Consider the following 144,179-nt stretch of genomic DNA (forward strand, 5'->3'; position numbering starts at 1 on the left):
CTGCGTCCTGCAGCATACTCTGGTTTCTGTGATAGAGCATCTGCTTGCTTGGTCTGAGCTGGGGTCACATAATGGATCTGGAAGTCAAAACGTTCAAAGAACAAAGCCCAGCGCTGCTGCCTTTGATTTAACTTTCGTGCGGTCCTTAGGTGCTCTAAATTTCGATGATCAGTATGAACTTCAATGGGAAATTTGGCCTCTTCCAACCAATGTCTCCAATTTTCAAAAGCTGCCTTTATGGCCAAAAGTTCTTTCTCCCAAATAGTGTAATTCCTCTCTGGGGCTGTTAGTTGACGGGAGTAATAGGCACAAGGATGAAGATGTTCTCCCACTGGTTGCATGAGTACAGCCCCAATTGCCACATCGGAGGCGTCAGCCTGCACAACAAAAGGGGTTTTAGGATCAGGGTGCTGTAGAATTGGCTGGGTCATGAATAACTGCTTTAGCTGGTGGAACCCTTTCTCTGCTTGCTCCGTCCAGCGGAAAGGCTGTTTCCCTCGGATGCGCTGGTGATTGGGTCAGACCAGCGAGCGAAGTCTGGGATGAATTTGCGGTAGTAGTTTGCAAACCCCAAGAAGCGCTGTACTTCTTTCTTGTTGGTTGGCGCCCGCCATTCCAATACTGCTGAAACTTTTGCCGGGTCCATGGAGAGCCCTAGTGGCGAGATACGGTATCCCAGGAAGTCTACCTCTTGTAAATCAAAGGCGCATTTCTCTAACTTGGCATATAGTCCATGATCCCGCAATCGTTGTAGCACCATTCTGACGTGTTGCTCGTGTTCCGATTGTGATCTAGAAAACACCAAAAAATCGTCGAGATATATGATCAAGAACCAATCTAGATAGTCCTGGAAGATATCGTTGACAAAATGCTGGAATGTTGCGGGAGCTCCGGATAATCCGTAATTCATGACTAGGGACTCAAATAATCCGAATTTGGTCTGGAAGGCGGTTTTCCATTTGTCCCCTTCTCTTATGCGAACTAGATTGTAAGCCCCGCGGAGATCCAGCTTGGTGTAAACCTTGGCCCCTCGGAGCCGGTCTAAGAGGTCCGAGATCAGAGGCAGGGGGTAGCGGTTCCGCTTCGTGATATTGTTCAATGCTCCATAGTCCACAACCAAGCGTAGGTCCCCTGACTTCTTTTTCACAAACATCACTGGGGAAGCAGCTGGGGATTGAGAGGGTCTGATGAACCCCTTGCGGAGGTTTGACTCTATAAACTCCCTGAGAGCTTCTTGCTCTGGTTCAGTCAGGGAGTAGAGATGTCCTCGTGGAATTGGGGCCCCCTCCACCAGGTCAATGGCACAGTCATAGGGTCTATGTGGGGGTAGTTTCTCGGCTTCCTTTTCATTGAAAACATCCCAAAAGTCCGAATATTTCTTGGGCAAGGTGATGATGGGCTCTGTGTCTGTGGCATGGCAAACCTTGGCTACTAGACAATGGTTTTGGCAATATCTTGAGGCGAACTGCAGTTCTCTGTTGGACCAGGAGATGTTTGGGTCGTGGAGTGTCAGCCATGGAATACCCAAAATCACAGGGAAGTGGGGAACCTCGGTAACGAAGAAGGAGATTTCTTCCATGTGTTCTCTTATCCACATTCTGGTGGGTTCAGTCCATTGGCTCACTGGACCTGTCTTCAGGGGGCGGCCGTCTAAGGCCTGCACCACCCGGGCATTCTTGAAATCGTGATATTGTAATCCCAGAGAGTCAGCATACTCTCTATCGATGAAATTGTTTGTTGCCCCTGAGTCTATCATGGCATGGATCATGACGGGGCCCTTTTTCACTGACCACAGCGTGACCACCAGGAGAAATAGGACCCCCGTTTGCGGCTCTTGAGTGGAGTTTTTGACCGGGTTGGTGAGCCTCTCTACGCCTGGTCGCTGGCTTCCCCCGCCGGCTTCGCTCCAGCCGCCTCGGCTGCCTCCGCCTCCGCGGAGGACGCCGCCACCAAACAGGCGGCAGGCTTCTTTTTGGCTGGACATTCTCTGGCGAAGTGGCCCCCATTCCCGCAGTACCAACACAGATTCAAACGTTGGCGGCGGGCATTTTTGGCAACATCTAGTCTGGGGCGCACATTGCCCAACTGCATCGGCTCCTCCTCGCTTCCCATGGGGTTTGGGTCTGGCGGTGGGGATCTCCATACTGGACGTGGCTGAAAACTGGCAGAAGCGGGGGGTTTCACTCCGGCTCTTCCACTCTGGCCTCGGAGCCACTGTTTTTTGTTGGCAAGTAGGACTTCGGCTCGTAAACACTGGTTGATGAGTCTTTCAAGAGTCCCTGGGGGATCCACCTTACAGATTTCTTCCTGCATCTCGATGTTGAGGCCCTCGCGAAACTGTCCTCTGAGGGCTATATCGTTCCAGCCGGTGTTCTGAGCCAGCACCCGGAACTCGGCTATGTACCGGGACAACGGCCTGTCCCCTTGGAAGAGACGCCGGAGTTTATGGCCGGCCGCCTCCTCGTCGTCCTCGATCCCCCAGGTCTTTCTAAGGTGGTTCAAGAAATTTTGCGCGGTGTTTAGATGCGTGGAACCCGCATCATATAGCGCCGTCGCCCAAGTGGCCGCAGGCCCATCTAGGAGACTGAAGATCCACGTCACTTTGACATCTTCTTGGGGAAACTCGGCTTGGCGGGCTTCTAAGTACGCCTGGCACTGGCGACGGAAAACATGAACCTTGGAGGCTTCTCCAGAAAACTTGGTTGGTAGCGCTAGGGCAGGGAGACGGGCTCCGCGTTCCTTCAAGCCCCGTATTTCTCCCTCCTGCGTTTGGAGTGTGTCCCGGATTCGATTGAATTCATCTTGGGAAATGGTGTAACTGGGTGGTTGAGCCTCCGCTCCGGTTCCTGTAGACATTCTGGCCTTAGGTTGTTTGGTGCTTAAGGTGGCGGAGTCAAACTGTCAGGTCCCTGGCTGCAGAGCACCAATAACCTTACACAGAGGCCAGTCTCCATCTAATATCTTTATTAAAGAAATATATAAAATCAATAAAAACAAGTGAAGAATTAGTTCAGAAGCAGACCTTTCAGATGAGGTCAAATAAAGTCCAGAAATGTATTGTCCAATATAAGATATTAGAGTTCAAAGTTTTAATCCACTTGACCGAAACACACACTTTGCCAAGCAATAGTGTGGGGAAATAGCAGAGTCTTAGAGTCCAATGAAGCTTGACAACAAGGCTGGAAATAACTTGATTCTTGACTGGATCCGTGACTGAAGACAAGGCAAAACATGAAGCATGAAGCAGGGTTCGTGGTAAAACCGCGAGGCAGGGCAAGGAAGCAAGGAACTGGGATTACGAAGTCCACACACGGCCTCACTCCTGAAGCTGATCAATTGACTCCGCAAAGAATCCCTCGCGCCAAACACCTATATTGGGTCTCGTTTTCCCGCCAACAGAACTCTTTCCCTAGAGAACGAGAAGCGAAACCCAACTCTGTCCAGATTTGTGACTCCTTAGAATTTCCCAAGGGAAGCAGGCCTAATCAGCTTGATGTTTGGCAGCTAATCGTAAACTCCTCCGTTGGGCCTCTCTGACTCCCCTTTCTCTGGAATAAGATTCTTTTCTGGGAAACGATGGGGAGTTCTGCCCAAGGCCTGTTTGGCTGAATTCTTGAGGGCAAACATCAACATCCTGCAGGTGAAGAGACTCCGGCTCTTGCTGAACCGGCGAAAACCCCATGTTTTCCTCTTCGTCTGCCACAATAGTACTAGGAACAGGACTACAAGGCCCATGAGTCCTCACACGGACTAAATTATCTAGAATCCTAAAGTTGGAAGTACCACAAGATCCGCCCAGTCTAGCCCCATCATGTAGGAATGGTCCGAGCGATTTAACAGTTCTCAAACACATGGGCATGGAGTGGAACCAAGGCTGTGGTATTGGATTCCTGACAGTTGTCCAAAATGACATATGCCAATCCTGGGTCATTCTTTGGAGCCTGGAAAAATTTGAGGATTACAGTTTCTAAAATTCCCTAGTCAACACAACCCATGACACTAAAGCTGTAGTAAAACTAAAAAAGGAATGTTTGCAATCATTAAGGTTTTTTTTATCCTTGCCATCCTTCCTTAGTTTTTTATGCATGTCTCTTTTTAGTTACAGTACGACTCCCAGTACCATGAGGATATGTTCCAAGACACCAATCTAGATACCTAAAATGATTGATAATAGTAAACCCTATAATTTGACTATACTTGGGCTGGAAGCATACATAGAATCTCACCCTTGGGCCTAAAGATGACCAGAAGTATTTCTGAGTGGAAATATTTTAAATGAAACTGTGTCTATTTAATTCATGGACTAGGAGATCATATCATACATTGTGCTTTCAAAACCATGAAGTTAATACTTTTGCTTTGTTGTTTATATCTTACCATACTTTAAATTAAAAGTAGTAAGTAAAGGGCAATGGTGGCACAGTGAGTTAAAACACTAAGTTGTAGAACTAGATAACGGGGAGGTCAGAGATTCAAATCTGCAGGATGGAGTGAGCTCCTGTTGGTAGCCCCAGCTTCTGCCAACCTAGCAGTTTGAAAACATGCAAATGTGAGTACCGTTAGGTACCGTTTTGGCGGGAAGGTAATGGCGCTTCATGCAGTCATGCAGGCCACATGATCTAGGAGGTGTTTAGAGACAACGCTGGCTCTTCGGAGATGAGCACCACCTCCCAGAATCGGACTCAGCTAGACTTACTGTCAAGGGGAAACCTTTACCTTTACCAGTAAGTAAAAAACTTTTCAATTCAGCCCTTCTTCCTGTTCTGTAACATAGCTGCTATGTTTTTCATGACAGGTAGGTATTCAGCAAAATTCAGAGAGTGCCTTGGACTGCAAGAAGATTGAACCAGTCCCTACTCCAGGAAATAAAGCCCAACTGCTCACTGGAGGGAAGGGTATTAAAGGCAAAAATGAAGTACTTTGGCCACATAATAAGAAGACCTTGGAGAAGATAATGATGCTGGGGGGAAAGGAAGAAAAAAGAAAGAGGGGCCGACCAAGGGCAAGATGGATGGATGGTATCCTTGAAGTGACTAGTGAAGGAGCTGATGGTGGCTGATGGCTGACAGGAAGCTCTGGCGTGGGCTGGCCCATGAGGTCACGAAGAGTCAGAAGCGACTGAATGAATAAACAGCAAGGTATTCAGCTGGAGCAGACTTTCATAGGCTCCATCTGTGCCAGGCATGGGCAAACTTTGGCCCTGCAGGTGTTTTGGACTTCAACTCCCACCCAGCTTAAGCAGCTGAGGGGGAAAAGGAAAGGGCCTGATGCTGTTAGGAATGGTGGGAGTTGAAGTCCAAAACACCTGCAGAGCCAAAGTTTGCCCATGCCTGATCTATGCTGTCTCATATTGCAGTTTTAAATTGAATTATATGGCCAGTGTTGACTCAATTAATGCAATTTGCTACACTGAGCTGCATTATGTGACTCTACACTGACCATATGAGGCACTTTCAAATTGCAGTATATGTTAGTGTAGATGGGGCCACAGTGGCAGAGGAAAGCTTTACTTGCTAGCTTTCCCCCAGGTATTAAAGGGACAGGAATTTCTACTAGGGAAAGTATTTTTAAAAAATGTATTTTTTTTATATCCGACTATTTCCCATTATAGAGACCCAAGACGGCTAACCAATTGAATTAATCTCAAATGTAATTAACTTTCAGGATCTGAAAGACTTGCCTTCAGAGAGGTTTACCGGTAAGCAGGATACAGTTTGCTTTCGTGATGTGTGCTATTTTCATTTTGAAGGAACAGGAAGAAAAGTGTCATCTTACATTTTGTCCCTTCTGTTCTGCTTTTTCTGTGTTCTCTGTAAGAGAAGCCTTGAAAGAGGAATGGACCTTTTTGAAAACCAGTTCTGAGCTCTTACCACCAGGTGGCCCTTTTGTGCTCTGGGATGCCTGCTGAGAGGTTTTGGCAGGTGAAGGCTTCTCATTGGTTTACCAGCGGCATGATGCCACTGGGCAGCCCTTTTAAAGAGAAAAGCTAGAAACACCGCAAAGAACTGGGTACAGTAGCCTTGAACTGAAGAAGTGGAAACCTGTGCACTGTCCTTCCAAACAATCATGAGTGAGGTGAGTGGAGAAATGCTTTTAATATGGGCAGCAAGAAGCAGGCAGCTTGATGAAGTAGGAGCTTGAACAGAAGAAAAAGATGCACATTCTTTTAAATCAGAGAGGAGACTAAAGATGTTTTGTTTTTAAAAGGATCAATCATGGAAAGCTTCAAGTTTCAGGAATGCTGGTGACTGTATGAGAGTTTCTTGATTAAAATGTTAGCACAATGGATGTTTCTAGGCAGATGTAGAATATCATATATAAATATTGAATCAAACAGGCATAATGTTTCAGGATGAACAGGTAATCCTGACTGAGGTTTCAGTTTTATATCCTGTCACCTGGTTATATTACTCATTGCAACTGAAATCCTGAGCAGACATGTATAGGATTGCACCACGAGAGACTCAATTAAGGCATGCTATCTATACTCGGAGTTTCCTAGCATTCTGAAATCCACTCCATGATGCTCAAAAATGCTAGATGAATAATCTACATTCTCATCATCATTGGGAAATGACATTTTCAGTGACAGTGTGTTAGCATGCATGTCACAAAGAAGGTATAAAAGAGGATGGTTTCAGCATGTTTGCATTCTTAAATAGCAAGTTGAGATGTCTGTTATGCAAAAGTTAGACATTAAAGTGATTTTAAAGCCTGTTTTTTTTAATTGTCTTCTTATCACTGCTCAATAGCTGCTATTGCTGAAAACCTTTGGATATTTAAAGTGGAATAAAGGTAGTACAAAGCATCAAAACACCATCATTGATGGTTTTAGAGTTAACCTATATTTGTGTCCAATTTCAGTGGCAAAGTAGTGATAATGTTTCTACATTTAAAATGAATTATTTCAAATGTTTTGACAGCTCCATTAACGGAAGTATAGCTTCATCCTCCCATGGCTTATTTTGAGATGTTCTCTCTCATTGCATAGTAAAACTCTATTTTTGGATAAAGGTTGTCTTTTCTGACCATGCTGTTTAAACAGAACACATGTAATTAGTTATAAATCTCTTCTAGAAAATTATCTGCATTGGATTTTCTGTTGCATGTTTTAGCAGATAACAATGATAAAAAGCGACAGAACAATGTAAAAAAAAATGCTGGTTCCTTTCTCACCCTCAGGGTGAGAAGGGCGGGATATAAATGTTGGAAATAAATAAATTGTGTAATTATAGGAAAGGGACCATCTACAGCTCTTTGGAAGGGAGCCATAGCCCCAAGATTTACAGTTTGAGCGGGCAGTGCTGCCCTAGACCAGGGGAACCTCTTCACTGAATACTTAGACAAGGCATTTGTTCTTCTCAAGCTTATTCACTTTTCAGTGATAATCACAGCTGAATAAATAAACTGGAAAAGATCAATGTTTTAGCATGCAAATTACATGATGTTTCCCTTTGTCACATACTATAAAATGAGCAAACTTATCTGAAGTGGTCCCCTTTCTCCCTCATCGTTGAATCTGTAGGAGTTGTCCAAAGTTGTCATGATTTTGTTTTTTGAAAAATAAAGTCCTATTGTCATCGTACATAGTTTTATCATACCAAATCAGATTCCTTTCCTATTTTTGTGTCTCTTGATGTTCGTAGAATTGTCATTCACACTGCTGCAGTTTACATTGAGCTTCTCTCAAAGGAAATCTCCTTTCCCTTCAAGTCAACAATTTAGAACTTCCCATGCACCAAAATAGGGACATGTCTGTACTAAAACTAAGAATAGTTACAGTGCCAGTAATTATTCTTGAAAGGAATGAGCTCCGAGAGAAAAAGATATAAGAGTTTAAGCTAAAGCCTACTGAACTCTGTCAGAGCCATTCAGCATAATTTAAAGATTGGACTATTAATGTATATTTCTTCAGAAAGTAATAGGTACAGCTCCCTTTATGGAGATGTTGAAGGATGCTGTTTGTCGCAGAAAATGATAACAGTCAGTCAACCTTACCAGAGTGTAAAACTTTGCAAGTAATTGTTTTTCATCCAAAAGAAAGAAAAAAATAAAGAGAGTTTTAAAAAAGCTTACAGCAACAGTGTGATGTGAGAGACTAACAGTAATGAAATCATTTTAGTTTTCTGCATCCCCAGTTTTTGGAAAAGATTCAAGATAGAATTAACTGAAAAGTCAGTGAACTGTCTCCTCTCTCTCTCTCTCTCTCTCTCTCTCTCTCTCTCTCTCTCTCTCTCGTTAGCTTATTATCTCAATGAAATCTGACATACTGTAATGGAAAAGTGCAGCTCAAATATGGGTATGAAAATGTTGTCCCGAAATAGTCTTGGTTATGGAGCGGGGAGGGGGTGGCTCAAAGGATGCAATTGTTTTTGCACAGATTGCTTAGACTCTCAGTTAAGTTAAATATTTAGATTGAGAAAGCTCTGAACCATTCACAAATGCCATTTTTCCAACTTCACTGCATCTGATGATTTTCTTATTTTACAACTTCATCATGGCAAGAGAAATGTTATCATTCTATGGCTGTGGAAAAACAAGCATCATAATGTATTTATTAGTACAATCTTTCTTCTCTTCCAGTCAATTTCCAGGGCTTTTATTTTGTTTAAAAGTTTATCTTGAAAGTTTATGATCTGAGAGTAAATGATTAAACAGAAGAAGTGCCATAGTTGTTAGGATGATGGATCTAGTATGTCCAAGAAGCCATAGGAAGTTTATTTCCTTGGATAAAACCTGTAAAGATGAATGGGCTGAGATCTTACATCAAGGAAATGGAGCATTAGCTTTATGGAATTGTGATGTTTTGCAACTAATTACCCAACCAAATGTTCATGCACAAATCCACGAGCGACCAACAATGTTGCGTAATGTGGAATGATGCGCATGCCCAACCATGTGCATTGACACACACATGCAGGTTGACTTTTACAACCTTGAACTGAATTTACATTGTCCAAATTGTCCAACTGCTTTAGTTGGAGGACTTTTGTTGAGTAGGATTACAGTCAGAATCTCTAGCGTCTGTCAGTTGTTTATCTCGCCATTCATCCATGCATTTATATTACAAATGAACTCTTATATTACACACATAAATGTATGCACAGCCTGAATGTACAGACTCTATGCTTTCACACAACACCAACTCATCCTGGAAGATAACACCAAATATCACTCATCCACTGCAAATATCACACTTGCCATATTCCACTCTACGTGCTGTAACGCCATCTTAGTTATAATATACTGTGCTTTGATTCAAGGCAGTTGAAGAAAGCAGAAGCTGAAACTGCATTTATTATAATAATTTAATGCCTCTGTTTTGTTAGCTATATATGGTACTTTTCAAAATCTGACAACTGATCCATAATTCTCCTTTTTACTACAGTATGGCCTTATATAAAGTGATGAATCCTCTTGGTTGGAGATATTGAGACATGTTGGTTTAAATTCATACTTAGCAGGATATATAGGAGAGTTTTTTTTAAAAATGTGTACACTATATGGATGGAGGGCAAGGTGGCAGACCATATCCACCAGTGTCCTTCCTTTTTTTTTTTTTTTTGCATATCCATGTTCCTGTACCTAGATAATCTTGTACCTAGGATTCTAGAGGCTATGAAGCATCTTTGAATTTTATTTATTTATTTACTATATTTATACCCCGCCCTTCTCACCCTGAAAGAGACTCAGAGCAGCTTATGTAATTTGGCACAATTTGATACGAACAGAGCGTTTATATACATATGAACTCCCCCACCCCAACCTTCTGTCTAGATCCAAAATATTCCTTTTCTGGATGGATGGCTATGTTCCCAGAAGGTTCCTCTGCCTGATTTGGGGAGTTTTTAAAATTTTCTTGCCAGCACCTTATCTCACCCCATTCAACAGAGTTCTCTGGACTTCTGTATAACATTTATGGAGCTCTCTTCAGAAGGAAGTTATGGGACTCCTGTTTACATCAGCTATCTGTATTCCCCTAAAACTGGATCTAACCCATTAGTTCTACAACCTTTATATTAGTACACATATAACAATGAAGATGGTGCTGTTGAAATGTTAGTAATCTAGGATCAGTAACCATTCAAATTGAAAACCCTTTTCTAGTATTTATAAGAGGCAGGAGAATGCCAAGAGGTCATTTTACAGGTCCTATTTCCTTCATTCACTCTACATATTCAACTACATGTGTGCTACCCTATTAGTTTAAGTGAAGGAGTTGAGAACCTAAAGGTCTTCAGATGTTATCCAACCCCAAACTCCATCACAGTCAATCATGGACCATATTGCTGGAAGTGATAGAAATCACAGTCCAACAGCAACCAGAGGGTAGCATAATCCCTGTCCCTTGTCTAGGCTAAAATGAAGGGGAAAAATACAAAAAATGTGGGAAAACCTTGTTTGACTAAAAAAAAATTGTGTCATGAGCAACTTGAGAAACTGCAGGTTGCTTCTGGTGTGAGAGCATTGGCTGTCTGCAAGGATGTTGTCCAGGGAATGCCTGGATGTTTGATGTTTTACCATCCTATGGGAGGCTTCTCTCATGTCCCCGCATGGGGAGCTTGAGCTGACAGATGGCAGCTCAACTCACTCCTCAGATTCCAACCTTTCAGTCAGCAGTCCTACTGGCACAAGGATTCAACCCATTGCGCCACTGGGGGCTGCCTTGATTAAATTATAGTGGCACATGCTTTCTAAGTGTTAATATGGTGACCGTTCAACCATATGATGCCCACATCCTAGGAGAAATTGTGACTGAGTGGGCAGAAGAAATCATCTAAAGAAATTGCATGGGGAGATTATCCCTTTTGCACATAAAATTTGCTCAAATCTCTACTGCATGATGTGCATAGTTCCTATCATTAAGGAAGGTAGAATATTGATGTAACTAGATGAGAGAACTTTTTTGCTTGACATAAGGTGGGTGTGGGGGAAGGAAGGTAAAAAAAAAATCACTTAATAATTGAACTGACATCCCTTTATTAGGTGGGTGGTGACCTGTCACTTGAAAGGGGAGGGCAGAGGATGTCTTAAACTTGTCGCTTTGCCCTACTTCCTTTCAGGACAGGTGAAACATCTGTTACATTTCAAAGCCAAACTGGTGAGATTGACTGAAGTTTGTAAAGATATTTCACAGATATGCATTTTCAAGCTGAGTGACTACATCAAATACTAACATAGTTATTAAATATCACAGCATTTGAGACATTTCAGAGATCACATTGCAATGTATTATTGTTTCTTCTATAATCCTTATAGAGAGAGGTCCAGGGGCCAAGATGACATTCACATTTCAAATGAAGAATTATGTTGTGAACATATGTAGGAGCTTGCTTTTAGATATTACTCACTGTTAATGGAAGTAATCAGATCACTGCGTGCTTTGCATCTTTCTTGCTCCCCTTGAAAATGGAAATGGAAGTTTAGAGGATTTAATGGTGGCCATTTCACCTCACCTCTGCTCAACCACCTATCCAATAACATTCGCAAGAACAATGACGATGTGCATTGCAGTTATTTCCTGGTGACATTTTGTTTCAGAGGTCCAAGCAGGGCAGCCAAGCTGCTGCCTGATGTAGTGAAAAGATATTATGTTTGTTTCATAGAGAAAAGAAACTGTTGCTTAATACAAAAGACATGATTTGCAGGTGGAAAAGTCCAGCTTGGATGTCTCTGTCACCTCTCAGTAAGGCAGGAAAAACTCCTATCTGAAACTCCCAAGAGATACTGCGACCAGTCTGTGGGTGCATTGATACTGTGAATAACTGCTGTTTGATACCACTTTAATTGACATGGCTCAATGTTATTGAATGTGGGAGCTGTAGTTTTACAAGGTCTTTAGCTTTTTCTGCCAAAGAGGAATGGTTCTCGCCAAACTACAAATCCTAGGATTCCATAGCATGGAGCCACGGCCGTTAAGCTGCATTAATTTCACAGTGTAAATGCACCTATGGTTGAGAACGCTAGTTGGGCCAATAATCTGGCTCAGTGTGGCACAATTTCCCATGTTTTGTGTAGAAAGAGGAGGAGGAGGAACCTCAGTCCTCTCATACCTTGGGTAAAATACGCTCTCAAAGAATCATAGAGTTGGAAGAGACCACATAGGCCATCTAGTCCAATCCCCTGCCATGCGGGAAAAGCACAATCAAAACACCCCGACAGATGGCCATCCAGCCTCAGAGGAAGGCAAGGGCAAACCTCTGAACAAAGAAAACTAATTCTAGACTAGTCAAAGACATGTGATAGATTGATTTATATGAAGGTCCTTTATGTTCAATAACTTATTTAAAATTGCATGAGTTGGTGTATTTGGTATAGATGTCAAAGACACAAACCTGCTTCTAACAGTACTATAACTGCCATGATATACTTAAAAGTGATGGTGATAAATGATTGTAATACACATTTCTTTTTGGAAGATGCTATGCCAAGAGCAACCATTAATTTTACATGGAGTGAAGTAACAGACCTTTATAGGCAGAAACACACAGTCTGCCTGTAAAGGTCTATTTCTGGCACTTCACTCCACTCATCTGAGGAAGCAGACTATCAATTTTGTTCTCTCAGTTAGTCTCGAGATTCCTAATCACAGCAAAATAGAAGTCCTTAGCTTTTAGTCTCCTGAATGCCATTTTTCCCTTTGCACTATTAAAATGAGTTTGGGGAAGAGAAATTGACAGAAAGCAATAGTTGGTTAAGCTGTAGATGGAAAGATGGAGAAAAATCCATTGACCACGATCCTATCAGCAATTGGTGAATCTTTAACATTCATATTATCGTGGTGTATGCAAACAGAGGATTTTAAAAATGTGATTAAAAGTAAGCCTTTTCAATAGGCTTACTCAGCTTAGAAATCATGCAAAATGCTTAGGATCCAGAGCTGACTGCTGACCAAAAAAAAAAAAGTAAAGTTATGTCAGAAGCCCTCATTATGCTCTTTCCCATTTTGACTTTTATAATCACTCCTAACTGGAACTTCACAAGTCAGCAGGGCACAATGACCACTCTGTATATTTTAATTCCATAGCTCAGCTCAAGACCACACATTATTTCTGACTTCTTGTTCTTATTCCTGTAACCCTTTCTAGGCATGTAATGTTACTTGCAAACTGCAGGCAAGGGAATACTGATCTAAAAAGAAATATAAGCCCATTTTATTCTTTTATGCTTTCTTGTATTCATTTCCTGGAACCATAGCCATTAATGTCAGAAAAAAATTAAAATGAAATAGATGAATGATGGATTTCCCTGTACTGAAGAAGATCTCTGTTATGAGGCATGATTAAATATTTTCTAAAAACTAGTTTTGTTACCACATGGATGTAACTAATTTTGTACAGTGGTAATTCGCCCCTAGATAATCAAAGCAAACTTTGACTGTTGTGTTTAAGGAACAGTACCTTTTGGGTGATTTTCTCTCCATGTTTAATGGACTAAAATGGGTAGATTGCAATTTCCTGTGTCGGAATGGGCATTGATGGTAAATTAAAAAGCTCTATAGAGTTTATTGGGGGAAATTCTTTCTGATAGGATATGCTTCTTTTTGACCCATATGATCTGCACATTGGCATAGGAGGGGTAAAGTTGAAACAGGGTAAATAAATACAGAGAAAGAGAGGGAGGAAGAGAGGTCAAGGAACAGGACAAGCAGCAGGATGAGGTTAGTGGAACCAAGGGAAAAAAACAGCAGAGATTAAGTAAAGTATGACATAAACTGGGATATGTTTACTAGCTTTTCAGCAGAAGTTGACAAATGGGGCACCTACCAAGGCTTATATTGCAGTAAATGTAATACTGTAGCTTTAATGTTTAGGCTCTGTATGTTTTACTTCACTGGTTAAGCTTCCAATCAAACCATGTGAGGTTTGCTATGTTGCTTCTCCTTCTGGAAATGTAGTCTAGAGATACGCAGGTATATGGGTAGAAAGCCAGCCACAGTGAAAGTGGCCCTGACCAAAAGGTTCCCAGCTCCTTAAGAGCTTCACACCCAATATCCCTCCACTAAATCTGTTTGATGCTGGTTTCCAGGTCAATGAGATGGTCAACCTGCTCTGTTACCTAAGGTAGATGGGATGGGCAGTCGAAACACATCTGGAGAGGTACACATTCACAAACCTTGGTGCAAATCAATGTAATGGGTATACTTTTCCAATATAGAATATAAATGTGGATGTATTTGATGCAATATATAGATACTGAAGCAAATGAAGCAAATTTAACAAAAGTGGGAGGTAGTTTTTTTTAATATAAAAATTAGTAATTTGCAAAATTGTATTTCTATTATTGCTGTATTTTTACTGATAAAATCCACTAACGAAATTAAATACTTGATTTCCTGTCATCTGTAATCTCTTAGCTCCTTTTACACAAAGGGTCTAATCCATATTCCATTATAATCAATAGCTAACAAAAGGAATGAAAAATCTCCATTGAATATAATGTAGCAGGATTGCACTTAAGAAGAGCAGATATTGGCAGACACCTGACCTACCCATAATGCTCTCAATCAAGTCTTTTGGGATGTACTGGCCAATTTAATGAAAACTCAGAAATAGATGGAAAGCTTTAGTTAATAGAAAACAAGCTTGAAAGGGAAAGGCATTTACTAAGAGTAAATGGAGGGGGAAAGAAGACATATGAGAGACAGCTGTCGACAAAGGCAAAATGAAACTGTCTTTCCAACACTATTAATCAAAGTAAGAAATCAAAATAACAATAATTACACATATATGCCTTGGATATATATGAAGTATAATAAAGATAGGACTGGGTCTTTATGCTTGCAAAAAGTACAGTTGGATCTCTTATGCCCTCTCCATACTCTAATTCTCTGGAGGAGAGATCCTTCCATAAATGTGCCACAGAAAGGTATCAATGGCTATAGGGCTCAGACACCTTTCTAAGGCCATGCAGAAGATCACAGGTCCAGTCCACTGCATATTCAGGTCAAAGAGGTCAGTCAACACATAAGAGACAATACCCATTGCCTCAGCCACTGCCCAAGGTGCTGAATCCTATGCTTGAAACGGGTTCAGCACCCATGATAGCTCCTTTAACAGACAGACTAAAATAGTGAATGAATGAATTAAACCCCAAAATAGAAGCTACAAGTTAGTTACGCTGGAGTGTGAGGCATTTTCCTATTTTCAATTTGGAATATTAAAAGTAAGGCATATTTTGCAGGGGCATGGTAATTAATTACTCAGAATCTTTAAATAAAAAGTGGAAATCATTCATTTTTGTTACTTTAAATACAAAGCTCACTGAATCTATAGAAATGTTGGCCATCACCAGTACCTTTTAATTAAGTTTCTTATTCTTCCTATAACTGACTCATGCCAACTACATTTACCCCGGCTTCTCAGCCTTAGGAGCCCATGGTGGCACAGTGGTGATGCTGAGCTGCTGAACTTGCTGACTGAAAGGTCGGTGGTTAGAATTTGGGAAGTGGTGTGAGCTCCCACCGTTAGCCTAAGCTTCTGCCAACCTAGCAGTTATAAAACATGCAAATGTGAGTAATAATAATAATAATAATAATAATAATAATAATAACTTTATTCTTATAGAGTAGATCAATAGGTACCACTCTGACAGGAAGGTAACAGCACTCCATGCAGTCATGCCAGCTGCATGACCTTGGAGGCGTCTATGGACAACGGCAGCTCTTTGGCTTAGAAATGGAGATGAGCACCAATCCCCACAGTTGGACACGACTAGACTTTACCTTTTTCTCACCCTCAAAGACTCAGTATCAACTTATATGATTTCCAAAAATAAAGACACCAATCTGCTTCAGAATTCTGGACTCTCATTTATATAAATGTTATCCAAAATATAACATCAGGAGACCTTTATAGCCAAATTCCAATTTAGGAAAGGCATTGTAGGGTGTATTTCAGCAGTGGTCTGAGCTAAGGACCCAGGATATAATCAAATACTGTGGGCAAATTTAGTTATATCTAGGGTATATCTATATTGTAGAATTCATGGTTCAATGCTATAGAATCTGGGATTTGTAGTTTTAAAGCTCTTTAGCCTTTTCTGCCTAATGTGTCACCAAATAACAAATCAAAGAATTCTATAGTTTTCAGCCATGTCAGTTAAACTGGTGTCTGTAAAGAAGTATGAATTTTAGTTTACAGATGCCATGTTTAACTGTGTTTTAAAAAGGGTTAATATTTCAGTTACTCTGCACCATGAGTTGGTTGCCATGGAGAAGGGGGCAGAGCCAACTGGGATAGCTGAAGAGAGAGCAGAATTTGGAGGGAAACTCAGTCAGTGTCTGTGGTCAGAGAACTACTAGAAAGGTTGATTTTAGTGTGGGCTCTGTTGAAGCTCAGGGAAGGCTGATCCTAAGTTAGGGGATCAGGGATAAAATAAGTTTGGTGACTTATTTTAAGGTAGTCTGTAATTCTAGGAATTGCAGTTAGGACTGATTCTCAGTTGGAGAATCAGGATGGCTCAAATGTTGGATTTTGAGTCAATTCTAAGATAAGTTTGGTGACTTATTTTAAGGTAGCCTGTCTCCTGATTAGGAATAGATATTCTGTGATTGAAGTGGAATTTTAAAGTTTGAAACACCTCAATATAGTTTTGCAACTGTTCAGTAACGTGCCTTAAACAAGAAGAAAAGTTATTGTAACCATCAAGCTTGTGCCTAAATAAATGTGTTATTATTCCTTCAAACATCTCAGTCTCTGTCATACATACACACATCAAGAATAAACAAGAAGAAAGAAGAAAAATAAAAGTCTCCTCTCTAAGTAGCTAGTGGCTACGTATTCCTATAGTGGTGGCAAGAATTGATGATCCCCTTTGTAATTTGGTGGCAGCATTATAAATCCTCTATAATTTGGTGGCAGCTTTTAAATAAAAACATCTTTAATAACTGGTGGCAGCGGATATAGTTAAATATATAATAATTAATTAATAGGAATTCCTCCACATCTCCGCAATTGGTATAAGAGGTGGGATTTTTTTTAAAAAAGATTTCTCCCCCTTTCTGACATCATTACATTTTGGTGGCAGCGGTGGGATTTCAAAAGATTCCCCCCTGCCTAGAAAAAGAACCTTAGACGTTCTTAGATCTTTACAGTGTCAAGCTACATTAATTCTACAGTGTAAATCAGGCCTGTAGCCAGGATTTTGTTTCGGGAGGGGCTGGGATTTTGGTTCGGGGGGGGGGGGGGCTGAGTCTGAGCGGGAGAGGGTCTATCCTAGCAAACCTTTTGTATCGTTATCCCAGTACCCCCATGCATATGGGATATATTGAGCATGGTGATCAGATCATGAAATGAATAAACATATCAGTTTAAATAATAAATGTAAGGCCTTCTCGCAGTCTATCCTGAGAATTTCGGGGGGGGGGGGGCTGAAGCCCCTCAAGCCCCCCCCCCCCCCCCCCCAGCTACATGCCTGGTGTAGATGCACCTGTAGAGATTTTCCCCAAAAGCATATGAGGTTCATCTTGAGAGAAAGCCCCAGTGAATAGCTTTCCACTTTGCAAAGCTCCACTTAGCTCTGTGTAATAGCATTTCTGACATGAAAACTTGACTCAGGCCACATTTGTTACTGCTTGATTGGCAATGCAGCCATTAAACTTTAAATACTCTCTTATCTCCAATCTTTGATAATAGATAACAGTACAAAAGGCTCACAGACCAAACAGCGGAATATCAAATTGGCAGGCCAGAGATTCCATAGCCCTACAAGAGGATGATAAAAGTCAAATTGTATGTAGGATTACTGTGGAACAGAACAGTTCTCTTGGCCTTAATGAATATTCTATAGGATGTATGCAAGAGAAAACATGTGGTCCAAATAGTCAGCCGAAAACCTTGAGAACCACCGTACCCTTGCAGTTTTTAATTCCTCACTATTGACACATGCTTAGAATAAGCAAGTTAACTTGAGTTGGAAGAGTGTATTAAGCTAAAAAGTAGTTTTTCATTCTAACCTGGACATATAGACAACTCCCAACTTTTCTGAGAACTGCCTCAACAGGAAGTGGAACAACAGAAACCACATAGCTAATGAGAGCCTTTTCCTATACTTGCAGTAGCACACAGCAGATTTTGAGCCTGCTGCACTCCTCTCTGGATTTCCTTTGCATAAGGGCTTTGCTGGTGCCATAAGGGCATTTCTGCCTGCTGTATACCACCTTCTTGAGCAGACTTGAATAGCCGAAATAGTGCCAAATGAAAAGGGAGCAAGGCTGACATGCGCCCACCGCTCTGCAAATACCTGATGGATTGCAATACTCAATCTAAGTTCACTGCAGCTCTTTCAAGTCCTGAGGCAAATAAAATGCTCCTTTGGCTGCACTGCCAGTCAAGCAGTAACAAATGTGGCATGAAACCAGCTTTTCAACTCCCCCTTAGAGTTTCAGCGCCTTCCGAACTGCAGAGCCAAAGGATTGATGGAACATTTTACATCAAATGCCAGTTGTTGTGGCTAGCTGTTTATTGCTTGTAAAAGTAACATCCCAGAAGCAATTTCTTTCAAACTCCCTTGAGAGTTGAGTGGAAATCAGAAGGCCAGTCTCTTGGTGAATATGCACAACAACGAAAAATAATATTCTTTATGAAAGGAAATCAGCAGTCCTGGGAGCAGTTTTAATAATGGTGGAATCAATATGTTCAGATATGTTGGGGACAAGCTTTTGCCAGTAATAATTGTGAGGTGCATTGAAGGCAGCCCTTAACTTAATTATAGTTGGATAGTCTTCTAGGAATATTAAATCTCACTTTAGGCTCTTCTCTCTTGCCCATTCCCATTACTTTCAGGCAAGCTCCCGTGTTCTTAAAGCTTTCAATGTATGCTAATTTCTTCCAAATACTTTCCCAAATATTCCTTTTCCTATTCAAAATCCTTGGGCTTGCAGTACTGTGTGCATGCACAAACATTGACTGCTTTTAAAAGTAATCTTAAAAATAGGCTTTACTCCTTGCATTCCATTTAACTATCCCCATACTGGCTAAAACTATGTGCCAAGCTTGGAAGAATTTTTTTTGGCCTTCTGGAAACGCCTTAGCCAACAGGGCATTCTGGGAGTTGCTATCCAAAGCTCTGCAGACAAAATGGACCTACCTTTTTCACAGGATTGTTGCAAGAGGTTGTGAAGCCAAGCTAGGCAGCTTGTGGATCTCCAAAAATTGAACTGCAGTGCCCACAGACCCTAACTAGCATAGCCAATTGTAATGATTGATAGGAGCTGCAGTCCAACAATATCCAGATAGTTAGAATGGGTCAATTTGCCTGCTAATACTTATGAAAATTTATCCAGCATTTTCTGGTCTAGTGTACATTTTTCCCACAGTGAACACACTGTTTTACTGATGTATGTTTTCTTTCAACATTGCCAGTCATTCTGTGCCCTTTAATTCCATTCTGTTTAGAAGGGAATTTAGATGTTCATCTAAAGGTCTGAAGAGAATACTTCTCTGAACACAAATAGCTGAGAGGATTAGTAGCGCTGAGGCAGTCAGAGCCCTGCGTTCTCAGTTGGAGATTCTGGAAATGAAGATCTCATATTGGTTGCAACAAGCAGCCATAATGATATCTACTCTTCTTGTGAGATTTCCCAGTCTTCCAAAATTTCAGAAGTCTCATGAGGGCCATATTCTTGCAAGACTTCAGAAAGCCTTATATAGGCTCTCACTAATCTCAGCCTCTTTTATCAACCAGACACTTGCCCATCCTCCATTGGTTTTTGAAGTTCACAGGCAATTACAGGTTGCCTTTGGCTAGAAAGACATCTTTTAATGCCATCATCTCATGGTTTTTGCCTTCCCTGGAGATGTTCCATTACTTAGGCTTGTTATGGCTCTGCTATCAAATCAATCAGGTGCTGTTGTTGTTGCCGATGATGTTGTTATTTTGAGTTATAGTCTTTCTTTCTCCTGATGATAGGACTCAGGGTGGCTAATATGTTAAAACAATACAAGCTAAAACATTGCAAAAATCAAAATAGAAGTAGAACTGTAAGATAAAAAAACAATTAAAAATTAAAATATTAAATATTTAAAATATTAGAATGCATTTTAACCACTCTATGCAAACATTTTTTAAAAGAAAGAACAATACAGCATTAAAAGCACAACCTTTGTCATTATGTAAAAGTCTGGCAGCACAAAAAAGTGTTTATCTGTTGCCAGAAAAAAAAAAAGCAAAAGGAGGCCATATTTGGCCTTTCTGGGGATAGCGTTTCAAAGTCTGGGAATAGCCACTAAGAAGGCCCACTCCTTTCTTCCTTCCATCGAAGCCTGAGAAAATAGTGAGACAGAGAGAAGGGCTTTTCCAGATGATCTTAGAGCTCTACTGGGATCATGCATGTTAGGTCTTCAAATAACCTGGACCCAGGCTGTATAAGGCTTTATAATTCATAAGTAGCACTTCAAATTGTTCAGCGATTCAGTCCTGCAAACAGAACAGGATTGCTGCTTGTTGTCACAAGTGATGATAATAGAGGTGAGCAAGGTGGACCCAATATCCAAAGATGGGCTGGGGAAAAGGGCATTTGAGGTATGAAACACAACCCTGAACAGGACCATCTTGCAGACTGGGAAACTGCATGATCTGGTGGTTTATTCCCCAACCCCTTCCATGAGGCTATAGTTGAGTATGTGTGGCTTGGATGTATGCCTAAACACTTCATCACATAACTTAAATTCCACTGAGTTCTACACTTAAAATCTGGTATTCCACTGGTCTACTACATTCGTTTTGGTTAAAGTGCAGTTTTTTTGAGTCTTTTAAATGTTGAGAGCAGCAATTTTTTCCAACGTATCAGGAAGAGGCAAGGAAATGGATTTTTATCAAAACTCCGGATGTTTTGCCAAATTTCTAATGACGTGGCACTCGTTGCTCTCAGGTTAGGAGCACCCAATTTGGGGGAGGAGTCAAAATAAACATTTTTTGGACAATTTCTGGCAGTTCCTTTTGCTCCCCAAGCAGGAAGGTTTGGTTGTAAGCTACCTCATAACACTTCTACTTTGCCAAAAAATAAAATAGCCTTATAGGGTACCTTTATTTCTTCCTTCCATGATTTGTCTGTGTCATGATTTGTCAGCCTGTGCTGCGTTTCAAAGGGGAATCCTCCCCCTCTCGCTTTTCTCTCGCTCTCCCTCCCTCTCTGCAGCTGAGAATTGTGGGAGTTGTAGTCCAAAACACCAGCTGAGCCTCTGCTTGCTTCTGCCCTTCCAAATGGGATTCCCTCCCTCCCATCCCCTTTCTCTCCACTCCTATTCTCTCCACCCCTTATCTCCCTCTCTCCCTCTCTGCAGTTGGGAATTGTGGGAGTTGTAGTCCAAAGCACTAGCTGAGCCTGTGTTGCTGCAGTTCCAAAGGGGATGCTCCCCCCTTTCTCTCCCTCTCCCTTTCCACTTTTGGGAATTGTGGGAGCTGAAGTACCAAAAAGCACCGAGAGGGATGGTGGGCAGGGCCAAATGTCTGCACACTTCATTGAAAAATATGCAAGACAACTGAGTACACTAAACAGTGTGATCCCAAGGTAGGGAAAAACTCCTTTTTGTTACGGAATAGAGTTAGACTGAACTCTCTTCTTCTGAGCACTTCTGAACATTTCCCAGTGTAATCTGATGAAGTCCTGAAAAAACAGACTAGTCCAGTAGATTATAGACTTAGCAGTCTTGAGTTTCACTTCACTTTCAGACCTTTTGAATTATATTAATATGCTCTTGCTATGCAGAAAAATGCTGTGGGTAGTTTAAATCCTCATCTGGGTGGTTGATACTTTCTCTGCACAATTGATGCCTATAGAACTTGATCATTTCAAATTACATCTTTGGATCACGGAATCTGTTTGTTTACACAATTCCAAAACAAACAATACTGCTGACATCCATACACTACATAAGTGCAAAGGGCAGTATTATGAATGTGTAGAGATACAGTTGTCCTGTTACTAATATACAGAATAGAACAATAGTAACAGACAAATTATAATAATTACAGGCACATGAGTAATGCACAAATGAAAACTGTTTACAACATTACATCAAACATTATATTCATGCTTGTATGTTTTTTCAGTAACAGATAAGTATATTCAGTGCCTGAGTACAACACTTTGAATTTCAGTATTGTCCTACGCAGATAAAAGTCTTAGGAATGCTTGGTCAAAGAAATAAACAACTGATAATTTCTTCTGTAAATTGTGGTTCACACTTTAGATAAATTCATCATTGTCCCATGCAAGTTAATGTCTCGGAGATGCGTATAAAGAAATGTAAAACATAAAGGAGTGTAGAACAACAAGGATTCCCGGGTATTTTGTAATCCTTGTAATCTGGATCAAAATCCCTTCTTCAGGTAGCTTCTGAGGGTTCTTTCATGCGTTTGTGGTAGAATCTCCTGAAGCTTTAGTAAACTGTATTTTAAAAAGACAACATAATAGATTTGCTGTTTCCAGCATCCAGTAACATTAAACAATTTCTCATTAGTTTAACACCCATTAATCCAAGAAACACTTACTTCCACTAAGGAGTTTGTGGCTCTGCTGTAGCACTTCAACTGTGGATAATGATCCTTCTGCCTTCCATTTGTGAGCAATTAGCTCATGGAGGTTGTTCCCTTTTTAAGGATTGCAGTATTATGAATGTCAGCAGATCAAATCTGATTTTAACCCTTGATTTACTGGTTCACTAAAGATGCAAAAAGCATTCACCTTGCACTTTTTTGACATTTTCCCCCACTCCATTTTGTCCTTCATCCTTCTTTCTTCATCCAATACACACTTATGCTTATTTTGCTCTCTGATTTCACCAGTGTTTAGTCTTCTTTGTGGCTGTTCTATGATTTACAGCAGGGGTCCTCAAACTATTTAAGCATTTTAACTTATAACCCTAAAATATGTTTAGAGCATTTACTTCCACTGTACTGCTCTTTCATTGCTTCTAGTTTTGTTTATTTTGTGCTATTTTATGTTTATCTTTTATTATTTTAAGATCTTATTATGTGATGAGAAAACATTAGGTATCAGTCATATACAAATGCTTTAAATTAATATAGCTCATATTTACTTTCAGGCAATTCCAAGGATTCCACTGTTTATTGCCTCTATAATATATGGGTTATTTACAAACCTTTCCCACCCCATGTTTCTTGTTTCAATGCTTCCCTGCTTGTTTCTTTTTTTCCTGCTCTGCTGTCATCACTGAAGCTTGTCCAGTATTGGAGAGTATGATTCCCTTTTTATAAACACACTTTTGCCTTCTCATATCCACTAGCTATTCACAGAGTGTCCTTGCTGAGACTGTAGCACACAATAAATAAGACAAAAACATTGTTCTAATTTTATTATTTGCTTTCCAATTGACTTCAGCTTATGTGACCCTATGAAAGAGAGATCGCCAAGAGCCCAGGTTATTAATTGTCCTCCTTAGGCCTTGCAAACCCAGATTTGTAGCTACCTTGATTGAATGTAAAGAAATAGCTGTGTTAGTCTGGAAGACTAACTGAGAGAACATAGCTGGTAACATAAGCTTTTGGAGACTGATTCCGATGCAAGCTTATGCTACCAATTTTGTTCTCTTGGCTAGTTTAAAAGTTGTTACAAGATAACCTTTGCATAATGGTCAGAGCATTTAATGAATAGGTATCTCTCTGGATTGTTGTATGCTCAGAAATTCTTCCATTTGTATTGAAGAGTATTGTTCAAGGCTTGCACTTCTGAATTTTGCTCTTTTGCAAAAAAAAATGCAGAAGAAAACATCAGCATCATTAAGCAGCTATTCATGGTTCCCACATGTATGTGAAACACTGTCAGAGCAAGGTTTTATGGTATATCCTATTCCTGTTGTCACAATGATGGGCTAGGGTTTCTGTCAGTGGTGTTTAGCAGGAATAGCTACTGAAGAATGTCTACATGGAATAACTGCACATGTCTAAAGTTTGTATGTAATGAAACAATAGTGATATTTCTAATTGTGTGGAATACGTCATGCTCTTATATAAGATTTCCCTTTTGGACATCTATGATAAGTGTTAGAGATAGAAAAAAATAATAAAAAATATTCAAAAATGATCAAAACATGTTTTTAAATCAAGAAACCCAATGAAAAGATTCCTGACAAGAACCCTTATAGTGTGAATCTTATTCTGCACAAAATTCACACATGGTTCTTTTGTGCAGAAAAACCCATTTTTACATGGGAAATGATATTTCAATGCATAACTATAAATTTTGCACATGTTTAATTTACATAGAAAATAGATTGTTTTTCTGTGTAGAAAGCACAATTTTTCTTGCAGAAAAAAAATCTACACAGAAAGGAATATTTCTTCACAGAAAGGAAATTTTCCATCCAAGTCTATTCTGTTTTCTGTAGAAAACAACCCTCTGCAAATTTGGCACAGAAGTTTCAAATTGCAAATAGCCTTCAGAAACTGCATGGTTTTCAAATAGTTTTGTAAAGTAAGAAGAAAATTGGTAAAATTACTCATTGTCAATTTTAAGATGAAACTGAAGGAAGGACGACATCCCTAGTTAATGCACAGTCATTGGGAGGCAGAGTTAGCCAGTCCCACAGTGTTAGAAGGCAGACAAACAGTGTAGCTATATCTGATGTTAGCAGGGTTGGTGGCATGGCAACATTCCATCTTCTCAGATTTTATAAGATACAGTAAATTACAATCTTATCAGTTTTTTCAAAATTTTATTGCAGGAATTTTTCATGTTCTCTGCTGATTCCTTAAGAGGATTTAAAATCTGCAAAATCTCAAAAAAATTCTAATCAGTGTAATGAGCATGCAACACATTACATTTTTTAAAACTCTAAAAAGTAACGATAATTAGTTAAGTTCTATATAAAGAGCAATAAGAATTAATTATTACTTGAAAGTTATGGATATTATTTGTAAGTGGGTACTCTATATGTTAGTAATGCATCAATTTAGTACAAGGTAAGTAAGATTTAATGTACATGGAAAGAAAGCAGGAGGCGACTGGGAATAGCTTAAAAGGTTAGCCTTTTCCTATTTAGATCAAACAGTGTTTTTGTAGCTAAGATCATTTCTCTTTCATACAAATTGCTCTTTTCAGTTTTAATTAGGATAGAAACTTTCCCTCCCTCATTAAAAATGGGTAAACTTAATTGGCAATAGGTTCTTTTGGGGAAGGAAAAGAGAGGCTAACCTTGTACTTTATACCTGTCCTTTGATAAGAAGACCTACAATATTTAAAACAATGTACCTAAAATCAAGATTCTGATCAGTCAAGCATTACTAATATAGTTTATCCTGTTGAAGCATATGGAATTACTTGGTTGAATCAAAAGTAACTCTTGTAGATAAATATTTAAATATGAAAGCCACATCACTTTGGTGGCTTTCATATGTAACGGAAAATTACATTCTTGAAGCTCCTTTCAACATCAGTTAAAAAAACATTCTGATGAATGTCTATTCTGAAATATTTGTAGTTACAACATTGCTGAAAATGTGCCTGTCAAACAAGGTACTACTGTGCCATCATAGTAGGAAGCAGTAGAAATGGCAGTGGTAGCTGTGCAAAACACAGAGGTACAGGTCAAGAGATGGTGTACAAGGAAGATGGCAGCAAAAGCCACTTTCACTCAGCAGTTAACACTTCCCTGGCAGCTCCTAGAGAGTCAGCAGGACATATATACCATCTGGCAGAACTGGCTTTCCTAGCTGTCCCCTTTCACCGCTACACTCTGCTGAAAAAAGTGATATTCTGGGATAACACAGTCACACATGTCTTTGGAAGTCATCAACAGGATTGTATTCAATATATTCAAAATACATTCACTTGACTATATGTTAATACAAGAAACATTAAATTGGTTAGTGTTTGTGTAAGCAAGGGTTGCCCATAACTGGAATGCAGTGCAATTTTTTCTTTTCATTGTAGAATGTGTGCTGAAACAATTAAATCATCTTCGTAAGCGTGTGGCCAATAGATTACTGGTTTGCCATCCAGTGGTTATGTAGCTCAGACTCTGCCCCAGAAGACAATAATTTCAGCTGTTTAGTATACGAATCCAACACTTCTATCACTGCTCCACAGCATAGCCAAAGATTAGAGACCTGGAACACAGTTTCAGCCTTATTTTCACTGGTTCTCACTTACCTTCCCTATGTTTAGAACTTATTCACTTGCTTTCCTAATGGGCTGAGTACCCTCTTCTTATAAGAGTTTAAAAGTCAAATAAAAAAAATCTGCAATAATAAACAGTTGGAAGTTAAGAAGCCATAAATCAGAACAAAGTCCAAGTAGAGAAGCCAGTGATGAGTTCGGGGGTCATAAATCTAAGACACTAAACAGCAGGATCTGTATGTCAAGAGGCAGACTGATGTTGCTTCCAATACCAGCCAGGGAGATGTTAGTCTGCTTTTGAAGATACTTAGCCCACACTCATGTGCTTTTAATAGCATAGAGACTTATGACATAGCTGTGGCGCATAGCCTTTCGTCTGTATCTAAGGGTCTGTGCCAAACCATTAATTTGTCCTCTCCCATGAGCACCTGGAAGTCTCTTCTCCCCTCTTGCTGAGCTTCGTCACACTGAGATGCTGAAGGAAGACCCAGTTGCTGTAAGTCTTATTCTTTTTTTAAGGAAGACAAACTAGACACGACACTGAAAGGTAATTTTATTTTAATCTACAATTGACTTCAGCAATACAAAGTTTGATTTTGCCAAGGTGGGTTGGATCCATAGCAAAGTTAACAGGGAATTCCCATAACACATTTTGGACCATACTTCAAGGAAGAGTCAGTTGACCTTGTCACTGAGCATCATCAGAGGGTGTGGGGCACCCGCTGCCCCACACCCTGCATCACCTGTCTCCTGTGTAAGTTGATCCCATGGGGGGAAGTGCTGACTGCACAGCTTCCCCCCATTGCTTCTAATGGCAACATGGAAAGCCTCCCATGTTGCCATGGTGGTGGCATGCATCAGCTCCACCCTCATTCATCAATGGAGTCCCACCAGCATTGTTTGATGGGAGCCAGTAGGCTCCATGGATTATTTTTCCCATGTCAGGAGCGACTTGAGAAACTGCAAGCCCTCTGCAGGGACATTACCCAGTGGATGCCTGGATATTTGATGTTTTACCATTCTGTGGGAGGCAACTCTCATATCCCTGCATGGGGAGCTGGAGCTGACAGAGGGAGCTCACCCGCTCTCCCCGGATTCGAACTGCTAACCTTTCAGTCAGGAGTCCTGCTGGTACAAGTATGGTGCCAATTTAAGCCTTTTGTGATGAGGGCTGATATACCTTGCCACACTCCCAAGTTGTAGGATTGATTCACATTACTTGGCTGCTCTGGTGCTCAAGATCCATACTGCTCTCAACACCTATCTCTGAGATGCTGGCATTAAATAGTGCTCAGGCACCATCTTTACCAAACCTTAGGTAAAGGTAAAGGTTTTCCCCTGATGTTAAGTCCAGTAATGTCTGACTCTGGGGTGTGGTGCTCATCTCCATTTCTAAGTCGAAGAGCCGGCGTTGTCCATAGACACTTACAAGGTCATGTGGCCGGCATGACTGCATGGAGCGCCTTTGCCTTCCTGCCGAAGCGGTACCTATTGATCTACTCACATTGGCATGTTTTTGAACTGCTAGGTTGGCAGGAGCTGGAGCTAACAGCGGCCGCTCCCGCCGCTCCCGGGGCTTGAACCTGGGACCTTTCGGTCTTCAGCTCAGTGCTTTAACGCACTTCACCACCGGGGCTCCCAAACCTTAGGCATGCATAATCTAGCCAGTAAAATTTTGGTTCCTCATAAGCCACTTCACTGCCCATGCTGCTGGGGAGATTGTGGGTATTATAGGCCAAAAAAGCTAATCCCCCTTGTAGTTATTTTACACCCCCTCCATCACCATTCTATGCTGCTGGAACAGTTCATACAAATTCCAGTGCTTTAGGTATAAATATCCACTTTGGAGGGGAAAATATGTATTGATTTTGAAGCTAACAGGAGGGTTTTGCAAGGCTGCACATGAGTAAAATAGCTTCACTAAGAGACCAAAAACCGCAGAGTATATTTGCTTGTCTCTAACACTTTTAAAAGATACCATTTATGGATGTCAGCCTCAAAGCATTACAAATGTAAATCGTTCTGCCTGGTTATCAGAGGTTTCCAAAAATAGTTATAATTGAATTAATGTAAAAATAAATTAAGGATGACATACTTGGATTGCCCAGTGCAGCCACTACAGCCTAACCACATAATTTAAAAAGTGGCTTTAAAAAAGCCCCTAAAACACTGTTTTGTATGAGCTGCTATAGAGAAAAGAAACCTGAGTATTGTTACTGCATGGAAAAAAGGTCATAGCAATGTGGCATTGCTAGGTACCTCCCCCCCCCCCCCCCCACACACACACAAAGCAATGGTGCCTCCAACGCTATCCAGAGTTTGTCTAGTTGTGCCGAAAGAGAGGTAGTGGCAGAATGAGCAGCATCTAGTATTAGAAGGCGCTTCCACCATCTTGTTGGGCTATCAGTAGCAATGACTCTAGCCTGCATATGTGACTGGGGCTTTCTCAGGGACTTGCTTACCTCAGGCTCTTGCAGATGACAGATATTGACTGAACATTGACTCTACCATGCCATGCTAGACACCCTTTGAAAGTATTTTGGCAAGCCAGCAATTATGTCCCTTCCTTTAATATGTCCAGTGAAGACAGCAAGTCTCAGTGCCCTATGAAAAGCAAAACTCTTCACATCAGATCTGGTGCTGGAGCAAAGTTTCATTGGTGAAGTGGCATGGTTAGGGATAAAATGGGCATAGGATATAAAGCAAGGCCTCAGGTTCTAAGTTGAAACAGAGTAGCTATAAAGAATGCGTTTTGAAAATCAGCACTGGGTTAACTCTACCAACTGCATTAAGGAGTAAGTGTGCTCATCTTATGCTCTGTCCATAAATCTTTCTTCTTTTTAAACATTTTGCAAACATATCTGCAGTGTTGGAATACAGTCCTTTCAACATTTCATAGATGAAAACCAAGATACTTGTGGCCAATCAACAACAGAATATGGCCAAGATGGCAAAAATTATAAATGACGAAGAACAAACAGGCTAGGAGAGGCTGCAGTGGGTTGCTTTTGTCTGAGCCTAGTGGGAAGGGTGATATTCCACTTTTTCTCCTCCCCTGATTCCACTGAGTTAACTGAGGGTCAACTACTTTTGCACTTTGAACTCAGATTGCAGTAACTGATGATCTCATCAAATGTGCCATCACGGATTGTGGCGATTCTGGCAGTGTCTGTCAGGGGGTGTGGGGAACCTGTTGACCCACATTCCACATCACCTGATTCACTGGCTGCCCCATCCCACAGGGGGAAGCATTGGCCGCCCAGCTTCTCACCATTGATCTCAATGGAACATGGGAGCTTTTCTGTGCCGCTGTGACAGCATATGCCAGTGGAAATTCCATTTTTTGACAGAAATAATTTGACATTGTGAAATGGAAGCTGGTGGGCTCCGTTGCAAAAGAGAAGATCAATTGATGTAGGCTGCTGATTAGGATCCCATTTGATGAGGTCATGAAACAAGCTGAGAGCCAAAGGGGAAAGCGGGAAGGGAAAAGAGAAACGATGACATTTTGCAAACAGCTGAAATGTGGAATGAGAGGATGGGTTGAGAATATCCCTGCCAAATCAGAACACTTGGAGAGTATGGGAATGGTCTTTTAGCATCTTTGGGATGTGGCAATGACCAAATCTTGGAAATGACCCAACCTTGAAAACGACCAAATGTTTGCCTTTTTCTTAAATGTTAAACAGTACTGGGGATGGGTGTCTGTAAAATACTTAAAGAATAACTTGCTGCCTTGAAAACAAGGCTGCACGGAATGTGGCTGGTGGGGTACATACAGTATCTGGATTCCCTTTAATAATCCCGGAAGTTCTCCACCATTCATTCATCCCCAGACCTCTGACTTCTCTGAAAATGGTTTTGGGGGGGGGGGGGGGAAGCAATTTTACATTCATTTTTACCTGAAAACCATGCAGAAATCCTTCTATAGAAACATGAGAAAACACCCAGATACATACCCAGAATTTTCAAACCTTCAGTTTTTCTCTGTGTTCACTTTCAAAGGTGTGAAGGAAGTGATGTTCCTTCCAGCTGCCATTTTGAGGTGGGGATTGTTTGGGCTTGTTTCAGTGGAGGAATGTAGGCAGAAACTGGCCCCTGCTTCTCCAGACAATTAGTTACCCCTTCCAAGAGACTCCAAGAAGTGGTCATTCACCCTTCTTTATGGATAGAAAAAGCATCCAAGGGTTTTGAAATGGAAAAAAGCTTCGAAACCACCATATGCCTACCCTGATGTAGCCAATGGCTTACATGACTATTGCTCTTATTGTAGCCCTTGCTAGATTTCCTACTGCTGCTGCCACAAATCCCTGCCATGATGACTGTAACATAGCCTTTTAAAAAAGCATGTAACAAAATGTAGGTACTGGACCCATGAAAGAGAGCATGTGTCCTAGATTCTCCCATGAGCAAGATTCACCTTAAAAATAAAATGCACAATATCTGTGTATCCTATTTACATATAAAGAATGCTAATTTTACTGCCATAGCAGCAGCAGATTCATTAGCAGTGGTGAAGTCTGGATGCAAGTCTTGTTGGTTCCAGGGATTCCAAATATAATCTTCCTCCATCCCAGGAAGTTGTCCACCTCTGTTGCAACCCCACAGCTGGACCCTCATTTCAGTTTAAGATTATGTTCTGTAGTTGAAAGGTATAGCTACCGTATGTTTATCAGTATACAAAGTTTGAAGTATCTTTGAGATAAACACCTTTGTTAGCCTCAAAGGTGCTACAATATCCCATACTAAGTCTGCATTTGCAATCCCTTTTTTCAGGAACAATTGTTCTAAAGGGATAAAAAGGATAAAAGATCTTCCCTCCCCTCTCATGAAAAGCATATCTGCATGCTGTCCTACCTCTATGCTATCTTTTTATTGGATGGAAAATGTTGCATCTGCATGTGGAAACTCATTACGTATGGACAACAGTTAGCAGTGATGAAACGGAATGAAAATCAATACCAAAGGAGAGCTGTGCCTTTTAAATGCAACAGTCTGGCTGAGGCCATTTCTCTCAGCATACAACTATTTTTTTTCCTAAGGTGACAAGAGATGTGTAATTAGATGGAATACCAGTTTCACAAAAATTATGTAAATTGCTGAATATTTGCACATTTGAGCCTGTCCTATTATTTGCAAATATAGCTATTGCCCCTGGTGGCTCTGAGCTAAATGTTGTTATTGCTAACAGCTTCCAAATGGAAAAGATCTGTGGCTGAGTGGTGGGATACAGGGTTTCCGATTCTCTTCTTGCCAATTTCAGCCTGGTCTATAGAAAATCCTTCTTTGAAAACCTAGAAAGCCACTGTGAAACCCTGACTTGATATAAAGCTCCTCCTACATTCTCTGGTGGCTTCTAAATGTTTTGATGTAGATCTGCAAATGGCACTCAGTTGGGACTTTGTTATGAAATGACAATAATTTGGGTGAGTTACTTTTGGATGAACTTTCTACTACAAGTTCAGAAAGTAACATTTTGAAATCACAGAATTACCATATATACAGTACTTGTGTATACGTTGACCTCAAATATAAGTCAAAGGCAGGTTTTGGGGACCAAAATTGTGGATTCTGATATGACCTGTGGATAATTTTAGGGTCATTTCATGTAGAGGGGAAAGCACCAGCCAAGCCTCAAGATACTTGCCATCACTGGCTGTCACCATTGTCATTTTTCCATACCTTCCCCTCAAAAAAACCAGAAAAGGTGCCATGGTGGGGGGTGGGAATCGGTTTTCTTTTTAGATTCCTCCGAGATGGACTAAGCTCTTATGTTTTGCCATTCTTCTAAAAAAAATGACAGCCCCTTTTTAATATATGAGTTAAGGTACACTATTCACATTGGCTTGTGAATAAGTTGGCCCAGGTTCTTTGGCTGATTTTATTACTACAGTTTCTAGACTTATACATGAACACATGTAGTAAATAAATTCCTAAGAGGAGATAATGATAGAAAAGGGGTTTGTCATAACAACATCATATAAGGAGAATTATACACATACACACACATTTGTGTATATGTGTGTTTATGCCATTTTGAACACAGCTCATTTTCTTTTCAGAAACCAAAAGAAGGCAGAATCTGGAATGTTTTGTGAATTTGCTTATTAGGTTTAATCACTCTTATAAACACACACACACCTGTAGTTCAAAGAAAGCTGTTAAATTTCTGCCTTTGCTTTCCCCCTCTGTTATAAATTGCATTGAAATATTCCCTTCAGCCTAACTATCTTGCGTATCTTGCATTACTCATACTTGTTTACAGTATGACCACATCCTGGGGCCCATCCACTGTACTAGTTTTGTTGTAATGAAAGCCTCAGGGAAGTTCCTGGCTGGTTGTGTTCAGCAGTAACTGCTGTAAATGGCCTTCCTATTTGTGAGCTCAATAATACTGTTTGGCTGAGGTCCTGAATACTAAATGATGCACACTGCAGATTCAGTGCTGAGGGGCAAAAGTATAGCAGGTCAAGATAGGCTCATTTTAAATGCATATGAGTGTACTACCCATGCTTTATAGCACAGGAAGAAATCACCTTGCTTTCTTTTACTTTTTCTTGGAACTCCAAGGTTATAATTGGGTCACGAGTAGAGAATATGTGGCTTTCTAGATGTAGCTAAGCTGAAAACCCCATAACTTCTAACCAGTCTAGTAACACCTGGAGTGTCACTGGAGGTAGCTGGTCCCACTGAATCAGTGGGATAGTGAATCTACTGTCGACACTACAGAATCCATGCAGTTTTATACTACTTTAACTGCCATGGCTCAATGCCATAGAATCATAGATAGCTTCACAAGATCTTCAGCCAAAGAGTGCTGGTGCCTCTCAAAACTACTAATCCTCAGATTCCATAGCGTTGGGCCACAACAATTAAAGTGTCAATCTTGTCGAACTACTTTAATTATACAGTGTTATACACCTGAGGTTTTCAAGGAGCTCTCCAAGGTGCTGAACATATTGTGGGGATAGGATTTAATATCTCACACTTCTCCTTTAAAGTGCTGAAATTCCCTCTTTTGCATAGCCAGCCATTATAGCTAAAGGAGCAGTCTCCAGATTTCTCTTTGGCAATGCCAAGCATTTTCCACAGGATGTTTTTATCTGGCTTTTTTTTCAGCTTTCATAACTGAAATAGTCTTTCAGCCCAGTTAAGTCTTTTCATCCTTATGTTCATTTAATTTAACTTCCTTGTTGTAACCTCAAAAGACAGGTACAAAATCCTGCCTTCCCACCTTTCTGACATTCTTTCAAGTTTTTGACAACTGCCAACATATCCCTCCTCCAATTTTGATTTTAATTATACAGTTACTTCAGGTTTCTTTCTTATGGTTTCTCAAACATTCAACCTTCTGTTTCTTTACATTTTATGTTTTTTTCCTCTGACAAGAAGAGGCAGCGTTTTTGCCATGTTTCCTTAAAAAAGGATGATGAACTAGATCTCTAGTTATTAAAAGTTGCATGAGGCCACATATTCTCCACTTGTGTTCCAACTCCTATGGACAACATAGGAACTATTCTATTTCCCTGTAATCTTTAATTTTTCAAGCATTATTCTTTAAACCATGATTAAATCTGGCCCAACCAGCAAAATCATAATGCCATATAAGATTATTCTGGGACATTAAACATTTGGAAAGCTTTATCATATAAGAGACATGCATGGAAGGGGATACTTTATCTCCGTTATTCATGCAGAGGTAGTTCTGCACATGTTAACATTTTGAACACTGGAAGAGGGCTTCAATGTTCTTGTTTCTGGTGTATGTGCAAATGCGAGTGTGTGTGTGAGACACACACACACACACAAAGAGTGAATCCTTTAAAGATATCTATTGTGAAAACAGTGGGGCATGTTTTTGATAGAAACAGACCCACCCAAATCCACACACATCTTTTAGAATGTGCATATATAACCTTTGCACCAACCCCCAGAGTCAGACATGATTGGACTTAACGTCAGGGGAAACCTTTACCTTTACCTATATAACCTTTCAGTTGGAACCACAAAGGAAAGTGTTGGTTGAGTAGGAATACTTGGAAAGCGGTATTCCCAATCACATGGAGAGAACGTTCTATGGGTACAATGGTATAAATGCAATAGTGTCCCCCACCATGAATTTTCACTGAAAGTGCCAAGAACAGCTGGCATTCAGTATTGAAGTTGCAGATTTGTAATCTGTAGTTGCAGTCTGTAACTGCTTTGTATTCAGTAAGCATACATATATCATTCCATCTCACCTTAAGAGCCAACAGTTGGATTGAATGAAGGAGAACTATTCAACTTCTGCTCAGGTTCCAGGGGGAAGATATTTCCATCTTTTCCCATCAGCAAGTGAGGCTGCAATGACTAGAAGTCAGTCCCCTGTCAAAATTCCTGGCCACAGCTGAAGAGGAAGGAAACGTTGTCAATCTTGTACCTCAATTGGAAGTTCAGTTATCAACCTTGCACTCCACTTGACCACCTTCCCCCGATCAGACCCCTGGTTCTTAAGGTAGACTGGGGACATAAGCCAGAAAACATTATGTAGTTACACAGACATAACTAAGTAACCAATGCAGAATATTGACAAACATCTTTAAAAGGCAAGGGAGAATTCCTAATCATAGGGACACATTTGTACCCATTTTGGGTATGTGTTCACTCATGTCCAGTTAAGTTGGTTTCTCTGCCATCAATCATGATTACTGCTGTGTGGAATGACTCTTTTGACCTTCACCTATCCTGCACATCCCTATTGTGATTTCTGCAGCTATGAGTTAGGAACAAAACCTTAAGGATAAGCATTTTCTACTCAAGCGAACTCCAGCTTCCAGTTGACTTGAATTCTGGAAGCTGTAGTCTAAAGAGTCACTTTTCCATAATCTGTTTACAACCTTGATTTGATGCAGTTCTGAAATCACAGGGTGTTGGAAGATAAAGAATTTCCCTTCCCTTCCATCCCCCTTTTACATGATGACCATCACAAATTGGTGGGTGGGAATTATGACTGAACAGATCTTCCATCTACTGAACTGGTCTTCCCCTATGTATTCTGGATACCTTATTTTAAAAAAGCTAGAGCATAATATTTTTGCACTTTCCTAAAAACACATTAAGCATCTTCCCCCTGCATCTTCTTAAGAACAAGGTAACAATTATATATTGCTTCTCCCTTACAAGCCTATGTGGATTTCCCCCCCCCCCCAAAATTGGGAACAATAAGGTTTTAAAAACCCATTTCAGAATTGATATTTATAATGCTTAAATAAAACTAGTCCCAAAGGAATGTTATTGATAAATGACCACAACCAGAATGGATCAGAGGTAAGCAACTCCTGAAAAGTTATGGGAGACACTGTGTACCCACTGGAAGCCACTGAGGGCTGTGCTACAATTGCTGTCATTGGCATTCAATGGCAGCCACCGTCTTTAGTGCTGTATTTACTCCAATATTCAGCTCCAACTCACTGCAGTATCTCTCCGCAGTGCAGGAGAGCTCCAGTGTGTCTTCTTGTGCCATAGATTCCATGGAAAAGCTCTTCTTTTCCTTCTAGAAGGAATAAAAGTGATAGTGATTTTTTTTTTCAGTAGTGATGCCCCTATCAATTTTCTCTGACTGAAACATGGCAAATGGAAGGCAAAGCAACCTGGGGGCCACATGCATTCCTGGGTGGTATATTATCTATGGATGGCAGAAAAAAAGTTAAAGAAACTAAAGCCATGAACAGAATCTTACAAAGAAGAGAAAACCAGCCTGGAGTAAAAGCAAAAGTCAAAGAGTGTGGGACAATGCAGGTCGAGACAGAAATTAGTTTAAAGTGCCAATGTAGCAGAGCCGGCCCTAGGTATTTTTCAACTGTAGGCGAACAGAATTTTGGTGCCCCCCCCCCAAAACAATCACTGAAAAATAAAAGCGTTGGATAAGCGAAAATGTTGGATAATAAGGAGGGATTAAGGAAAAGCCTATTAAACATCAAATTACATTAAGATTTTACAAATTAAGCACCAAAATATCATGTTTTACAACAAATCAACAGAAAAAGCAGTCTCGACTGCGCCCCCGTATGTTTGGCGCCCGAAGCAACCGCTTAATTCACCTCATTGTTGGACCGGCTCTGCAATGTAGACATCTTAATATCCACCCACCCCAAGATCTGAATATTATGTATTTCTTGAAAAATACATGAAAAAGTAAGACTTGGGAACCTTTCTTCATCATACTCCCTGATACATATTGTAGCATCCACTTCCTATTTCTGTAAAGGCTAATTCAGTGTGGTTTGGATTTCCCCTGCAAATTTTAATGGTATGCCTTTGATGTTCTGGAAAAGTATTCACTTAAAAATGGAAACAAAGCCCCAGGCAACAAAAACTGTTTTCTTAAACCTTCCATAGTGGCAAATGTGTCTCTCCTCATTAATATATAGTGTAAGCACTAGAATTTGCTCTTATGTTACTTTCAGCTCTGGTATAAAACCTGTTAAAGATGGCAGAACAATTTATGCCACTAATCTCTGATGGCTGCTAGTAGTGTTTTCTGTAGTAAGTCATGAGGAATGCTAAAGATTGCAGCATTTTGTGGCCTTGGAGTGGAAGTCATAAAAATGTGGATTTGAATCCTGTGGTTGCAGGGCTCTTATTGTAGTATAGATCATGCCTAAGTGCAGCTTTTTCTCCAGTGCAGGTTAGAAAAGCTATGCACCCTATGACTGTTACTGCAGCCTACAAAATTCAGTCAACTATTGACTGAAGCAACTATGGGGTGATCTCCCCAGAGGGGCTTACTGGGTACCTATTTCGATGCAATTTTAGCATCAAGTAAATGCCCTTTTGTTTTTCCAAGTATTAAAATCTTCTACAAATTGCTTTTAAATTACTTTATTTTCAAAAAAGGTAATTTGCTTTTATAATACTTTCTATATTGTGATGCTTTTATATCTTGTGTTCTTTTAAAATGATTTATCATATTATACTATTTTATGAGCTGCTCTAGGAGCCTGCTGAAGGACAGGGAATAGCTCCCTTGAAACAAATAGCTAATCAAATGAAGAATTCATGGACAGATTATGTTACTTATCTGCTTATGTCATGCCTTAGGGGTATATAACATGATGTTATGTCAGAGATTCTGCTAGCATTTCACTTAGTGGAATATGATGACATCATGTTTACACATGTTTCTTATTAGAGTAGACATTACCAGGCAGACAGCAACTGAGCAATGGCAGCTGCTCCATGTTCCCTAAAACATCTGAGCCCTTTAATAATGTATCTTTTGCTTCAAATTCTTCCTAATGAGAATTTAATTCCAATATTAGTCAAGAGAATGCTCATTTATATTTGAGTACCTCTCTACCATTTTCTCTTATCCATTAATCACTATCCAGTGATCCAGTACACAAGAGGCTCAAAGGCAATTTATGGTAATACTCACGATAATTAGATTTTATATATACACAGACTTAAGTGAGAATCAAGTAATCTGTGAAGTAAAGGATTTGCCAAAGACAAGGCAAGATTCAGGTCTTTTCCAGGCTGCAACTATTAACTATGAATAATGTGTTTGTTTTGTCATTTGTCCAAGTGGCTCTGCTCTGCCCTCTTTTCCTTTGCAACACCAACAACCACAAATTCCATGGCTGAAGCAGAGTCTGAGCTCTGGTTCAATTCCCCCTGTATCCATTGCACCTTGTCTAGTCAACTTGTGGTGCTCCAGCTGCTTTTGGATTGTAGCTCTTTGTGTTTTCCTCTATTGGCAGTGCTCTCTGGCACTGATAAGCGCTGCCATTCAAAAATGTCCAGAAGATCACACATACACTACACCACACTGGTTCTTGAGTGTCACCCCCATTGCAATCAACAGTATTGTTTTTTAGAACCTAAGATGCAACAAATATCAAGCTTAAACAAAAAAGATTGTGGTAATAAGAAAAGCAAATGAACTTGAGAGTTAAATAATTACACATTTTCTGCTATACAAATGCACTCTGCCATATGAATTCTAACTTACATGAAATTTTGATAGGCAACTTCCTGTTTTATCTCTGCAAATGAAGTTTTCCTGTTATGTTGTGTACTTTTAAGTCATTTTTCACTTATGGCTTCCCTAAGGCAACCTTATCACAGAGTTTTCTGGGGCCAAAGTGTATGATTTGCTCAGGGTCATCCAATGAGCTTCATGGCTGAGTGCTGATTCAAACCCCGGTTTCCAGAGTTATAGTCAAACACTAAAATCAGAACGCCCTGTTGGCTCCATTTTTCTTAGAGTTTTTAAATAAGAAGAAATTTACACTAGGATGTAATGTTACACTAATGCAGAGACAAAATTAATTTGTTCAAATGCAGTGATCATGGCATTTCTGATTTTTCAATAGATGGGTGTTTAAAGTGAGGAAATACTATTGAAAAATGTATCTAGAAGAATGGCAGAAAGCAACACTGCCTGCTGTCCTAGAACAGTCTGCACAACTTGAATTACAAAATATCAAAGTGAACAGAAAAGTGCCGGTACAGCAAATTGCTTGGGGTGGTTTGCACAGGCAGTTGAAAAGAAACTCCGGTTTACTACCAATGATCGAACCTGACTTTGCTGTAGCAATCAGTAAATGCAGGGAGAAAATGAAGAGAGCTGGAATGAAATTCTGTATTATACTGCAATACCACATACACCAAAAAAAAAAAAAAGTGCAACGGTCAAAAGAGTTTCAGTCAGGGCACCAAATCAATGTTGAGCAAATATGCTAGTAACTGAAGTTGGACAAACCAGGTACAGAAATAAATAACAATAGTACAGAGCAAAGCAATGTTCTTAATGAATTGGCTTCACTTTGGAAAAGAAATAAAGCAATTTGGAATTCTCAAATCCTAGTAGAAGTTCGGATAAGGTAAACGTAGACCCTGCATTGGCACTTGGGGAAAAAAGAAATTCAGTATCAGGTTTTCAACCACTGACTAGCTGAATGAAAAATTTTATACTCAAGAACAACTCATAATTCCTCATTTCTTTTTCTTCCTTTCCTAGAGACAAAGTGCTGGAGCAACAAATGGAAAAGACAAAGCTTCTGCTGAGAATGGTAAGCTTTTGTTGGCTTGTATTTCCCTGTGATGACTCATGCAACACAATCCAATGTACAGAAATACCTCTCTGGGAAGATAGAATGAACTTACACATTAGTGACTTTAGCTGCAGGTTTATTCATACCTCCACTCCCAATCTGGCAATAACAGGTTTTGTGTCTTATCTGTAGGCCTTATCTGAACAATTCAGTTCAAAATCATGATAGTTTTACAACATGTTATAATATATATTTGGCAATAGATGGTTCCCAGCAATTGTATCAGAATCCTGAAAATACATGTGTGTGGAATACAGGCAGTCCCCAAGTTACAAACATCTGATTTACATACAACTCCTAGTTAAAAATGGGGGTGAAAAAACAGGAAGTCAGGAATCTACCCCATAAGAACAGGAATCTACCCCTAAGAAGGGAGTTATCATGGGAAAATGGTGTTCCCAATGAAGCATCATTACCAATAATTGTTTCCGTGATAACCCAAACTTTTCAAAATCCAATTGTCACAGGGACAGAAAGTGAGGTGAAATCTTCTGAACAGGAACATGGATAGGAAGATAAATGTTACGGGAATGTTAACCTTTCCCTATGCTCTTCAAAACTAAAACATAATATTTTTGGCTGGAGTTATGTTTAAAATATGTATCTGTTCTGACTTACATAGAAAATTCAACTTAAGAGCAAGCCTACAGAACCTATCTTGGTTGTAACCCAAGGACTGCTTGTATTACAGTCAGTCAGTAGACATTCATTTTCCCATGATATTTCATTCCTCCGTGATATTCCTCCATGATACTCCAACTACATGTTGGCTCCCTTGGACTTGTGTGTAGCTTGCATAGTCTTTGCTAGTCTTGGCAGTGATATTTTTGAAGTTAGCTTTTTTCAACTTCAAATATATCACTGCCAGGTCTCAAAGCATCAAAGGCCCAGGCCTTTTATATTATCAGGGACTACTATGATATCATCTACCACTCCCCTCAGACTTTCCTGTTCTTTCTAAGCTTAGCTCAATCTCCACAGTAACTGGAGGAGAAATGGATTTCCTCAGCAATGACTGAGATACAATGTTGGAACTGCATAGAGTAAATCTCTCCATGTGGAACAACACATTAATGGTCCTGGGTAACATAGTGTTGAATGGCAACATTATACAATTCTAACCAGGAGAGCAAATGCTTAACTAACCACACATTCAAATGCATATATCTATGCACAATGTGTGCATGGGCATCCATGGAAAATGGCAACATATGGGCAAATCCATTTTGACAATCTTGAACTGAATGCAGATGTTCTGTATAAAAAAAGTCCACCCACCTTTATAACTGAAGTTACAGCTATATAAGATATTAACAGGATTCTGTTGATATCTTACACTGGACTTTGCAACTACCTGTCCCTGTTGTAATGCAAAGTATTTGGGTGAGGCCTTATCAAATATGAAAACTACTAGGCATTGCTTTCAGTCAACATAGCGAGCTGCACTTTGGAATTCTCCAGTGAGACGGTGCTAAAGAGACTATCATGGGGAGGGTTTGCAATTCAAATTTTACAATGAACCACTGAGTCTTGTGGCTCTATTGGTGCTTAATCAAGAAAAAAAACCACTCCAGTGGTTTCCAGTTTGCCCAAATTTCCCCTCCTCGCCAAAAAATATCAGAAGTCGACCATATGGTTCAGTGCAGATTCGCATCCCTATTGCAGAACCTGAGATTGGATGTTCTGACATGGAAATGCTCATCCACCCACAACAGGTCAGAAATATCCCTGTCTGCAAAGGACTAAAAGGGAAGACTGGAAAGATTGAAGATTTTTTCAGTGAAATGCGTCATTCAGCCATTTCCTTACAAAAGGTGATGTTGACAGCATGGAGGTATAAATTCTAAAGGCTAAGTTCTCCTTTCAGAGCAGAGAGATTGAATTTAAGCAGCAGCTCTTCCATATGTATGCATTTGAGAAAAGTGGAGAAGCCTCTCTGAATGTAGCTATACTATACCATTACAGCAATTTGACACCATTTCAACTGCTATGGTTTCATTCTATGGAATCCTGGTAATATGTAGCTCAATAAAATCCTTATGACTTTCTGCTGGAGAGTGCTAGTCTGGGGGGGGGGGGGGCGCCAAAATTCTGTTCGCCTTCACTTGAAAAATACCTAGAGCCGGCTCTGCCTGTAAGAGATGGAAGGATGGAAGAAAGGAAGGAAAGGAGGAAGGGAGGATCTCTCTCTGTGTATGTGTGAAGTGGGGGAGACAGTTCTACACAACATTTAGCTTTCCCCCCTCACTCGGGACATTTTGCTCTCTTCCAGTGAAGGAGAGCATGAAAAAATAGCCCAGCTTGGATTTTGCAGGGGCGTGGCCAAGTAAGTCACATGGTCTTGCCTTGCAGCTCACTTCGGTTCCAATGCTGACCTACCCACTTACAGGGTATTTTAGGAGTCGCCATTGGGGCCAGGGAGGATTCTCTCTCTCTCCCCCCCCCCCCCATGTTCTAGGAGGTGTTTTCTCTTACCCTATACTGTTTCATTATGGGCTAACTGGTGTGTATGAGTCTTAAACAGGCCATCATGTGGGAAAACAGGGATAGGTTCACATTCCGGGGTACACCTAAGACACTCCTTTGTGGTGTAGGCCAGGAACAGGAATGCTTACCTATGTTTTAGATAACCAAGGTGAGGGCGGATGGAAATGGCCTTGGAACAGGGAGAATTCGGATATTAATATCCTCTGGAATTGGGACTGAATTCTCAGTCCATTTCCCTGAGTGGTCGCTCTGGAATCAACATTTTGTTGCATCCGGGGATCCGGGTGTCTCGCCCACGTTTGCTGAGGAGTAGGTCTTGGATGGCCACAGCCTCAGCTTGTTCTGCACCAGGTTCATGCCCTTTAAAATTGGTTTGCAGGTCACATAGAGGTTGATTGGTAACATTAATAAAAGTAGCCCATAGTTTATCCCACACTGTTGTATTGTCCCATTATTTAGGTGATTGGGGAGCAATTGCTACCAGCATAAGCCCCACTCATTGCTGTCCTTGATATTTCCCTTCTATAATTGTAGACAGTGAGCAACTGAAAATCATTCATATAAAAAACTCTTGTTTGCTGCATTTGCATATCCCCGGTATCTCTGCCTGCCCCTTTTCTTTGGATACCTAAATTTTATTTCTAAATGCTCAACAGAAGTTTTAAGTTACTAGTAGACTAGAAATTTGGGGGATGAAGAATTTTTTTATCGGGGAAGAGAATTTTCATTTGTAGGACAATGCTCCCATTTTTCTCACTGTAGCTACATTCCTTTCCCTGCCCAGGGTGAAGATGGGAGCGTTATTTACTGTATGCCCCATCCTCATAACAACCATTCTTTAAAACCTAAGACCTAAAACGTGGATGTTCTGATGCACTTTTGAGTGAACAATCCTGCCAGATATCCAGCTTGTTTACAATGTCTTATTGCACTTCATCACTACTCCTCATTTTTATAGGCTGTCATTGCTTTAATAAGACCGTTCCCTCACCATTTCCTGATTGCCTTTATACTATTTTATGAGCCCTACCCAGAATTCTGCACAGTTTCCTTCTCTGCATATGTATTTAATGTCCAGGTTTTTAAAGTATTTGATGTGTTTTATGTTGTTTTATTTTATTATATTATATTGTTTTAATTCATGGATTGTGTTTTAACCTATGTTGATGTTGGGCTCATCCCCATGTAAGCTGTCCTGAGTCCCTTTGGGGAGATGGAGGCGAGATATAAAAATAAAGTGGTTGTTGTTATTGTTGTTGTTGTTATTATTATTATTATTATTATTATTATTATTATTATTATTATTATTATTTTATGACACAGCAAACAAGATAGATATGCTGGATTTCGTATCACAAAATCACAAGTCGAACACTTCCCAAGTGTCTAGGACTGTGTGATGTATTTTCGGATGATGTGTGCAGATCCCAGTAGGGTGGCCTTTTGCAAGTTGGCAGATCGTAATTTTGTCAATGTCTATTGTTTCCAAATGCCGTCTGAGATCTTTTGGCATGGCACCCAGTGTGCCTATCACCACCGGGACCACCTGCACTGGTTTCTGCCAGAGTCTTTGAAGTTCAGTCTTGAGGTCCTGATAGCGGCTGAGTTTTTCCTGTTGTTTTTCGTCAATGCGACTGTCACCTGGGATGGCAACATCAATGATCCAAACCTTTTTCCTTTCCACAACTGTGATGTCTGGTGTGTTGTGTTCCAGAACTTTGTCAGTCTGGATTCAGAAGTCCCACAGTATCTTTGCGTGCTCATTCTCCAATACTTTTGCAGGTTTGTGATCCCACCAGTTCTTTACTGCAGGGAGATGGTACTTGAGGCATAAGTTCCAATGAATCATTTGGGCCACATAGTTGTGCCTCTATTTGTAATCTGTGCGATTTTCTTACAGCAGCTGAGGATATGATCAATGGTTTTGTCAGCTTCCTTGCAGAGTCTGCATTTTGGGTCATCAGCTGATTTTTCGATCTTGGCCTTAATTGCATTTGTTCTGATGGCTTGCTCCTGGGCTGCAAGGATCAGGCCTTCTGTCTCCTTCTTCAGGGTCCCATTTGTGAGCCATAGCCAGGTCTTCTCCTTATCAGCTTTTATTATTATTATTTGAAACACAACAAGATAAGTCCACAGCAGACACTCTGTGTTGTTGTTGTTGTTGTTGTTGTTGTTGTTGTTGTTGTTCTTCTTCTTCTTCTTCTTCTTCTTCTTCTTCTTCTGTGTTACATTAGCATTCTCAATCCTCATTATGTTTTGTGTGGGTACTTATCTATGGTTTTTCCCTCTCAAGAGATTTTGTACTTTTACAAATCTTGAGTTTTCCTCAGTCTACTAATACTTCTCTCCTGAGCACAAATGGTGCCACGTTGGCTATATAAACCACAGCACACACACCTCTTAACACTAGAAGTAGAAGGAACAATCTGAACACTCATTCAAATTACATAGTGTTCTCAGATTCCACAGGATTTTCAGTGGCCTCCAAGCTATTGCAGTGGGGTCTCATCTTTCTTGAGGGTTGAAAGGACACGATGCTTTTAAGGCACATCATAATGAGAAGCTTCTGAAAAGCAGAGATAAATTCTGCCCTGGTCAGATACCTCTGCCAAGCTGTCTCTAGCTTCACATCTTCCAGAAAGGTATCAGCATTTCACTTGCTGACTCAGGAGAAAAATAAATAGACCTAAGCTGATTTTGGTCCCTCTCTGCTGAACGTATGAGTGAGTAAGCTGATTTTTTAAAAGCAAATTTTGAAAGCAAATTTCTTTGAATAATTTAATTATCTGCTGTTTTTAAAGACAAAGCACATGTTTTTTGTCAAAGGAAAACCAAGAACAGTGGTGAGAATGATGGCTTCACATTGTGCAAATAGCAACTGTGCAAATAGAGAACTACAACCATAAATACAGGAAGACAGGCAGGAATTAGTTCCTATGGAAACCATCTCTTCCTCCCTAACCCAGCATTTTCCAGATATTGGATCCCAAATATGGTCAGCTCAGTCTCTGGGTTTGCAGTTCAAGGCATCATATGAAAATTTTGAGGCAGGAAAGGAAAATTATAGTTTTTTAAAAAGTGAAATTAAGGTAAGAAACAGCAAATTATGCCACTTTGTGGTATCAGTGTTGGCCACTCTAGCATCTGCCATGTTTTAGGGCTTCCTCGAGAACCAACTAATGAATTACCATTTAGATTAGCAAATTAAATAATTACAGTTTAACTAAACAAAGAAAAACACTTTAATGATAATGTGGACTGGATGCTATTTTTGGGTTGTTTAAGGAACTTTTTAATAGATAATCTTCTTAACTCTGGGAGTACCACAGAGTAGAATGGACCCAGACCCTTAAGGTTCAAGAATATGCAAGCAATAAGTTCTGACATTTCCATAACTAAGATCTGGAGATAGATCAAGATCATGCAAGTTGATTTCAACTTTTTCCACCTAAACCAGATGTAGCATACTGAGCTGGAAAGGTAAATAGGGATGTGTCTGCTGGGCTTATTTAAGAAAGGTGCAAACTGGGATGATAAAGAGATATGCCATTACAGTTTTGCGGCAGCAAAAATGATAATTGCTAGGAATTGGAAAGGGGAAAAAACGCTAACCAAAAAGGATTGAAGAGAAATAAACTAATGGACTATATGCAAATGGCTAAGTTAACCAATCATTTGGGGGTAAAAATAATGAAGAGTTCTTAAAGAGATGGAAATGGGCCATGGCATATCTGAAATGAGGGAGTCAAAGAAGTGAATTGTACAGCCCCAAGAGGAATTTATGGTTAAGCATGTTAGAAGGGCAAATATGAATTGTTATAGGCATCACAGTGACTAGGGATGGAACTCAAAGTGGTGGGTGCATGGGTGAGTGGGATAGGGGTCAACTTTGTGTAGGATGTGTGCAAAATGATGACCTTATATGTGGTACTGTGTGTGATATGCGTACTGTGTGTATTTATTTTTGTAAATTTTAATTAAAATAAAATTTAAAATTAAAAAAGTGCACACTTGGAAATGGCTTTCTGGTGGGAGGAAGACACAAAACAACCCTTGTGAAGTGTTACACAACAAGGGTCATGTACGATCCTGCCTAAGATCACATGTGTTCAGGATGTTATAGCATTCAGTGTCTGGCTGTTGCTACACATAAAAAACTAGTATAAATCTTGGGCTTATGAGTGTGGGCATGTTTGTTTATTTAACTTGGGTAGTTGCACATTTTAAAACTGACTCATCACAAGATGCACAGAATCCACTTTTGGCTTTGCTTCCCTAATAAGGCTAGATGCCATTCTCCTTCGTGCTGTTTATATAATTGTGAAACACAATGTTCCTAATAAAATTCAATTATGAACTGAAGGCAAATAAGAGAAGCAAGAGAAAGGCATAATTTGGGATCCCCCCCCCTTTCTTTCAGATTTTGGGAACAAAGCTGATCTTCCTCCTGTGTGTGCATGTTTTACTCCTCTTGTGGAGCCGTTCCCTTCTCAAGGGATAACTAAAACATTTCAGTCCTTACCATCTTTGGCAAGTGTAGCAGGTTTTAAGTGCTTACTTCTTTCCTTGGAAATAACACTGATAAAAAAGTGGTACACGTTGTCCCTATCTTAGTCTTCATGCATACACATCTTTGGCTCCCTCTCCCACTGTGGTCACAAACGTTGCTGCCATTCATCTCCCTCCACAGCAGCCTACGTGCATTGTGCATAATGTATAAACTGTTACCATACAAACAGTCTAGCAGGTTTTGAAAGTGGAAAAATACATCTGTGCCAATGGAGGCTGGCATCCAAAGTCACTTCTCTCTTGAAACATGCAGGCTTACCTTCCTGAGCTTTCCAAGGAAACTTTCCAAGGTTCTTCTCTGTTTACTTTAACTTAAAGTAGGGATACCCTCACCCTGCCCTCTGTTCATCAAAGTTCCCTTTGGAGAAATGTATGATAATGATATGATACTTGTGATATTATTAGGAGTTTAGAGAGGTCGTGGCTTTCCAACTATTAATCTGAGAAAAATATAACATAATTCACATCAACTGTGAAGGGAAACCAAATAAGTCTCATGTGGATAATGGGAACAGTTTTGAAAGAAACATGTCTGCATTGACTTCCATTACTATTAATGTAATGAAGAAGTATTGGCTCAAGAAAAATATATACTACAGGAATTCAAAAACAGTTGGTCGTAGGTTATGGGAATAGAAGTGTCTAAATCTATACTACATTAGGAAATCACTGGTCTTTAGATCTGATACAGTTTTCAGGAGGTCCTCATGAGATTGTTCACCAGAGACGTTTAAAAACCAGTCAGATTTTTCATTTACTAGAGAGGCTCCAAGGTTATGACCCTTATCTACACCAGCCTGGAGCTGATGCATTTTCACTCTTGAAGAACCTATTGGACATGAAAATAAGGCTGAAATGCCCAGAACCAACATGTTAGGAAAAGGCTGCCCTGGCCGCTCTCTGTCTTGACTGGAGTGAGCCACCAGCAGCATTTTGGAAATGTAAAACAGTGACAACACACACACACATACACACATACTGTTCTGTTGCATTGCAAATAACTATTGGGTCTTCATGCTTACTTTGGAGACATTAGACTTATTACCTGCAGTCGATATATACTCCACTTCTGAGAAATGGTTATATACCGATGTGCCATGAAATATTCATGTGGACTTTTCAGCTGTCAATGACCATAACTGAGCTACCCTCCACTGCAGTTAACTTTCCATTCTAGTACAAATTGGTTTGCCTTGTGCCACAAAGTTGATATTAGTTAGGCTGCATACAGAGAAAAGCTGATCTCAATGTCTCCCCACACAGGTTTTTTTTAAGCAAACAGTTACATAAGTAAAAGCAAAATCTGTATCACAAAAATAAAAATGTCTATTTTACAAATGCTGCTACCACTTAACAATTGTCCTTGCAAAGTGCTAATGGAGGATCCTTCTATACTGCCATATAAAATCCAGATTATCTGCTTTAAACTGGATTATATGGCAGTGTAGATTCATATAATCCAGTTCAAATCAGATAATGTGGATTATCTGCTTTGATAATCTGGATTTTATGGCAGTGTAAAAAGGGCCAGTGACACCTGTTGCTTCTGGCATTCCCTCCTTTCCATTTGTGGTGACAGAGTCTCCTCACCTCCTAATCTATTGCCTCATTCGGATTTGCAAATGAACATTCCATCCAGCCTCTGCCATCGATGAATGCCACTCAGTTATATTTTCATATAAAAGTAATCATTATATATTGCTTGGTTCCATTTAAGATTAGATGCAACCTTGTGCAGTTTGGTGGCTGGCTATGAACCATAGAATCACCAAGTTGGAAGATATGACAAGGGCTACCAGTCCAACCCTGCTATGCACACAATCAAAGCACTACCAACAGAAAGACAGATTTAAAATTAAAACATCAGTGTCCTTGTATTGGAATAGACTACCTGGAAGTCTGCTGGACTCTTTAAACAGGTTCAATGTCCATCTCGCTTTAGTTCTGCATTCCTGTATGGCAAGGGATTGGACAAGAAGGCCTTTGTGATCCCTTCTAATTCTAAGACCCTTAGATTCAGTTCTGCAAGATGAGGTTTCTTTTGCCATAACAGAAGATATATTGTAGAGCTGTTATTACAGGAACTGCTAGTTCCTTTCTTATTCAATAAGAGTTTGTTAGTTCCTTGTAGTGATTTCAGAATCTAAGCTATTACATTATTTATAACCTGCCCTTTCCCAAAGCTCGGAATGACTTGTGTTAGGAACACCTCATCGGGTAAGCAAGTCAGGTCTAAATAGATGAATTGTCACGGGTTGGCCCAAAACTGAAAGGCATAAAAGGTAAAGATAAAGGTAAAGGTTTACCCTTGACATTAAGTCTAGTCGAGTACAACTCTGGGGGGTGGTGCTCATCACAATTTCTATGCAGAAGAGCCAGCATTGTCCATAGACACCTTGTTCATGTGGTATTGTCTATGTGACCAGCATGACTTCATGGAGTGCTGTTACCTTCCCACTGAAGCGGTACTTATTGATTCACTTACATTTGCATGTTTTTGTTAGCCCCAGGAAGCTGGGGCTAACAATGGGAGCTCACCTCATCCCATGGATTTGAACTGCCGATCTTCTGGTCAGCAAGTTCCTCAGTTTAGCAGTTTAACCCACTGTGCCACCACAGCCCCTCATTAATCTGGATACTTGCCACGAATACATTAGCACCTATGAGATCAGATCTAGCACAAATTAACTAGACAAAGTTACTGTCTGGAAACAGGAATCTCCCACTCACAACTGCCCTCTTCTAGTCTGTGGACTCAGTGCTCAAAATTATTCTGACAGTTTCAGGGAAGGTAGCACAATTTCATCTGGGTCTTATGAAATATATATGCTTCTAGATTGAATTCCCGGGTGACAGCCTGCTATGATTGGTTGCATAAGTCTCATACAGTCTCATCATGATGGTGAAAGCCATCTCTTTCTAACTCTTCTGATTTAAGATATACCATAATATGTAAACAGGCTAGCTTTAAAATTAAAAATTGCAGTGACTAATAATGGCCTTACCTATTGCTAGATGTTCTGTTTCCATGGTAAACTCTTTCAGATATCAAAGAAAGTGTCATTTCAACCTCATTTGTATACGTCATATGACATTTTATCTGATCCAACTATATCAACAATTTCAACTCATCCTTTTGTCTTTTCATTTGTAATAGCATTTGGGGCAGTTTGGGAATCTGTTGCAGTGGACATTTTCTCTGTCTTTTGGTTTAAGATTTAAAGGGACTTTCTAAGGTGATGAGTGCTACCTTCGAAATAAACTCAGGACCCTGGATAACTCCTTTAAACCTCTAAAACCCAGTGGATTCACTCTCCCATGGATCCAAAAGCTGCCAGTGATTGCAGATAGCATGAATAAATTGTCAGTATGTTAATATATCAAAGTCAGACAGTTCTGTGTGGATAATCTTATTTCATGAAGTCCTCACCTTCTGCAGACAATAGTATTCAATGTGGATGGAGAAATTCTGTAGGGAATCCTTTCCGGGTAAAAGATGTTTACAGCAGGAGACAAAGGAAGTCTGTTCAACTGCTGATTGAGGCACAAGGAGGAGGATGTTTCCACAGTGAGCAAAACTGCCACAAGGAATTGTCCTGCTTCTGGTTGTTACAACCTTGCTTGCTGGGAGGAGGGCTTGAAATGTCATTTTTCTTGTATCCTAATTATCTATCGAACATATTTCCTTCCTCCGATGTGCTGCTGTCTGTTAAGATGAGCTGAAGAGTATTTCTGTAGATTTATAGTAAGACTACATAGTCTCACAGGAAAGGAGATTCCACCTGAACATTAGAAAGAATTTCTTAATTGTGAGAGCTGTTCTGCCCCGGAGTCTAATAGAGGCTCCTTCTTTGGAGGCTTTTAAGCAGAGGCTGGATGTCCATCTGTTGGGGGTGCTTTGAATGTGACTTTCCTGCTTCTTGGCAGGGGGTTGGACTGGATGGCCCATGAGGTCTCTTCCAACTCTATGATTCTATGAATTCAGAACAGATTCAGATCTGTAATTCTAGGTTACAAATCTGTAATTGCAATACAGAATGCCAGCCTAGATCAAAATTTGGGAAAGGGCTACATATGTACATATGTTGTACATATGTTGTATATGAGGCTTTGTAGAATCGTTCCTTTGTATCTTCTTTTAGAACTGAGAAAGCCTTCTGTCTTATACCCAGGAGAGCCATTGCCACCCAGTGTAGATGCTGCACAACAAGATGGACTCATGGCCTTACTAGGTATAAGGCAATTTAATGTGATCTTAAAATAGATTTAGAATGAGGAGATTTTTTCCCTGCATCCCCTCTCCCCCACCCCATACTCTATGGTCTTTACTAAGGCTTGCTTTTCCCCTGGCTGTCCTGTAGCTGAATATTTCATCAAATAAGTGCATCTTTTCAATCCCATGGGTTTCCTTTGCCAGCACCTCATTAAAAAATGTATCTGCAAAGACATCATCACGGCAAACATTTCACAGCCTGCCACATTCTCTCTGCAAACTTCACAGGAAGTTTTTTTTTCATGTATCATTTAATATTCATTCATATCTCTTGTGTTAAGCAAAGAATGTGAGAAACTAAGCATTACTGCTTGGCTCAGCCCATGGGGGCACCCTGGGTTTTTCAGTATGACTTGCCCCTAATTGAGGAATTATTCATGAAAGAGGGGGGAGGAGAACTGGCATAGAAGATCAGGTCCAAATGCTTTCAAAGGCAGAGCTCACAAACAACAAGTTCAACTAAACGTCATCAGGTTGATGGACTATGGGTGAATCTTTTCTGTAGAACTGAGACAATTTGACAGTACTTTAACTGACATTGCTCTATGCTACAGAATCCTGGGATGTATAGTTTGGCAAGACACCAAACTCTATGGCCGAGAAGGCTAAAACCATCTCAATCCCTGGGCATTGAGCCATGGAAGTTAAAGGGATGTCAGACATTAATTCTACAGTGTGGATTCATCCTTAATCACAGTTTCTTCTCTGTATGCATCACAAGAAAAATGAAATGAAAGAAAATGACTGACATGTTGTTGTCTATATGAGATATGTACTACTGTATAGTTTGAGTATTTTGTGTGGACAGATTGGCAGGGCAGAGAGGCAATCTTTAGAATTGAAGCCAGGGCTGAATTCACAAGAGAATAAATTGTGAGTTTTTAAAAAGGAACAAGCAGTGTCAAGTCATAGCAATTAGTTGTGGGTAGAAGGAGGATGCCTTGGTACGCCTCCGCTAAATCCCTGTGCAATATAATAATAATAACAATAATAATAATAATAATAATAATAATAATAATAATAATAATAATAATTTATTTATATACTGCCCTATCTCCTCAGGAGGACTCATGGTGTTTTTTTGGTGAACTGATAGTTCACAGACAACTGGTGTTTTCTAGCAGGAAAATTCTGTGACATTGTGGGAAAAGGTTTCCCTATTTTGGCAAAGCCACTGTAAGATGGACTTATATTAATTAATTCTTAATTAATTAATCTGTTTCCCACGCTGCAATTAAGTATCTCTCTTCTGATACTTATGTCCCCTGCTTACAAATTCTCTCAGTATCCATTAATTAAACACAAATAACTGCCATATTACAATTATTGCACATTAATGAAACCAGATTGTACTGTTGTCACAGGTGACTCTATTGCAACTGATTTTCAACATAGAGTTCATTTTTCATTTTCTCTTTTGGAGGGGGGTTAAAAGTGTGGTTTTTGGTAAGCTAGTAACTTCAGGTGGATTCTAGCCCAGCATCTTTGGCTACAGCGCCAGCCTATATAGTGATTCCCTGTTGCATTTTGGTAGCAAAGCACTGGGATTGTGCTGCTGAATTTCAGCAGCAAGTATGTTGTTCTCAGGGAAGAAGAAGGAACTTAGCAGAAATGGGAGTGAGGGTTGCATGCAGGCAATACTTTCCCTACATTTGCTTTACAGTCTGGATGTTCATACTGTCCAGGAATTCCTCAGGCACACTGACAACAGATATTTTGCTTGTACTGAAATATCAGGACTATTGTATCCTCTTTTGGCCAAGAACTTTGGCCAAAGGAACTACCAAACGGAGTACTGCTTTCATTCCAATCTACTTACAGTATTGTTTGAAATAGATCAAAGTTTATTTCAGGAATCAGTATTTTACAGAACTTCAGAGTTATGCAGACAAAGAAAAGTGTGTATGAGCAATCTAATGCATATATTGCAATCCTTATCTGAGATCTAAGTGATCAGCACAGAATGTATCCAGGGACCGTTTGTTGTTTACAAGGATATTCTCGGGGTCTGGCATGTAGCCATAACATCAGGTTGGTGGCCCTAGGTTCATAATATTGTGGTTACAGAATTTCTAGCAAAACATAAATGACAGAGCTCAGCAAATAACGTAAGCCAAGGGGAGATGTCAGCTATTTCCAAAATTTATTAGACTCACTAAAAGATATCAGCATACAGCTGAATCTGTAATTCTTTTTATGTCAATTTTCAGTCTTGAAATGCTGAGATTCATCTTGAGTTTCCTTCCATCCTTCTACTTTATGGTGTTACATGATACCGTTGCAACCATACTGGGACTCCATATCCTTCAATTGTCCTTATTTGGCAGGAAAAAAAACCCCAATTAATCTTCTGTCACCCTACCCTTTCATCAGCTTTTAATAAGGTTTCAGTGTCTTTCTCCTCCTTCCATTTCCCCTTTTTGTCTTTTTCAGCTACTACAAAATGAAGTAGTTTGTACGCAGTTAAGTAAGTAGGGGGCAAAGGGGGTGGGGATTTGGCCCTTGCCTTTCCCAGATACTCTCAGGCAAAAGTAAAAGGTTCAGTTCTCATAGTATCTGTTCTTCCAGAATTTGCTATTGCTTGGCCACACATGAGTCTTCATCTGTAAAATGTCAGAGGGTGTGGGACTCATTCCGTGACTCATTACTGTATCCTGATCGACCAATTGAAGACAAAAGATATATGGATATTGAACTTGATCTTGGACATTATCACATCAGGAAACACTCAATTTCTGAGACTATTTGAGAATAATTTCACATGACGTTTGTCCCATCCCAACAGTATTCTGTTTTGAAATACTACGGATTCTTTCATTGCTGAAGTGCTGTTTTAGTGTGTGATAGGAAAATCTGTATGCATCCCATCAGCAATAATACTTTTTAAAAAGTCATAGAATGATGTAGGGGGTGTTTTGAGTGGATCGGGAGGAACCAGCCTTCCGTGGTGTGATGAGTCAAAGTGCAATATTTTCAAATAATAAGAATCGTAATGATCAGATGTGATGAAGAGAGTATGCATCCCGTCTCATTACAATATGCATCCAGTCCTAAAAAAATATGGAATGCATACTGATATTAATGGATTATATCCCAGTGTGAAAAGGTCCCTTGAGTGAATTAAAGACTTAGTTCAAACTTATTTCTATCAGTTTTCTGTTTTAAGTAAATTTCCTTTAAGAGAGAGTAAAACTTTTATATTTATCAAATTTATTCTACCGCAGCACAAACAAACCTCTCAAAGTCAGAGTGATGTGAATTCACACCTTTCTTGCCATTAGAAGGCTAACCAGCAATAATTGTACTTATTGGAGATAGGATGCAGCCTATAAACCATTGAGTCAGCCTGGTCTTATGATCATATAATGCACTACCAGGTTACCTAACCATTTCTGCACCTCTTGCAGCCTTCCAAACAGTCAACGTCTGGAAGTGGTAAAATGAGGAAATAAGTGGCCGTGGGACACAAACACACACCACACATGCACACACACAAATGTAGCTCATTTTTATCATTTTAAAAATAGCAACAGATCAGTCAAAGCACCACATATTTCTTTTAGTTTATAAAATGTTTTTCTTCACTAAAATGACTTTGTCTGAGAGATGCTAAAAACCTTGGAAAGTGTTGTCATTTTTGTTAGAAATGACACAGCATTTCTAGTCAATGGAAAATACTGTTTGATGAACATATGGTAAATTAAAAGCACCTGGGTAATGACTATGAATGTCATGATGCACTACCTAAGGGGTGTGGTAATGGCTGAGCCATAACCATGTGAGGGTTATTGCAAAAGGGTGCATCAGCCAGTGTCCCTCACTGATGACCTATCAGCATGTGGCTGCTAAATAAGGAGGATGAAAGAACCCATCTTTCTCTCGCCTGTGTGATTCGGTGTGAGTATCTGCCTAGGTTCTGTATATGACTACTTGGTGATTCTGATTGTTTGCACGTACAAGTAAAGTGGATATGCATATCCTGTTTGCAAAAATTAAAGCCTCTTGATATTTTGATTCAAACCTGAATCTGTGAGTTTACTAAAATAGTGCATAGATAAGATCAGATGCTGGCAGTTGAACTCTGCTGATAGACGGACTGAAGCACATGTGTTTGCTGTGAAAAGACTCTGTTGTGTTTTTGCTTACATCTGGGACGCTTGTTATCCAGCTTACACTGGTTTTGAAACTATAAATCACTTCATGGACCAGCATTTCGCAACAATTTTCCCTGCTAATAATATGACAAAATGCTAAATTTGTCTGGATCCGTATTCAAAGGAATTTTCTGATACTGTATCCACACTGCAGTTTGCCACCACATTAACTGCCATGTCTCAACGCTATAGAATCCTAGGATTTGTAGTTTTGAGAGATATTTACCCTTCTTTATCCTGTCTGATGCCATGACAACCTTCAAATCCCATGATTTTCTAGTATGGAGCTACAGCAGGTAAAGTGAACTCATTATAATTTTGCATTGTGGATGGTGTGTTAGAGAAAGAAATCAGCAGCATAAGCTTTTGTAGACCTAAGGCTACAGGCACTTACCTTACCAAGTTCTTTCTTTCAGTCTCCAAGGTGCTACATGATAAAATGTTAATCACTATCGTCATAATCTTTGGAAGCCTTTTTTGTCTGTTTCTAAAGTGTGCAGCTAGCATAATACATTTTTCTTGATGCTCCAAAATTGCCATGTAATTTCCCATAATTGGAAGAGTCTGCTTGAGAGATTGACAGAATTTAGAATAGCAGGGGAGTCATAAATTAGGAGCAAAGACGTGTCTATGGTTACTTACATTGTCTGGAAGAGAGATCCTGAAAAGACTTTGTTCGAACAACCTGCATTGATCTCACTGTTGAGAAAGCATTTTATATAGCCAGCTAGCTCAGTGTAGTCCTTTCTATCAGCCTGAATGCAAATAACAAGATACTATTCAGAAGGTTGACTCTTTCATATGATGCCAACCTTTTTTTTATGCATTCATATTTAATTTATTCTTTCTTCGAAGTGTTAATATGATGTAATTTCCCGTATGACTATGCTTCACACAGCTATGGTAAATCAGCATTTACCTGCTTCTCATGTTTTGCGTTGCATCTACATCAGGCAAAACAGCCTGGAACAGTCTGCTCCAGAGCAACCCTGAATACACAACAGGGAGTCCACACGTACTGGCTGTCCTCATGGTCAGCTGGACCAACAGTGCATCAGCATGGATGTCTTGTCCTTTTGGGGGCTGCTGCTACTGTTTTGCCAGCCAAAGCCAGGTCCTTGGCAGAACCAGTGGTGATGTTGCTTTTGGTTGCTTTTATGATACCATCAGCAAGGGTCTTCCAGGAAACTGCATTTAGCTTGTGAACCAGTGGTTGATCTCTTTGATGTGTGGAAACTGGAGTGCTCCACATTTAGCCTGATCCAGCTGTTCACACATCAAAGACACCAGGAATCACTACGAAGCTTCCTGGAAACTCTGAAGTAACCTGTGATTCTTCTTGTGACAAACTCTTGTAATGGTTGAAGGACATGCTTCTGCTGTTGAACTGGCCATAAATCATGTGGAGTGCTTGCAGTGGCTTCGGGGTGAGTATGTTTTATTTAGTCTTTGTAGATATGGGGATGACAGAAGATGGAAGGACCAATACCCAATAGGCCCATCTACACAGTACCTTTATCCCAGAATCTCCTGATTCAAAATGGAGAGTGGCTAGATGATGTCAGCTGAAAATGTGGGAGGAATCGCTACAAAGCTGAAAAAGCATGAGATATATAAGATATATATAAGGAGCCCTGGTGGCGAAGTGCGTTAAAGCGCTGAGCTGGAGACCAAAAAGTCCCAGGTTCAAACCCCAGGAGCGGTGGGAGCGGCCGCTGTTAGCTCCAGCTCCTGCCAACCTAGCAGTTCGAAAACATGCCAATGTGAGTAGATAAATAGGTACCGCTCCGGCGGGAAGGTAACGGTGCTCCATGCAGTCATGCCGGCCACATGACCTTGGAGGTGTCTACGGACAACGCCGGCTCTTTGGCTTAGAAATGGAGATGAGCACCAACCCCCAGAGTCAGACATGACTAGACTTAACATCAGGGGAAACCTTTACCTTTACTATATAAGTGCAGGAATACCCCAGTTCTGGCCAGAAGATTTGGATGTTTGAATCTCTGTATGTTCCTGCACTCAGAAAAATGGGGTTTTTTTTATATTGATTGGTTCCTGGGTTATAAATATTGGTTCTTCATTGCTTTTATTGTAAAAACATGGGGAAAGTTTATTGCACAGCAAAAACTCTGTGTGTCACAAACTTTGATAAATGGGTGGATGGCGATGTCCCACTTGCCACGACAAAGTTTTTGCCCTGTAATTAACTTTTGTCAGGTTTTTTATGATAGCACCAGTGAGGAACCAACATTTATAACCCGGGAACAAAACTCCTACAAACGATGCACATATTTGTATCAGCACATGATTTTAAAAAAATAAAGCTGCTGGATTTTACAGTGAACGTTCCACACCAGCCATCTTATGGGCTTCTAAATCCCGGAACACAGCAGCAAGTCTGGCTGTCACAGACATAAATCCCAGGATCTATAGGTCTGTGTGGACCTGCTCTCAGGTCCCAGTTTTTTTTTGCCCCTCATAGAAAACCCGTGATTTGGTGTTGTCATGAAGTGCCCAAGGATGTGTTTGAGCTAGGTCCATATGAGAAAAATGAATAGTATTTGTGTGCATGTGTGATAGTGATTAAGTTAATCCTTACATTATTCATATCCATTATAATTCAAACAACTGTTCAAATATATCTGAAATTTGCCAAATCAGTGACATTTTGAATTCACATTACTGCAGTCTGAATGTGATCAGTCTTATCTTTATTATTTTCAGATATTTCCATACTGCTGTTTGTGTCAAAAAAATTAAATAAAATCAAAACCATTTCCTTACTAAAACCATCTGCTATAACATTGCACATTAAAATTACCAGGGCTTAGAAACCTTTCAAACCAGAACATTAATTAAAATGTTTACTTTGCAGATGCTACAAGGGAGGGTTTTCAAAGTCTAATGACCCAGTTCATATCTCCTTGACACCCAGAAGTGTGTGCAAGAAGAGTGAAACTAGTCTTGCCTCCTCCCAGCACCCCCTGCTCCCATTAATGATTTAAAAGAGTTCTTCTCCACAACTTTCCATCACCTGAACTGTGGTAAATGGAAACATGGAGCAGGGTCTTCACAGTTGTACCATCCAGGCTGAAGAATCCATTGCCTAAGGACTTCCGGTTGATACCCCATTTGCTTCACAACTTTTTGTGTCAGATTTTTACAAGCTGCTTTTAGAGATATGCCTAATGATAAAAAATGTTTACATCTTCTTGGGAATTTGGTCTTAGTCCTTTAAACCATAGAGATCTTCAAAAATTCAATTAAACTTCCTTTAACTCCTTTCCCATTTCCATCTGTCTGTCCTTGGCTAGATGTATGTATAATGCAGCTCAAACTGCAACACATCTGACCTCACCATACTTACATAGTGAGAACCAGTAACTTCTGATAAAATATTGAAGGTAGAATTAGAAATCACAAAAGCAAATAAAGAAGTGATTTGGAAATATGTTTAGAATATCTTTTTTAAAATGCAGGAAGAATTTAATTGTCTTCAGTTGCAATCAATTGGGCATGAAATTTTCAGGCAAAAAGACAAAATTTGATGGGAAAGCATCCAGTAAAATGCATAAATATTAAAACACTTTTTAAAAACCCAGTTGTACATTAGATAGAATTAATATTGTTCTACCATTGATAATCTAGTAAACATTCAAAAACCTAGCTATCTCTTTGGTAAACATCTTGTTGGAATCTTTAAGTAAAATACGAGGGCTATCCACAAAGTAGGTTACATTTTGGATTTTAAAAAGGACAAAGTATAGGCAAAATCATTTACCATATGCAGCTGAAAGAAACATCTCAATAATACAATCTCAGGTAATCCCCATTGAAATCTAGGCTTGTCTCATATAGATAAATGAGCTTGAAAAGGTCTGCCTGAGTAAATTTGCCGCCTCTCTCCTCCATTTCCAACAATGGGGGCATGGCTGGCAGCACTGTGTTTTGGCTACGCTGCAGGAAGGGAGAAGGGGGAAGGGCTGAGGACACAAGTGGGGAATTTACTGGAGCAGTACTTTTTAAACTCATTTATCTATATGAGACATGCCTACATTTCAATGGGGATTACGTGAAATTATAGTATTGGAATGTGTCTTTCAGCTGCATATGGTAAATGATTTCTCCTATACTTTGTCCTTTTTAAAATCCAAAACGTAACCTACTTTGTGGATAGCCCTCGTATTTTTAAAAGTCTCAATGAAGCAGTTGGAGAAAAATTGAATAATTGGGAATATTAAGCCTTTCCGTGTTCCTTGACAATAATTACAATGGAAGAATTATGCATAAAATAGATTCAACATCAGTTGTTTTGTGGAGTTTTGTTGTATCTTCCGACTAATAAATAAAAACATTTAATCTTGTCAAGGGGAAAGCTTTCATGTACTTGGGGATAGCTGACCAACCTAAACAGGACATTCCTCTTCATAAGGAGGTAGGGAAGACCAAGAGAGTGGAAGGAACAAGTGATTCTCCTTGTAGTTCTGTATGCAAAAAACTCTGTTTGACTATAAATTTGACCATGTCTAAGTCTACAGCCCTACAGATGTAATTTTATTTACTGCAGCCATTGTCCAAGGTGATTCAAAGGAATCTAGTATTGTCTTGAGCATCAGAGGGAGTGAGCACTAGACAGCAATGAAACTAAAAATGAATGGAATAAATCATGCCAGACATTTGGATTTAAATCAGCCTTCAGGTTTCAGCTCCAACCACACACCAGGGGACATATCAACCTTAACAAGAATGACTGAGTTCTTCTGAGAGGAATCTTCAAGAGAAGAAACCAAAATGGAGCTCCACAAAGAATCTAATATACAATTTTAGATTTAAAAACCCTGGTGACAGTAGGTATAAATTTACTACTCTTCATTTAAAAAGAAGCAGGACATGACTAAACCTTGAGTAATAATAATCAATAATAAAGTTTATATCCCATCCCCTCTCCCCTAGGTACCCGGGAGTAAGAACAGTAGTGCATTGATGTTTAAGAAGAAAAGACTGAGAAGTGATAAGATAACCATCTTTAAATTTTCAAGAAAATGCAAGCTTGTTTTCTATTGCAGAGATTGGATATGGACCAATGAATTTGAATTACAATAAAAAGATTTCAACTAAACATTAGGGTGACCTTTCTGTAAGTAAGGGATATGAAGTAGATTGTCTCACTGGAAAGTGTTTAAACAGGTTGGATGACCATATCTCAAGAGTGTTTTCCCTTTGGATTCTTGCATTGTCAGGGGGTTGAAAGTACATAGTGCCCTTGAGGACCTTTCTAACTCTGTGAGTTCATGATTTTTTTAAAGTTCTGTTCTTAGTAGTAAAAGCTAGTATGGCTGTGTAATTTCTGAATTCCGAAAGAGTTAATATAGATAAAAATAGCAGTCATTTATTTGTTAAAACTGCAGATGTAAAACCAAATGGCCTGATCCATCCATCTGTTGGTCTCTGAAATTGCAGATCCAAGACTGGCTGCCTTCCTTCATCTGTATATTCCCATTAGCATTTCATTTCAAGAGCAAAATTAATGGCAGTAATAGTGTGTGTGTGTGTGTGTAATATAACATTACAAATTATACACAACCACAGAGAGATTTGCAATGTTGTATTTTTAAAATTGTGGAGCCCTGGTGGCGAAGTGTGTTAAAGCACTGAGCTGCTGAACTTGCTGACTGAAAGGTCGGTGATTTGAATTTGGGAAGCGGGGTGAGCTCCCACAGTTAGCCTAAGCTTCTGCCAACCTAACAGTTAGAAAACATGCAAATGTGAGTAGATCAATAGGTACCGTTCTGGCAGGAAGGTAAAGGCGCTCCATGCAGTCATGCCGGCCACATGACCTTGGAGGTGTCTACGGACAACGCCGGCTCTTCGGCTTAGAAATGGAGATGAGCACCAATGTGATGACTCATGGGCCATGTAGTCCCGTTCCTAGTACTATTGTGGCAGATGAAGAGGAAAACTTGGGTTTCCCACCGTTTCAGCCAGAATTGGAGCCCTTGCACCTGCACGATGTTTGCCCACAAGAAGTCAGCCAAACAAGCCTTGAGCAGAAATCTCCCCCATTTTCTCGCCGGGATTATTATAATCGAGATAGAGGCGCTAGGGAGGCGAATCGCAGAAGCGCCAGGATTGCTGCCAGACAATTAGCTGATTAAGCCTGTTTCCCTTGGGAAATCTTAAGGAGTCATGCATCTGGACACAGTATGGGTTTCGTTTCTTGTTCCCCAGGGAAAGTGTTCCTTGGCGGGAAAACAAGATCCTATATAGGTGTTTGCCCGCAAGGTAATCCTTGCGGAGTCAATTCGTCATCTTCGGGAGTGAGATCATGTGTGGACTACGCTACTCCAGTTCCCTGTTTCCCGGACCTTGCCACGGACCTTGTTCTAGTCCCAAGCCTGCCTTGTCCTCGGATCTTGCCACGGACCTCGTTCTTGCTTCTTGCCTCTTGTTGCCACGTATCAAGCCTTGTTTGCCAAGAATCTAGTTTGCTTCCAGCCTTGTTGTCAAGCTCCATTGGACTAAAGGACCCTGTCATTTCCCCACACTTTGCTTGGCAAAGTGTGTGTTTCGGTTATTGGATTATAACTTTGGACTCTAATATCACATATTGGACATTGTTTTCCTGGACTATATTTGACCTTTCCTGAAAGGTCTACTTCTGAACTATATTCTTCACTTGTTTTTATTGACTTTATATATTCCTTTAATAAAGATATTAGATAGATTCTGGTCTCTGCACACGGTTATTGGTGCTCTGCAGACTGGGTCCTGACAACCAACCCCCAGAGTCAGACATGACTGGAATTAATGTCAGGGGAAACCTTTACCTTTACCTTTCATTTTAAAAATTAATCAATTCACTTTGTATTGCTAAAAGTTATCCAGTTTTCACAGTCATTTGGAAATCAGAAAACAATTGAATTCAAGGGAACTTTGTTAAGAATAGATTCCACTTCTTAGTCATTGGCTAACAAAATTATACTGCCATATTTATTTTATTTTCATGAACAGTTTATAGAGAATGGAGTTGCTTGTCAGGAATATATATGAGATTGAAAAAAATATTCATCTTTAAAAGACACATTTGAATGTTATATCAAGATCAAGAAAGTTTTGGCCATCAGAAATTTTGGACTTGAATTCCAAGAGGCCTGAGGCATATAGCCTCAGTAAAAGGTTTTGTTATTGTGACCCAACATATATGGAGGCTCAAATTTTCCATTCTTCTAGACTAGTCAAGCATACAAATCACATCTATCTCTATCATCTTACAACTTTGGCCATCCAGATATTTTGGACTTCAATTTTAAGAGGCCTGGGGCATATAGTAAAAGGTTATATAGTTGTAATCCAAATTATATAGACTATCAAATTTTTGCAGTCTTGTGACAGATTTATATTCACAGTGAAATCCATACAGACAGATTTGTCAGGAAGGTGAGATTGGTCACAGCTTCTTCTTGAGTTCCGGGCTCAATTCAAGGTGCAGGTTATCACCTATAAAGCCCTAAATGGTTCAGGACCTGCCTACCTTCACAAGCTTCCCTTACGAACCTGCACAATCTTTAAGATCTTCTGGGGAGGCTCTCCTCCCGTTCCCGCCCCATCACGTGTGGCTGGTGGGGACCCCCTGGCTCTGGAACTCTCTCTCCAAGGAGATTAGGCTGGCACCCACCCTGTCCACTTTTCGTAAAGATCTAAAAATGTGGTTGTTCCACTGTGCTTTTGATTAGTCAGTTCCCCAGTTAATTTTGTCCCCAGCTTTGACCCAAGATCTATTCCCTGCACTTTACTATTGTCCTCTGCCCATACACATAGTATTCTACTTAATATTGCCCTTCTACTCCTAATTCTGTCATCTGACTTTTGCACTTTATCCATTAGCATTGTCCTTGCAACTGTTTGTACCAGCCCGCCCACACGAGCCCAGTAAATGTTTACTATATCAGGCTACTGGTTGGTTGCTCGATGGTTGTTTTATACTGTATTATGATGTCATTTGCTTTATATTGTTTTATGATGTTGTTTTATGTAAGTGTTGACATTAGTCTGCAATAGATACAATGGGATTTGATCTAGTTGGGATGGGCCATTGTATGTTGACTAGAATATTCTGAAGCAAGTAGATTTCAAACTGCTTAGCTTCCATCTTCCCTCACTTGTTGTGTACTATATTCTTTATCCACATATTCAATATTTGTGGTTTCATTTACCCCTACTCCAAAAAATATTATCTCCTGAAAGTGTTCGTGGGCTTTTCTAGCTCATCCATTGTGATACTTAGTAATTATTTTGGGCCAAGTATAGTCAAATATAGGATTCACTATCCATGTGAGGTCATGGAATGTGTCCCACTCAAAGATGGGAGCCATACTGTACTTCAAGGAAAAAACTATTGTGAGATCCCTTAAAGTATATTTGCTGTTTGAATCCCTTTTAAAAAAGAAAACCAAACAGTTGCCAATGACTAACCTGGAATTTCTCATGTGTGCTTCTATCCAATGTGCTCCCCCAACTTCCCCTCCATAAATGAACATCTGCTAGAGAAAAAAGAAAGACCTATACTTTTTGGTACTTTGAAGAAAGCAGGCTCTGGCTTATTCATCCAAATCCCTATTCATATATGCAAAACACTTAAAACACACACACACACACACACTGTCAGTGGAAATCCTGATGGCATTCATTTCAGTAACACTTATAGCATGTTTTATCTGTTTAATCTTCATACCAAAGAGACTCCTATGGCACTTTGGTTTGAATTATATTGCTTATTTTCAAACTAATTTTCACCATAGATCAGGTTTTCTTGTTCTCTTACGAGTTCATTGGTTTTTAATATTGTTCTATTCTGCTTTCAACTTACTTCTTAGTTTTACAGAATCTCATCTTCCCCCCTTTCAAAGGCATCCCCTGTATCTTCTAAGCCTCCCGAAAGGACTTCTTTTCCCTCTACCTTTTCTTCATAAGCCTACTTTGATTTTTCTTGTGGGCTAGGTTTCCCATTCTTCTCATTCCATCAAATGCCAGATTTTCCCATCTGCTTCCTGTGAATGACTCCCAAATCACCAGTGAATTACTCAGTATAATAAATGGATTTTTCAAGAATGCTAATGGCATTTCGATGCCCAGGAGCATTTCTATATGAGGAAGCAAATTGCATCAACTAGAGGGATATGTTTTAATACAGACTGATGCATGCAAATGTATGCATTTTTTGAATGTTCCCTGTAACTGGTGTTAGGCAGACTTTCTGAGGTAAGTCACTTTGTGTCTCAAGAATTTAAATTTTACAAAGCATAATCTTCTAAAGAGAAAAAGAGAGTGATGTACCAATTCTACCCTCTTTAAGCAGACATCCACCAGATGTGTCAGGATACACGTGCCATCCCTGGCAAGCATGGCCATCTTGGCTGTGTGATCAGAATTATAACTGAACATATATGGAAGACACCTTGTTGTCACAGTCAGTGCCAACTGTATCCAAAACCTTGCACATCATTATGTCTAACAGAGTGATTCTAAAACTAAGAATATACTTGTCTGCCATGAAGGTAGTGCTCCTTGGAAAATTAAGCCCATGCCATATTAGATGCATCTGTATTTTTCAGAGGGAGACTTTCTGATAAAACGGAGTTCACTTTTTTCTCAATATTGGATGTGACATTGCCCACAGGGAGGATAGGACTCCTTGACAAAATTGTTGTAGTTGAAAAGCAAAGATGAATCCCAGGAAATACCTTCATTGTGCGCAGATGAAGGAAAAGATATTTTCATGCTGATTGTTCTGGGAGCAGGCATGAGATTAACATATGTTCTGGTGATTCCTCAGTCAGCTCTCAGTGATCTTCCATCAAGTAGGAAAAACAGTATCTGCCAGACATGATACATGTGGGAAATAACTAGTATGTTGCATACTAGTAAAGATTTTATTACCTTTCCTATTATTCCATATACTTCTCTGCTGGCATGATATCTGCTGTATTCTTTCAGACAAATCACTGAGCAACCTTTGATTTTCAGTAAGGTGGAGATAGTGGGTTGCTGTGAGTCTTTTGGGCTGTATGGTCATGTTCCAGAAGCTTTCTCTCCTGACGTTTTGCCCACATCTGTGGCAGGCATCCTCAGAGGTGTGAGGGTGGAGATAATTTGTTGCTATTAGTAATATTTAAAAAGATCCACAAGCTATGCTATCACATCAGATTGTCAGAAAGAGAACGTCATTTGATAGAAAGTTCTACTGCAAGGATTATGTTGAAATAAATGTTGTGTTGAACATAAAAGTTGAACACAAATGAATAGGCCAGTGTGGATTTGCACAAATATGAGCATCAACAGTAAATCCGTTTCCTCTGTTACAAACAGGCAATCAATAAGTTTGATGCTTGTCTGGACAAAGGGGGCATGCACCATTTATCCAATGCTAGTGAGAGATTAGAGTCAGTTTCTCCTCTCAGGTTGGCCTACTGCTGTTATCAGGTTTGACTGCAACTTTTTGTCATTTTCTGTCTTCAAAGCTATTGGTGGATAAATGTTGCATGTGGGTGGCTGGCTTTTATTTTCTCACTGTCCCTGTGGTCTGTTCCCTCTCTTCATACACCTTCTAAATTGGCTGATGGAAAAAAACATAAATCTCTCCAGAGATGGAACCAATAAGTATCCTGTTCCAGGTATGTGGCAGGTATGAAAAGGTTAAAGCCAGGGATGACCTCTGGTCTGAGGAGGGAGAGAGGGTATCTGTCAAGGTACAGATACCACGAAGTCAGTCCCAAGTACAAAGTAACAATAGTTTAATGAAGAAACAGCTCAAAAGAATAAAAAATGCTTAACAGCAGCAAAATAGTATTCAAAAACAAACACAGACCAACCAGTCAAAAAGGAGGTAAAACAGAGTCCCAAAGTCCAAAAAAATCCCAACCCACTAACCAAAATACCCGGCAGAGATATTCGCTATCGTTTCAGCGAACACATTCCAAGATGAAGTAAAGTCGTAGTCAAGCCGGTCCAGGGGTCATCCACAGCAAACAGGATACAGCAGCAAGTCAAGCCGGTCCAGAGGTCATCCACAGCAAACAGGATACAGCAGCAGCGTCAACGTCCAATCCAAAGTCAGGGCACAAGAGTGAACACGATGTCCAGAAGCGATCCAAGGTCCAAACCAAGAACAGTAGCAAATCCCAAAGAATCCACAAAGTTCAGGAATCACGACCCAGCATAACATGCAACCCATCACACACTTTGCCAGTCACAAGGTCCCTATTGCAACCAGCCCTCCTTTTATTACAAACCTTCCTCTGAGTTGCAATCAGCCAACACCCCACCCTCAGCTGCTTCTGCATTCTCCTGCAAACTAGAATCAGACAACACCCCACGCTCAGCTGCCAGCTGCTCTTTGCCTTGCCTGCCAAGCGGCCCTTCTCTTGCTTCTACTTACATCCTCCCAAACAGGAGACAAATAATAATAATAATAATAATAATAATAATAATAATAATAATAAAACTTTATTTATACCCCGCCACCATCTCCCCAGCGGGGACTTGGGGCGGCTTACATGGGGCCATGCCCAGAGCAAAACAATATAGCAAGTATGAATACAACATAATATAGAGCAATAAATGATACAGTAAATAATAATATACAATATACACTACAACACAAATCACAAAAAACAGTAAAAACAGGGCCGGCCGCATGAATACAAAGATTAAAACTCGGGTGAGAAAGATAAGGGAATGGAGACCACAGGGAGCAGGGACATACGAAGGTGGAACCGTCTAGAGGAAAGACGTTGGAGAGGAACAAGAAGAAGAATAAAAACAGTTACTCTCCAAAAGCACAGCGGAAGAGCCATGTTTTTAAATCTTTTTAAAAAGCTAACAGAGTGGGAGCTTGCCTGATCTCAATGGGCAGTGAGTTCCATAGTCGAGGGGCCATAACAGAAAAGGCCCTCTCCCTAGTACCCACAAGGCAGGCTTGGGAAATAGGAATTGGCGTAAGGAGGGTCTCCCCAGATGATCGGAGAGATCAGGCAGGTTTATAGTGGGAGATACGGTCACGAAGGTAGGTGGGTCCCAAACCGTTTAGGGCTTTATAAGTGATGGTCTGCACCTTGAATTGGGACCGGAAGATGAACGGCAGCCAGTGGAGCTCTTTAAATAAGGGAGTAGATCTCTCCCTGTAACTTGCCCCCGTTATTAATCTGGCAGCCGAGCTTTGGACCAATTGTAATTTCCGGGCCGTCTTCAAGGGAAGCCCCACGTAGAGCGCATTACAGTAGTCCAGTCTAGAGGTAACTAAGGCATGGACCACCGTGGTCAAGTCAGACTTCACGAGGTATGGTCGCAGTTGGCGCACAAGTTTGAGTTGTGCAAAGGCCCTCCCAGCCACTGCCAACATCTGTAGGACCCCCAAACTGCGGACCTGTGATTTCAGGGGGAGTGCAACCCCGTCCAGCACAGGTTGCCACCCAATACCCCGAACTGACGAGCGACTGACCAGGAAGGGCCTCTGTCTTGTCAGGATTGATTCTCAGCTTGTTCCTCCTCATCCAGTCCGCCACAGCAGCCAGGCACTGGTTCAGCATCCGAGGGGCTTCCTTGGAATTAGATGGAAACGAGTAGTGGATTTGCGTGTCATCTGCGTAGAGATGGCAACACCCTCCAAAACTCCGGATGACCTCTCCCAGCGGTTTCATGTAGATGTTAAATAGCATGGGGGATAAGATAGACCCTTGCGGGACCCCACAGGTCAAAGGCCAGGGGTCCGAGCAGGTGTCCCCCAGCTTCACCATCTGGGAATGACCCTTCAGGAAGGACCGGAGCCACAGCAAAACCGTGCCACCAAGTCCCATCCCGGCGAGCCTCCCCAGAAGGATACCATGGTTGATGGTATCGAAAGCCGCTGAGATGTCCAAGAGAACCAGCAGGGTCACACTCCCCCTGTCCAGTTCCCTGTGGAGGTCATCCACCAAGGTGACCAAAGCCGTCTCGGTGTTGTGCCCAGGCCTGAAGCCAGACTGCGAGCGGTCTAGAAAATCAGTGTCATCGAGAAACTCCTGGAGCTGCGTGGTCACCACCCGCTCCAGAACCTTGCCCAGAAATGGGAGGTTGGAGATTGGTCTGTAGTTGTTACAAACAGATGGGTCTAACAAGGTCTTTTTTAATAGCGGTTTTACCACTGCTTGCTTAAAACAAGATGGAACTGACCCCGGACCCAGAGAGGCATTTATTATGGCTACGAACCACTCCAACAACCCATCTTTGTGTCATGGAGCCAGATCCCAGGGCTGAATTTCCAAGCCCTGAATCTGACTTCATAACATAAACAATCCTGCAAGCACCTGGCGGGAGAAGATAAAATGAGCCTGGGAACTCAGGGTTGAAAGTATAAACAATTATAATTGATGTAGTGTGTGGGAATGGTAGTAATGTGATCCAGGGGGTGGGATTTGATGATGATATTTGCGTGTGGTATTACGTTGCATCAGAAGTGATAAAATTAGATGTATGTAAACATTAGGTCATTCTCGACTTTTCCAAAGTCATGTATTCTTCAATAAAGATTGGATTTGAGAGCAGCTATCTTTGATCTGCGTTCAGACTGGTCCTTTGAAGTGAGCCTGACATTTAAGTCGAGAATCCCGTTCTCACCCTCCTGCGGAATTCGCAGTGAAGTGATAATGAGTGAAGAAGGAGATCAAAGCCCAAATGGGGCAGGGAGGCCTTTGCAAGGGGCCCGGCCGAAGAGAGAAGAGACGCTGCAAGCCATAGCTTCCTCTACGGGGTACCCCAGGCCGAACGGCGTGACCCAGAGGATTCCCAGGGGAGGAAGAGGCGTCTCTGCGGCTGCGGAAACCAGTTGGGGATCTGGAGGAAGCATGCCGGAGACCGTGGCCCTGCGGTTATCCATCCTGGAAACTAATTTATCCAGGCTGTCGGAAACCGTGGGGAGGTTGGTGCCACTATTGGAAGAGAATCTCCAAAAGGAACCCATCCGATATGGCGCCGAGAGAGAGCCAAGTAAAGAAGGAGATTGGAGCCGGAGGGGCCAGCGAGCGTCAACGCAGAGTCCCGTGGCGGCAAGGGACGAGGGAGATGAGGAATACTGGCAGGAGCTGGAGTTCCGAGACAGAATGGCGCGCGAAGTGGAGCGCCAGCGAGCTCTGGGAACTCTGAGGCCGCCATCTCCAACAGAGCTCCCAACCCCCCGGATGGGCGTCGGGGTGGAAAGGCCACTGGGGCCAGGGATCGGGTCCAGTGGATTTGCAGACGAAGGCGGAGAGGAGCGGGGGATCCAGGAAGAGGAGGAGGATGTGCCGTACGACGAGGAAAGGCGAGATGAGGGGGCTACAGCGAGGCCAGTATGCGGATGGGCGGAAGGGCCGACAGCGGCGGCAGACTTTCAGGAGCCGCGCAGAATGACCACCGGAGTGGGGCGCGGCGTGTTCCAAGGAGCCGCCCGAGGAAACCTGATGCAACCCTTCCCCATGCCTCCCAGACAGCATCAACGGGCCGCAGAATGGATGCCAAGAAGGGAAGATCTCAAACTAGAATACGGAGGGGAATCAGATGAACTGAACTTTTTTCTAATTAGCATCAGAGGATACATGGAAGACAATGCACACACATTCCCCTCCGAAGCGAGCAGGGTTCGAGCCATCGGCAACACACTAAAGCGAGGAGCAGCCAGCTGGTATGTGCAGCTACATGCCAGACGCGACCCATGCCTGAGGTCAGTGCCCCGCTTCCTCGCCGCGCTGGAAACCCGGTTCAGAGACCGGCTAGAGCAATTGAGGGCTCGAGACCAGCTGAAAGGAATAAAGCAGAGAGACAAAACAGTGCCCGAGTACGCAGAGGAATTCCTCCACCTCGCAGAAAGGGTACCAGAGTGGTCTGAAGTGACCAAAGTGGAATTATTTAAAGAGGGACTACGCCCCGAGATTTTCAGCTGGGCAGCGCACAGAGATGACCCCGAAACGCTCCAGGGATGGATTCAACTAGCGGGGCGCGTCGAATCCACCCTGGCCCAAGTAAAGCGCTTCAGGAGCAGCAGCGGCCAGCAAAGACCGGTGGCGAGAGGTCGAGGAGAAACGAGGAAGCAGGAAAGACCCGGAGGGAGGCCGGGGATTCCCTCCAGAGGAGACGACAACAAACCTAAACCGGGATGCTTTGTATGTGGGAAGACGGGCCATCGGGCAGCAGAATGCTGGGCCCGGAAGGGGGAGCCGCCAAAACCCCCAAAGCCCAAGCCAGCAACCGGGAGGCGCGCGGAAGAGGAGGCGCAAGCCCCAGAATCTTCAAAAAAACTGGTGAGTCGGGACAAACGCATGATAGTAGTGCCAATCTGCCTCTCGGGGCTAGAGAATCGGGCCACCTGCAAGGCATTTGTGGATTGTGGTTGTTCTAGAAATATTATAACTCCGGAATTAGCAGGAGCGCTGAAATGCCAGCAGATGGCGCTTGACTCCCCAATTGCATTTTCGCAGCTAGATGGATCAGTCGCTGCTGGGGAAGTATCTACAAAGGAAATACGGGGGGTCCCATGTAAAATAGGCAAATGGGAAGGAAGAATATCCTTTGTGATAGCCCCTATTGCCACATACCACGTAATATTAGGGATACCATGGCTCGAACAGGCAAATCCTGAAGTAGATTGGAGAGGAAAGAGCCTAGCATTCAAAGAACAGCAGACGCAATGGGAGATAAGCAAAATTGCAGAAGAGGAGGACGAGGAAGATGAAGCAGGTGAAATAGACCCACAGCTATTGCCACCTGAATACAGAGACTTTGTGGATGTTTTCAATCAGAAAGAGGCCAGGAAATTGCCTCCCAAAAGGAATATAGAAGTAGAAATTGAAATAACCCCAGGAGCAAACTTACCAAAACCAAAAGTGTATCCCATGTCTGTGCAGGAGAAGGAGGAATTGAGGAAATATATTGATAAAAACCTGGCGCGAGGCTTCATTAAGCCATCCAACTCTCCTCTCGGGGCCCCAGTGTTATTTAGGAGAAAGAAAGACAACTCCCTACGATTGTGCATTGATTATCGAAATTTAAACGCAATTACTAAGGACAATAAATACCCTATGCCCTTAGTAAAGGATTTAATTACCGTATTGAAGAAAGGGAGCATATTTACTAAACTGGATTTAATTGAAGCGTATCATAAATTAAGAATCAAACCGGAGGATACTTGGAAAACTGCATTTTCCTGCGCATTCGGCCATTTTGAATATAAAATTTTGCCTTTCGGTTTAAAAAATGGAGGCGGTTGCTTTATGCAGCTTATAAATGAAATACTACACCCATTGTTGTACAGAGGGGTATTCATATTTCTTGATGATATCTTGATCGTGAGTGAAGATAAGGAAAAGCACATAAAATTGGTCCGGGAAGTTTTGCAAAGACTAAGGGAAGCAAAGCTGTACGCAAAACTGTCCAAATGTGAATTTAATAAAACTCAAATTGACTTTCTGGGGTATCGGATATCTCCAGAAGGGCTAGCTATGGATCCAGCTAAAGTATCAGATGTGAAAGAATGGGGAGTGCCTCAAACAAGGAGGCAATTGCAATCATTTCTGGGGTTTGCAAATTTTTACAGACCCTTCATAAAAGGCTTCGCGCAAATAACCGCACCCCTTACTGAACTTTTAAAAACAAAAGGGAAAGGGGAGACAGCAAAAGTAAAAGCTCCTGGCGCCAGACTAAGTTGGACGCCAGAATGCCAAAAGGCATTCGAAACCCTAAAAGAATGCTTCACAGAAGGACCCATCCTAAAACACCCCGATATCAGGAGCCCTTTCATAATCCATTGCGATGCCTCAGACTGTGCGTACGGGGCAGTACTATTGCAAAAAGATCAAAATGGGAACTTAAAACCCTGTGGATATTTGTCCCGGAAGTTCAGCGAAACTGAAAAAAGTTGGCCAATATGGGAAAAGGAGGCATTAGCCATATTAAAAGCCTTAGAATGCTGGCGACACTTCCTCGAAGGAAGCGGAATCCCATTTGAAATTTGGTCTGACCATAAGAACCTCCAGTATTTAAAATCTCCTAGAAAATTATCTCCCAAACAAATTAGATGGGCGCAATACTTCAGCAGATTCGATTTCCAATTAAAGTTTTTTCAAGGGAAGCAGAATGTCTTGGCAGATGCTCTTTCACGCATGCCTCAACACGAAGGCATAACCACAGCAAAAGAGGGGACAATATTCTCTGACAAACAATGGGGCTTAGCTGTCAGGACAAGAGCACAAACCCAAAAGGAGAACACGGCTTTTGTTGAACTCGGCGGGGAAGATAATTGGGGAAATGAACTGAAACAGTCTTATGAAGGAGATCAATGGATCGCATCCAACGCAGAAAAGGGGGAGCAGAAGGGGGGATTTTGGTTTGTAAACAAGAAACTGTATATCCCAGCAATATTAAGGATTAAGATTTTGCATCGTTTTCACAACAACCAGAGCGCTGGTCATACAGGAATTACAAAAACAACAAAGGCAATAGCAAAACATTGTTGGTGGCCAGGAATGAGGAAGGACATAAAGAATCATGTTGTTCAATGTGATGATTGTGCCAGAAATAAATCGAGAGGAGGGAAGCCTATGGGATTATTACAAACGGTAGTGGAACCTACCAGACCTTGGGAATGTGTAGCTATGGACTTTGTGGGGGAACTGCCGGTTAGCAAAGGACATCGTTATATTTGGACAGTATTAGACCTGTTTTCTAAACAGGCCCACTTTATAGCGCTGACGAAACTACCATCGGCCGAGAAACTAGCTGAACTGTACATAAATCATATTTACAAACTGCATGGATGTCCCAGTAGAGTGGTCAGTGACAGAGGAGTACAATTCACAGCAAAATTTTGGGAAAAATTCTTGGAAATGCTAGGAGCAGAAAGGAGTCTAAGTTCTGCTTTTCACCCCATGACAAACGGGGCGGTAGAACGTACTCAGCAGACGCTTGGGCAGTTCCTTCGAATGTACTCTAACATGAGACAAAATGACTGGTCTAGGTGGTTGGCTTTTGCGGAACTAGCTTTTAATTCGACTATACATTCAGCAACAAATAAAACCCCCTTTGAAGTAGTTTACGGGTATGAAATACAGCCGTTACCCCAGTTGCCAAGATGGACAGAAAATGAGGAAACAGAGGCAGGGAAATGGAAAACGCAAATGCTAGAATGCTGGAGTCAAGTGACTGCATCCTTAAAGGAAGCACACAAAAAGTATAAAGCGTTCGCAGACAGAAAGAGGGTGGAAGGCGATAAATTAGATAAAGGAGATCTAGTGTGGTTAAGTACCCAAAACATCAAATTGGGGCTACCTTCAAGAAAACTGAGCCCCAAATATATTGGACCATTCAGAATACAGGGTGTTATCAATGAAGTAACTTTCCAGTTGGCATTGCCAAAAAGTTTAGGGAAAATACACCCAGTATTCCATCGCAGCTTACTGAAAAAGTATATGGGGACTTTGGACAAAATGGACACATAGAGTTATTGTTTGATTTGTTTCAGAACTATGATGAAAGAAGAACCGAAGAGGAGGACGAAGAAAACGAGGGCGCCATGTCATGGAGCCAGATCCCAGGGCTGAATTTCCAAGCCCTGAATCTGACTTCATAACATAAACAATCCTGCAAGCACCTGGCGGGAGAAGATAAAATGAGCCTGGGAACTCAGGGTTGAAAATATAAACAATTATAATTGATGTAGTGTGTGGGAATGGTAGTAATGTGATCCAGGGGGTGGGATTTGATGATGATATTTGCGTGTGGTATTACGTTGCATCAGAAGTGATAAAATTAGATGTATGTAAACATTAGGTCATTCTCGACTTTTCCAAAGTCATGTATTCTTCAATAAAGATTGGATTTGAGAGCAGCTATCTTTGATCTGCGTTCAGACTGGTCCTTTGAAGTGAGCCTGACACTTTGGCCAGCTTAACCAGCTAAGATGGACAAGGATCCAGAGCGCAAGTGGTCGCCCTCACAGATCCAAGAATCCCCTCCACGTCATCAGGAAGAACAAGCCGGAAAGAATCCCACAAAATCGGACCGACAGGTGCCTCGGTTACCTCCTGGAACTACAATTAAGCTGGAGTCCAACTCATGACGTATCTGAGCAACTTTGCCTGCGAAATGGTGCGCGAACTCGCTGCACCGAGTTGCCAAGTCATCGGGGAGCTCCTGGGCCTCAGCAGGCCACAGGAGCTCCCCAACAACTCGGAACAACTCCGAAGGCCTATTGGCCGCAGACGCTATGCGGGCAGTCATGAAAGCTTTCCTGGCTGCTCGCAGAGCCACGGAGTAAGCCTTAATGGCGGCTTTAGCCCGTGCTTGGTCAGACACATCCCGAGATCTCCTCCAGATGCACTCTAGTCCCCTCCTCGCACACTTCATCACAGCCAGCTCCTCAGTGAACCAAGGAGTCGACCTGACTCTACGCAGCGAGAGGGGACGTTCGGGAGCAATCGTGTCAAGTGCCCTTTTCAGTTCACTGTTATAGCGATCAGCGAGGACATCGACAGGATCGCCAGTCTCCAGAGCAGGAAGATCCCCAAGAGACCTCAAGAGTCCATCCGGATCCATCTCCCTCCTGGGGCGGACCATCTTAGTGGGTCCGCCACCCCTGCGGAGGTTAGAAGATGCGGCGAAACTTAAGCAGATCAGATGATGGTCAGACCATGACAATGGAAGAATGTTTTGCTCTTCCACTCTGACTGTCCCTCCGTCCACGATGAAAACAAGGTCCAGCGTGTGTCCCGTCTGATGTGTGGGCCCGGATATAACTTGAGACAGCCCCATGGTCGTCATGGCAACCATGAAATCCTGAGCTACACCTGTTAATGTGGTCTCGGCATGAATGTTAATCTTCCTTCCAAGTTTCATTCCCAACAGATCTTCTGAATGTGCCACTACTTGTAGGCCCTCACCCACTTCTGCTACTTTTGTCCAATCCATCTCATCCACAACCTCATCAGTGTCACTCCCAGCACTTCTCATAGAAACTGCTTCATTGTCAAACCCAGTATCCCCATCAAACCCTTCAAAAGACTCTTCATCGGTGGGTTCAGTAAGTATTTGCCAAATCATCTCCTGCTGTTGCTCTTCTATAGGATCTTGTTCCCGAGTAGACCTTTCTGCCTGCCTACTCTCCAATTCTCTGTTGTTACTACTACTCAGAGACTCATCCACAACAGTACCACATCCTAAAATGAAAGTGTGAGGCTCCTTCTTGGTTTGAATCACGTGGCTAAATTTTCTTCTATGCTCCCTGTTTAGGAGACCTTAGCCATTCAGAAGCATTTGTAAATTGACTTTGTGAGGTCTGTCTCCTAACTAAAGGGACAAACATAGCATACATAACCCACTAGAATATCTTTGAAAGGGCTGGGGTGCTGTCTAGCTTCAGAATGAAATTAAACATACATGAGACAACTTTGTCATTAGATGCTGCTTTAGGATTTAATGAAACAGGAACCCTTATTAATATTTGAACTTCTCATAACTTAACCAAAGTACATTACAGTAAGTTCTTGACATCCACATTCTGAATCCATAAATTCAGCCATTCATGACTAGAAAATATTACCTCACCTCCCCCTCCAAAATAATTCCAAAAAGCAACATTTGATTTTGCTATTTTATATAAGGGGCACCATTTTACTTCATCATTGTATATCATTAGACTTAACTCAGCTTACAAAGGACAAAGAGAATTGGAAGGAAGAGAGAGAAACTGGGACATTTTAAAGCATCTGAAAAAGGGGGATGACAGAGGATCAATTGGAATTGTCTTTAAAAAGATTGGAACAGTTGTATGGTGTGCCATGTGGGCAAATTGTGAGGTTTTTCCAGGAATAGCCATGTCCTCTATTTCCACATGCTCGATCTGCCTATTTTCTGGTTGGCTATCCCTCCCACAGATATATGGTGACCAGGGGAGAGCTAGGCAGATAGCTGGCTCGGTTTCTGCAATGAGTGTAGAAAGATTAATGACATCTTCCTGGACCTCTTGAATGGTCAGGATGAAGTCTTTTTCTTACTCAGGAGTATGCAGGAAGAGAGCCAGCTGGATGTGTGGCTGACCCTCATCCTCTCTCCCATCCTGAGTGGTTATGGGGGAGGGGCATCCCGCCAGAAAATTGGTAGGTGGCTCAAGGAAGGAGTGGTGCCAGATGCAGGTGCTCAATTATTTTGTCTGCTCCAACCATAAAGTATATATGTAGGTGTAACTTTCCATTATGTCTGCATATGTCACTAACAGGATGTCAGTCACAGTATCCCTTTCTGAACACTGGTGTAAAAAAATGTACAATTTTCAGCACAAATTAATTTGGTGTGCCCATGACAATTTTTACCAGTTCACTTTGAAATTTGATACAGCTGTTGGCCTCCACCAGTTGATCATAGATGCCAAGTTTCATGTTGTTAGCTAATGAACACCACCGAGACACAGGAGGACTCCAGACAGCAAGCAATCAAGAGCCAGTGAACACCACCCAGACAAAGGTTGTTTCTAGACAGTAAACAATTCAAAGGGAACAAAGGCCAGGCTACTTCTAGGCTGATGCCCTCACTAATTGACTTTGTGATCTTCATGGTTACTCACATGTTAATGAGTGGATCCCACTCAACACTTGCAAATCAAGCTTGCTATTGCACCCTTTACACCTAGTTAACGGACAGTGGTTCTTTCTCCCATGCTGGACATTCCATAGGTATATATATTCCACATGTTTTATTACTATCAGATCCTCTGAAGATGCCAGCCACAGATGCAGGTGAAATGTCAAGAGAAAATGCTGCTAGAACACAGCCATATAACCTGGAAACCACATAATACCCCAAGAGAAGTGTTGTTTAATGTGTTATCGAAGGCTTTCATGGCCGGAATCAGAGGGTTGTTGTGTGTTTTCCAGGCTGTATGGCCATGTTCCAGAAGTATTCAGAATACTTCTGGAACATGGCCATACAGCCCGGAAAACACACAACAACCCAGAGTGTTGTTTATTTGGCCAGGTTCTGGAACATTCTAGATCTACAAAGAGGGACAACTAGAACCAGCATAATGTTGTCTCAGTGGTGGATGTTGGCTTCATGTGGACAAGGCAGTAAATCCTCTCTGGGTTTTGCTCTGAACTTTAAAGTTGTCAAAATTCCTGAATCCTGTTCCCAAGATAGCTTGAGAGCCTGGAATAAATCCTTCAAAGTTTGGACGGACAGATCCACCACTGCACTGAAGTGGATACCACCAGTTGCCACTGTTGGCTGTAGAGCAGCCTGTACAACCTGGGGCTCTCCAACTCCCAGAAGCCTTAGCCAGCTTGTCCAATGGTCAGGAATTCTGGGAGATGAAGTCTAAAATAGCTGGAGAGTCACAGGTTGTGCAGGCCTGCTCTAGAATATGCTTCCAAATGAATGTAAAGTGCAGAACAAACAACACCATGCCCTGAGTCTTCCAGTCAGCACAGGGATTTGGGGAGTTCCAATTCATTTCTCCCATGTTCTAGTCTGCAGCACACACTCAGTAATTCCTTGGTAGACAAATTGATACAGAAAGAGTCTCTTGAGAGTAGAGAGGCTGATATTCACTGGATTAGAGGAACATAGTCTGCCTGCTCTAAGAAATGGGTTTACTCACAGGCTGTCAACTGAGAAAGCCTGACCGATCAGTTTTAGTGACAAATTTGGCACACTCATAAATCCAGGCTGAATTCAGAATGTCTTGTCAGAGTTTAAATTCACATGAGGGAAAAACAAAACGTTCCAGAAAAGGTTTTTAGGCAGGGCGCCAATGAAATGAACAATAATAAGAAATCCTAGAAACTGATTTGATTAAGAAGTGCTCTCTAATGTATTGTAATAATACTAGCAAAATGCTCATTATTATAAAGGGCAATATATAATTAGGTGAAGGATTTGTTTGCAGCATTTCTCTGAAAATCCACATAAAATTGATATTAGGGGATGAGTTAATGTTGTGCTGGATCCTTTGACTTTTATTGTAGTACATTTTTCTGGATTTAAAATGCTTGTTCTAGAGATGGGCAAAGTTGCCCTGTAAGCAGAATGCAGCCCTTGAACCTCTTTTGGGGCTCCTGATGCCCTTATTTACCCCTCCCCCCAAATCTCCCAACCTTTCAGCTTGCTTCACCATCCAGCTATCACCCCTATGGGCTTTAAACATGGGATAATATGTGTAGCTCATCGGCCATGTATTGCACAGCTGTGGTGGGTTTGAATAGAAAACATATATTGAGGGAAAGATGGAACAAAATTGTCTCTTGAAACTATCTCACAAAGATGAATGTTGACTTCAGTACAAGAAAAATAGACCTCACTGAGAAGCCCACCGAGGTCCACCTCACAACCCATTTGTGAGCCCCAATCTAGTTTTGGAAATGCGGTGAGAATTCCTTTTAGTCTTTATTATTCACTGCATACTATTTTGCGTGCCCCAGCTTCATTCCATATTTTTGTGCTAACTACCATGTTAATTTCTTGAGTTGATACTGCTCAACCAAGAGAGAAAGCCTCAGCAAACTCAATTAGGTTTTCGTATCAAGCTGACACTAGGCTTAATGCACTTTAATTTTAATTGGCAAACTTTCTGTTAAACCTATATCTTCCAATTTCTAACAACTTCATTTTTTAAAAGAGCTTCATAGAGATGCCAGCTTAAAAGTAATATAAGAGGACATATGAAGACGTCTATTCAGCACAAAATATAGAGATTTGAGATTTCTAGCATCCTGCAGAGCTTCGATAAAGAGTAGAAAAAAGTCAGTTTGCTCTCCCAGCTTTCTAAAGCAGAGCATAACATTCAAAATGCCTTACCCAATTTACTACAGTGACTGGCAGACCGCAAGGCAAATATAACATGTCCCCCTCACTGGACTAGGATTACAAAGGTCTAGTTTTCATCAAGAGGCTATAGTAGACCCCAAGTATTTCACAGAAAAGGAGGAGGTCTGTGCTGGAAGTGTTTCTGCCCTTAATGGGAATTATTGCTTCAACTGAGATTCAAGACTGATTATTGTTTTTAAATAGCTTCACATCCATATATGGCTCATGTAAACCATAAAGGAAACATTTCCCCCACCCTTTATGCCCTTCGCTATTCCTTACTGATATTAACAAAGAAATGACCCAGCAACATTACACTATTGTCCCTTGAACATAATGCCGATTGGCTGTGATCATTTGAGGAAGACTAAAAGTAAGAAAAAATGGCAATGAAAGCAGTGACATAAAGATAATATCAGGGCCCTTTCCATTTTACTCAGTCTCCAACTGCCTTGGCTATTTAATGCACTGAAGCTAGCTTCAAACTGTGGCAGCCTGACAACAGGTTTGTGTTATCGCCATCCAGGCCTCGAACTGGTTCCAGGATTTCCTATATAATCATCAGCACAGCAAAACCATTTTCTTCTATACTGGTTTGAAACTGCATTAAATCGTTAGTAATGATGGGGCCTTAGTTGTAGTAGTGTGGGTGCATCTACACTGGAGAATTAATACAGCTTGACAACCTCAGCTGCCATGGCTCAATGGTATGGGAGTTGTAGTTTGGTGAGGCACCAGCGCTTTCTGGCAGAGAAGGCTAAAGAACTTGTAAAACTACAACTCCCAGGATTCCATAGCATTGAGCATTGGATGTTAAAGTGGTGTCAAACTGCATTAATTCTACAGTGTAGATGCATTCTCAGATTCCACTTTAAGTGCTATGACAACAGCCTATAGAAGCCTCTTACAGATATTTTGGTGATGGACTAGGGATCTTTGTCTGAGACTTCTGAATACCTCTCCCTAAACTGAAAGTCTCAGGATGTCATAAGATGTGGCCATGGTAGTGGAAACGCTGTAATTGTTTAATGTGCAAGGGCTCCTGGCTGTGAACAGTAGCAAACAGCCTTGTGGGAAACAGAATGAAGGGTTGAGGGCTGTCCATCCTCCAAAATCATTACTTTTTAGAGCTTAAAAAGTAAACCTGTAGAAGATTGGCTCGTGTAAATCATATATATTTTTCAGCAGAAGAAAATGCTGTGTGAAGCCTTTGATATGGTGCATGACCTTGTGCATGAATCTCAGTTGCTTAAGAAGGCTTGGAAAATTACATTATCCTTTACCATCAGCACTCACTCAATAAATATAGATAAAAAAGGCAGGCAAGAGAAATCCCACAGAGCTGGAGTATTGACTTCTAGCTTTGGCAAAACAGTGTAACAACTCTCTATAACTAATGAGCAAGCAGCAAGAAGGACACGGTGCCCTTTTTGATTCATGCGCTGTTCTTTGAAGAGAACCTATTAATTGTCGTTGCTGTTCCCCTCGTGGTTTACAATAAATATTGTTTGTGTGCTGGTATGGGAAGGTTAGCTATTGTCCCTTGAGGGAAGTAAATTAAATTTACCTTTATTGAAATCTTTATTGCAATTTCCATGACAAATCCCAGATGAACATGAAAGAAATACAGAAGATGATAAAAGAAAGGCATATTAATTCTGTGCAATCAACCCATACTCCCTTTGACAACCAATAGTCTGACAATATGAACAAAACTGGCATGCAAGCCTTTGGTGGTAGCAAGAAGCGTCTGAGCCTGTACAAATTTTGAACAGTACAATATTCATAAAACTATGGATCTATATACAAGTACAGACAATCCTCAAGTTACAGACACCCTACTTACAAAGACTCACAGTTAATAATGGGCTGAGACAGCAAGAAGTGAGAGAAATCGGAAGGAAAATTCACTCCTGAAAGAGTTATCATGTGGAAGAGGTGTCTTCACTGAAGCTTTATCACCAATCATTGTTTCCACAACAAGCCAATTAGTTCAAAATCCAATTATCACAGGGACAGAAAGTGAGGTGAAATCTTCTGAACAGGGGCACAGACAGCAAAACAAACACCATAGGGGTGTTAACCTTTCCTTATGCTATCCAATCTCCAAAATATGTATTTTTGGCTGGAGTTACACTTTTAAAATGTACCTGTTCCGACTTACAAATTCAACTTAAAAACAAACGTACAGTACCTATCTTATTCGTAACTTGGGGACTGCCTGTAAATACTTCCCTTGGAGGGTGAATCCTCTTTACTTGCTGTGAAGGAGGGTGCAAGCAGTTGAATGGTTATGGTGGAACATGATGAAATGAGAGAGAGGGCATGTAAGATTTATACAGCTTTGTTAGTTCAAACTACACATTTACACATACGTAATACACACTATCAGGTAATACGCTCACATGGATTTTTCCAACATGCATACCAATTGGTATCTATCCTTCTTTATGGATTGGGATCTGCATTTAACACCACAGGTTCCATGTTCTCTTTGGGAAAAAGTCATAGGAATATAGCTTGCTTTCCTGGGGACATTTTCTTCTGTCCCAAAGAAAATGGGCATCTACATGTCTGTTTTAGAAGCAATTGTGTCAGAATCAATAGCAGAAAGGAGTTCTTTGAAGATATTTTGGCCTTTGTTCACCTTAGACCTTCATTGCTAGTATTCAGAAATGTGCGTAACTGTATTTCAAAGCAAAGAAAGAGAACACGTGCCAAAAAAAGACTTCTTGCAATCCCAGCAATGGCCATAGTTGTATAGCAATGACCATGATAACCATTCTTGGTCTTGGCAACGTAGCTGTATATCTCCAAGAAGGGAATATTCTTGTTCATGTATTTAAAAACTCTTGTGTTTGGTGCCAGAATGATACAATGGCTAGTGCAGTTCTTTACAGCTGTAATGAAGTAAATCATCTCTTGGAAGCTGATCTACTGATCTTTATCAAGGTGCATTACAGCTTTTTCAGTGATAGTGTTGAAATAGCATAGTTTTATAGTGGGCCACTCTGTTTCCTTTAATGGGCTTTGGACTTGATCCATGGTTAGAGGCACTTTTTAAAAATGCTAGCCCATGTTGATTTATGGCTAACTTAAAAGATTTTTTATATTTAATTATACACATATACAGTTTTATGTAAATTACTCTCTCTGGGATGCATTTAAATTACCCTCCTGTCTTTTTAACCATCTCTCACTGTGATGCAAAACATTATGCATCAGGCACTTTGGGCTAAATTCAAATGATAGTCCCCAAAAGAGTAGATCTATTAAATCAATTGGATTTGAATGGATGTTTGCTTGTCATTCAGGGAATAGTCTCATGGTTCTAGTTTCATTGTGATGAGCAATTGGATAAGAATTTTGTAAATTTAGTATAAGTTCTTCCTTTCAGTTTCATGAGGTACTAGATAGGAAGAGGTAAATAAAGGAACTTATCACATTAAGTAAAGGATTTGCCACAAATCCATTGGGGCCTGGCATGGGGAACCCATCACCCCACACCCCATGTCATGCATCACCCAGCTCCCCCTTTACCCCATCCCACGGGGGGGGGGGGGGTAAGCATCCGCCACCCAGCTTCCCCCCACTGTTGCCAATGCAACATGGGAAGCCTCCTGATAGCTGCAGCGGCACAGAATATGGGTTCTTCTTCACTGTTGCCACAGAGCCCTGTCAGAAGTAGATGTACAATGTGGGATAGGAGCTGGCAGGCTCTGTGGCAAAAGTGAATAGGAACTGGCACATGACAGGCAATTTGGCCCATCTGATAAGGTCAAAAAAAGCTGTGTGACTTGGGCTTTGATACTTTCCCCCCCCCCTTTTTTTCTTTTTTTTAAATTTTAAATTTTATTACATTCCAACAATTAACAAAATTTTAGCGATGCATGTCTTATTTCAATATACATAATACCAAAAGTAACTAATGCTTAAATGACATTTCAAACGATCCTTTGGAATGTAACACCCACCCCCCTATAGTGAGTAGTGAGTACAAGTTAGTAAGAGCCCCTTCATTCCAACTTTCATTGCTGTGGTCTCTAAGGGAGAGTAGAAAGCCAGCCTCTAATGGACTTAATTCCCTCTCCTACTACGACTCCCTTTTCCTTGTGTCTCCTGCCTTTTTAGATTGTAAGCCTGGGGTTGGGGAAATGTCAAATTCATGGTTTGTAAGCCACCCTGGGATCCTTTTTTGTTTGAAGGATGATATTTAAATCCTCCAAATCAGTGTTTCTCAAACTGTGCTCTTCCAGGTGTTTTGGATTTCAGCTCCCAGAAATCCCAGCCAGCTTACTAGCTGTTTGAAATTGTGGGAGCTGAAATCCAAAACATCTGGAGGTGCACAGTTTTAGAAACTCTGCTCTAAATAAATAGATCAATAAAGGTGCTTGATAAAGATCTTGATAAAAACAAGGTTCCAGAAAGTGTAGACAACTTCTAATCACATTCAAGTGATCGGGAATAGAAATGCTTTTCAGAACTACCCATCCTATGTGGGAACCTTTGGGGCCAAGCTGATAGAGACACAGAGGCATGTGCTCCCCAGTTCCTCTTACACAGGTAGAATTTCTTGTTAAGTCATAGTGCCTAAACAGGGATGTCATAGAATCAGAATAGAAGAAGTGAATTTCATCAGTGGATTTTTCCCAACTGCACTTCCCAAACCAGAAAGAGAAACTGATTCATTTAATGGTTGAAAATAAGTGCTTTTCAAGGCTTGCAATGGTGAAATAAAGCCAAAAATGCCTTCAAATACATTCATATTTGATAAAAATGTAGAGTCACCTCCCTTAATTGCATATACTTTTTTTCAAAATGCATGCATAGAAAATGTAAAATCCCCTGCCCTTAATAAAAAATCTTACATGGAGCCAACACAAAAGGAGTATAGAATTTGGAGAAATAAGGAAGTTAGTAGAAAAAGACTTGTCAGTTAGCTAAATGGAACATCTATGTTCACAGGCTTGTCTGGAAACAGACATGTAGGAGGACCCTTTTTCAGCGGGAGGCTTCTTTTTCTATAAACGTATCTTCCATGGAGTCCAAAGAATATCTGCTTCTGAGAAGATTAAAGCAATCGATGACTGGCACTGTTAATTTACTGACTCCCTTTCTTTCTCAATAGGACATAAATTAACTTAATTAAAAAGGCGAGATTTAAAGATTCACATCAAAGGAGTGCTTCATTATTACTTGAAATTAGATTGAAGTAGTTGATGTTTCCCTGGAGCTTTGCCCAGATTGGGAACAAATCACACCTGGGCTGTTCTAGTTTGCTTTGGCACACTGAAAACATTGATATGGTGGTGGCACCCACTGGTTTAGTAAGATTTTTTGCCAAGCAGAATTTTTTGGGGTAAGCGAAAGGTATCACAACTTCTGTTCCTTACTTTTTTCATGTATTGTTTACTGGTTGTTTACAGTAGATTATTTTCTTGATTTTCAGCTTCAATGTTTTTCTTTTTTTTTTAAATTCGGCTTTCCCCTAAGAAAATCCCAGAGATGTACATATCACATAGGCAGCATGGGGATTCATTGCAATTAGGCAGCAAATCATGTTTGATTATTTGACAGTGCCATACAAATAGAGTGGGACATCTAATGATGTCACATAGTCAAATCAGAGTGAGGGCAAAGCATAATTTCATCAAGCTGCATGAGCAAACATTTTCTTCTTCACCAGCCTCACAAAATCTGTAATATATTGTAGAAACTGGCTTTTTTTTTACTAGTTGCAGTTTTTTGGGGGAAGGGCCAGTGTTATCCAGGCACCTTCTGTTTCCTTAATATTGTTGTTCAGAAGCAATTATCATCATGTTGCTACAGTTCACTATAGTACACAGTTTGTCATTTCAGCAAGCATAAACTGCTAACAGCTTTGGAAAGCTGCCAAAACTTCTACCAACTATATTTTCTTCACTATATTCATTATTGCAAGTTGCCTAAAACTATTTAGGTCTAAAACTATTCTGGTCTAAAACTATTTAGTTGTTTGTGATTTCCTCTAATTTTTTTATCATTTTTAAATGTATTTGTTATGCAATGCTTTTGACACAAAATAAATAAATAAATTATTGCAAGTTGGTGCTAAGACTTAGGACCTCATCAGACGGGGTGGATTCAGCACCCTAGGACACTTCCACCCTGTTTAGTAGACGGAGCCCTAAGCTGGACATCACATGATCTTGTGTGAGTTCCAGTTGAGGCCCGCCCTGAACCAGGGTGAAAACTTCACCAGACACTTTCCCCCAACACAGGAAGCTTCTCCGTGAAGGTGACACTTTCCTCATGTGTTGGGGAAAGCCTTGCAGAGAGAGAGCTGGACGCAGGGCAACAGATTTGCCCCGCTTCTCCCTCATTCCTCCCAGATGCCATGCAAAGTGGTACACTTTGCGTAGCCTTTGTGATGAGGCTGTAGGTGACTTTGAACAGGATCCAAACTTGGGAAGAACTTTCTGGCCGGTTGCTGTGAATTTTTCAGACTGTATGACCATTTTCAGACCTCTGAAGATGCCAGCCACAGATGCAGGCAAAACATCAGGAGAGAATGCAGCTGGAACATGACCATACAGCCCAAAAAACTCACAATAACCCAGTGATTCAAGCCATGAAAGTCTTCAACAACTTTCCAGCTACCCTTAATAAAAACATTCTTCACCTGTGGAATTACTTCTATATCTCAGGGGTCATAATGGCTTTGTTTCTCATTTTGGAGTTACCTTGAGATATCTCTTAAGCATTCTATAGCAATGGACCCTTATCTAGTAGAGTGTATAAGGCAAGGATGGCAATCTTTTTCAGTGCATGGGCCAAATTCAGTGTTAGAGGAGATCCTGGGGCAGCATTCCAAATTTAAAAGGATAAGACCAAAATATCATTTTCTTTGTGTGTAAAGGATTTACTGCCAGTACCTGAGCCTGATGAGAAGCATTTCAAGTTTTTCCAAAAAAGTGGGGGCAGGTATAAAATTTGGAAAGCCACCCAAAGTGTTGGAGCATGGCTGTCACTGCCAGAAGAGACAGATTTGTCCTTAGGGCTCAAGGCTCCTAACCCCAATATAGAAGAGTATAATTTACCTTGGCAAGATAAACATTATTCATGAAAGCTTAGAAATATGTGTTAAGTACTGTTGTCTCTCCCTTTTAAAATGTAAATGCTTTGCAGAATCTGAACTAACCAAATATTTTTCTATGTAACATCCATCTTTTTCAAAGAGGCTTTAGCAAAATCATGTTCTTGATAGACTGCTTTCTTGTGTTGAGAAAGAAGAGAAGAGGGTGATGTTTAAAGACTTGCAAATCAAACAAATCTGATGTCTCATGTTCTCTGATAGTCATTATATATTTAATATATAATTACACATTTAATTACCCTTGGTTTAAAGCTCTTATGAATGCCTAAGTTATATCGCAGTGGTTAGTGCTACCCATAAGATATCAAAGTCAAATAAAATATGAAGATCTGATTGTAACCCATTGTGTCATGATTAGCAGCTAATTGAACTATCTAGGTACATCACGGTCCTCTGAAACTGTCGTAATCATAAGTCTTAGTGATGGAAATGAAGACACACAACATCACTCATCTCTCATGATTTGTGTACAAATGTAACTTCTTGTTCCCTTTGGGCTAATAGTGCTGCACCACCATCTCTTCTCTCAGTCCACTGACTGATGTGTTTGCTTCCCTTTCCTTGAATATAGGGCATTCAAATAACAGTCTTACTCAAATAAGTCTGTCTCAGTTCTTTTTGTGACACATCTTCATGCAGATGTTTAAAGTCTTTCCAGTCTAATATGTAGGATTTTTATTTTAATTCACACGCACCAGATTCAATTGTATGTTCTGAACCTACTGCAAATTCCAGTCTTTCCAGTCTTCCTCTTTTCCTTTGTCTTCTTCTCAACCACGCCCCCCCCCCCCCCACACACACATACGGCCTAGTTGTTGTTGTTGCCATGTATCTCCAAGTTGTTTTTGACTTATAACAACCATGTTGTAAACTTATCACAAAGCTTTCTTGACAAGATTTGTTCAGATGGGATCTGTTGTTGCTTTCCTCAGATGAGATAGCATAACTTGCTCAAAGTCAGCCAGTGGATTTCCATGTCCAAGTGGGGATTTGAACTTTGCTCTCCTAGTGTCCTAGTCCAACAAACAACCCACTACACAACACTGGTGCTCTCTCACCAAGTTTAATGTACATTTCTTTTATTTCCTGAACCCAATGGAAATTCCACCCTCCCATCCCTGCCATGTACAAGCCAACATCTACTTCTTAGCATTATGGTTTACTGAAAAATAAGGACTGGCATCCTATTGGGAAGGGAAATAATGACATATGAAAACAAGTTGTGATTGTATAGGTTAGAATGGTACAACAGGTGGATTTCTAGGAGGGAATAGTTGTGATGTTGAATCCATTGCACTAGTGAAACAAACAGTACAGCCATTGTGCAAGAGTCAAAATTTATAACAGCATGGCAGCTGGGGGGGGAGGAGACTGTCCCTTTAAAATGACAGAGCAAGAAGAGGGGTTACTGCTTATTGAGAACAGAAGGCAATGGAAAGTGAATGTGCCCCATACATGGTTAGAAACATTCCCTGTTGTGTAATGGGAGCCCTCATTGGACACTCTATGAATTCTCTAATGTGGTTATGTATCACGTCAGTGATGTAGCTCTATCATCATAAAGGTATATATCATAGCCCAGGCATGGGTAAGCTTTTTGTGGTGGAGGCTGCATTGCGGGCTGGGGTGAGGCAGAGAGGCCCGGCTAGGTTGGGTTGCATTCCCATCCTAAGAGGAGGAGAGACATCACTGCTGAGAGCTCTCCAGGGCTGCTGTGTCTGCAAGCAGAGAGGAGGGCCAAGGCAGATGAGGAGCAGAGGGAAGAGACCAAGTGTGATGCCTAGGGCACCTTTGGCTCCTGACCCTGTGGCCATTACTGTCCAGGACGAAGAAGACTTGGGTTTTCTCCCATGTCAGCAAGATTCAACTCCTTTCCAGATGCCTCATGTTGACATCTCCGAGCCAGAGCCAATTAAGGATGTCCTTGAAACAGTGCCGGCTCTCCCAGATTCTCCGGAAGGTTTAGTGTTTGATCATAGGGCATTTGTCCAAACAGAGAGATCGCAAAGACAAAGCTTGCGGAGAAGTGCCAGATTAGCGGAGCGTGGTGACTATGGCTAAGCCCTGTTCTCTTGGGAAGAATTTGGGAGTTAGACACCTGGTGCGGTGACTGTGACAAGCTCAGTTCTCTTGGGAAGTTTTAGGGAGTCAGGCACCTGGATTGGGGGAGCTTATGAACTTCAATAAAAGTATTGCGCTGATAACTTTTCTTCGCGGTGTCAACTTTACTTCTAACTGAGAAGCATTATCGTCTCTAGCTCTTGAAATCCAAGCGGCCTGAAGGTGCACTACTCTTGAGTAGACCGGGCACCGGTCTATCTCCTTGCCAAGTTTGGACTGCAATTCAGCTCCTGCACATCCAGTTTATGCCTTGCCCTGAAAGCCTGCTTTTGGACATTTACTCCAGAGAACTCTTCTTGCCACTTTGCTCCTTTTCCCCCACTCAATACTCAAGCCGAGTTTGAGTGTGTTTCGGTTTCTGGTTTTTGGACTCTAATATTGGACATAAGACTTTCACTTATTGGACTAATTTTGATCTTTCCTGAAAGGTCAATTGCTTATTCAACTTTGCTGCTTAATTCCTTTTGGAACTTATTTTGCTTTAATAAAGATATTATATTGTTATTGGCCTCTGTTTTCAGTGCTCTCGCTGCCTAGGGGTGTAACACCAAGGGGCCATGTCTAGCCCATGGGCTTGGGTTTGCCCATGCCTGCCGTAGCACATTACGTAATACCTTGATTTCCATAGGACCTGTTTAGTACCACAAACCCTAATGCGAATACTTCCTTTAAGCAGGTTCAGCTCTGGTTGTTTGGATGGGAGACCACCAATGTATAGCTGATGCTGTTGGCTTTATTTCAGAAAAAGGAACTGGCAAAACCAGTAGTATGGAATTACAAGTCTATTACTGCTCTTTCCATCAGCTGAATCTCCTGCCCCGATAATTTGAGCATAGGGAGTGTCAAATTAGTTTCTCCCCTCCCTTAGTACTTGTCACTTTAGGATTTATTAGACAAGAAGAGCGGGAGGTATAAAGCCTTCTTGTATATAATCTTTGGGCAACTCCCTAGGGGAAGAGGGAGGAGAGGAAGGAAATAATTAGTTCTAACCTAAAGGAAGTGAAAGCAGGACACAGCTGAAATAGGAACTCTGACCACTCTAAGATCCAGGGTTAACGTAATGATGGACCAGGTCGGGGGAGGGTGGATGCCGAGGGGCCCCTATAGAAGTAATTCAAGGGAGGGAGAGATACAGGAAAGGGAGGCAAAAATTAATTTGGCCTAGGGAAAGAAGAAGAGTCCTTGTAGATTTAAAACGGCTTCCTGACACAATAAATTTGGGTGCCCAGGTTGGCGATCCGTCCGGTCTAAAGGTGGTGCTGCTGAATGCCAGGTCTGTTAATGGAAAAGCAGCGATCATCCAGGATCTTATCCTGGATGAGCGGGCAGACCTGGCGTTCATAACGGAGATCTGGCTGGATGAGGCTGGGGGGCCCAATCTCACCCAGCTTTGTCCATCAGGGTATACTGTGCAGCACCAACGAAGACCCGGAGGGAGGGGAGGAGGGGTTGAAGTGGTCTATAAGGTGTCCATCCCCCTGACCAGGTGCCCCATCCCGCAGTCAACCTTGTTTGAGTGTGCTCATCTGAGAATAGGTGACCTGGACAGAATAGGGATTCTGTTAGTGTACCGACCACCCCGCTGCACTACAGTCTCCCTGCCTGAGCTAGCGGGGGTGGTCTCCGGCCTGGCATTGGAGTCCCAAGGGCTTATTGTGCTGGGGGACTTCAATGTCCATGCCGAGACTGCTCTGTCCGGGGTGGCTCAGGACTTCATGGCCACCATGGCAACCAAGGGGCTGCCCCAACTAGTATCTGGCCCTACCCACAGAGTGGGGCACACACTTGACTTGGTTTTCTGCCAGGGATGGGAGGAAGGTGGCGGTGTGGAGGAGCTCACAATCGCTTCTTTGCCATGGACCGATCATCACCTGATCAGGTTTAGACTCACTGCGCCCCCTAACCTCCGCAGGGGTGGAGGACCTATTAAAATGGTCCGCCCCAGGAGGCTTATGGATCCAGATGGATTCCTGATGGCTCTTGGGGAGTTTCCCGCTACCTTGGCTGGTGATCCTGTTGATGCTCTAGTCGCTCTCTGGAATAAGGAGGTGACTAGGGCAATAGACATGATCGCTCCGGAATATCCCCTCTCGAGTACCCGAGCTAAACCATCTCCTTGGTTCACTGTGGAGTTGGCAGCGATGAAGTGAAAGAAGAGGGGACTAGAGGGCATGTGGCATTCGAAGCGGAGCGAGCCAAACTGAACACAGCTATGTCTCTACCTCAGGGCATATGCCGCGGCAATAGATGCTGCAAAGAATGTTTTCTTTGCAGCTAATATTGCGTCCGCAAAGAACCGTCTAGCGGAGCTGTTCCAAGTTGTCAGAAGTTTGTTAAGATGGGATCCCTAACAACCCGGCAGCCCGCTGTGAAGCATTTGCTCGGTTCTTTGCGGACATAGTCTCTTTGATCCGTTCTGGCTTTGTCACCATATTAACGGCAGTCTCCGAGGATGTAGCACGAGCACCTGCTTGTCCTATTTTGATGGATTTGTTTCAATTGGTTCAGCCTGAGGACGTGGACAAGGTGCTTGGAGAGGTGAGGGCTACCACATGCATCCTAGACCCCTGCCCATCCTGGCTGGTGAGAGAAACCAGAGGGGGATTGGCCAAGTGGGTGAAGGTGGTGGTGAATGCCTCCCTTCGGGAAGGCATTGTTCCAGCGAGCCTTAAATGGCTGTTATCAAACCGCTGTTGAAAAAGGCATCACTGGACCCCACTCAATTGGATAACTATCGGCCTATTTCCAATCTCCCCTTTTTGGGCAAGGTCGTGGAACGGGTGGTGGCCACACAACTCCAGGCATTCTTGGTAGATGCCAATTTTCTGGATCCGACACAGTCTGGCTTCAGGCCGGGGCATGGTACCGAGACAGCCTTGGTCGCCTTAGTCGATGATCTATGTCGCGAGCTGGACAGGGGGAGTGTGTCCCTGCTGGTTCTGCTGGACCTCTCAGCGGCCTTCGATACCGTTGACCACGGTATCATTTTGGGATGCCTCGCTGGGATGGGGCTCGGGGGTACTGTTCTGCAGTGGCTTCGGTCCTTCCTGGAGGGGTGATCCCAGATGGTGTCATTGGGGGACACCTGCTCGGCCCCACAACCATTGTCTTGTGGGGTCCCGCAGGGGTCGGTACTATCCCCCATGTTGTTCAACATATACATGAAGCTGCTGGGAGAGATCATCCAGAGTTTCGAGGTGCAGTGTCATCTGTACGCAGATGATGTCCAGCTCTGTCACTCCTTTCCACCTGTCACTAAGGAGGCTGTCCAGATCCTGAACCGGTGTCTGGCTGCTGTGTCAGACTGGATGAGGGTGAACAAATCGAAATTGAATCCAGACAAGACAGAGGTCCTCCTGGTCAGTCGCAAGGCTGAACAGGGAATAGGGTTACAGCCTGTGTTGAACGGGGTCACACTCCCCCTGAAGACACAGGTTCGCAGTCTGGGTGTCTGCCTGGACTTGTCGCTGAGCCTGGAGCCCCAGGTCTTGGCGGTGGCCAGGGGAGCATTCACACAACTCAGACTTGTGCGCCAGCTGGGCCCGTTCCTTGGGAGGTCTGACTTGGCCATGGTGGTCCATGCTCTGGTTACATCCCGTTTGGACTACTGCAACGCGCTCTATGTGGGGTTGCCTTTGAAGACAGCCCGGAAGCTCCAATTAGTACAACGGGTGGCAGCCAGATGAATAACCGGGGTGACTTACAGGGTGCGCACCACCCCCCTGCTAAGCCAGCTTCACTGGCAGCCGATATGCTACCGAGCCCAATTCAAAGTGCTGATTTTGACCTATTGTCACGACCCAGGCTACAGAGCACCAATAACCATACGCAGAGGCCAGATTCTATCTAATATCTTTATTAAGGAAATATATAAAGTTAGTAAAAGCAAATGTAAAAGTTAGTCCAGAAGTAGACCTTTCAGGGAAGGTCAAAATTAGTCCAAAGAAACAATGTCCAATATGAAATATTAAGGTCCAAAGTTGTAATCCAATAACCAAAACACTCACTTTGCCAGGCAAAGTGAGGGGAGATGACAAGGTCCTTTAGTCCATGAACTTGAGCAAGGCTAGGAAATAACTTGATACTTGAAACAAGGCTTGAAACGTGGAACAAGGTAACGAGGAACAAGAACAAGGTCCGTGGAATAACTTGGTAAAATCCGTGAAACAAGGCAAGGTTTAGTCCTGGGAAAACAAGGCAAGGTCCGTTGGTAAACAAAGGCTGGGAAACAGGAGCGAAGGCTGGAAACAAGGCAAGGCTTGAGCAGGAACGAGGCTAGAGACGGAGCGCGCTGTCCAGACACAACTCGCTCCGGAGGCTGACGAATTGACTCCGCAAAGTTACTCCGCGGGGAAAACACCTATATAGAGTCTAACTTTCCCGCCGAGAGCAGTTCTCTGGGAACCAGAAACGAAAGCTAATCTCTGAGACCAGATGTTTGACTCCTTAAAGATTCTCATGGAAAGTAGGCTTAATTGGCAAATTCTTAGCAATTATTCTCGCACTCCTGCGCGAGGCTGCTTCCAAGCCTCTCTGTTGTTTACAAAACTCATGGCGAGAAAACACTGGAGATGTAGCCTCAGTATTTGTTTGACATACTTCTGGAACATAATCCTCTTGCAGGTGCAAGGTTCCCAGATCTGGCTGGGAAGAATCTGTCTGGGAAGAATCCAGTTCTGACTGGGAAGGTAAAAAACCCAAGTTTTCTTCTTCATCAGGCATCACAATGTCATGAGCAGGACTACAAGGCCCATGGGTCATCACACTATCCCCCTCCTCAAGCCCCCTCCCAAACTGGGACTCTCTCCCCGAGGCGCGAGGTCGTGGCTTGGCGGGATAGGTCTGATGGAAGCGACGGGTTAGATCAGGAGCGTGAACTGTGGAAGCGTCTTCCCAAGAGCGTTCCTCAGGGCCAAAACCCACCCAGTCAATGAGATATTGCAGGCGGCGGCGGTGAAAGCGAGAATCCAAAATGTCCTGAACCTCGAACTCGTCCTCCCCATCCACCAAAATAGGGACGGGGGCCGGCCGGTCTACATCTGGCCGCACACCATCCGCCGGAAGGAGCAGGGAGCGGTGAAACACTGGGTGAATGCGCATTGAGCGCGGAAGTTGGAGTTTGAAAGTCACGGGGTTAAGTTGCGCCACCACTGGATAGGGGCCAATGTAACGGGCATCTAACTTCCGGCAAGGGCGATGGGAGGGCAAAAAGCGAGTGGACAGAAAAACCCGATCTCCTACCTTGATTTCGGGGCCCGGCTGGCGATGTTTGTCCGCGTGACGTTTATAGTCCTCCTTGGCTTGTTCCAGTTGCTGGAGCAAAAGTTGTTGCACCGCTGTGAGTTCCTGCAGCCAATCTTCTGCTGCGGGAACTTCTGAAGTTTCAATGACAGGGGGAAAGAAACGTGGATGGAAGCCGTAGTTTGCAAAGAACGGCGTTTCTTTTGTAGAAGCCTGGACTCCATTGTTGTAGGCAAATTCCGACAGTGGTAACAGAGAAGCCCAATTGTCCTGTTGGTAGTTTACATAACAGCGAAGGTACTGTTCCAAAGTGGCATTGGTGCGCTCCGTTTGCCCATCCGTTTGGGGATGATGAGCTGAAGATAAACGAGAGTCTATGCCCAATAGTTTTTGTAGTGCCTTCCAGAAACGAGAGGTGAATTGGGATCCACGGTCTGTGACCAAACTCTTGGGCAATCCATGTAGTCTGAAAACATGTTGGAGGAATAAATCTGCAGTCTCTTGGGCTGTGGGAAGACCTTCACAGGGAATGAAATGGGCTAACTTGGTGAAAAGGTCCACCACCACTAGGATCGTGGTGAATCCACAGGAAGGTAGTAAGTCAGTGATAAAATCCGCAGAAATTATTTCCCATGGGCGAGATGGGTTAGGAAGGGGGTGTAGAAGCCCTGAGGGCTTCTCCCTTCTTATCTTGGAGCGCTGGCATACTGGGCAGGTGTTAACATATTTTTCCACATCCTTGCGGATCTTGGGCCACCAGAAATCTCTTAGGATCAAATGCATGGTTTTAAATAGTCCGAAATGCCCTGCTGGTTTGCAGTCATGACACAGACGAAGTGCTTTTTCCCTGCCCGGTCCGGGTGGGATATAAACATGATTTCTATAGCAAAGCAGTCCATCTTTAAGCGAAAAGGGAAAATGCAGACCTTGACGAAGTTGATCCTGCGCCCAGGCATCTGCTTGCTGACTAGCCCTGATTTCTTGAGCACAGATGGGCCCTGGAGTAGAGGGAGTTGAATCAATGGGAGTGGATTTGGTGTTCCCCACTGTGAGCGTGGCAAAGTTCTCGGGTTGTAGTAGTTGGGATTCAAAGGTCTCCTTGCGTCCTGCAGCGTATTCCGGTTTACGTGACAGGGCGTCTGCTTGCTTGGTTTGGGCTGGGGTCACATAATGAATCTGGAAGTTGAAACGTTCAAAGAATAAAGCCCAACGTTGCTGCCTCTGATTTAGCTTGCGGGCAGTTCTTAGATGTTCTAGATTCCGATGATCAGTGTGGACTTCAATGGGAAATTTGGCCCCTTCTAGCCAATGTCTCCAAGTTTCAAAAGCTGCCTTTATGGCTAATAGTTCTTTTTCCCAAATGGTATAGTTTCTCTCTGGTGCGGTTAGTTGACGAGAATAATAGGCACAAGGATGAAGGTGATCTCCCACCGGTTGTAGGAGCACAGCCCCAATTGCCACATCAGAGGCGTCCGCTTGCACCACAAAAAGGGTTTCAGGATCTGGATGCTGAAGGATTGGCTGGGATGTGAATAATTTCTTTAGTTGCTGGAACCCTTTCTCTGCTTGATCAGTCCAGCGGAAGGGCTGTTTTCCACGGATGCAGCTAGTGATTGGGTCAGACCAGCGGGCAAAATCTGGAATGAACTTACGGTAATAGTTCGCGAACCCCAAGAATCGCTGCACCTCCTTCTTGTTAGTTGGCGCCCGCCATTCCAATACTGCTGAAACCTTGGCTGGATCCATGGAGAGCCCTAGAGGCGAGATACGGTATCCAAGGAAATCTACCTCTTGTAGATCAAAAGCGCATTTTTCTAGCTTGGCATAAAGTCCATGATCCCGCAATCGTTGCAACACCATTTTGACGTGGTTCTCATGTTCTGATTGTGATCTAGAAAACACCAAAAAATCGTCCAGGTAGATTATCAAGAACCTATCTAGGTAGTCCTGGAAAATGTCATTGACAAAATGCTGGAACGTTGCGGGAGCTCCGCATAATCCATAATTCATAACTCGGGACTCGAATAATCCGAATTTAGTCTGGAAGGCGGTCTTCCACTCGTCCCCTTCTCTGATGCGAACTAAGTTGTAAGCTCCCCGAAGATCCAGCTTGGTGTAAACCTTGGCTCCTCGAAGTCGGTCTAGTAAATCCGAGATTAAGGGCAGGGGATAGCTGTTCCGCTTGGTGATATTATTCAATGCTCTGTAGTCCACCACCAAGCGTAATTCCCCTGACTTCTTCTTCACAAACATCACTGGGGAGGCGGCTGGGGATTGAGAGGGTCTGATGAATCCCTTGCGAAGGTTTGTCTCTATGAATTCCCTGAGAGCTTCTTGCTCTGGTTCAGTCAGGGAGTAGAGATGCCCTCGCGGGATCGGGGCCCCCTCCACCAAGTCAATGGCACAGTCATAAGGTCTATGTGGAGGTAATTTTTCGGCTTCTTTTTCATTGAATACATCCCAATACTCGGAGTACTTCTTTGGCAAGGTGATAATGGGCTCGGTGTCTGTGGCATGGCAGACCTTGGCTACGAGGCAATGGTTTTGGCAGTACTTTGAAGCAAACTGCAATTCTCTGTTGGACCAGGAGATGCTTGGGTCGTGAAGTGTCAGCCATGGAATCCCCAAAATCACAGGGAAATGGGGAACCTCAGTAACAAAGAAGGAAATCTCTTCCATATGTTCCCTTATCCACATCCTGGTGGGTTCCGACCACTGGCTTACGGGGCCCGTCTTGAGAGGGCGGCCATCGATGGCTTGCACCACACGGGCATTCTTGAAGTCATGATATTGTAATCCCAGAGAGTCGGCATACTCTCTATCAATGAAATTGTTGGTAGCTCCTGAGTCTATCATGGCGTGGATCATGACGGGTCCCTTTTTTGCTGACCATAAGGTGACCACTAGAAGGAACAGGACCCCGGTTGGCGGCTCTTGAATGGGTTTCTTGACCGGGTTGGCGAGCCTCTCTACGCCCGGTCGCTGGCTTCCCCCGCCGGCTGTGTGCCAGCCGCCTCAGACGTCTTCGTCTCCGTGGAGGACGCCGCCGCAAGACGGGCGGCGGGCTTCCCTTTGGCTGGGCACTCTCTGGCGAAGTGGCCCCCATTCCCGCAATACCAACAGAGATTTAGGCGTTGGCGGCGGGCCTTCTCGGCGGCATCTAATCTGGGACGCACATTGCCCAACTGCATCGGCACCTCCTCGCTCCCTCTGGGGTATGGGGATGGTGGTGGGGGTCTCCACACTGGACGCGGCTGAACGCTGGCGGGAGCGGGGGGTTTTGCCCCAGCTCTACCGCTCTGGCCTCGTACCCACTGCTTCCTGTTGGCAATCATGACTTCAGCCCGTAAACATTGATCGATGAGTGCTTCCAGCGTTTGGGGAGGATCCACCTTGGAGATTTCCTCCAGCATTTCAATGTTGAGACCCTCCCGAAATTGTCCTCTGAGGGCAACATCGTTCCAGCCGGTGTTGTGGGCCAGCACTCGGAACTCGGCTATGTACTGAGACATGGGTCTGTCTCCTTGGAAGAGGCGGCGGAGTTTGTGCCCGGCTGCCTCCAAATTGTCCTCGATTCCCCAGGTCGCCTTAAGGTGGTCCAAGAAATGTTGCGCTGACCTTAGATGTGGGGAGGCTTGGTCGAACAGAGCCGTCGCCCAGTTAGCCGCTGGCCCGTCTAGGAGACTGTAAATCCACGCCACCTTGATGTCTTCCTGGGGAAACTCGGCATCACGGGCCTCTAGATAAGCTTGGCATTGGCGACGGAAAACATGAACCTTAGAAGCTTCTCCAGTAAACTTGGTTGGCAACGCCATGGCCGGAAGACGGATTCCGCGTTCCTTCAAACCCTTTATTTCTCCATCCTGTGCATTGAGCTTATCACGGATTCGGTCCACCTCATCCTTGTCGATGGTGTAGGTAATCGGCTGGCCGCTCGGCCCAGGTACGACTCCGGTAGACATTCTGGCCGAGGTTAATTGGTGCTTAGGGTGGCGGAGTCAAACTGTCACGACCCAGGCTACAGAGCACCAATAACCATACGCAGAGGCCAGATTCTATCTAATATCTTTATTAAGGAAATATATAAAGTTAGTAAAAGCAAATGTAAAAGTTAGTCCAGAAGTAGACCTTTCAGGGAAGGTCAAAATTAGTCCAAAGAAACAATGTCCAATATGAAATATTAAGGTCCAAAGTTGTAATCCAATAACCGAAACACTCACTTTGCCAGGCAAAGTGAGGGGAGATGACAAGGTCCTTTAGTCCATGAACTTGAGCAAGGCTAGGAAATAACTTGATACTTGAAACAAGGCTTGAAACGTGGAACAAGGTAACGAGGAACAAGAACAAGGTCCGTGGAATAACTTGGTAAAATCCGTGAAACAAGGCAAGGTTTAGTCCTGGGAAAACAAGGCAAGGTCCGTTGGTAAACAAAGGCTGGGAAACAGGAGCGAAGGCTGGAAACAAGGCAAGGCTTGAGCAGGAACGAGGCTAGAGACGGAGCGCGCTGTCCAGACACAACTCGCTCCGGAGGCTGACGAATTGACTCCGCAAAGTTACTCCGCGGGGAAAACACCTATATAGAGTCTAACTTTCCCGCCGAGAGCAGTTCTCTGGGAACCAGAAACGAAAGCTAATCTCTGAGACCAGATGTTTGACTCCTTAAAGATTCTCATGGAAAGTAGGCTTAATTGGCAAATTCTTAGCAATTATTCTCGCACTCCTGCGCGAGGCTGCTTCCAAGCCTCTCTGTTGTTTACAAAACTCATGGCGAGAAAACACTGGAGATGTAGCCTCAGTATTTGTTTGACATACTTCTGGAACATAATCCTCTTGCAGGTGCAAGGTTCCCAGATCTGGCTGGGAAGAATCTGTCTGGGAAGAATCCAGTTCTGACTGGGAAGGTAAAAAACCCAAGTTTTCTTCTTCATCAGGCATCACAATGTCATGAGCAGGACTACAAGGCCCATGGGTCATCACACCTATGAAGCCCTAAACAGTTCTGGCCCAATCTACTTGTCCGAACGTATCTCCTCCTACAAACCAGTAAGATCCCTAAGATCATCTGGAGATGCCCTGCTCTCGGTCCCACCTGCCTCACAGGCACGGCTGGTGGGAACGAGGGACAGGGCCTTCTCGGTGGTGGCTCCCCGGCTGTGGAACACCCTCCCTGGAGATAGCCGACAGGCTCCTACCCTACTGGGATTCAGAAGGGCTGTGAAAACATGGTTATGTTCCCAAGCTTTTGATGAGTAATTACAAAGTTGACATGGCCTGATTTAAGGATGAAGCATGAAGAATGGAATTAATTATAAATACGTTTTTAAGGTTTTTTATAATGTGTTTTAACAATGTTATTAATGGATCTGTTTATATTGTTTTGTTTTTATGATTGCATTTTGGGCATTAAATTTTGCCAATTTCTGTAAGCACCCTGAGTCCCCTCGGGCGAGAAGGGCGGGGCATAAATGTTGTAAATACATAAATAAAACCACTTCTGAGTATACTTTGTGCAAGAAAACCCCATGAAAATCATGAGGTCACCAAAGGTCACACACACACACATACACACACTGACAAGAACAATAATGCAATTCAGTACATTTTGTCCCATCTATGATTTTTTAAAAAGCATTTTAGAAATCTTTTGCATATAACAAGCAGTTATGTTTTACAACTATTCATGTAATAATGTTGGAATTCCTACATTACAGGTTTCTTCTATGTGCATTGTGCTTCCAAACATGGCTCTGAAGGACCAAATGTCTCATCTTGGTGCATGAAGGTTAAGGGAGGAACACTGGCACAGGCTGAGTGTGAAACCTAGGACTGTAATTCTGACCATATTACAGCTTGTGAAGTCACCGCAGAACAGAAATAAATTGCTAGTTAAACAGCTCTGCATTAGCATTTAAAGAGCCAAACATTTGTCACCATATCAGTTGTTCAAAATCAATATTTCCTTAATGGGCTGAGGATCACTTTAATCTTTAATATTATGCATTGCCTTTATGACTATTTTTATTTCTCACATCTATACTGATGTACTCATTTCTTGCTGTGTGTATATCCTCTCACATCACTCTCTCCCTCTCTCTGTGCAAGTATTCTTGTTCTCTCATTATTACAATGTGGAAGAAAAGATTAATCAAACACTTCAAAGATGTGAACTGAAATAACACTCTCTTGTAAGAGGTTAACTGCCATGCCGCACATCAAAACTTAACTTTGCAGAACTTGATAAGAAAAGAATTAAGGTCAAGGAAAAGGAAACTTTGACCAGCAGTAGTCATCTCTTTTGGATCAAAGGGTAATTTATGGTTTAAAAGCGAAAGATTAATTAATTCTCCTTTTCTCAGATATATTAAAGGAGTTCTGCATGATGCTAATGTGAAAAAGTTATGAATTTATTTTGGCCACGGATGTTCTTCACTAAGGAGCATTGCTCCATTGAATATTAAGTCCCCTTGTGGAAACGCTCCATTGTCAGTCCACTTATAGGCACAATTCCAAGTTTGGGGTATGAATTATACAGGTCAGGTGCAATATTATTGGAAGGATCATATTTCTTCACATGAGCCTGCACCTGTCATGGGATTTGGAGATCCTTCTTTCTGTCCCACCATCCTTACAGGCACATCTGGTGGGAAAACAAGAAAGGACCTTCTTGGTGGTTGCTCCAAGGCTCTGGAACTTCTTTCCAAGAGAAATTAGACCGGTGTCTTCCCTGACATCTTTATATAGGCAGGCAAAGACTGTATAACCACAGATATGTTTCAAAATCCCAGTTTACATCCATTGTACTAACATAGCTGCAAGACTAAAACTCTATGTTAATTCAGTTTGAACCTTATAATGCCCATGGATTCTGGAATTACCAAATTACTATCTCACTTAAAATTATGTTGTTTCATCTGCACTTCCTTAAAGGACAAGCTATGGTTGTCATTAGTGGTGGTTTTTACAGTTGCTGATTTTGTCAGATTTTCTGACATATTGTATTATGGAGGAGACCCTCTGGGATGACACCATGGTTTACTGTACTCGGTATATGAATCTTAGTGACATCCCTGCCTTGCAATATGAGATGGGTAGTCTATTCGGGTTTTTTAATCATTATGTTTTAAGTGTCAGCATCGAATTGTTGCCAGTTGTACGCCGCCCTGAGTCCCTTCGGGTGAGAAGGGCGGGATAGAAATATTGGAAATAAAATAAAATAATAAATAACTGTTTGTATTTTTGATAGTTTTATATGAGGTGAACTGGGGAAAAGGTAGGATATAAATAAATATAAATAAATACAATAATAATAAAGCTCAAAGAATGTCTTGACATTTTTTGGAGAAGTTCTAATCAGCTGATGAAACTCTAGTGGGAGAAAAAGTGATTTGAATTTTAGTCATTTCATTTGGTGAGCTGGATGTTGCAACATTAAGGGTACCAACGATTTGAAATGTGGAATTCAAAGAAATTAACACATGTTAAATCAAAAACTTACATTTTGTATTAGACATATTTCGTTTGAGATTATCAGGTGGTGTCTAAATTTCTGTGACACTAATATCATGAAGAAAGGAAGCTGTTCACTTTTAGTAGTGTGCAGTGTAAATTTCATATTATGTTTCCAAAACTATTTTGTGGATACTGTATAAACATTCTTGCAGTGGAAGATGAGAGGGATGAGACAGATGTCTCAGGGTGTTAGGAAATTCCTTCTTTAAAACAACAGGCTTAAACCCAGCCACCATCAAATACTGTAGTATTGCACTGGCTGGCCAAAAAAAAAAAAAAATCCCATGGAAACAAATGGGACTTCAGAGAATGCCCTCATCTTAAGATAGATCAGGCAGCAATTTCTCTCATTTACATGCAGAAAATAACTTGGATGAAATTTGGCACTGCAGGACTAATCTGTTTGCAGATTTTGAGGTAAGAAGAAAAAGCTTTAGAAAACAGGAGTCCAAAGTTTCATGAGTGATTTTCCACAGTTTGATGAGTATTGGTTTGTTTCTTTTTTAAAAAATAGAATTTGCTGGCATTAATTTTTATAAACCAGTTTTCTCATTCTACTATATTATTTGAGAAATGGTTTGTTACATAAATGGATACTTTGCCCTAGTACTGTAGTAGTAAAAGATGTTTATGGTTTTTATGAAAATCCAATTTTCCACTCCAGTATCTACTATAGTAGCTCATAAACCAGAGGTTGCTAACTTGGGGTTTGTGAAGGGAATTCAAAGTGTCTATGAATAGGGTGCAAAATTATTGTTCCCTCACTTCCCTTCTTATTAATGTAAATTTTCTCTGTCATTGTGCATTTTAAAGTAAAAAGTTAGTCCTCCTCACATTTTTTTCATTCTTGACTGAGTCAAGGAAACCAATTTCTATTGCAATAAAAATAAATTATATTTATAATTTGGTGCACATATCTTCATGTGTATTTTTCTGAGAATGGTGGCCATAGCTTAATCCAAAGAAAATGTTAAGAACCTATCTGTCAAGGTCATGGAACTCAAATATAGGCAGAGTATATACAAACAGTTCCAGGTGCAATTAGAGGAGGACAGTAGGGGATGGCGTGGGAAATCATGGGGCAGCATCACGCTGCATTCCCTACCATTGGGGCCATCATGGTATCCCTACCCACAATGTTTCCCTGCTGTCCCTTGCTTCCTTTTTGCCTTCTCTGGCTTTCTTGTATGAGGAGTCTATTTCTCTCCACCCCCGGAAACCCATGGAGTCCTGCCAGAAGCAGCCCTGCATCATGTGATGTTCTACAGGGACTCCATGCCAGCAGTTCAGAGAAACAGGAAGAAGATACTTCTCTGCCTTCATCTGATGAAATAGTAAAACACATCACAACATATGATGGAGTACTATAACTGCATTGTCTAAATAACATCAAGGGCGTGGTCTTCAACAACTGCCATTTATTGAAATCCTGAAGCATAAAATGTTAGAAATTAGAAAAGGAACTGGTGCTGTTGTTTGTTGAAGATATACATAGGGGGAAAGTAATGAACTTCAGAACAACAGCCCCTGAAACAGCAATTGGGTGAAAAATGTGAAAAAACAAAGAAATTGAGTTGTTAATTTCATGCAACTGTATGATGCATATCATATAATCCCAGCCTTAAAGACAGCCAGGTCGCCAAGAGGTTCAGTGTTTGATTGCACATGCTGCATATATTTATGTACCTTCAGTTTTCTGGGTGGTACAATACATGGGAAGCAAACTTTTTTTTTTGCAAATAACCCTTTGCTCTATCAATGGTTTAAATGCTATTTCTGTATTGTATCACTTATGTTGTTAGACCAATGCAGACAAGTTAATTTTATCTGTCAGATACAGTAAGATGAAATCTAAAAATGACAAATGATCTTGTGTGTAATTCTATCCCTCCAATTTTTATTTCTGAAAAACAAATCTTTAGAAAGCTGTCTTGCCTGCCCAGAACAGCACAGGATGATTTGGTATTCATGACGCTAGAGAAAAAGGGAATGCTTTTCACTTACCGGTATTGCCATCACTCATTTCAGTTCCAGCTTGGAAAGTAAAGCAAGAAATTAGCTGAAGGCTTGGTCATGAGTAATTATGCTTGTACTGCATATCTCAAGAGTTTGCTCACCATTTATTCATTCCTTTTTATTGATTGTGCTGCACTGAAACACATTATAAAGTTAACGTATTTGCTCTCCAACTGAACTGAATAACTCGTTTACTTTCACAGTTATATTATTCGTAACCAGAAGGCCTAGCAAAAATGACAAATTTAGCCATGATCTACATTTTCATTTGCATCTCTAAAGAAGTTGTAATCATTACACAGAAATTATCTATCATCTATCTATCCATCTACCTACCTACCTACCTATCATGTCTGTATAGTGTGCTTCCTATGAATGCAAAATAGCTTATTAGCATTAGCAAAATACCTCTCTTATTTAACCCTAAATTATGAAATGTTTATTTTAATGTTCCTCTGGTACAAGTATAGAATTTTGTTAAGCAATGTCAGATTTGATTTGTCCTGAGAGTATAGAGGTTTTGTACATCCAAATTAGTACTCCCTACCCATGAAACATGATAACAGACTATTGTAGATTTGGAGCAAAAAAAGAAAGTTATGAAAGTTCAGATGATTACAGAACAGGTTGGGGATCTCTTGACACTCTCTCTCTCTCTCTCTCTCTCTCTCTCTCTCTCTCTCTCTCTATATATATATATATATATATATATATATATATATATATATCCATAGATTCAATTCCTGCTCACAGATAGGAAAGGTGCTATTATGAATGTTTCATTTTTATTTATTTATTTGTAAATTTTTGTGGGGCATAATTTTTGCACAAAAATTGAGCATTTTTTTGTGGAGTACACCTTTTGGAACAAGTGAGCTCTGTAGATTCTTGTGTTTTGGGGCTTCATTGTTCTCTGGAGCATTTCTTGCATAGGACTCTTTAAAAGAATGAAAGACACTTTGTTAATATACTCATGTATAAGTCAATCTCATGTATATGTCAAGAAGAGGTTGGGGGGGGGGGTCAAAATTATGAATGCTAATGTGATTCATGGATCAGTCAAGGTGTGATGAACCATGGGCCTTGTAGTCCTGCTCAGGACATTGTAATCCCTGATGAAGATGAAAACTTGGGTTTTTTACCTTCCCAGTCTGAACTGGATTCCTCTCAGCCAGATCCTTCCCAGGCAGATCTGGAAACCTTGCACCTGCAAGAAAGTTGTGCCCCAGAAGTATGTCAAACAACCCCAGAGCCTACTTCTCCCGTGTTCTTGCGCCGGGAGTTTTGTAAACAACAGAGAAGTTTGGATTCAGCTTCGCGCAGGAGTGCGAGGATAGCAGCTAAGAATGTTGCCAATTAACATTGGTTCTCGTGAGAATCTTTAAGGAGTTTAACATCTGGTCTCAGAGTTTAGCTTTCGTTTCTGATTCCCAGAGAACCGCTTTGGTGAGAAAGTTGGACTCTATATAGGTGTTTTGCCCGCGTAGCAACTTCGCGGAGTCAATTCGTCAGCCTACGGAGCGAGTTGTGTCTGGACAGCGCGCTCCGATTCAAGCCTCGCTTCAGCTCAAGCCTTGCCTTGCTATCCAGCCTTCGCCTTGCTTCCCAGCCTTTGTTTACCTACGGACTTTGCCTTGTTTCCCAGGACTAATCCTTGCCTTGTTTCACGGATTTTACCAAGTTATTCCACGGACCTTGTTCTTGTTCTTAGTTACCTTGTTCCACGTTCAAGCCTTGTTTCAAGTATCAAGTTATTTCCTAGCCACGCTCAAGTTTTATGGACTAAGGACCTTGTCATCTCCCCTCACTTTGCTTGGCAAAGTGAGTGTTTCGGTTATTGGATTACAACTTTGGACCTTAATATTTCTTATTGGACATTGCTTTTTTGGACTAATTCTGACCTTTCCTGAAGGGTCTAATTCTGGACTATTTTCTATACTTGTTTTTATTAACTTTATATATTCCTTCAATAAAGATATTAGTTAGATTCTGGCCTCTGTGTATGGTTATTGGTGCCTCTGCCGCCTGGGTCGTGACAGTTTGACTCCGCCACCCATAAGCACCAACTAACCGAGGCCAGGATGTCTACCGGAGCCGCGCCGGCTGGACAGCCGCTCAGCTACACCATCAGCAAGGACGAAGTGGACCGCATCCGTGACAGACTCAACGCGCAGGATGGAGAAATAAAAGGGTTGAGGGAGCGCGGAGTTCGCCTCCCGGCCATGGCGTTGCCTACCAAGTTTTCTGGAGAAGCTGCTAAGGTTCATGTTTTCCGCCGCCAATGTCAAGCTTATCTAGAGGCCCGTGATGCCGAGTTTCCCCAAGAAGACATCAAGGTGGCGTGGGTCTACAGTCTTCTAGACGGACCAGCGGCTAGCTGGGCGACGGCCCTGTTTGATCAAGCCTCCCCCCACCTAAGTTCAGCACAACGCTTCTTGGATCACCTTAAGGAGACCTGGGGAATCGAGGACAATTTGGAGGCAGCCGGTCACAAACTCCGGCGCCTCCTTCAAGGAGACAGACCCATGTCTCAGTACATAGCCGAGTTCCGCGTGCTGGCCCACAACACCGGCTGGAACGATGTAGCCCTCAGAGGACAATTTCGGGAGGGTCTCAACATTGAAATGCTGGAAGAAATCTCCAAGGTGGATCCTCCCCAGACCCTCGAGGCACTCATTGATCAATGTTTACGGGCTGAAGTCATGATTGCCAACAGGAAACAATGGGTTCGAGGCCAGGGCGGTAGAGCCGGGGCAAAACCCCCCGCTCCCGCCAGTGTTCAGCCACGTCCGGTGTGGAGACCCCCGCCGCCAACCCCATACCCCAGAGGAGGCGAGGAGGTGCCGATGCAGTTGGGCAATGTGCGTCCCAGACTAGATGCCGCCGAGAAGGCCCGTCGTCAACGCTTGAACCTCTGCTGGTACTGCGGGAACGGGGGCCACTTCGCCAGAGAGTGCCCAGCCAAAGGGAAGCCTGCCGCCCGTCTTGCGGCGGCGTCCTCCACGGAGTCGAAGGCGTCTGAGCCGACTGGCACACAGCCGGCGGGGGAAGCCAACGACCGGGTGTAGAGAGGCTCGCCAACCCGGTCAAAAAATCCATCCAAGAGCCGCCAACCGGGGTCCTGTTCCTTCTCGTGGTCACATTATGGTCAGCAAAAAGGGGACCCGTCATGATCCACGCCATGATAGACTCTGGAGCTACCAACAATTTCATCGATAGAGAGTATGTCGACTCTCTGGGATTACAATATCATGATTTCAAGAATGCCCGTGTGGTGCAAGCCATAGACGGCCGTCCCCTCAAGACGGGCCCCGTAAGCCAGTGGTCGGAACCCACCAGGATGTGGATAAGGGAACATATGGAAGAGATTTCCTTCTTTGTTACCGAGGTTCCCCATTTCCCTGTGATTTTGGGAATTCCATGGCTGACACTCCACGACCCTAACATCTCCTGGTCCAACAGAGAACTGCAGTTTGCTTCACCGTACTGCCAAAACCATTGCCTCGTAGCCAAGGTATGCCATGCCACAGACTCCGAGCCCATCATCACCTTGCCAAAGAAGTACTCCGAGTATTGGGATGTATTCAATGAGAAAGAAGCCGAAAAATTACCCCCACATAGACCTTATGACTGTGCCATTGACTTGGTGGAGGGGGCCCCGATCCCGCGAGGGCATCTCTACTCCCTGACTGAACCAGAGCAAGAAGCTCTCAGGGAATTCTTAGAGACAAACCTTCGCAAGGGGTTCATCAGACCCTCTCAATCCCCAGCCGCCTCCCCAGTGATGTTTGTGAAGAAGAAGTCAGGGGAATTACGCTTGGTGGTGGACTACAGAGCATTGAACAATATCACCAAGCGGAACAGCTATCCCCTGCCCTTAATCTCGGATCTACTGGACCGACTTCGAGGAGCCAAGGTCTACACCAAGCTGGATCTTCGGGGGGCTTATAATCTAGTTCGCATCAGAGAAGGGGACGAGTGGAAGACCGCCTTCCAGACTAAATTCGGATTATTCGAGTCCCGAGTTATGAATTTCGGTTTATGCGGAGCTCCCGCAACGTTCCAGCATTTTGTCAACGATATTTTTCAGGACTATCTAGACAGATTCTTGATAATCTACCTGGACGATTTTTTGGTGTTTTCCAGATCACAATCAGAACATGAGAACCACGTCAAAATGGTGTTGCAACGACTGCGGGATCATGGACTTTATGCCAAGCTAGAAAAATGCGCTTTTGATCTACAAGAGGTAGATTTCCTTGGCTACCGCATCTCGCCTCTAGGGCTTTCCATGGATCCAGCCAAAGTTTCAGCAGTATTGGAATGGCGGGCGCCAACTAACAAGAAAGAGGTGCAGCGTTTCTTGGGGTTCGCGAACTACTACCGCAAGTTCATTCCAGATTTTGCCCGCTGGTCCGACCCCATCACTAGCTGCATCCGTGGAAAGCAGCCTTTCCGCTGGACTGATCAAGCAGAGAAAGGGTTCCAGCAACTGAAGAAACTATTCACCTCCCAGCCAATTCTACAGCACCCAAATCCTGGAACCCCTTTTGTGGTGCAAGCGGACGCCTCTGATGTGGCAATTGGGGCTGTACTCTTACAACCGGTGGGAGATCACCTCCACCCCTGTGCCTTTTATTCTCGTCAACTAACCACACCAGAGAGGAATTACACCATTTGGGAAAAAGAACTACTGGCCATAAAGGCAGCCTTTGAAACTTGGAGACATTGGCTAGAAGGGGCCAAATTCCCCATTGAAGTCCACACTGATCATCGTAATCTAGAACATCTAAGAACTGCCCGCAAACTAAATCAGAGGCAGCAACGTTGGGCTTTATTCTTTGAACGTTTCAACTTCCAGATCCATTATGTGACCCCAGCTCAAACCAAGCAAGCAGACGCCCTGTCACGTAAACCGGAATACGCTGCAGGACGCAAGGAGACCTTTGAATCCCAACTGCTACAACCTGAGAACTTTGCCACGCTCACAGTGGGGAACACCAAATCCAGTCCCATTGGTTCAACTTCCCCTACTCCAGGACCCATCTGTGCTCAAGAAATCAGGGCTAGTCAGCAAGCAGATGCCTGGGCGCAGGACCAACTTCGCCAAGGTCTGCATTTTCCCTTTTCGCTTAAAGATGGGCTGCTCTGCTATAGAAATCATGTTTATATCCCACCCGGACCGGGCAGGGAAAAAGCGCTTCGTCTGTGTCATGACTGCAAACCAGCAGGACACTTCGGACTATTTAAAACCATGCATTTGATCCTAAGAGATTTTTGGTGGCCCAAGATCCGCAAGGATGTGGAAAAATATGTCAACACCTGCCCAGTATGCCAGCGCTCCAAGATACGAAGGGAGAAGCCCTCAGGGCTTTTGCACCCCCTTCCTACCCCATCTCGCCCATGGGAAATAATTTCCGCGGATTTCATCACTGACCTACCACCTTCCTGTGGATTCACCACGATCTTAGTGGTGGTGGACCTATTCACCAAGTTAGCCCATTTCATTCCCTGCGAAGGCCTCCCCACGGCCAAAGAAACTGCGGATCTATTTCTTCAGCATGTTTTCAGACTACATGGATTGCCCAAGAGTTTAGTCACAGACCGTGGATCTCAATTCACCTCTCGTTTTTGGAAGGCACTACAAAAACTACTGGGCATAGACTCTCGCTTATCTTCAGCTCATCATCCCCAAACAGATGGGCAAACGGAGCGCACCAATGCCACTTTGGAGCAGTATCTTCGCTGTTATGTAAACTACCAACAGGACAATTGGGCTTCTCTGTTACCACTGTCTGAGTTTGCCTACAATAATGGAGTTCAAGCTTCTACAAAAGAAACGCCGTTCTTTGCAAACTACGGTTTCCATCCACGTTTCTTTCCCCCTGTCATTGAAACTTCAGAAGTTCCCGCAGCAGAGGATTGGCTGCAGGAACTCACAGCGGTGCAACAACTTTTGCTCCAGCAACTGGACCAAGCCAAGGAGGACTATAAACGCCACGCTGACAAACACCGCCAGCCGGGCCCCGAAATCAAGGTAGGAGATCGGGTTTTTCTGTCCACTCGCTTTCTGCCCTCCCACCGCCCATGCCGGAAGTTAGATGCCCGCTTCATTGGCCCCTATCCAGTGGTGGCGCAATTAAACCCCGTGACTTTCAAACTCCAACTTCCGCGTTCAATGCGCATTCACCCAGTGTTTCACCGTTCCCTGCTCCTTCCGGCGGATGGTGTGCGTCCTGATACAGACCAACCGGCCCCCCCTCCTGTTTTGATGAATGGGGAGGAGGAGTTCGAGGTTGAGGACATTTTGGATTCTCGCTTTCATCGCCGCCGCCTACAATATCTCATTGACTGGGTGGGTTTTGGGCCTGAGGAACGCTCTTGGGAAGACGCCTCCACAGTCCATGCTCCTGATCTAACCCGTCGCTTCCATCTGACCTATCCCACCAAACCGCGACCTCGCGCCTCGGGGAGAGGACCCCAGTTTGGGAGGGGCCCTGAGGAGGGGGATAGTGTGATGAACCATGGGCCTTGTAGTCCTGCTCAGGACATTGTAATCCCTGATGAAGATGAAAACTTGGGTTTTTTACCTTCCCAGTCTGAACTGGATTCCTCTCAGCCAGATCCTTCCCAGGCAGATCTGGAAACCTTGCACCTGCAAGAAAGTTGTGCCCCAGAAGTATGTCAAACAACCCCAGAGCCTACTTCTCCCGTGTTCTTGCGCCGGGAGTTTTGTAAACAACAGAGAAGTTTGGATTCAGCTTCGCGCAGGAGTGCGAGGATAGCAGCTAAGAATGTTGCCAATTAACATTGGTTCTCGTGAGAATCTTTAAGGAGTTTAACATCTGGTCTCAGAGTTTAGCTTTCGTTTCTGATTCCCAGAGAACCGCTTTGGTGAGAAAGTTGGACTCTATATAGGTGTTTTGCCCGCGTAGCAACTTCGCGGAGTCAATTCGTCAGCCTACGGAGCGAGTTGTGTCTGGACAGCGCGCTCCGATTCAAGCCTCGCTTCAGCTCAAGCCTTGCCTTGCTATCCAGCCTTCGCCTTGCTTCCCAGCCTTTGTTTACCTACGGACTTTGCCTTGTTTCCCAGGACTAATCCTTGCCTTGTTTCACGGATTTTACCAAGTTATTCCACGGACCTTGTTCTTGTTCTTAGTTACCTTGTTCCACGTTCAAGCCTTGTTTCAAGTATCAAGTTATTTCCTAGCCACGCTCAAGTTTTATGGACTAAGGACCTTGTCATCTCCCCTCACTTTGCTTGGCAAAGTGAGTGTTTCGGTTATTGGATTACAACTTTGGACCTTAATATTTCTTATTGGACATTGCTTTTTTGGACTAATTCTGACCTTTCCTGAAGGGTCTAATTCTGGACTATTTTCTATACTTGTTTTTATTAACTTTATATATTCCTTCAATAAAGATATTAGTTAGATTCTGGCCTCTGTGTATGGTTATTGGTGCCTCTGCCGCCTGGGTCGTGACACAAGGGTCATTCTGTGGAGAATGGACAGCACCAGTGCCACATCAGGGGCCAATTTGCCCTGGTTGTCAGTGTTATTTTTCCACCCAGATATTCATAAAAGCCAGAAGTGGCATCGTTGAGGAGACAATAGAGCATCTCAATACCTCTTTTACATTGTCCTTTACTGGACTAAGTTCTCACCTTTCACTACTCTACTCAAAGAAAGAGATGAGTCCCTTTTTGATAAGAGTTAAGGTATAGTACTGACCTGGAGATAAATCAACTTGAGTTTTTAAGGACTTTTTAAACTAAAATTTCTAGCCTTAGATGTGTATATAATTGTCAGTTACTTCCACTTTAAAGCTATTATTTGATAAAAAGGAAACACATGAGTCTAATAGGTAAAATCATAGGTAAAATAAAAGCCATTTTAAAGCATTAAAAATCAAAACAGAAAATTTAATTTAATTAGTTCACCCTTGCCATTACTAATTTTATGAATGCAACATTTTACATTGAATACATTAGACTTGATAGTGCTTGGCATTTTGCTGAAAATGGTACCATTCATCAAAGTGCCAGAATTTGTCTTATCAGCCTACAGTGGTGCTGATTAAATGTGTCTCCTTGGATTGTCTTCTCTGGACAGGTGTGGAGAAAAATGAGCTTTGTTCTTTCTGTATGTACCAGTCATTGGCCATTTTTTAGAATAGGACACAAGCATGTATTTCTTCCTTCCTTCCACTCATGTTACAATTTGGGTTGCATGTTGGGAATTGTATTTTACTACCCTGGGAGTTACCCCAGGGAACAATTTACGCATATCCTCCGACATATGTAATCCAGAAAAAATTGTATGTGATCAACTTTGTTAATTGTTGCTAAATTGAAATACAGTTCCCCAGATCTCCAAGACAGCATGGTTAGTTTTCCAAATTATGTCAACAATGTCTTCAACCTAGCATTACCATGGTTATTAAGGGAAATTAAAACAATAGTTAGTTTCAGTCCTATTTAAATACCAACATGCAACTGACAGATAAGTGCACCAGAAATGTGTGTTTTGTTCTCAAAGATGTACTCATTTATTGTGGCCTTTTCTTTTGTTTGTGTCTTCTGATGCAGATGATCAAAAGAAAGTCCAGGAGGATTTTGATATAGACATGGAGGCACCAGAAACAGAGAAAGCTGCAGTGGCGATACAGTCCCAATTCAGAAAATTCCAGAAGAAAAAGACTGGCTCCCAGTCTTAGCCTCTACCTCACAAATTCCACCATCACTGCTCTCTGGTCTGCCAGGAACTGAGGAAATTAAATAATATATATAGATGCATGTACAGAAAATATCACTATTTAAAATTCAATTGGCAGGTATTAAAACAATTATGCTTGTTGTGTGGCTTGATATCTGTGTTTCTCTCCAGTCTCCTTTCTTCTGTAATTCACCATTACTTGATGTTCAAATAAAAAGTTAGGACAATGTCCAACTGTCAGCTTTGATCTGTCTTGTTACATTAATCTACTAAGTCCAATGCTCAAATTGAGGCAACCCAGATGTCTGCTTTTCTCTTCATTTAAAGCTTGGAGACATGAACACACCACCTTATGTTAACAACCCCTTTCTGCTGAAGAATGAGAGCATAAACTCTGCTCAGCTTATTTCATTTGGTGAATCCATATGCTAGCCATATGCAGCAGTAGGCAATATTTTCCCCTAATGAGGTGAATGCGAAGAATGTCAAAGACAGCTAACAGTACTAAGGAGCTGGTGGTAGTAGATATACATGTATGTATAGATATACATATATATGTATGTATATGGACTGAAAAGAGGAATTATCTCGATGTATCACAGAGTAGTGCACAGTTTAGGATGTACCTGCCTAAGAAGGTCTCAAAGACCTCCTTACACACACTGATAAAACCACACCTGCTTGTATAAATTGGCTGCTTGCACAAGCACAGGAAAAATTTTGGCCTGCTGTGATTGCACCAGTGTATTCTCAGTGAATACAATGACTAATATTGCTCTCCAAAGTAATATAATCCCTCATCATACCCCTTAAGCAATTTCTTTCTTTTATAGTAGAAATTCAACTGTACAAAAAGGGTCTGTTCATCTGAACAGAAGCATAATGCTAGTCTTACATGTTGTTTTCAAAAGATTATCTACTTTTACGTTCTATTAAGGTGAACATGAAAGCTTGTGTATGCACAATGTTGATCCATGGGCAAATCAGAAGCTCACTGGGACCTGAACACGACTACATGGCTGGAATGTAATTGATGAATTAACATAGTAAGTCAGATCTATGCCATCACGACTCATTTGGAATTCTTTACAGGTGGTTACTGATATACTACATTGCCTACTTAAGTGCAAATGTATGGCTAAGTAACAATCCTGGCCCAGTCACCTAAATGTATATTAACAGCAGTGGCACAAAGCGAAGTTGATAATGTTTCCAACCCCTCCTGTCAGTGAACAAGCTGCAATGAAGAATTGTGACAGGAGTTCTGCTTCTAATTGTCACAACCTCATCAGTTGAACACACTTCTCTCATTTGGTGGGCTGCTGGTTGTAATGGTAAACTGGGGAGGGGCATTTAAAACCACAACAGTAGTGCCACAATTGTGAATACACAGTGGAGCAGTTATGTCTTCCTTAGTTTTCTGACTGCGTCATCTAATTATTTTTAAAATGTAGTTGTAATAGCACTATAATGCTATGACAGTATGGTGTGCTATGATGTTATGATATAACAGCAAACAAACAAGAAGACAGGGGTAAGAGAGGTTTAAACATACTAGAAAAGTCATCTTCCCTGTTGGAGCACCTGAAAAGGTCTGGGGCTTCTCCATTAGAGATTTCCTTTAGAATACTGGCCACACACTCACACTACACCCAGTAATGCATCGTTTACGGAGAAATATGCACCTGAAACAGTTATAAATTTGTGACAGGAAAAGAGGGTCATTAATGGATTATTTTCACAATGAAAAAGCACCCAGAGTTGGTCACAACTGGACTTAACGTCAGGGGAAACCTTTACCTTTACTTAGGGGAAATTTTAAGAGTTTGTTATGACACACTTTGGATGAAGATAAAACTCTGCAATGGGCCTCCACAGGTCCTGGGGCTTGGGTGGTAGATAAGGAGTCTACCTGGGGGTTTGCTCTCACTAGTATAGTCCAAGGTCTTGTGCCCCACCCCCAAGAGCAACCTAACTATTAGATTGCTCTTGAGGTTTAGGTGTTTTGCCCAAGGAAAGGCTAAGGGGGTAGGCTAAGGTCCATCACAAAATTGGTCTGGTTTAGATGAATACCTTTGTTTTTATTGAGAGAAGTAGATGGTGGAATGGATCCAAATTTGGGATTGTTTCATGTTTATTTGATCTGTTTCTTATTGAAGTTGATTGAACCTGAACATAAGAATCAGCTTAAATAAGAAACAGATAAAATAAAGTGGCCCTTATTTAACCCAACTTTTTGTGGCTGGTTTCATTATTCTATGGTTGGTCATAGAAAGCATGAAACATTGTTAAATACATGCTCCAACAATAAAAATTGGAGCAAAATGTAGTCATACTTATAGCAAAAGTTTTGATAGACGGTAAGTAGGACTTAATTAGTCATTACTAACTTGTTCTACTGACTTCAGTGGACCTACTTTAGGCATTCCTAAGTTTGGATCCATCCCAGCACCAGGCTTCCTCTCCCTAAGAGCAAAGTTATTTATGTAAGATTGGTATTTTGAACTCATTTCAGAATTATCCACATATAAATAGATACAAGAGAAGAAATGATATTCAATATATTATGTACATAACTGATCAATAAAGCAAAATGGGAAGTAGCAAGCTGAAAACAGAGCCATGGGAAATGTTTATTGTATGTTTTATGCTTAATATTATTGATGCTGACAGCTATATTGCTACAACAGCAGTCAAAAGCCATTAAAAATGGACCATAGAAAATTAATAGAAAACTGCCATGTAGTGAATCTATTTACTAAATGTCTGGTGCATTTGTCTCAGTGATGAATTGGCAGATATCAAAACTGAGCCAGCCAATAAAACAATTGCATCAACACAACACTATGGGCCTGTTATTTAGCTGTTACCTCTTCTGATAGGAAAATGTGATGAAGGTGGCAGATGAAGGAGGTTATATTCCCAGTGTCTTGTCAGTTACAAAATGTTGCTGGATGGCAGCAATGGCACAAAACCTTCTGTGCTTCCATATGCTGCTAGTTTGGGAAATGGAATGCTTGTTGTTACATGTTCTTTTTTAAAATGGGATTTTTTGGACGGAAAGGCCAGCAGTACAAGGACTACACATTTGTTCTATTATGAACAATGAAACAGATATTTGACAACCTCATCACAAAGCCAGGCAAAGCGTCCCTCATGAGAAGTGTGTTAAAGCACTGAGCTGCTGAACTTGCATACCGAAAGGTCCCAGGTTCAAACCCCGGGAGAGGCGGGAGCGGCCGCTGTTAGCTCCAGTTTCTGCCAACCTAGCAGTTCGAAAACATGCCAATGTGAGTAGATCAATAGGTGCCGCTCCGGCGGGAAGGTAATGGTGCTCAATGCAGTCATGCCAGCCACATGACCTTGGAGGTGTCTACAGACAACGCTGGCTCTTCGGCATAGAAATGGAGATGAGCACCAACCCCCAGAGTCAGACATGACTGGACTTAACGTCAGGGAAACCTTTACCTTAATACATGAGTTAAGTATATTTAAAGAAAGCAGATAGAAGGATTAGGTGTGATGAAAGTAGGAAAATTTTCCATTAAATTTCAAAACTAGGTATGGTGAAGTTTACGGGAAAAACAATTCTCCCAAATGCTTGACTTATACTGATACATGGATAATTTAAATGTTGAAGAAGTCAGTGGATAGAGATGGAATTAGCTAATAGATGGATGGATCTGGAGTGGGAAAGTACAAACTTTGGTCTGGACTTTTGCATTGAACAGAATTCAAGCAATGCAGCTTCTCCTGTTAAATATTACAATGAAAAGGAGAAAAACACTAACTGAATTCCTCTTCTACCAATGTAGAGAAGGCACATAAATGAAACCCTGTATTGTATTTGAGAATTCTTTTCAATATTGATGGTATACAGAAAACTTTTCTCTCTCTCTTTCTAAGTGCAAACATTTCCTGAGAATAAAGAGAAACTGCATATTAAGGAAACCTCAATCTTCCCTAAGACTGTGCATGTGTGTGTGTGTGTGTGTGTGAGAGAGAGAGAGAGAGAGAGAGAGAGAGAGAGAAGAAGAAGAAGAAGAAGAAGAAGAAGAAGAAGAAGAAGAAGAAGAAGAAGAAGAGATTGAGAGAAAGTTATGTACCCTCCATGAATTGATGAAGGGAAAATCCCATCTTTCAAATGTTGGATTTGTAGCCCAAAACATCTGAGAGGCTGCATATCCCTCATTCTTGCCTTGAATAAAACAACATTGATTTGGAAACCACAGAGCTAATGCCATGGTTAATACTGTGTTTTAAGAGTATGGCATTGATTATAACATCAAACAGACTTTGTGTTTTCCAGACCAAGCTTAGATTTTACTGAAGCAGTTCCACAAATTCAAAATACAGGCGAGACTATCAGTAGAGCCATACATTATAAGGAATCATCACCCCACCCTATGGGGCTGCCCTGTGGGGCAGTAAAACTTTTCATTAGCTGCATTGACAGCCAAAGAATGTCCACGCTGGCTGATTGAAAAGCCACTGTTACTAGCCTACAGAAATTCCCTTGCCAACTGTAAAGTTTTATTATTGACAAGAGCAAGAAAAAACAGATGAACTAAACAATGCTTGAAGAGCAGAAGACTCAGGTGCTTGATTTCAGCTATGAAAATGATCCCTCCCAGAATAATTTAGTTTACCCCCAAACTGTCTTTCTGACATCACTCAGACCAACCGTTAAACATAGATGAAAAATCTTGCTGCTGTTTTAGTACAACAGATAATCAGGTACAGCTTAACTGTGTGTGCGCGCGTGTGTGTAACTGAATAACAATAGAGTCACTGTGGATTTTTCTTTTTCTTCTTTCTTATTTTTTGCTGACTGATGAATTCTTAAGCCTAGTCCTCTTGCATTTGTAAAATGATGCAGCCATTTAAAAACTCTGGGCTTGCTCACAACCCTTCTGGCAGCTTCACTCCCCAGATGCCTTATTTATTTTGCCAATTCCATTATGAGAATAAAACATCAATAAATATTGGCAACTGTAGTTCAGTTTCTTATGTAAAAAGACGTGTTTCGTGTCCTTGAGAGGAGAGTGAGATTTTAAACACCTTCTATGGTTTTTTAAAAAATAAAATTAAAAATGATTGCTGAATTATGCAACAATGTTATTATGGCATTTTTCATCTGAACATATAAATTGAAAGAAAGAAAGCACAAATGAAGGAAATGGAGGGGGATGAAAGGTAGAAAGGCAGTGAAAAAGGAAGAGAAAATAAAGTAAGGAAGGAAGGGAGGAAAAAAGGAAAAGGGGAGAAGGAAATGGAAAAAGAAGGAAGGAGTGTTCATTACTGTGAACTAAGCTGAATGGTAAGATGGCAGCAAAATGGTGAAAATTTAAAACTCCATACCCAATTAATTCTGAGTGGTGTATTATACTTAATAGACTTTCGCTGGAGAAGGACACTGAGGGTTGATAAGCAATAATTGTAAATTGCATGTTACACTTTTCACATAGCATGCAGTATAAACCCCAAGTTTAAATGGTTTAAAAGGAACCTGGTGGCACAATGGGTTAAACTCTTGTGCTGGCAGGACTGCTGACTGACATGTTGGTGGTTTGAATCCAGAGTGAGCGGGTTAGCTCCCTCTGTTAGCTTCAGCTCCCCAGGCGGGGACATGAGAGAAACCTCCAACAAGGATGGTAAAACATCAAACATCCAGGCATCCCCTGGGCAATGTCCTTGCAGATGGCCAATTCTTTCATACCAGAAGTGACTTGCAGTTTCTCAAGTCGCTCCTGACACACACAAAAATTGTAAAAAAGTTTCACCTGTAATCACCCATACTGAAATATTCACACCCCTACAAATGTTTACTCAGAATGGAGTACAGTGATATTTACCGGGGATTATTCCTGAATAAGATTGCAGGATTCAAGTAATTCCAGGTTAGTTGGAATTTTGGCATATTTCAGACTGTAGTCTTTACACTTGGATCAGGAACCCTGTCCCATGCAGTGAGGGAGAGTTGAGATAAAGGTGTTACTTGGACCTCTTTCCATTAATGACTCATTCTCTATTGCTTTTAATGGAATTTCATGGAACTATAATGATAATAATAACAACAACAATAATACTTCATTTATATCCCGTTCCCTCCAATGGCTTGCAATGAGAGGAAACAATATACATAATATCAGTAACATGTCCAAGCCAAAAAAGATTAAATCCAAACAAACAAATAAAAAATGACAAATAATAATACATAAATCCCAATAAACATTAATTATAACTCATAAACATCACCCATAAAAATATAAAACCTTACAACAATTAAGACATATAATACCACTAAAAACATCACAGAAACTACTTTTGTTGGTAAAAGTGATAAAACCCAATTAAAATTAATCTCATTAAAATGTCCATCTCTTGGTTTACAATTAACCATTTTCAAATGTCTGTTTCCAAAGCCATGTTTTCAACTGCTTCCTAAAAATCATTAAAGAAGGGGCCAGTCTAATCTCCTTGGGGAGGGCATTACAGAGTCGGAGAGCCATCATCAAGAAGGCCCTCTCCCTCATCCCCACCAGTCGTGCTTGTGACAAAGGTGAGATCGAGAGGAGGGCCTCCATGGCGAACCTCATAGGGGGAGAGGTAGTCATGCAAAAGGCTGAACCTAAGTTGTTTCTGGCTGTTGCACACCTAGGTACAGAATAATTTCTGAATTATGACTGGTGTAGGTTAGAAACTTCTGAACTGACACAGAGTTATTTCTAAATAATTAAATAAAATAATTTAAAAATGCATATACTGAGCTTACATACCTTAGATTTTTGTTTGTAGTTAGAAGCTGAGAGCCAGAATGCTACGGTAGTTAGAATATTGGACTAGAACCTGAGTTACTATTACAATACGACCTCCTTTAATCACAGATTTGATATCCAGGGTTGCATTTACCCATGCTCCAAAAATAGAAGCCCACAAATATATATGTTTGTGGGCCTCTCTAAGTCCTCCAATACACATCCATGGTAAGCTTCCATCCTAGTTATAGTCAAAATATAGGGTTCACTATTATTCTTGGTTTCAGGCGTCCCTGGGGGATAATGGGACAGTTACAAAACATTCAAAGACCGACAGCCTGTGCAAAAAAAACAAGTGAATAAGGATAATCAACCACAGAAATGAAGGGGAAGGGCTGAATAAAATTCCAATTATCCATAATATTTACTATAAACAACTACACTAATAACATAATTTAAAGAGAAACAGAAAGAAGTGTGTTCCTTGTATATGAGGTCTATGTATCATAGCAGATGGCAAACTACACCCCTAGGAACTTGTGGAATCATTTTGCTGATCTTCCTAAGTGGGATAATTTTAAATATTCCATACGTTCCTTTCCAGTGGTGCATAAGTTCACCATATAGTTATATCAACCCAGTGTGCTGGTGTTTTTGAAGACAATATAGGGCCCATCCAGACAAGCCCAAAAGCCAGGATTGTCTCGGATTTTATCGGAGGCGTCCAAACGATGCCTCTGGTAAAAATGATTAATTTGGAGCAAACCAAGGTTTCCTTTTGAATTAATTTGATACCCCATTAGAGCTAGGTCTTCTAAAAAGGCCCAGGTCTAACGGGGTATTGGGCCTATGGAGACTCATTTCCAGGTAGTCCTGGGACTACCCAGGGGTGAGTCTCCATTGCCATCCCAAACCTTTTGGTCACCCCTTCCACCCAAGCCGCCAATTTAGCCCCTAAAAGTGAATTAAAAGATACCTGGCCACCACAACTTCCCTCCTCATATCCTCCTGGCATGAGGAGATGATGCATGAGTTGTGGGGGGGGGGATGAGGAAAGGTTTTTCTCATTGCACCTCCTGTCTCCTCCTTCATGTAGCCACCCCTCTGGGAAAAGCCTAGGTTTTTGTTCAGATGTGGGGACTGAAACTCATGCCAAAGTGAGTTATTTAAACCTACTTCAGTGCGTATTTTAGTCTTTGTGGAAGTGCCCATAATCTCATTCAGGATAACGAATTTCACAGGACTGTTGAAAGGATTAATCGTGAAGATAGACATTTATGATTCCTTGAGCAAAGGGAAAGGCAGAACATTAATGAAATAAATAAGTAATACATGTTTAATAAATAGACATGAACTGACCAAACAGTAGAAGTACAACTCATTCAAATGGCAAAGAGACACATATTGATGCTGGATCTGCCTCTTAACTCTAAATACAACAGTACTCTGTATGCTCTCTTCATTGTTTTAGTCCAGTCCCATGGGGCTGCTGTGGCGTTTGGACCATTAACTTTGCCACTAGCCACCACAAGCATAGCAAATGAACACGGCAGGCAATAAAAGGTCTCTCTCAGGACCTTTCTGGAGATTATCATGACTATCGCTACCTCCAATGTAATGGGTGAGCAAGTACTAAATCTATTTTATTTTCACTCAAAACATTCCCACTCCATCCCCTCCCCAATTCATAACTTCTACTAATGTCTTCACTGACACATTTACGCAGCTGTATACAGGCAGCCAAGATATTCTGGAACAAATTCAAAGCAGTCGGCAAACTGATGTATTGCCTCCCAAAGCAGATTATACAGTAGCTGCTTGGAAATCCATTTTAGTAAACAGACCTGATGGAAAGCCTGCTGTGCAAGCAACCTATATATTCTGTGTATTTCCAATCTATCCAATTACTCAGCCTTATTATAGTAACCCCTCTGTACCCACTGGCTTTGATTCCTGCTGGTTTGTGTAGTTCTGAGAGACATGAATGATAGAAGTTATATTTTTTGAAGTGAAGAGAGAGAGAGGCGCCCCTACAGTTACCAAGATAGAATTTCTGCATGTGTAGCATCACCTGACATATCATGGTGCCAATTCACACCACAGAGTTATAGAGCTATTGTTCCACTTCAACTGCCATGGTTGTGTTCTTAAGGAATCATGGGATTGGCAGTTTAAGGAGAGACCTTTAGAGTGCTCGGCTGCAGAGCTCTGCTGTCTCTCCAAACTAGAAACCCTAAAAACCATCTCAGGAAAATTAGAAAAATAGCACTATAATAGTGTAGTGTCAATCAGCCTCTGGTCAAACAGCACAAGTACAACCACGGTCAGTCACTAATAACTGAAGCAGTGTACATTTTCAAGCTTGGGTTTATATAACTGTTATGTATGTGTGCCCTACAGGTGAGCAGTGAATGTTTCAGGGGTACTACCAGTTTCTGTTGAATGATTTCACTGGACACCCATCCCAAGAGATCTGAGCATACTTACAAAGGTGAGGACGACAGCAGTAATGGTGCCATGTTCTTTGGCAGTTGGCTTCTCAGCCATTTTGGAGGCCATTCTAGTGATGCTTTCTTTTTGGTGGCCATTCTGGTCTTGAGGTTTGTGGGTATCTCTTCTGAAGGGAGCATCTCCTTATGAAAATACACAACTGCTACCAAAATGTACAACTAAATAGTACTACAGCTACCATAATCAGAAATTATATCAATGTAGAGTTTCACGTATAGTGTTTTTGTGATATAAGATTACTTGATTATGCACAAGTAATTATAAATAATGCTACTTACAAAGAAGGCTATGCTTGTTGCTTTCTCAGCTTGCTTTATTTGTTTGATCAAGAAGATTATCTGATTCAATTCCTTGTATTACCCTTTCCATTTTATTCTATATTTCGACTCCCAGGATGTCTATTGGTATATTTAATTCTCATTTCAGTGATGTAATCTTGAAGCATATAATCTGATAAATATTCATACAATTTTTATGTTCCTTTTTTTTTTTTTTGCTCGTTCCATCTTAAGGTTACCATTGCTTGGGTTGCTGCTATCATGTATTTAAATTTTTTTGACACATTCTTTATATCCATTTTCTAAGTAAATAATTGTTTTCGTTCAACTCTACATTTATACTTTAATATTTCCTCCATCTAATTCTCAATATTTTAATAAAATTCTTCCTTACCAATTTTATACCCTTTAATTTTGTTATCATTTCTGATTAAATTAGCTAAAGGTTCTATCATCATCGCAGAAAGAATTGGTGAGAAAGGATATCCTTGCTTTGCGCCACTTTTAATTTGAAGAGTTGTTGATTTGGAACCATTTACTATTATTTCTGCCTGATTATGGCTATATAGTTATCTAATTATGCCACAATTTCTCTCCCCCCCCATTTAAATTCCTCATGTAAATGGACAAATATTAGTGGTTTGCTGTATTTTAAAACATCTAATTTTAAATGTTTTAAAAACATCTAATTTTAATATCAATAGTTTTCCTTTTTCTCTTGTTGCAGACTTGACTTCTGAATGGTTCTGCTAAAATTCTTTTTTATCAATCCATATTGATCCTCCTCTATTAAATGTGGCATAATTTATTTCAGTCTATTTGCTAAAAATATTGTTAAAATCGTATAGTCCACATTACATAATGTTATTGGTTGGTATGAATTTAGTTAGGCCTTCTCCTTATTAGGTTTTAATATTGTTATTATTTCTGATCTTTTCCATGTACCTAGGATTATTTTATTTATCAATATCTCATTAAAACAATATAAATAGATAGGGAGTAACTTCTGCTTGAAATATTTTATAAAAGTTTGTGGTGAACTCATCAGGCCCAAGAGATGAATTTGATTTCAAATTCATGGTCTTAAACTTTAAGCACTTAGAAGGAAGTTTTTATTGCTCACAACAGCTAATGTTCATTAAATAAGAGGGGCTTTGTCTGATGTGAAATGCCTCTTCCTCTTTTGTGAAGCCTTCTTTTCTTCAAAACTTTTCAGAAGCTTCGCATATCTAACCATTTTTTAGAATCCATAAGAAAAAAATGGGCAAAGATGCATAATGTGGATCAATGAACTCTTTAATGTACTCTGTTTAGGAATCAAGGCACCAGACTCATGGAAATCAATGAGCTTTTTGCATTGTGTGAAGTCCTAATGAATTCAAATACAGTCATTGCCACATCAGTCCCATAAAATAAACCAATACAGCAGGAGCAGATATATATTTTCTTATTAATTACTAGTATATGAAATGTAGGCAGTGTGTGTTCTGCAGAATTCTTAAAATGTTCATGCTAAAAACATTTTATTTTCTCTGAAAAAGAAAGAAAAATACATAAAACAACCTGTCTGATGCTAAAATGAAGGTAAATTGAGTGCACTTTGAACAAAGAGAAAAGAGTTTAACCATGCAATATGGTAACTGGATTACATATCCAGTTATTTATTTATCTATTTATTTACAGCATTTTTACCCTGCATTTCTCACTCGAGGGGACTCAAGTTACTGTTCTTGCTGGGAAGATTGGCTGCCTCAGAAAGACTATTTGTATCTTTTGGAGATATAAATAAAAGATTCAACAAGAAGTGTAAAGAAACTAGATTTCGGAGGGCATTTCCCCCACTACCAGTAATCCTTGCACCTTATAGGATTCTATCTTGATAGAGAATTTTAAATGCCAGATATCTGAGTTGTTATATTAGCAGTCTGTGCATAGGTGTGGAGAAACAATAGGCACATACAAAACCTTCCCCATCTATTTTGATGCAACAAAACAAATTACTATGTCAATCAAGGTATTCCTGTTGAAATTAACTGATGCAATCCTCAGCCCATCTGAGAGCCAAGCCTACAAATGAAAAAGGTTGTAATACATTGTTCTATTTAGTAATGTGTTGTTTTATTTAAGCACTCAAAATATCTTTTTTTTTCCAGGCCAGAAAACCTGGGAACTATTTTGAATGAGACGATGTATCCCATTACTCTAGGATAGGAAGAACAATGATATGTTGCATAGAAACACATAGCTGAATGGGCGCCTTCTCATTCAAGCAGAGGCTAGGTGAACCACCAGTTAAGTGCAGAAGATTCAGAGCTAGAATATCCTCAATCAGTGGCTACCCAGCTTCCGCTTGAAGACTTCCAATAAGGAAATGCTCATCATGTTCCTAGATCAAGGAGAGTTGCATACAGTCCATGAGCTGCATTCAAATCCCACCCATTTTTACAAGTTCCAAGACACTCCTGGATACTGCTATTGGGGAAAAAACATCAAGAAATAAGAACTATCTATAAAAATTATGATAAGAAATGTTGGAAATGTAAATCACAGGAAGGTTCGTTATATCATTTATGGTGGCTATGTAAAAAATCAAAAAGTTACTGGAAAATGATCCACCAAGAAACTCAACTAATTTTACAATTGAAATTCCCATTAAAACCAGAATATTACCTATTAGGTATTGTAGATAGCGAATTTAAACTTGATAAAAATGATGATATTTTATTTACTTATTGTGCTACAGCTGCTAGAATGACTTGGGCGAAGACATGGAAATTGGAGGAATCCCCGAAAAAAGCAGCTTGGATCCACAAGTTAGAAGAAATAAAAAATATGGATAAACTTACATTCCTTTTGAAAGAATCGAGAGGAAAACCTGTTAGAAGGACAAACTGGTCCAAACTGGAAGACTATATTAAAAAATGATAAATTCTACGTTTGATGACTATGTCTAAATTGGAAATTGATAGCTTTATATACAGTGTTAAATATTAATTTTCTCTTATGGTTTTATGATTGTTAATCCCTATCCCTATTCCTGACCCCCCCCTTTTTTTTTTCTTCTTCTTTATGATAGATTGTTAACCCTCACCCCTTATGTCCTGTTTGTTTGGTTGTATATATATTTTTGCCTTTGCTTTTTTTTGTTTTTGCACCTATCCCCGTTTTTAATAGTGCACTGTATTTGAAAATCATAAATAAAAAAAAAGAAAAAAAAAGAAATAAGCACTATCATGGCTGGAAGCCTTTAGCAATTTTGATTTTCTTTTTTAATTAAGAAACCCTGACTTGTCATCCTCGCTTTAAGAATCATGGTTTCATGGAGGACAGGGTCCTAGGAATGGAATAGAAAATTGACCGTCTGTCCGTTCTTATCCTAGGCAATTAGTTCCATTGGGATACTCATCTTCCAATCATGGCTTCTCATAATATTCAACTAGATTGTTTACGGCTCTTTGTGGTATATCAGCAAAATGTAAAGTTAAATACACTAGATTTTTCCTATATGTTCTCTCAAGATCCCATAGTTTGTGACATGATAGCACCAGATCATACAATCATAGAGGTATAAGGGGGCCTCAGGGTTTATTCAAAGCTTCTTCTCCCCCTATTGCACAAGAAGGCAAAAGACCAATACTAAGCAGGTGTGTTCCTCACATGTTACAGTATTTTTACATGACCACACAGTGCCTCATAGAAAATGTCAGAGACAACCTCATTGAGACATTGGCATAAGATACTGAGAACTTGTACTTGAGGTGCAACGGCAATTTAAGACTAAACCAGATTTGACCAAAAATTATGTCAGTCAAATAATTGGTCCCAACAATAGACTAGTACTGTGTTACTATAACTGAAAAGTTATTTTTATTTTTTTCTTATCCATTTGATTTTAGAAATGTCCTTGTTCCCAATGAAAGACCACATTACCCACTGTCTAAAACACATTTTGTTTTCCTGTTTCACAAAATTACATAATTTTACTACTACATATCAGAATAATGCCAAGAGAGTCTTGAAAGCCATCTAACTAGGTTTGATACAAAAATCAAAATAGTATCTTCCATAGATGTCTGTCTAGCCTCACCTTGAAGATCTCCAATGAGAGAAAGCCCTTTAACCAAATAAATTGACGCATTCCCAAGGCTTTGCCTTCAAAGAAGTTTATTTGTATGCTCATTCAAAACCACTCTCCTTTAAGTTGCTCCATCCGATCTAGTTCCATGACCTGGAGCAGCCTAGAATACGTTTTTCCTTACTTTGACCATCCTTCAGGTATTTGAGAAGTGCTTCATGCTCTTGGACAAGAAGAAATTATTTTCACTAAATCAAATATACCACCAGATCCAGCGTAATATATTTAGCAAATAGTAATAGGGTATTAAGGAGCTCACAATTTTTCTCACATCTGCTATGCAGCAGACCCAGCTGTGGGGAGGGGAGGTTTTTGCTGGCCTTACTAATACTGTAGTATTTTACAAATCAGTCCTAACCACTGAGATGAGAACAGAGGGTTTATAGCTAGCTCTGCCTCCTTAGTTCTCTGTCTATCATACAGGCAGTACAAGCAACTACTGGTTGCCTTTTGAGGTTAGTTAAGAATTTTCTCCTCCCTTTTCAGTAGAGTTTCTTCTTTTTTGGCTTCAGACAGTGCATGGCTAGTTAGTTTTGGGTGTGGCAGTTAAATAGGTGTCACTGGCAAGGAGATGGAAGATTTGAAGGAGCGTATGATGAGTGAGTACCTTTGATACCATTTTGGAGAAAATATTTGGAGAAGACTTCTCCAAATTTGCTTCTCTGTGTTATGAGACCTGGGGAGAGGAAAAGAGACAACCTGAGCATAGTACATATTTTTCCTTTATGTCTTGAGACCTGAGGGAGGGAGACATTCTCTCGACAGGTTCACCTTGTTGATGGAGAGTTAGGTGCTCATTCAAAATGATACCTGGCACTGAGAACTTGTTCAGGGATGGTTGAGGAGGAAGTCAGATTGGAACTCTCTTTGGGCTCCTTTCTGCTGTAGATCATAAATATGTAACATTCAACAGTAGAATCTCAGGGCCCTTACAAACAGGGTCAAACCATGGGAGAGTCTGGGATGTTTAACCCCAATTCCTCCTTGGATTGAGACCACATAGCTGGGCCAAATGCCACACTTTTTCTGGATTTGTTTGTCTACATGCCCCCATTTTCCCCAAAAACATACCAGAGGGGCCTGGCTCCTTGAAGACAGCTTCTGATGCATCCAAATGACATATCGGGAGGTTCGAAGGGGGAGGGGGGAGGGAAAAATGGGGGACTGAGAAGTGAGGGTGGGGGTCCCATCCCCCTCTTTTGGACTCTGAGAGCCCAAACAATAGGAATGGCCATGGGGATTTACTTCCTGAACCATGGAACGTGGTCCTGAGAGTGAATCCCAACAGACTCACACTTGGAAAGATCTGGACCTTACATTAAGGTTCAGATTTTGCCAGGTGTCAAATTAATCTGGAGTAAACTGGGAAATACCATTTGGACACCTCAGGTAAACCCATGACCTGTCGTGAGTAATGGGCCTGTGTGGAAGGACCCTCAGTTGACAGGCACCCATGGGGATTGGTAGATGCCAGATAATTGTAGTTTCTGGTTGACTGAAAGTCATTTCTAAAACAGGCCTAACTAATACTATACCTCTATTACACCATAACATTATACAATATAATGGTATGGTACCATACTATATAATGATATGGTACCATACCATTATATAGACTTGATATTAAAATCCAGTAATTAAAAGCACATTAAAACAAATGTAACTCAATGTAACACAATGTTTTATTGAATTATAAAAACAACTTTTTAGTTAGGGTATTATTTCTTTTATATTTTGCCGGTTACTTGAGAGTTCTGGTTGCCTGCATTCCAGGTAACTGAGAGTCAACTATATTTAAAGTGGCCCTTTAGTTACCCAGCTCTGTTGTCTGGTTTTGTTATTTCCTAGTTCGTTGCATATTGAAAACCACTGCAATTAATGCTGGTGAGGGCGGGGGATGATTCTTCTTTTTTAAATAAACAGTGTTTTCATCCATTCTAGAAAAAGAAAGGAAATCTCTATTAATGACAGATGTGTTTGAAAGGCCTGTGAAAGCAATCAAAGATGCACTGTTAGCATATTCAAAGCCCATTGCATTTTCTATAGTTAAGTCATTAAACAATAGCACTAAATATATGCTAACTAGTTATATAAATTTAAACACTACTTCAATCACACAGAAGGGTGGAATAAAAAAGACTTTCAAACTGAAGACGCCTCTCACCTAAATATAATATATAGTGAGAAAGTGGTGCCATAGCATTTGATTCTGTCGAGGAGGCAAGCCCCACTGCAGTGGCTCTCAAATAGCATTAAAACCATTTCACTGGGTCCATAATGAGGCTTTTGGTTTCAAATTGCATTGCATAGCTGACTTAAGGTGGCAAAGTGCCTTGGATCAGGTGTGCCTTAACTCCCCCCCCCCCCCCAATGAATCCTCCATTGCACTAAAATTATATTGCTGAAATGAAGCAAGATAAAAAATGTGCAGCCTTCCACATGTTGGGGTGTTGTGTGGATTCTGGGTTGTACGGCTTTGTTATAGCATTTTTTCCTGATGTGGAAAATACTTCCAATACGTTGAAGATTTTCACAGCCAGAATCATTGGGATGTTGTGTGGTTGCTGGGTTGTATGGCAGCGTTCTGGCAGCATTTTCTCATAACATTTCACCTGCATCTGTGGCTGGCATCTTCAGAAGGTTATTTATGAAGATCCTCTGACAATTCCAGCCACAGATGTAGGTGAAAAGTTAGGAGAAAACGCTGCTAGAACACTGCCATACAACCCAGCAACCACACAACACTCCACTGATTCTGGCTGTGAAAGCCTTCAACAATCCTTCCACATGTTATTAGGCTGCATTTCCCATCATCTCTCAATACTGCTGTAGTGCAGTGGTTCCTAACCTGTGGGTCCCCAGATGTTTTGGCTTCCAACTCTCAGAAATCCTAACAGCTGGTAAACTAGCTTGGATTTCTGGGAGTTGTAGGCCAAAACACCTGGGGACCCACAGGTTGAGAACCACTGTTGTAGTGGATAGAGGTGATTGGGGCTGCACTCCATCAAGCATGATTGTGGTGGTGATCCTTTTCCTGATCTTTGGGTAACCAGAAGTGGATTTTGGTATTGTTTCTGTCCTGACACTTAGAATTTTTCAGTGCTAAGTAACTCTCTTTTATTTCAGGCTACGACTGGCAGAACACGAGTTTCCACTAAAAAAAAGGAGATTTCCCATGTTCATAGAACTGGTATTCACAGTTTCATTTATCCACATCTGACAAACTATGTCCTCTCTAGGCATTTTCTAGGGCTCTCATCAGATGGGTGTAGGGCTCCATTTCATTCACTTCAAAAACAGAGCCCTACGGATGCTATCATAAGATGTAAGGGCACCTCTGGTGAGAGTCTGTGGGGCTTTGTTTCCACAGTGCATGGAAACAGAGCCCTACATCCATCTTCTGGAGTCAGGTATTGCCCAACTCCAAAGGAAGAAAAGCAGGAGAAAGCGGGAGAAAGATGTGCACTGATGCAGCAAGGTTGTGGGATGGCTGGTCATCCCACAAAACAGGGAAAGACAGGAGAAAATGGGAGAAGACAATTCCCTTTGCTTCCCTCCACCCCCACTTCTGGGATGAAGTCCTTAATACTCCAGCATGACCCTGTGGTATTTTGGGGACAGACAACCTTCATCTCAATAGAGTTTGCTCTTATCTGCATTTCTGTATATCCATGCAAAGTATGGGAATATATGCTCTGCGGATATGGGGGCTGTACTGTTCCGTCCCCCAGGACGATGGTTTGCCTTACCTATTGGTCGTTTGTTTGTTTTCCCTCCTTTACATTTTGTTTGAGCCTCTGGCTGCAAAAGCCTAGGAAAAGTGGCTTGGAATCTGCAAGAGCTGGCTGCAGTTTTCTTTGCAGTGATTGGTCAAAGAATGCAACATCTTAGGACCGCCCTTTTTACCAGGGTCTAGTCTCCATTTTGGAGCTTCATTCTGGCTATAGTCTTCCAACGTGCTGGAGCTGTGCAAGGCTAACTGGGACAAATCATCCTCAAAAGCAGGCCAATCTAAGCCTATCCAAATTAGATAAGTATTGAATTATATTGATCTGGAATAGGAAATCTAGTTAGAGGAGCAGGGTTATTCTGTCGCTTCTAGAACTAATCTTTGCTGCAAAGATAGGGAAGGAAAGAGTTTCTCCTTCTAATATAGGCAGCGTGATTAGGGTATAGTGGTTTTATAATCACCTTTGCTTTCTGGAACCAGGGATAATTCTGTACCTAAAACCTATAGAAATTTGTTTCATTTTCTGCAACTTTAAGATCTGTGCCAGGTTTACAACCTTGTATGAATAAACATCCTTTTTTGAAGTTATCCAGACTCAGTCGTTCAATATCTATAGGACAGCTTATAGGGATTTGCAGTTCGCCCGGATAAAGGACAGCACGTTTCAGTTTTATAGTTTTTTATTGTCCGGCGGACGGCACAGTTTTGAGGTAGATCAGCGGTTTTTCCGCTTGAGCTAGCTTGCACGGCTTATAGTTTTTTATAGTTTAGGAAGTTTAGTTTAGGCCGCGGCTTTTCCGCCTGAGCTCAGTCTGCATACCTAAAGACTCTACCAGCGTCTGAGGCAGTGGAGCCCGCTCTCAGACCTGAAGGAGTCAAATAGTGGGGCTCTATTTCCTTGCTATTTGGCTCGCGTGTGCGCACGTGGCCCAGTGGCTTTCTGGGTTTGCACAGGCTGTGCAGTTCCCAGCAACGTCCAGGGCTCCCTCGGCGGTAGACCTCGAGCCGCGGAGCACCAGCGACAGTTCTTTGGCTGGCTCTGAGGCGTGAAGCCCACCAGAACCAGGCTAGAACCTGGACAGGCCTGGCAACGCTGCTGCGAGTTCGGCCGGAGCACTCGGCCGGCTTCGACCTGCCTCATCGTCCTGCGGTGGTGACCTCCCTTCACAGCGGGGAGGAGGCGTCTTTTCTCTCCTCCTTTCCAAAGCCAGCCTCGGTGCTCCTTCGGCGGCAGGCCTCGAGCCGCAGAGCACGAGGTGCTTGAAAATTTGGCGAAGTCGCCATTTTGGCAGTTTACGTCACTCGGGCAAGGGAGGTATCAAGTGGCAAGTTGCTGTCAGTTGGCATTTTGCAGCTTGCCCACTAAAATCTGGCGCCAAAGGTCACAATCTTTGTAAAGTATAGTTACTTAGTGATATATATTGCTATGGTTAAGTGTTGTGCATTGTATTATATATTGCATTTGCTTTTATTGTAAATTTACTTGCTGGTATGTTGTATTTGCTTTTGTTGTAAATTTACTTGCTATTAAGAATACATAATGTCTATGCAATTTCAAGATGATACAGATGGTATACCTCCTTCTGAGGCTGAAAGTAGGAATGAAAGGCCCCAAAGGATAAAGCACCCTTCAGCCAAGATGCTAGCCCATCTAATAGATGAAAAGGAGCTCCTCCATGTGAGGTTAGGTTCGGCATGGGAGCGAATTGTAACATTGATGGACAGAATTGAGAGCTTGGGTATTACAAGGGTGCCATCCATATTACAGACCGACCTTGAAGAGACCTTCGGTCTCTGGAGGGGTTTGGTGTCTAAGATAGTCCAGGTCCTCGAGCGCATTAACGCCAAGGATTCAGAGTTAGAAATAGTGAGTGTCTTAGCTGACACTAATGAGAAAGAAAATAAGGTGAGGGCAATTCTAGATGCCTTGGAATTTAGTTCTCCACCTGTTAATCTAAGGTCTGAGCCAAAAGGAAATCAGTCTTCCTTATGCAGCCATGAGACCAATCTTTTAAAATCACCTGCTGTGGCACTTAGTCTTAAGTCCAACCGCTCTAGCCAGGTATCTAAACTAAGGGAGTGTGCATCATCTAAACATAGCCACTCTAGCAAGTCTTCTGCTGCTGGGAGTGCCATCTCTTCCCTAGCTGCCTTGCACATTAAGGAGGCTGCACGTCTGGAGCTAAAGAGCAAGGTAGCGGGGGCGGAGGCTGATGCTAAGGCAGCTGATCTCACCCTTCCCTTTAAAGAAGAAGAGCAACGACTGCAAAGCAAAATGCAAATAGAACAGGCCCAAAGGCAATGTGAAATAGAAATGCTTAGAATAAAGATGGATGCCGCAGCCAAAAGGGTAAGGGCTGAGACTTTGGCCAAAGCCCTAATTGAGCCACTCACAGAAGAAAATGTAAGCCAGTTACCAATACAGGATCCTTCTGCCAAAGTGTTTGCGCACCTTGGCAGCATGAACAGCCAGTTTTCGGATGAGGAACAGGAAGACTTCTCTCCTTACCCAGAGCAGGGCCCCAAAGTCACTTTTGAGTTTCCTGCAGAGCAGAGCGTCATAGCGGGGAGCTCACCCTTGCCCGAGCTACCTGTGCCTCCTGCTAAATCCCTAGGTCAGTCAATCAGGGCCTCAAGGCCAAGTGCTAGTTGGCCCTTACAGACAGCTGCACAGGGAGCCACCGATTCGTCAGTGGTCGATGTCATCCCTCCAAGAGGCCAAAGGTTGACGCAAGGTGCACGGTGGGAGTCCACTCCACAACAGCAAACTCCTCAATTGTTCCCTTCGACGCCAGAGTCCCAGCTTGTCTCCATCATCAGAAGCCCCAGAAGAGATCTTAAGGACAAGGGTGTCGAAAAGTTTTCGGACAAGCCTGAGGAATTTCTTCTCTGGAAGGCCACCTTCCAGAGAGCAATCAGAGACTTAGAGTTATTGCCTGAGGAAGAACTGACTCTTCTGGCTGCATGGTTGGGCCCAGCCTCATCCTCACAAGTTAAGAAGATCTACGCAGCCCACGTAGCCGATCCCGACAAAGCCCTGGAAAAGGCCTGGGCCAGGTTGCAGCAGAGGTATGGGGCCAGCACAGAGATTGAAGCATCTCTTATGGACAAGCTCCAAAGGTTCCCAGCTTTGAAACTCAAAGACTTCAAACTCTTGTGGGACCTCAGCGATCTCCTTACGGAATTAGAGTCGGCCAAGGAGAATCCAGAACTGCCCGGTTTGAAGTGCCTCGATCAGCACCTGTCCCAGAGGCAGATCTTGACCAAGCTGCCCTTCACTTTGCAAGAACGCTGGGGACAGGAGGTCTTCAACTACAAGGAGGCCCACTCCCAGGCATACCCTCCATTTTCTCATTTGGTCCAGTTCATCACCAGGGCGGCCAGAGAAAGGAATGATCCGCAGACGGGCCTCCCCACCTTATACCAAGGGACCCAGCCAGAGAAGGCACCTGAAGTGGACAAGAAACCACCTAGAGAGGCCAATAGACCTGTCCGCGTAAAGGCAGTCGAAACTCAACACAAGACTGATGAACCCAGGTCGGAGGTAAAAGAGTTGCTTTGCCCTATTCACCAAAAGCCTCACAGCTTGGCCAACTGCAGGGAGTTTAGTAGAAAGACATACAAAGAAAGGCAACAGCTAGTTCAAAAGCAGGGAATCTGCTTTAGATGCTGTGGAGCAACTCCACACTTTGCATCCAACTGCAAAGAAAACATCAAGTGTGAGAAATGCAACAGCCTCAAGCATTGCACTGCAATGCACAACTCCAGTGTCATCCCCCACCCCAAAGGGAACGCTTCACCAAAAGAAAAGTCAGCAGTCGAAGACACCGACAAGCCAGCTGTACCAGAGATGCAGGTGGAGGTTTCAGCAGTCGCCTGCACAGAGCTGTGTTCTGACTCGCACCAGTACAGAGTTTGTCATCCTATCTGCCTAGCGGATGTATATCCATCCAAGAGCCCTTGGCTTAAAAAGAGACTCTATGTGGCCCTAGATTCACAGAGCGATGCCTCCCTAGCTACTCCAGAGTTCTTCCGCATGTTTGACCTTAAAACCAAGATGGTCAATTACACCATGACTACATGTGCAGGAAAAAAGAAGTTGCAGGGTCGCATAGCATCTGGCTTTGTTGTCTCCTCTTGCGACCAGAAGAGACAGTTCAAGTTGCCAGACCTGATTGAGTGTTCCTCCATCCCTCGGAACAAAAAACAAATTGTAACTAGAGAAGTTGTGGAGGCTCATCCACATTTGCGACGGTTAAAGAATGCCATACCAGCCTTTCAGTCAGATGTGGACATTGCCCTTTTGCTTGGCTCGGACTGCCCGAGCTTGTTCTGTGTGAACGACCAAGTTAAAGGACCTCCAGGTGCACCTATCGCACAACAATTGCCATTAGGCTGGACAGTCATAGGCCCAGTGTGCATAAACAAGATGCACCCACCATCGTCGTTGGACTCCAATCAAGCACAGGTGCTTAAAGGTGGACGTCCTACACTTGTGCGCAGTTGCCTAAGTCACATCTCAGTCTACTGCCAAGGAATAACTCCAGAGTATTCCTCCACCTTCAAAGTCTCTGAGAGAGACGAAGCCATAGCGCTCTCGAAAGATGAGCAAAGGTTTTCGGACATTATGAATGCTCAAGTCTCACGAAGTGCAGAGGTGAAAGCCTGCAAATCAACCACAGAAATCAAGATGGGCCAAAGATCTTGCCTGGAACCACACCGTTTTGAACGTTTTTCGGAGTGGCACAGTCTTCTTAGAGCAGTAGCTAGGCTTATACATCGTTTAGCTTGCAAAGATAGTGAGCCTTTACAGGTCCAGGATATGATAAAGGCTAAGAGCGTCATATTCAAGTCAGTGCAGAGATCTGCTTTCAAGCAGGAAATAGCTAGGCTAGAGCAAGGGCTCAACATCCCTAATCAAAGTCTTCTAAATGAGTTAAACCCATTTCTAGACAAGGAGGGTATTTTGAGAGTTGGAGGAAGGTTAGCCAAAGCTAAACTCAAGGCGTGCATAAAAAACCCCATCATCATACCCCCTAATAGTCACACTGCATTGCTGCTCGTTCGGCATCACCATGAAAGAATCCATCATCAGGGTAGAACTCTAACTGAGGCAGCCCTTAGAAATGAAGGTCTGTGGGTAGTTAATGCCAAAAGGTTGGTCAACAGTTGTATTTTCAAATGTGTTAAATGCAGGCGCCTTAGGCGAAACTGTCAAAGTCAGTTGATGGCAGAACTACCTCAGGATAGGACTTTGACAGACCCACCCTTTTCCCATGTGGGAATCGATGTGTTTGGTCCTTGGGAGGTTGTCACTAGGAAAACCAGGGGTGGTGTTGTAAATAACAAGAGGTGGGCAGTTTTGTTTACTTGTTTAGTAATACGAGCTGTCCATATAGAAGTCATAGAAGGGATGGACACTTCATCATTTTTAAACGCATTAAAAAGGTTCATAGCCCTCAGAGGGCCAATTAAGTCAATTCGGTCGGACTGTGGCACCAATTTTGTAGGTGCGACCAAAGAACTCAATTGTGTGTCTAGGTTTGGGAGAGACCCAAAGGTTCAGAACTTTACGAATACTGAACAAATTATGTGGACTTTCAATGTTCCTCACGCCTCCCATATGGGTGGTGTTTGGGAGAGGATGATTGGTATTAGTCGCAAAATCCTTAATGCCATGCTTTTGAGTCATAGGTCATTGACGCATGATGTTTTGGTGACACTTATGGCGGAAGTTACCGCAATTATCAACAACCGGCCGCTGGTTCCCCTTACCAGTGACCCTGAGAACTTACAACCACTGACTCCTGCACTTATTTTGACACAAAAGGTGCCAGGATGGAAGGACGTCATGTTGCCAGTTCCGGACGGAACTCACCGTGCCCTGTGGAAACAGGTGCAGTCCTTGGCCAACCACTTTTGGAAAAGGTGGAAAGCTGAGTACTTAAGCCAGCTTCAAGCTAGAAGAATCTGGCAAAGCCCACAGGACAACATTGAGGTTAACAACGTTGTGTTGTTAAAGGACAAAGACTTGCCCCGCCATGCGTGGCCCATGGGCATTGTATTAAAGACCTTTCCTTGCCCGGACGGTAAGGTCAGGAAAGTTCAATTAAAGACTTGCAACAGAGGCAAAGTGTCCATTTTGGACAGACCAATTAGTGACCTCGTGTTGCTTATTGGAGATGTTTAAAGTTCTAGTGTTTGTATTGTTGTGTATACAAAGGTGTTTGTATGTTTTTGATTGGTAAATTCCCACATCCTGGGAATTTAGCGGGGAGTGTTCCGTCCCCCAGGACGATGGTTTGCCTTACCTATTGGTCGTTTGTTTGTTTTCCCTCCTTTACATTTTGTTTGAGCCTCTGGCTGCAAAAGCCTAGGAAAAGTGGCTTGGAATCTGCAAGAGCTGGCTGCAGTTTTCTTTGCAGTGATTGGTCAAAGAATGCAACATCTTAGGACCGCCCTTTTTACCAGGGTCTAGTCTCCATTTTGGAGCTTCATTCTGGCTATAGTCTTCCAACGTGCTGGAGCTGTGCAAGGCTAACTGGGACAAATCATCCTCAAAAGCAGGCCAATCTAAGCCTATCCAAATTAGATAAGTATTGAATTATATTGATCTGGAATAGGAAATCTAGTTAGAGGAGCAGGGTTATTCTGTCGCTTCTAGAACTAATCTTTGCTGCAAAGATAGGGAAGGAAAGAGTTTCTCCTTCTAATATAGGCAGCGTGATTAGGGTATAGTGGTTTTATAATCACCTTTGCTTTCTGGAACCAGGGATAATTCTGTACCTAAAACCTATAGAAATTTGTTTCATTTTCTGCAACTTTAAGATCTGTGCCAGGTTTACAACCTTGTATGAATAAACATCCTTTTTTGAAGTTATCCAGACTCAGTCGTTCAATATCTATAGGACAGCTTATAGGGATTTGCAGTTCGCCCGGATAAAGGACAGCACGTTTCAGTTTTATAGTTTTTTATTGTCCGGCGGACGGCACATGTACTATAAATCCTTCATCTTGAAATCTGCCTAATATACAATGCATAGCATATTATGCTTTAGTAATGAGGAAACACTACAACAATCTTTCAGCATCCATCTATTTCTCTCTGGATGACTGGAGGAGAAATGAGAGTGGAAATGTAATCCAGTACATTAGAAATCTAATAGAATGGAAAACTGCCAGTTAGGACTTTTTGTAGCATTGCGAAAGATTGATGAGCCATCTGGCTATTTCTGCTCACTTCCAGTATGTCTGTGCTGATGAGTGTGTGGCAAAAGCATACATTATGCATTCCCATTCATTGCTCTCCCATGAAGGAAACGAGGTAAGTGGTCTTTTCAGTACTAAAGGAAAAGCAATTCCCCATTACTGTATATTTTCCTCAGTGTTAGCAATCTATCTAAAAGTGCTTAGTTCATGCATACATAAATGAGCCAAGCCCCATAACCTGAATTAAAAGCCGTTGTCCCTACCTCTAAGCAGTATTCTGAGACTATAATCATTCTAAGTAAATAAAGATGGTTTAAACAAGTGAAAAGGAGTGTTTGCCTATTTACACTGCCAGTGGGAAGGAGACTGGAGGAGGAGAAATGAAGAACAGAAGAGAGGAAGCTATTGTAAGTCTTCAGATTCAGATTCTGGGCAACAAAGCAGTTCTCCTGGGGACATTTCATTACCAATACAGACAGCTGGAACATTTCCGAGATGAAACCAGCAATAAATGTCAAAAAATCACCATTCTTTTTCCCCACTGACACTCTGTTCCCATAATATCAATACACAATCAGGGAGACTTGGTGGATGCTCAGACTGTGCAGCTGGAGCAAACAGACAAGAGAGGACTCAGCAGTCCTGCCGGAAACAATGCAGTGATGCATATTTTGTAGATATCCTTGGAACTCCGCTCTTTTGTATGCTGACTAGTTTTCTTGCAAATATAACTGCACTGCCATGGGAGGAAAGGACTGTAATGGAGATCAGTGGTGAGGCATTTTCGTGTCCTTCAGATGAAAGAGTTGATGTCTAGAATAGGGGTATAAAGCTGAAAGAAGTTTTTTTTTCATTTTATTGGTATGTTTTAGTGAGTTTTTGAAACCAATTTTAATTGCATTGGTTTTTATTTTGGTTTTACTGTTTGCTACCTTCTATAATATTATTAGTAGAAAGCTTATAATGTAATAAATGAATAACAGCTATGCACAGGCCAAACTACCGCAGAAGCACCAGATTCCCTCTTTTTTTTTTGTGCTAAGCAGGATCAACCCAGGTTAGGACTTGGAAAAGAGAGTGTTAATGAATTCCAAATGTTATAGGCTATATTTCAAAGGAAGGCAATGGCAAAACACTTGAGTATTCCCAGTCTATTAAATTCATGGGGTTGCCATAAGTTGACGAACAACCTGATGTGCACACTATGGGCCTTTCCACACAGCCATATAACCTAGAATGTCAAGGCAGATAATCCACAATATCTGCTTTGAACTGGATTATCTGAGTCCGCACTGCTATATAATCCAGTTCAATGTGGATTTTATACAGCTGTGTGGAAGGGGCTTGATATTAATATTGTATGTTTTATGTTGATTTTAACGATTGTTTTTTTTACTGTAATTGATGTTTTTATTGGATAACTGTTTTATTGCTGTGTTTTGATATTTTATTGTTTTATCGGGCAAGGCCCCATGTAAGCCGCCCCGAGTCCCTTCGGGGAGATGGGGCGGGGTATAAAAATAAAGTTATTGTTATTATTATTATTATTATTATTATTATTATTATTATTATTATTATTATTATTATTATTATTATTGAATGACACTCTCCATGAGAGTTAACATTAAGTAAATATTTGTATTCCATTTGCCACCCAACTCTTATCTGAGATAACTTTATATGTTTTATGTAATGTGTTTATGCAATGTGTTGGTTTTTTGTTTGTTTGTGTTGCAGAGGATGATGTTATATTATTTAATTTTTGTTTTTAATCAATTTGTTTGTCACTTTGAGTCTCATCTGTGGAACAAAAACAGGATATAAATAAATAAATAATAACTGCCTTATTAGATGACAATGCTCCTTCAGATCTGATTTGGATCTGCAATTAGGAGCTACAAATGCCCCATTACTAAATTTAATTTCAAAAGCTAGCCCAAACCCCTTATAAGATAACTCCTGGTGTTCTGGTTCTGGTGGGAAAACAACTATTTTTCTCCATTTTCTTTCATTATTTCTTTGTATCTGCTCTCACCTCTTAACATTGCCTAAAATGCTGGGAAAAGTACATTTCTCCACTTCCTTTTTTTGAGCCCTTTCACACTACTCAGTTATGGCACATTAAAGCAAAAACACAATTAAAATAACAACATAGCAAAATTTAACAATCCAGATAAAAGCACAATTAAAATAAAACATAAAAATATAAAACAGCAGGGTTAAAACTCAATCAAAACAATGTTTAACAAAACCAATAGGCGGGACCTGGTTATAAAAGGACTGGGCATGGGATAGTGCAAGCAATGTACCATAGGGCCAGGGTATTGAATGAGAACAAATTATTATCAGGGAATCTAGGGACTGGGCATTTATAACTAGGGACTACGCATTCTCAAATGCTAGCTGAAATCCCTGCAAAAGGAGAACCATGTGGGGGCTTGCCTAATCTCCCTGGGGAGGTTGTTCCAAAGTCAGGAGGTTGCCCCTGAGAAGGCCCTCTCCCTCATCCCCACCAATCGTGCTTGTGACGGTGGTGGGAGCGAGAGGAGGCCTCCCCAGAGGATCTTAGTGCCTGCGCCGGTTCATAGGAGGATATGCGGTCCTGAAGATAGGCAGGACCCGAACCGTTTAGGGCTTTATAGGTCATAACCTGCACTTTGAACTGGGACCAGAAACATATCAGCAGCCAGTTGAGCTGCTTTAACAGGGGCATCATGCTTAAATATCCATCACAAAATTGCCCCTGACTCCCCCTGAAACACCCACAGTTTATAAGGGAGATTTTGCCACATTCCCTTCTCCTAAGTGGGCTGATGTTGCTCATGAACTACATATTCTGCCATGCCATACATACACCTTGGGTACCATTTCACATTATTTTATACAAAGGTCTTATCCTAAAGTTATTACACATGTTTACCTATGAATCACCAAGTGATGTGCACAAATGACATTAGCTATGGACTTGTGCCTTTAAAAATCCTTGTTTCATAAAGTTATTATTACATGTGGGATAAGGGGGAAAACAACCACCATGACCTGACATACCAGGGGACTTTGCTTAATGGCAAAGTTAATGCTCACTGGAAATGTCTCCAGGAAGTCTCTTAGCTGCTGTAGTGCTAATGGCCTTACACAGTTTTCCCCCCATAACAAACCAACCTTGCTTCACTTCCTTTTGGTTGTTATTTTCTGACTCTGTTGATTAATATACCATCAGACCAAAGACTTTGTGGATCCTCAAAGGTGTAATTAAAGTTGGCTGTTCTGGTTTTCAGTGTCTTTATTTTTAGAGAGGAAGGATCCTTTAAATGCCAGCTTCTAAAGTTTACCTTTGTTTACATCATATACTTTCCTTGAGAGCCATTATCATGCACTGCAGCTCATGTGGGGTGAGGATTGTCCTCTAGAGGTGAGATGCAATCTTAGAGTGAGTGCATTCTTATTACTTTTAGTACTCGAAGATATCTTCTGATGGTTTCCGTGCATAAAAGCACAATTTCCTATCCAATTAATCCACTGGGTTCAGTGACAATGTGATATACACTGTAAGGGTCTGTGTGTGTGTCATAATTTAAAAAGAAAGGCCAACTATAGCACTAGAGAAAAGGACTGTGTCTTCCAATGTTTGTGTGTGAAAGAAATTTTACTTCTGGATACTCCAAACCAGAACTTGGAAATGTTTGCCAGAATCCTTTATGACCATTATATACTAAATAGCACCATAATGACATTGTTACATAGTGAATTTCAGCATGACCCTCCAAATCATTCTTACTGGTAGGCAGCCACTGGGATCACTGAGGCTTCATCCCATTGATCATGTTCCCATCTCCTGTGACTTATCTCCCAAGTGTTAGGTAGAAAATGGACCCGTTGCAAATCTCATCACACTGGAAATTGCTTGTGCAAGAGCGGATAGAAACGTAAGGCAGCTGCTTCCCAAATTACAGTAGAATGGATCCCATTGATCCCAGTGACTGCTTACCAGTAAGTTGGGTTTAAGGGACTTTCACAGTCCCTATCTAGGCCCTAAATTTAGGGACCATGTAGAAGTCATATATATAGCAATTGTTAATTCAGAACTGTAGGTTACATTATTGCTGAGCAGTATTCCAGTTGTTACTTCTTTTTTTGGACTATTTATTATCTGTATTTTACCTTATTGGATCTCAACCTGTGATGTAGGGTTAGACAGCATCAGGTCAGGTTTAGACTGGCTGGGACTCAAAACCTCTGCATGGGTGGGGGACCCATTAAGATGGTCCACCCCAGGAGGCTTATGGATCCAGATGGATTCCTGATGGCCCTTGGGAAATTTCCGCCTACCTGGGCAGATGATCCTGTTGAAACACTGGTCGATCTCTGGAATGGAGAAATAACCAGGGTGGTAGACATGATTTCCCTGAAACATCTTTTCTCATGAAGTGGAGCTAAACCAGATCTCTGGTTCACTAAGGAATTGGCAGCAATGAAACACATGAGACGGGAACTAGAGTGACAGTAACAGAGAACTCAGAGTGATTCCGGCCAAAAATAAGCAAAAATGTCTTTGAAGATCTATGGTGGGGCAATAAAAGCAGCACAAACAACATTTTATACAAATACTATTGTGTGTGGATGGGTGATACACCTCCCACCAACAACCCAACAATTACTCAAACACTGGTTTGGGATAAACAACTGGCCACAACTTATTTATTGATTATAAGAGCAAGGGTTGGCTGACATGCATGAGCCCTGGATCAGGGATCAGATAGCCCAATGCTGACCGATACCACAAACCATGCCAGAGTGCCTCCGGGTCAATACCGGACCAGAGTTACCACCGTGCCCCTGACCACCACTGTATTCTCCTCCTCCTTACAATAAGGTGGGGGTGGAAAGCCAGATCCAGGGCTCATGCCACCCGCCAAGAGCAAGTTGTGACAGAAAGCACAACAAGAACAGAAAGCAAAACAAACAAGATATATGCAGGGAGGGTGAGACGGAATGAAGAATAGCAGGCAAGAGGCCTGCTCGAACTAAGGGGCAGCCTAATAAAGGCTGTCCCAAACAATGGGCGGTGGGCCCTGGGCCCACCCTGCAAAGGGGTGAGCCCGCCGCCGATAGGCCTGTGGCCTTGGTGGCTGGAAATTTTCCCGCCACACAGGCAGCTTCTGGGAGGAAGAACCCCATGGAGATGCCATGTTCGGCAAGAGGGCCCCCTCCACTGCAACGGCCTTAAGTCGGGCAATGCTTTTGCTGCAGCACAAAATCGTCCACCATAGTACATGGCATAAATGTAAATAGTACCCAAATGTTTGCAATTCCAACTAATAAAGATTAGAAATGGATCACAAAATCATAGCAAAATGTTCAAGGACAAATAATATGGGATATTAAATATACCTTTTTTAGTTGCATGGCCGTATTAACAGTGTCAAATAATAGTAGTAAACGAATCTAAACATATTTGAAATCATTGCATATGGAGAAAATAAGAATGTGTGAGAATTTGGTTTCAGTTGATTTTTGATTACAACGGAACCAAGAAAGTGAAACTTGTCCATCCCTAAGGAAGGGTAACCTGCTCCTTTCTGCCACATGTGGTCATGATGTTCATACCCACAACAGAAAGGAGTAGATTGAGGAAAACTTTCATTAGGACTTATTCAGTGGGCCTTCTTAAGCCCCATCACCTTTGTAACCCTGTTGTTGTCATTTCCCATTTTTAGAAAATTCACAGAATTAAAGATGACAAGTTTAGTGTTCCATATGTTTTGTCCTTCAGTCTCCAAAGTGTCAAATTGTAAAGTCCCAAAGGGGAGATTGTTTTTTTGATCATTTTGGTGCCTGCCCTGCATGGCAGGCACCTAGGAAACAGAGCATGAACAGTGAGCACTGTATCAATTGCCTGTGCTCCTTGAGGAAACTCAGTGGTGTTGGATGTTTCGCTTAGTCCTTTTTCATCAAAGGTGGAAATGGCAGTGGCAGCAAAAGTTTCAGTTTTAGGAGTCTTTCGAAGGCACAATCTGTATTAACAGCTTCCCTGCAAGGCCAACATTTTGTCTCTGCTTACGGTGGTTATATTGTTTTCAGCTAGTTTTCTAGCACATCATTCATGGCTTCTAGATGCTAGCAACATTATTGCCATGGATATGCTTGTACTGTTAATAATAATAATAATAATAATAATAATAATAATAATAATAATAATAATGAAAAGCTGATAAGGAGAAGACCTGACTATGGCTCATGAATGGGACCCTGAAGAAGGAGACAGAAGGCCCAATCCTTGCAGCCCAGGAGCAAGCCATCAGAACAAATGCAATTAAGGCCAAGATCGAAAAATCAGCTGATGACCCAAAATGCAGACTGTGCAAGGAAACTGACGAAACCATTGATCATATCCTCAGCTGCTGTAAGAAAATCGCACAGACAGACTACAAACAGAGGCACAACTATGTGGCCCAAATGATTCATTTTAACTTATGCCTCAAGTACCACCTCCCAGCAGCAAAGAATTGGTGGGATCACAAACCTGCAAAAATATTGTAAAATGAGCACGCAAAGATACTGTGGAACTTCCGAATCCAGACTGACAAAGTTCTGGAACACAACACACCAGACATCACAGTTGTGGAAAAGAAAAAGGTTTGGATCATTGATGTCGCCATCCCAGGTGACAGTCGCATTGACGAAAAACAACAGGAAAAACTCAGCCGCTATCAAGACCTCAAGATTGAACTTCAAAGACTCTGGCAGAAACCAGTGCAGGTGGTCCCGGTGGTGATGGGCACATTGGGTGCCGTGCCAAAAGATCTCAGCCAGCATTTGGAAACAATAGACATTGACAAAATCACAATCTGCCAACTGCAAAACTGCAACTGCCTACTGGGATCTGCACGGATCATCCGAAAATACATCACACAGTCCTAGACACTTGGGAAGTGTTCGACTTGTGATTTTGTGATATGAAATCCAGCATATCTATCTTGTTTGCTGTGTCATAATAAAATAATAATAATAATAATAACAAACATGCTCTGACAGATTATGTTAAAGGCAGTCAAGAACCAACATTGAGGGAAGTCAATAGTAGTAAACTGCTTCAAGTGCAAAAGACAAAGGGTGAATACTGTAGATGATTCATTGTAACTTGTGCCACAAATACCATCTGCCTGTGACAAGGAACTGGTAGGATCACAAGCCTGAAAAGGTTACAGAGAATGAACAAGCCACTCTGGGACTTCCGAATTCAGACAGACAGAGTTTTGAAGCACAATATCCCTGACCTCATTATTGTGTTAAAAAACAAAGTATGGATTGTCGATGTAGCAATCCCAGGTGACAGTAGGATTGAGGAGAAACAACTGGAAAAGATGACACAATATGAGGATTTAAAGATCGAATTGCAAAGACTCTGGCACAAGCCAGTCAAGGTGGACCCAGTGGTGATTAGCACATTGGGTGCAGTGCCTAAAGGCCTTGGCCTGCACAGTCCTCCACACGAACACACAAACAGGCAATGCCTGGAGCTGGGAACAGTTTACATTGTAACATTTGATAAGGAAAGACCGCCTTGGCATCACTTGTCAAAATCAGCTCTGAAAGGAGAAATATACAGTTTGAGTTTGCATATGCCTATAAGATATGAGTTGGTTGAAGACATTTGTCGACTGAGGTGAGATAGCAAATTGCCCATCTGCATGTGGCTCACACAGTTCTAATGTCACAATGCATACTAGACAAAGTTAGCCAAATTAATTTAGCAAATGAGCTACAAAATCTGCTCATTAACTCTTCCTCTTGATAACAGTGGAAGTACAATATTACATTTCTAACATTTTGCTGGTCTTTTATCATTACAAAAATCTGAGTGGCTGTCTCATTCTGCCCAACGGTAGGGCCACACTTCCATCACAGGGCATAGGGGAATGAATGGTCTCGATTTTCTCGTGAAGTTGCAAGAGCTCATTCTGTTTGTTTTTTGAACATGAGCTGACTTGTGTTAAAGAAAATGTTCAACCCTTACTGAAATCACTGAGGTCATTGATCCATTCTAACCTTCTGGTCCATCTGCTGCAAATTCTCTGAGTAGCTTTTTTAATAAAGCCAACTGCAGTAGCCTTTCATTTTACCCATGTGCTGCTCTTTTGTGAATTCAGCTGATGCCTTCATGCTCTTTCACATTGTTCAGGGAACAACTAGCAGGTGCAGACTTTTTGACACCACCCATCTGGTTATGCAGATCCAAATGATTGATGCAAACCCATCTGGAATGATTTTAAGCAATAACCTAAAAAATGATTTCATAAAAT

The 144,179-nt window shown here is 41.8% G+C and overlaps 1 protein-coding gene across 1 annotated transcript; it reads left to right on the plus strand.

The window, feature by feature from the left end:
- The first annotated feature begins 5,919 nt into the window (after positions 1-5,919).
- On the plus strand, positions 5,920-111,484 carry pcp4 (Purkinje cell protein 4). The gene is made up of 3 exons (XM_003218992.4): positions 5,920-6,075; positions 39,084-39,135; positions 111,129-111,484. The coding sequence occupies exons 1-3, from the start codon at positions 6,067-6,069 to the stop codon at positions 111,254-111,256; spliced, it is 189 nt and encodes a 62-aa protein (XP_003219040.1). The 5' UTR covers positions 5,920-6,066; the 3' UTR covers positions 111,257-111,484.
- The last annotated feature ends 32,695 nt before the right edge of the window (positions 111,485-144,179 follow it).

Source organism: Anolis carolinensis, chromosome 3 (genome assembly GCF_035594765.1).
Source record: "Anolis carolinensis isolate JA03-04 chromosome 3, rAnoCar3.1.pri, whole genome shotgun sequence".
Lineage (NCBI taxonomy): Eukaryota > Metazoa > Chordata > Lepidosauria > Squamata > Dactyloidae > Anolis > Anolis carolinensis.

Excerpts from the sequence above, each read along its gene's own strand:
- pcp4 (XM_003218992.4), top strand. Across the intron at positions 39,136-111,128 it reads CAAAGCTTCTGCTGAGAATG|ATGATCAAAAGAAAGTCCAG; the intron begins GTAAGCTTTTGT and ends CTTCTGATGCAG.